At 44.3% G+C, this 144,179-nt stretch overlaps 4 protein-coding genes across 4 annotated transcripts in view; 1 reads left to right on the top strand and 3 right to left on the bottom strand.

The window, feature by feature from the left end:
- The window catches only part of LOC140908508 (cytochrome P450 2K1), a 12,974-nt gene extending 5,718 nt beyond the window's left edge, over nt 1-7,256 (top strand). The window contains exons 3-9 of the mRNA XM_073335754.2: nt 1,056-1,205; nt 1,729-1,889; nt 2,900-3,073; nt 3,169-3,310; nt 4,083-4,267; nt 5,546-5,687; nt 6,449-7,256. Of these exons, the coding sequence (XP_073191855.2) occupies nt 1,056-1,205; nt 1,729-1,889; nt 2,900-3,073; nt 3,169-3,310; nt 4,083-4,267; nt 5,546-5,687; nt 6,449-6,636 (1,142 nt within the window). The 3' untranslated portion in view covers nt 6,637-7,256. The remainder of the gene's footprint in view (nt 1-1,055; nt 1,206-1,728; nt 1,890-2,899; nt 3,074-3,168; nt 3,311-4,082; nt 4,268-5,545; nt 5,688-6,448) is intronic.
- A 5,668-nt stretch (nt 7,257-12,924) lies between these two features.
- LOC140908501 (cytochrome P450 2K4) lies at nt 12,925-43,080 on the bottom strand. The gene is made up of 9 exons (XM_073335738.2): nt 42,420-43,080; nt 38,925-39,087; nt 36,941-37,090; nt 33,279-33,439; nt 28,533-28,706; nt 24,779-24,920; nt 21,039-21,223; nt 20,477-20,618; nt 12,925-17,103 (listed from the first exon to the last, which is right to left on the bottom strand). The coding sequence occupies exons 1-9, from the start codon at nt 42,603-42,605 to the stop codon at nt 16,916-16,918; spliced, it is 1,491 nt and encodes a 496-aa protein (XP_073191839.2). The 5' UTR covers nt 42,606-43,080; the 3' UTR covers nt 12,925-16,915.
- Nucleotides 43,081-53,263: 10,183 nt separating this feature from the next.
- LOC140908503 (uncharacterized) lies at nt 53,264-75,328 on the bottom strand. The gene is made up of 2 exons (XM_073335740.2): nt 56,375-75,328; nt 53,264-55,654 (listed from the first exon to the last, which is right to left on the bottom strand). The coding sequence occupies exons 1-2, from the start codon at nt 56,423-56,425 to the stop codon at nt 54,710-54,712; spliced, it is 996 nt and encodes a 331-aa protein (XP_073191841.2). The 5' UTR covers nt 56,426-75,328; the 3' UTR covers nt 53,264-54,709.
- An 88-nt stretch (nt 75,329-75,416) lies between these two features.
- Nucleotides 75,417-102,406, bottom strand: RHAG (Rh associated glycoprotein). Its single transcript, XM_073335739.2, has 10 exons — nt 102,220-102,406; nt 91,836-92,019; nt 90,696-90,846; nt 89,317-89,464; nt 88,352-88,515; nt 85,923-86,060; nt 85,249-85,370; nt 81,268-81,350; nt 79,559-79,632; nt 75,417-77,282 (listed from the first exon to the last, which is right to left on the bottom strand). The coding sequence occupies exons 1-10, from the start codon at nt 102,362-102,364 to the stop codon at nt 77,205-77,207; spliced, it is 1,287 nt and encodes a 428-aa protein (XP_073191840.1). The 5' UTR covers nt 102,365-102,406; the 3' UTR covers nt 75,417-77,204.
- Between the last annotated feature and the right edge of the window lie 41,773 nt (nt 102,407-144,179).

Here is a 144,179-nt window from a genome sequence, read left to right as displayed (position 1 = left end):
TGGTTAGAGCACTCACCTGGATGTGTAAGACCCAGGTTCAATTCCCTCCTAAGGCAGAGGGGGAACAAAAGACTGGGAGAGGCATCTCCCACCTCTCAGGAGAGTGCTCAACCCACTGAGCGATGGGATATTCTGAAGTAGGGCTCTCAATCTCTCCTGCTGAGGCTGTTCCACTTCTGAGAAGAGTCTTTGTGTCAGCGAGTGAGAGAATGAATGTCTCTTAGCCTGGTGGTCAGGGCACTCAACCAGGGATCCAGGGGCCACTCCCCCTGCTCCAGTGACTCTAATTATTCAAAGTGGAACAGCTTCAACAGGAGAGGTTGAAGGAGACTATCCCATAGCTGGATGGTGAGCGCACTTTCTTGAGAGGTAGCAGACCCATGTTCAAATCTCTTCTCTGCCTCAGAGGGGAAGTGAAACTGGGTCTCCCACATCCCAGGTGAGTGCTAGAACTATGGGGCTAAAAGTTATAAGGTGGGTACCACGACCATCACCTCTGCTTCTTTTATTGGGATCAAAATGTGAGATAGGCAAGTGAACACCCCAGTTCATGGATTGCACGGGGGCTTAGGAAGGAGATACGTGTCCAGATGCCTAGAAAGAGACAGAAACATGGGAGCCTAGGGAATGTTTATCCTGCAAATTTTGGCACCAAATGAGTTCAGACACTTACGGGGTTTGGCAGGATCTAAGCGGAGCCTAAAATTGGGAATTAGGCCCCTAAGTACCTTTGTGAATCTCCCCATAAAAGTTTATAGAACCATAGAAATGTAGGGCTGAAAGGAACCTTGAGGTCATCTAGTCCAGCCCCTGCATTGAGGCAGGGTTGAGTACAAGCTTGTCTTACTTAGCCACGTAACTCAGTGCATGACCAAGTGAAGTTGAAAGCAAAGCAGCCCTTGCGATCGAGTTACTCTTTATGCATAATTAATAACGACTTGCTGCGGACTGCTCTGAAAATGTAACCTGTGGTGTTTGGGAGGCTGAGCATTATGGACGTTTAAGGTTAGTTGATACTGGCTGCTCATATTCAAATCTAAGGAATGATATTTCAGGTGTTATTTTTGCTCATGGTGAAAACTGGAAAGTGATGAGAAGATTCACTCTCATGACCTTACGGGATTTTGGTATGGGCAGGAGGACCATTGAGAACAAAATCCTGGAAGAATGTGATTATCTGATAAAGGATTTTGAATCTCGCAAAGGTAAGTACGTGTTGAGCTTCGTAGTGTAACACTGGTAATCATTCAAAGTCCTTAACCACATCGGGGCCTGTGAAGCCCCCTTTCTCCCACCCTCATGGAGTCACCTCACTTGGAAATTAACTCAGTCATGACTCTTGCCTTTGATTCCAACTAGTCAGAACTTAGGGGAGGAGCCTGAACCAGTTGGAGCAATTGGTTGCTGTGTAAAGGGTGGGAGGGGAAGGTGCTGGGGGATTAGCCTAAAAATAATGGTCCAGTTCCTCACTAAGGCAAATCTCAGACTGACTCTCAGGGAAGTTTGACCTGAGGATCTGAAACAAGGGAAAGGTGTAATGAGTCCTCCTTCTCTGCACACCAGTAATGCCTCTGCTTAAAGGAGCCCAGAGACTGCTCCCTTCTATTGCCCCAAGGAATGCAAGTCATCCCAAAAGGGGCAGGGGCGGCCTGTTATTTCAATGGTTTCCAGTATGAAACCTGTTGGTTACCAACAAAATGATGGATGTTGCTGTTTAATGTTTTTTAGGAAGCTCCTTTGACACCATGAAGATGATGAATGTTGCTGTTTCCAATGTCATTGTGTCGATAATGCTCGGACACCGGTTTGATTACGAGGACCCAAAGTTTATCAGGCTTATCTATTTAATTAATGAAAGTGTCCGGCTTTGTGGGAGTCCCATGGTTACGGTAATATTAGTCTGGTTTATCCCGTGTCTATTTTTGGGATTTCAAAATATTTCCAAAGGAGAGAGATCCTAATCCCAGATTATCCAATAGCACAATGATTAGAGCCCTCAACTCGGGTGTGGGAGAATCAGGCAAAGCAGCCATTTGAACCTGGGTTTCTCATATCCTGCACGAGTGCCATAAACACAGGGCTATTGGCTATTCTGCGGAATTGTTTGTGTCCCGCCCCCATCCCCTTGAGGGTTGGCCAAAAATTCATTCTGGAGCTGCAAAACCTTTCCTGTTGAAAATGTCATCGAAACAATAGGTTTCCGTGACACGTTCTAGTTTCAGTGATTTGGGATTTTCTGATTCAACCATTTCATCTAAAAATTGCTGAGCAGCTCTAACATCTCTAACAGGAAGCAGCCCCAGATGCTCCAGGGGAACAAGCAAGAAACCCTTATGTTGGGCAATGGTGGAATAACCTGCCTACAGTGAATAACCTGTCCATGGAAATCCCTGCCCATAATCCTCACCACCATCAGTTAGCTGGCTGGCTTGTGCCCCGAGCGTGAGAGTTTACACCCTTTCTAAAAGTCAATTGACACAGGCGTTAAAAGGCTGGTGACCGCCCTACACAAGCTCCCCAACCTTTGCTATCATCCGCACAACAGCATCAGTGGTAGCGACCGCATAAAGTGGTAGGGCACAAAGGTTATAGACACATCCCAGGAGCCTGGCCGGCTTAACCTCCTGAATGTAAAATTATAGTGGTTGCTCTACACTTACACCAGCCATATGAAGAAGAAGCAGAAGAAGAAGGAGGAGATGAGTTCCAAGAGTTGTTTCATTAATCTCAATGGGAGATCTGCATGTGGAAGACGTATAGAAACAGGCCCTGTTATTTACAAGACCATGTTTATCAACCCAATACGTATTACTGTAAAGCCACAGGCTGATCATGAATTATTTGTTAACCACTATAATCTGTGTTCCCTTTGGCTAATTGTGCTATTCCCTTCCTTTAGGTGTTCAATATATTTCCCGCCCTTGGGTTCCTACCAGGAAATCACAAGACTGTCTTTAATAACATGGAAGAACTGTACTCCTTTATTCAGCAGACTTTCATCGAATACCTGAAGCAATTAGATCCCAGTGACCAGAGAAGTTTCATTGATGCCTTTCTCGTCAGGCAGCAGGAGGTACCAATGGGCTGGGAAAGGTAGAGGGGGTTAATGCAGATTTTCTCTGATTACCAATATTCTTTAAACTTTAACGGAGAGTTTTGTACTTGCAGGAAATATATAATCCCAATTCCCATTTCAAAAATGAGAATTTGCAAAGCCTGGTGAGTAATCTGTTCACGGCTGGGATGGAAACAACTTCTACCACACTCCGCTGGGGCCTTTTGCTTATGATGAAATACCCAGCTATTCAGAGTAAGATTTCTGAGCCCTTCTGACTATTCATCACTTCTCTTACTCTGCTCTGTATGTACTGAGTGTGCTTTTGTACAAACTATGTCCATACACATATAGACACAACAGTCCTCACCCATGTTCAAATGCAAGACCTCTGGCATGATGTCATCCCTTGCAGTAGGGAGAAGACAGACTTGGCTGTCATGAAAGTAAAGGGAATTCTTTATTGAGGCTGCTAGACTCAGAGAGGGCCCTGGAGTTTTCCCTGGTCATTTAGCTCTCTGACTAAATCACTCTTTGCTGCCTAATGTCCCCACACAGGGTCTCCCTAAATTTTAGACTGCACTAAGGATGGGAGGGACCACAGTGTATTGTAAACCTCAAGAGCCTGATCATAGCAGATGCGGCACACACTCAACTCTCATTAATCAGTGGAACTTGAGGATGTTTAGCACTTCACAGGATCGAGCTCTCAAAGCAAAAGCCCGACCCTTTGCACAGAGACAGTATCTTCTCTGCACTCAGTAGGTTACTACTATGCATTGCTAAAAGAGGCATGCTTACCTCTGCTCCCAAATTACCCATCTGAGCCTTGTACCATTTCAGCCTTGGTAACTAAGGTTGTCAGCAGCAGCATTTTAGAAACAAGATGTTTGTGTCCTAAAGAGTGTCGATTATATTGTTTAGCAGGTGTCAGTTTTATGCTTTCTTCTCTCTGTCTAGTTTCTCATAGGGGTTCCCACCACCATAGTATCTGAGCACCTGCTTTCACTCTCTTTTAATTGTTCAGAAAAAGTCCACGAAGAGATCGAAAGAGTTATAGGATCTGCCCAGCTTCGTTATGAACATCGGACACAAATGCCATATACGGACGCAGTTATCCATGAAATTCAGAGGTTTGCTAATATCCTGCCAATGAGCTTGCCTCATGAGACTACTGAGGATGTCAGACTTAATGGCTATGTTATTCCTAAAGTAAGTTTTTAAGAGGTACTTTAATTACTGGGACTTTTAAACTCACCAATTAAAACAGAATAACAATGGATTATTTAAATTCCTCCAGACAAGAAATCACATGACCTCATGCACATAAACACCATGGTGATCAGTAGGGATTGAACCTGGGGGCTTCAGCATCAAAAATTCTAGCCCATCTAACTGGAGCTAAAGGAGTTACTCTGATAATTCTTGATAAGATAGTAGGCCCTTCTTCTCACTGGGGCTAGCACAACCCCAGAGAGACACACAATCACATAAGCAGATTTGGATGAGAAGGGAGGACATTTTTTGAATATTCCCCTTTCTCTTTAAGAGAAACTAAAGATGTTCTATCATGAAACTAACAGCAGATTGAATGCTCTGTGAGCACTTTGGCTTCACACGTGGTGATGAGTTCACTGAAGCTGAGTGCTTCCCAAACAACATACCACCACCTCCTACCCAACACAATCAGTTCTGGCTCATAGGACAGGAAGCCAGCCACACCACTTCTGGCCGCATTCTTGACTTAATCTGGACAATTCCCATCCACAGACTAATCAAACTTTAAACTTCTTAGCTGCTGGGCTCAGATAAGGCAAACCACAAAGTAATACATGCAGTGATGTCTGCAGTGCTCTGGATCAAACCTCCGATATGTTTATGGGAAAGAGGGCAGGGGGGTGCTGTCCTGAGTGTTTGTCAGCTATGAAGACATGAAATATTAAGAAGGCAAGGTGAGAAGTGGAAAGAGCCCTTCTCTGGGCACCCCCGGAATGGATATACCTGCAGGATACTGTTCCTGGATCAGATCCTCAGCTGGTGCAAATGAAGTGAGCACAGCTTTGCCAGTTTACACCATCTGATGATCTGGCTTGTTATCTTTCTGAATGAAGCTCACAGTTTATCGTCAATTTTATATTTTTATTAGAGCTAGTAGAAAAATGCAAATGTTTTTATTATTTATTTTAAGGATTTTATTTTTAATTGAGAGGGTTTTTTTTTCAATTTCACAGAAATTTCCAGGAAAAAAACAGAGAAGCTGTTTCTGGGATTAAAAATAATTTTTTTGTGAAAATTTTATATTTTCGAAAATAGTTCTTAGTAAAAATGTTGGTTATCAGTAAAAAATTTTAGTTTGGGGAAAATTTTGCCGAAAATGGAATTTTTCCACGAATTTTTTTGTTGCCAACAAAATACCTTTTTTTTGGTTGAAATCACAGTTCAATGGAAAAGTTTTGACTGTTCTAATTTTTATTTTGTGATACTTTTTAGGGTACTTATATCATCCCCTTACTGGCCTCTGTTTTGTGTGACAAGACTCAGTGGGAGAAGCCTGGAGAATTCTATCCTCAGCATTTCCTCAGCACAGATGGAAAGTTCGTGAAGAATGAGGCATTCATGCCTTTTTCAGCAGGTAACTTCCCTTCAAGGACAGCAGTTTGCCTTTGTCTTGTGTCTTCCCCCTTCTAAGGCATCATGTTGGATCTCAATCTGCCTTTGCATTCAAGGAAGGGCTGGGCGAAACTCTCTCAGTGCTGTTCCGGAGCAATGCTAGATATTCCTTGTCTCTGTGGGTTGAGTTTGTTACTTCCATTGCACTTCCAATCCCTGCTGAGTAAAATACATGAAAGGACTAAGCATGAAAATCACATTGTTTCCAGAGATGGACCAAAATCCAGAACCAGACACTCTGAAACCTTAGTGGCTGTGGATTCTGGACCCTGAGCCAAAGGAGAGCTGGAGATGGCTCTTGCCAAAATCTGTCATTGCCATTCCTTGAGCAAGCTAAAATGGTCCTTAGAGAGAATTCCAGCCTTTAGGTTGTTCAGGAGGTTCTGTCTGTCCCCTTGCATATGGGCACTAGCTTGCCTGGATGACCTTATGGTCTGGTGGACTGAGCAAGGTACTACGAATGGGGAGCTTTTGATTTCTAGTCCTTCCTTTGCCCGTTACATCCGGTGTGACCTCAAAGAGGTCACTTACCCACTTTATGTCATATTTTCCCATCTGTAAAATGGAGGTGATAACACTTGCTTTCTGAGATGGTGTTGTGAGGATGAATTAGCTCATAATTGCTAAGCGCTTATCTACAGCTCTTTCCTAGAGTTAAAACTCAAATCTGTTGTGTTGCTGTTACTTTTGAAATCCTTCCATCCTTGGTGAATTTCATTACAGGTCGGAGGATCTGTGCAGGCGAGACTCTTGCCAAAATGGAGCTCTTCCTCTTCTTTACAAGCCTCCTGCAGAGGTTCACTTTCCATCCTCCTCCTGGAGTTACCAGCTCAGACCTGGACCTCACCCCGGCAGTTGGGTTTACCACGCCCCCAATGCCCCATAAGATCTGTGCTGTGCCATGCAGATAAACTACAGCTTCTTGGGAAAGTCACACAACCTCAACCCCACTCTGTCCTACTGCTTATCCCTCCCAGATACATGTGACCTATCTTAACAGCATTTTACTCTATGCCTTAGAAACCGGTTAGAGCTTGGGGCCGGCGTTATGCTGCCAGAGCCAGGGATTGGAGCCTGAACTGAAGCTGGGGCCACATGGCCAGAGTTGGGGTCAGTGCCTGACAGGGTCAGGAGCTGCATGGCCAGAGTTGGGGTCAGTGCCTGACAGGGTCAGGAGCTGCATGGCCAGAGTTGGGGGTCAGTGCCTGACAGGGTCAGGAGCTGCATGGCCAGGGTTGGGGTCAGTACCAGTGGCCAGAGCCCGGAGCTGGGGGCAGAAGCCCAGTGTTGGCACCTGAAGCCCCATGGCTGGAGTCCTGGTCTGCACAGCCAGGCTCCCTAAATCCTGAAGCCCACCTCCCAAGCACCCCAGGGCTGAAGCCAATGCTTCTTTGTCTCTCCCCCTCTCGCCCCATCACTTCCCAGGAGGCTGTTGTGGCTGCAGGAAAACCCCCTCATGGCCTCATGAGAGACACTGCATTAGTAACCTGCTAATTTCTACCAGAAAACAATAAAAACATATATAACTCTTGCAATGTTGTGAAAGATCCATTTCTTCAAACCAGCAATCATCATTGCCCAGAACTATAGTTATTATTCAGCCATTGTAAAATATTTCACCACAGTCCCAAGTGTAACTGGGTGGCTTGCCCATAGGCTGGAGTGCCTGGGCCCAAGACAATCCTGATTACGACATGAGCCCCACCAAAGAGGAATTAGGTGATTCTAATATAAAGGCCACAAGAAGCTGTAGTGGGGCCTGTCCTACTTTTTGTTTGGAAGCCAGCTGGGGCTGGTGGAAGGAGCTGCTCTGAGGAGCAAGTTGGACTTCTGCAGAGCCCTAGCCAGATAAAGCCTGTGACTGGCTTTTAAAGAAGGAAAGATGAGCTGAAAAACTGTATTTGTCTGGATGTTTGAGTTGTGTTTTTTTGGCAGACTGAGGAGAACTAGTGAAGAGTCAATTAAAGGCTTGAGTTTAGAGGGTCCCTGGGGACTGTGTGAGGTTTTTAAAGGGGCCAGGATGAAGGGGAAATAGAGACAGGGTAGCCACATAGGCAATCCTAGCCATGAGGGGGCACTTAGGATGCAGTGAACAGCCACGTACTACAGCAAGATCTAATAATCATGTATTACATTTATAGAGTAGTTTTCATCTATTGTATCAATTTAGAGGGAGCATATGGGCCCAAAGAGTCACAGATGTTAACTTGCTCCTATCCCTGGCCAATATTATACGGTGTTGTATAATGTTTGGCATTTGTTATACAGAGGCCTCAGCCTGTTTAGTACCATGGCAAACACACTCTTTTAAACCTTTTATTAAAGGTAAGGAAACACCATGAATACATTACAATTCAAATGCTTTGAGTAAGGTTTATTTTAACAATATCCTTTGATCCTGTTCCTTTAGCTGTAAGGAGTATTTAAGAAGAACTCCCCTCCTGCACACACACATACCCCTCTTCTCTGATAGTCTCTTAAATAATATTGCAGATGGCAATAACTACTTTTGGGGGGGAAGAGTAGAAATCAGTTGAGATGGGCTGGAGCTGTTGTTGCTGTTAAAGTCCAACTCCATTTCTGAGAAGACAAACAAGACATACACATGAAAAGGGGGAAGAAAAGAACAGCAAGGAGAGAAAATGCAGCTTCTGTCTCTGGTGTTGACTCTCACTTGCAACCTCGCTGCTGGAGAAACACAAACTCAGCAAATGGTCTTATAAGCCAGGGACATACCTGGCAAACCTGTATCAGTATTGGGGTGTTTAGGGCATTGCTTTTAGCTGTCTCCTTCTGGTCATAGGCTTACAGCAGTGTTGTAAAATATACAGTCTTGGCTGACTAAAACAGATGGTTATTAGACAGAAGGAAAAGGGGGTGGGGGAGAGGAAAAAAATAAAATAGGGAAAGCGTAGGATACAGTAACCCCAGGGAAACAAAGTCTCATATCTCAGGTGACATTTGGAATTTAGCCAGAGGTATCATCTGGATCCTGCTTTCTGGCTTGGTCTGGTCAGGACATCTCTCCGGATTAGGATGAAGAAAGCACAAGGGTGTCAGGCTAGATGCTGGAGTCCCAGGAGAGGGTTGGGGTGACAGCTATGATGGTGAAGCTCATGCCTTCTCTTTCTCTTGTCTTTCAGTCAAGCTGCGTACTCCTCTGTCTGTATTTTCCCCCCACTGTCTTTACTATTTTAAAGAACGCCAAAAGGGAGTGGTGTGTGAGATAGCCCATCCCCTCATTATTTTGTCTACCAATTAGGCCTAATTGCCAACACATCACTTTTGGTTCATTGATTTCTGGTCCCATGCTTGTTTATCAGGCATGATCTTAACACCGTCCTTGAGTTATATCACTAGGCCTGTTCATTTGGACTAATTCGGTCTTTCTGTCTCCCTATTGCACCTTTTCCCATCAACATTTATTGTTGTGATGGGTGTTCACCCTACACTTTTCCTGAAGGGGTTAATGCAGGCTAAGAAGAGGGCCAATTAACCAAACAAGCCATCCCCTGACTGAATGAGGGAGCCTAACTGAGGTGGTGGTACCCACTTTATAACTTTTAGCCCAGTAATTTGAGAACTCACCTGGGATGTGGGAGACCCAGTTTCAGTCCGTCCCCCCCCCCGAGGCAGAGAAGAGATTTGAACTGGGGTCTGCTGAAGAGAGTGCGCTCATCATCCAGCTATGGGATAGTCTCCTTCAACCTCTCCTGTTGAAGCTGTTCCACTTTGAATAAATAATTAGTCACTGTAGCAGGGGGAGCAGCTCCTGGATCTCCCAGGTGAGTGGTCTGACCAACAGGATAAGAGATTTTCATTCTCTCCTCTGTGGCACAAAGACTCTTCTCCAAAGTGGAACAGCTTCAGCAGGAGAGACTGAGAGAGCCCTACTTCAGAATGGCCCATCATTCAGTGGGTCTCACATTCGCCTGAGAGGTGGGAGATGCCTTCCCAGTCTTTTGTTCCCCCTCTGCCTGAGGGGGGAGTTGAACCTGTGTCTCCAACATCCAGGTGAGTGCTCTAACCACTGGGCTAAAAGTTATAAGGCGGGCAATGGCATGAGCACCTCCTCCTCCTACTGTTTTGCATGGAGTGAGGTAGGCACCTAACAATGAGTTAAGCACCTAAGCTCCCTGACTCCAGGAGAGGGGTTTCTGCTTGTGAATTGCTAGCAGAGCTAGGTGCCTCCCTGCAGCCCATACTTAGGAACCTATCTACCATTGGCTAATTTAGGCAGCTCCCTGCCTAGCATGCTGGCTTTTGTGAATCGATTGCAAGGTGCCTAGCTCCCCCCATTCATTGTATAGGGAACCTGTGTGCCTAACTCAGACTCTGTGGATCGCAGTGCTGTTCCTGTGATTTTCTAAGTGACTAAAAGTTAGGCGTTACTGCATTCTGCTTTGCAACACCTAAGATGGTGGCAAGCGAGGATGGCAGCCTCAAGCAGGTCGTTTCTTGAGCCAGATTGGAAGAAGCTGGGAGTGAGGAGGGTACTCAGCCACCAAGGAAGATATTGGGTGAAGCTTAGCGGTGGTGTGATCAGTGCAGGGTTATCAGGGAAGCCTGTAGCAGGGAGTGGCCTGCTAAGAAGAGTAAGCAGGATCTGCACAGCCGGGGCCGGAGGCTGCAGCCAGAGCTCGGGATCGGTGCCCTGGGCCAGCATCTGCCTGAGCCCAGGGACAGCGTCTGGTGCCGCACAGCCAGGGGCCACTGCTGCATGGCCGAGGCTGGGTATTGGCACCTGGGGTCAACGGCCAGGGCGTTGGAGTGTGTGTCCAGCTATCAGTATCTGGGCCAGGGGCTGCTGCCAGGTTTGGTGGTTAGAGCTTGGGGCCGGCGTTATGCTGCCAGAGCCAGGGATTGGAGCCTGAACTGAAGCCGGGGCCACATGGCCAGGGTTGGGGGTCAGTACCTGACAGGGTCAGGAGCTGCATGGCCAGGGTTGGGGGTCAGTGCCTGACAGGGTCAGGAGCTGCATGGCCAGGGCTGGGGTCAGTGCCAGTGGCCAGAGCCCGGAGCTGGGGGCAGAAGCCCGGTGTTGGCACCTGAAGCCCCATGGCTGGAGCCCTGGTCTGCACAGCCAGGCTCCCTAAATCCTGAAGCCCACCTCCCAAGCACCCCAGGGCTGAAGCCAATGCTTCTTTGTCTCTCCCCCTCTCGCCCCATCACTTCCCAGGAGGCTGTTGTGGCTGCAGGAAAACCCCCTCATGGCCGCATGAGAGACCCTGCATTAGTCTTTCTCCCCAGGGCATGGAGCTGCTCTTCAGAAACCACTTCAGCTCAGGGGCTGAAAGTGCCCACGTGGCCATAGGGCACTTACACAGCACCTCTGTGTGAGGCAGGATGCCAGAGGGGCTTATCCCCAGCCATGCCCACCTGCTCCTGCTGCAGGCAGGGGGCTGACAGGGGGCAGGGCTCCATGGCAGGCAGGATAAATGCATATGTCATAGGTCACCTCACTTCCTGCTGGCTGCCACTTGACCATCAATCATAGCCACAGTAATTGCCCACACATCACCCTTGATGAAAGATAGTGTCTATAGGGACTGGCGAGATATATGGGATGACGTTGTGACCATACTGTCAGTTTGGATGAGAAATGATCCTTGCTCTAGAGTTGCCACCAACTAAGGAAAAGAGTTAAGGAACTTGTGCTCCATTTATGTTTTAAGCAAATTGGCTAATTTGCATATTGGAAAAGAATTTGCATACAGTCAAACTTCAGCTTTAAAAACATGTGGTTTCGGATTTAATATTGGTGGAGGCATCAGCCTGTTTCATCCTTGTGGGGGTGAATGGCGCTCTTCCCCCTGCCCCCCTGCCCACAGTCTGCCCCTTCCTCTTCATCCTGTCCACCCTTTTGTGCATCCCTGCCCTGCAAGGTGGCTGGAGAAATCCCACAGTCACTGAGCTAGTAGGCTGGGAGCAGCAGGGAAAAGAGAACAGAATGTTTTTTAAAAGGATGTTGCAAAATTGGAGAGGGTGCAGAAGGGAGCCACAAAAATTAGTCAAGGGCTGGAGAAATGTTAATCTACCCAAGAAAGGCATAACAAGTACCCCTGGCTGGAAGCCAGATCCAGACAAATTCAAATGAGAACTAGTGGTGGTTCAAATAAACTAGAAGCTAAACCAAACCATGTAACTGTAGCTCTTTGATGAGGATCCTATGCGTGACAAATTGGAAACTAACAATGATTAAATTGTGAGATCCCTGAATGAGGCTAGTGGGCTTGTTTAGTCGAGAATCTGTGGTCCTGTTTTAACTCAAATGTTTTGATTGTCAATTAACTCAAATTAACCAACTCGCTTGTAAATGCTAGTCTAGATACTGCACAGATGTTTATTCCACCATACATGTGTTTAAGATTTGGTCAAAGGCCCCATAAAAAGTGGGAAGCATAGAAAAAGGCAATAAGGTGGGAAGTGGAGAAAGAACCAAATGGGAGGGAGACGCTGGCATTCTTGGCAGATCAGAGACAGGGGATGCAACAACAAACAAGATGCAAACCAGGGTGGAGCCGTGCAAGATACTGATGAATAATATCTGGGGTCAAAACCTCTGTTGGTGTATATGGGCACAGCTCTACTGAAATACATAGTTTGCACCAAAAGTGGATGACCAAAAGAATGTGTGTGCTGGAATAAACCTATGTGGATCTGCTGAACACACAACCTTGCACTGGTTTCACTATAGGTGTGATGTTGCACCGATTTAGCTAAACCAGTGCAACTTTATGAATGGGAATTTTTCATCAATGTAAACCAGGTTTACAAATAAATAAATAAATACTGATGGAGAGGGAGAATGGGTCAGTGGCTAGGGTGATAACCGGAGACTTTGGAGACCAGGGTTCAGTTTACTGCTCTACAACAAACTTCCTGTATTACCTTGAGCATGTCATATAGCCTTTCTGTGCTTCAATTCTGCATCTATAATGTGGGGATAACAGCACTGTCCTACCTCACAGAGGGGTTGTGAAGATAAATACACTAAAATGATTGCAAGGTTCTCAGATACCACAGTAATAGCCACATAAGTACCTAAGACAAAGAGAGCGTGCACTTGTTATATTAGATCAGACCTTTTTAATTTTAGAAGATCATCTATAGGAAACCACATAGCAACCTATAAACACTCTATATTCATGATGATCAGCTCTTTCAGAATACATCACATTATTCATATTGACCCAGACTTTAAGTGCAGACAGAATCTTTATTTATAGGACAAGATACTCTACTTTTGAGATGTTATGTGATCAGAATTGATTATTTAAACAATATACATTGATCGCTATATTTGAGTTGATAGAAGACAAAGACATGGAAATGTTAGCTTCATATTGACTATTTTCATAATTAGTATAGGAAACAGAGTTTTAATACATTAAATACACTGGCATCTTTTTAAAAGCCTTTAGTGTACTGGAATGGTTTAGTTATTGCTTAGTCCTGCTTTAAGTGTACATAGTAATAAATAAACCATTCCTGCCAGGTGTTTGTCTGACCCCTTTGACACCCTGAATGGCTTAGTGTCCATACAGAAAGAAGAATGATGGTTGAGGAGTGGGAATGGTGGAAAATGGAGTGGGGGTGAGGGGTGCACACAGCCCCTGGCATGATGGGGGGAATAGAGAACTCTGGTATAGGGGTATGTCCCCAAAACCCCTCAATGCCGACTGGTAAAGGGGTTATAAACAGGTTTGGGCAAGTTTGAAAAACTCAGCCTTACCCTCTGCCTCAGTTTCTCTCTTTCAGGGCTTGTCTGCAGTAGGAAAAAAAGTGTACTTTTAACATACCAATAAATGTTGCAATCCTAGTGCAGAGATAGCTAAGTGTAGTTATAACACTTGTTAGTTGGTCGCGGTACAAACGCTAGTGGGACAGCTACACTTGCCTTTTTCCTGCTTGGCCGAGCTTGTGACGGCAGGGCTGGATTAATGCATAGGCAAGTAGGCACACGTGTAGGGCCCCAATTCATAAGGTGGGGCAATCCTAAACAGTGCGGTGAGCCCATGGGCCAGGTTACGATGCCACTCACTCAAATTTGGCCTTACTGCATCTCCATCACGACAGAAGGGTGGCCAGGTCAAACCTGAGTAGTGCTGTGACCCTGTGGTCACGTAGGGCCCAGTGATGGGGTCACCCAGAGCTGTGTGAAGGCCTTACACTCGACTTGACATTTCTCTGTGTGTATCACAATAATCAATTCTAAAATTTCAGGGACTATTCTAGGCATCAATGGTCAGAATCCTATTGGTTCTGGGGGAAAATATAAAACCAAAAGGGGAAAATGTGAGACACATGAAGCCCTGACAGCTCTTTAGCACAGCCACAGTCAAACACCTCTGCAATTATCTAGAGCTCAAACAGCTGGCGGATGGCTGAGTTAATGCTTTCTAGTATAACGATACCCATTTCTCTTAACTCTACCCATCCTCCCCATAGATTTTAACATGGTGACATCTGGAATGAATAAGCCCCCAGACAGAAAGAAGAAGAATGGTTGGGGTGAAGTGGGAATGGCTGGAAATGGGGGTGTGCTCACAGCCTTTGGCATGAGGGGGAGAATAGAGAACTCTGGTATGGGCGTGTAACCCTAAAACCCCTCAATGCCAACTGGCAACGGGGTTACAAGCAGATCCTGATCCTGGTATGTACACTCTGGTGCACCAAAGAGTGTCATGGAAGATCTTAAATGAAAGCAGGGTCAGGCTGGCTGTTAATATCGCTGTGAAATGCATGCCCAGAGACTATGTATCTGAAGTCAGATGAAGGATTGTAAGAACTTCAGAAAGGAACGAACAGCTAGAGAAACTCAGCAGAGGACGAGAACCATTGTCCTAAAATACACTCCCCCTTGCCTTTCTGTGTATTTGGGGAGCAAAGAACACACCTTGGCATCCTGCACCTAGGATGTAAACAGACAGCATGTTTACATTCTTGAAAACGGGATCACAACCAGCTTGGTTGAAATGCTGCAAAGGACATTTGGGGCAAGATAAACTTACTAAGATTGGAGGTTAGCCTGGCAAGTTGAGTTTAGTCTTTAGAAAGCAGGTTATACTTGCTGGCAGAGGTGATGTTTGTGCAAGGGGCATGTGGTGTCACGCCCTGCCCAGATTGCTCAGTCACATGGTGTGGCCAGGCCCCCTCTCGACACAGCAGCTGAGCCAGGGAGCTGTGCTGTTGAGCAGCTGCTGCTTTCCCATGGGGGAGGACTGCCTTGGGAGGGTGGGGGGGTAGTCTTGACTTGAGCTGTTCCTGAGTTGTGCACCCCCTCCCCCCGCCACTGCCAGCAGGCACAGGTCGTCTATGCTTCCGACGGTATTAAGTGCTGACCATGAGCTGAATCAAACGAGCTGGTGTCATCGCTGGCCCCTTGGGGACAGCAGACCTGGTGTTACTGTGCGTGGTCAGTGGCTAAGGGGCTGGGCACCACAGGGGAACACGGCAAAGGACTGGGGTGCACCTACTGGTAACCTGCAAGGCAAAGTGGCGGCTGCATAGCCCTGTGGAGAGTGCTTGGGTAGCTAAGAGAAAGCAGAGGTCAGGGAGCTGGCAAATCTCTCTCTCACTGGAGGTGGGAGGGGGAGGGTAATAAGGTGACTCACATTACTAGGAACCCCACAAATCATCACAGGGGGCATGGGGTGAATGGGGAACACAGAACCCCTGGCGGGAGGCAGATTAGAAAACTCTGGTATGGAGGGAGGGGGAATGGGGAATATGGGTGGGAAAGGGGGGAATCAGGGCACACACAGAGCCCTTGCCATGGGGGTGGAAAATGGGGGACCCTGGAATTGGGGAAGGGGGGCACACAAAGCCCCTGGCATGAGGGGAAGGTGGGGATGGGGGGGTTGGGAATGGGGCACACAGTATCCATGGTATAGAGAAGAATGGGGGACATAGAGGAGAGTGGGGGTGCACACAGAACTTTTGCCATGGGGAAAGAATGGAGGACCCTGGGGAGCACACAGCCTCTAATGGGGAGAGATTGGGGGAAGCTGGTAAGGGTGAAGGGGCCACACAGAGCCCTGGTCATGGAGGAGAATGAGGTGAATTAGGACATGGGGTGCACACAGAGCCACTGTGGCAGGAGGAGAAAATAAGGGCCCCTGGTATAAGAGGAGGGGGAACTGAGATTCACAGAACCTCTAACATGGGGGAGGTTGTGGGGGTTGCAGGGCGTCCCTGACAAAGAACGGGATGGGAGGCTGAACAGAAGGAGCTTTTGTGGGGAATGGAGAGATGCCAGGAGCAGCTAGTGTGTGCAATGAGCTTCTCCTACACAAGGTACAACATGTGTGATCCCCTAGCGTAGACATAGTCTCAGAGGTCGGGGCAGTCCTGGGAGTGCAGAGGTTCCTTCTTTGTTACTGAATGTCACCACCACACCTCCCTCTGGAACAGACTCCTCACTTCTCCCATGTCCCTCCCACCGAGTTGGAAATCACCAACGTAGGGAGTAATAACAACTGAAGATGCAGAGTCAGCATCTGTGGAGATAGCAACATCCAGGGGATTTCGGTGCAGACGACATTTGACCTTGTGTTTTGCATCAGTCTATGCTGTTTCAGCTTCTTCTCTGGTGGACGTTGCCTCTTGGTTGCACAGCAGTGTTGATATTGCAAATGGCCAAGTTCTAGGCTAGGCATGGAGGCTCCTCTGAGATTGTACAACGTAACAGACAATACAAGACTCTAGTCCCAGTTACACCCGTGCAACCTTGCTAATGTCATTGGAGTCAATGGGGTTGCCCATTGGTATAACTGAGGCTAGGATGTGGTCCTAACAAATCATGGGCCAAACCACAACCAAAGGCCAGTGCACGGCCGTGTACCAGGCAGAGTCTGCAGAGGGAGGGCTGAAGATACACATGAGTAAGGGTTAGTCTACACCACAACAGCTTTTCTGATATAGCTACACTAGTGTAACTATACCAGCAAAACCCTGTAGTGGAGACACAGCATGTGCTGGCAAAATGAGTTATTGTGCCAGGACACTTAAACCACTCCCTGAACAACATCAAGTAGATCATCAAAAGGACTCTTCTCTTGATATAAGCTGCATCTACATGGGTGGGGAAGCTATTGCTGGCTTAGCTATGTCAGGCATGTGATTTTCTGACCATCATACTTATATCTGCCAAACTTTGTAGTTAGACCTGGCCTAAGGGAAGGAGCTCTAAGAACGTGACTCAGCACAGACCTTATGGGGCATTGGGGGCGTGGTAAACCCAACCGCTGGGGTGAGGTCCAGGTCTGAGCTGGTAACTCCAGGAGGAGGATGGAAAGTGAACCTCTGCAGGAGGCTTGTAAAGAAGAGGAAGAGCTCCATTTTGGCAAGAGTCTCGCCTGCACAGATCCTCCGACCTGTAATGAAATTCACAACAAAAAACAGGTGCTTGTTTAACTCTGAGAAGGAATAAAAACCACAGCACAACTTCTTAGTAAACTTCTTAGTTCAGAGTAGAACTATGGATTTACTTCAAGAATAAACAAGTGTGACTTAAAACAGGACTTCTTCCTATAAATACACCAACTAGTAAACAAAATGGAAAGTGATTATAGTCTAAACCTTTCGAAAGGAACAAATTTGCTCTTTAAAAAATACTATATTAGTGGCTGCACCAGTCATATTTTTGAAAATAATTCTCCTGGCAGCTATTCCAGGAGAAATTAAAAACCTCAACCAAGCAAACAAAGACCCCCAACCTCCCATTTTTTTAAAAAAAATGTTCAGGGTTTTCTTTTGCTTTTGTTTTTCATTTACCATTTTCAAGGTTTTTTTTTTTTCCTCCTTCACTTTCAGTCTTGAGTTTGGATTATTTTTTGTTCGCCATTGCCATTTTTTTAGAATTGAATTTTTTAAATCAAATAATTTTGACTTTGTGAAAAATTTCATTTAAGAAAACTCCAACTTTTGAAAATAAAAAAGAATCAGGGCCAAATGTTGTGAAAAACAGTCTGCTTCAAGACCCCACAGCATTTAGTTACTTTCAAAATTTTTGTGACTATTTGTGTAGCCTATAGGGCTAGTCTGCTCGCTTACCTATATATCTTTTCTTATAGGTTTCTTATTTTCTTAGGGTTTTGATTGTTTTATTATAATAGGTTTATAGGTTTATGTTAAAGTAGTTTGGCTGTAAAGCAAGGGACCTACCTACAGGCCACATCCTGTATGTTGAACTAAGATGCATCCGATGAAGTGAGCTGTAGCTCACGAAAGCTCATGCTCAAATAAATTTGTTAGTCTCTAAGGTGCCACAAGTCCTCCTTTTCTTTTTGCAAATACAGACTAACACGGTTGCTACTCTGAAACCATACATATGCCTGGGACTTTCACCTAGATCAGGAGTTCCCAAACTTGGTTTGTAGCTTGTTCAGGGTAATCCCCTGGTGGGCCACGAGACGCTTTGTTTACCTGAGGGTCCACAGGTACGGCCGCTCCCAGCTCCCAGTGGCCACGGTTCACCGTTCCCGGCCAATGGGAGCTGCGGGAAGAGGTAAACAAAGCGTCTCACTGTGGCTTGTTACCCTGAACAAGCCACAAACCAAGTTTGGGAACCCCTGACCTAGATAGATAGTGATGAGTTAAGGTACAATGTCCATATATGGCTGTGGCCTTTAACGTAGCTAAATAAAAGATGCTTGAAGCAGGTTGGCACAAGGGGCTTTCCTAGTTCATACTCTCTGTAAACTTTACAAGTACACCACAAGGAAAGAACTGAAATAATCGAGAGGACAAAAATAATAAATATGAGAATGAGCTAATGTTATTAATATGTATGTATATGTCATCAATACATACAACATACCAGCCCATGTAGTAAGTGCACTTTTTTCAGCTTCTGAGTTGATTTATGGTGTAACCTCAAAGGGGTATGTCTACGCTGCAATTAGACACCCATGGCTGGCCCAACCAGTTAACTCAGGCTCGCAGGGCTTGGGCTAAAGAGCAGTTTAATTGCAGTGTAGACTTTTAGCCTCAGGCTCCAGCCCAAGCTGTGGGACCCTCCCACCTTGCAGGTTCTAGAGCTGGGGTCCAGCCCGATCTAAATGTCTACACCACAATTAAACAGCACATTAGCCAAAGCCCAAGTTAGCTGGCACAGGCCAGCCACAGGTTTTTAATTGCAGTGTAGACATACCTAGATAAGCACTGTCCTTAACTGAAGCCTAACTTTAAGCAAGTGCTTAAGTCCCATTGAAGTCAACTGAAGATCACCTTAATCGGAGCCATAGAATGTATTGGAGTAGCCTAATAGTGAAGTGACAAAGGCATGGATGATTGTAGCAAGATCCTCATTAGAAAGGAATGATCGCAACCTCCCAGCCAGATATAGGCGGATAATAACCCATCTGGGTCACAGCTGCTATGCAGAATTACAGAAATGTAGGGCTCGAGATGTCATTGTGAAACTCTATACTTCAAAGCACCACCCTGGAACCCCCATATTCACCACTGTCTTATAATTAGGATATATTTTGTACACAGTATGCCTTGTAAGGCATAATTTTAAAAGTCTTGAGCTGTTGAACATTAATATCCTGTTGGACTGTATGTGCTGTCACTGTATGTGAAGTTATGAAGTTTTGCTATGTGTGTGTCACTGAAATATGTTGTGAGGTTGGGAACACTCACAACCAGCTTTTCAGGTACAACAATGGAGTAGTCAGACAGCAGTGAATGTCAACCCCCACCAAGGAAAGAATCCACTATCCCATGTATACAGTGGAGACTTCTGAGAGAGCACATATGCAATGGACACTGTTGACCAATGGGGGCTGACTGACCTCCCAAGTCACAGCATAGATCTTTCCAGCAAGCTGGAAGAAACTATAAAAGAGGGGAAGTGACATCATCACTTGGCTGCACTCCCCCCACAATGCAACACCTGGAAACACGTCTGGAGGACAAAGACCGAACTGCGGGAGGGTGATCTCAGGCTGGAAGGCAGTTCCAGCCTGTATACTGAGGATCTGTGCCCTTCTTGTACCATCTGTCAGGGTGAGACACTGCTTGATTCAAATCCTGTTTAGTTTGTAGAACTCAGACAACAAATTTATTTTTGTTTCTTGTAACCAACTTTGATTTCTATGCCTGCTACTTATAATCACTTAAAATTTATCTTTCTGTACTTAATAAATCTGTTTTACATTTTATCTAAAGTTTTGGTTGAAGTGCTTGAGAAATCTCAGCTCAGTTTACAAAGGCTAGTGTGTGTCCTCTCCACATCAAGGGAGGGACAGACTGAATAATTAACTTACAGGGGTCAGGCTTCTGACCAGGGCAAGATGGCACAGTTCTGGGGAGCAAGACTGGGGAGAATTGGCTGGAGCCTCCCTATTATTGGTTCATGAGTGGCTGGGAGAAGCATTCATTTAACTCAGTTGGGTGTGTCCCTGCCAGTGGATGTCTGTGTAGTGCTGTGCCTGCCAGAGATTTGAGGCTTGACAATAGCATCACAAAGTGGGAGGGTTACCCCAGGTTGGTGGGACAGAGGGCTCAGTGGTTCAAGAGTCCAGGTGGCACCCAGGGACCCCATCACAGTAATCTAGTCTATCCCCTCCACACTCAGGCAGGACCAAGACAAACCATCCCTGACAGGTGTTTGTCTGGCCTGTTCTTAAAAACCTCTAAGGGGCAAATAGAGGATGAGATTTAAAGATTCACAAATGTATCTTATAGTCTGTTGAATCTTGGATATCTATCCCCACAGCAGTAAACGAAAATAGAAAGTACCTGCTGAAAAAGGCATGAAAGCCTCTTTCTTTACAAACTTTCCTTGGGAGTCAAGAAAATGCTCAGGATTGAATTTATCTGGTTTCTTCCACTGAGATTCATCCTGCAGTACAGAGGCCAGTAAGGGGATGATGTAAGTTCCCTGTAAATCAAGTCAATGGAGTTATTCTATAGGTCAATATGGTCTCTTGACTAAAGCTTGGTATAAGCATTTCATAGAATATCAGGGTTGGAAGGGACCTCAGGAGGTCATCTAGTCCAACCCCCTGCTCAAAGCAGGACCCATCCCCAATTTTTGCCCCAGATCCCTAAATGGCCCCCTCAAAGACTGAGCTCACAACCTTGGGTTTAGCAGGCCAATGCTCAAACCACTGAGCTATCCCTCCCCCCTCTTACTGTTTAAGCTATAGTAAGTGAATGATGCTATTGCAAATACTGCCATGGGACTTCCAATGAGATTCAACATTAAACAAAGAACCAGGACTTAAAAGGGTCAATCATTTGAACCAGGACTTTAACGATGTCGCAGATTACAAGAAAAGCAATACCACAAACTGTTCACCTTTGGAATAAAGTAGCCTTTAAGAGTAACATCCTCAGTAGTTTCATGAGGCAAGTCCATGGGCAGGATATTAGCGAACCTCTGAATTTCATGGACAACTGCATCCGTATACGGCATTTTAGTTCGATGTTCAATTCGTGGCTGGGCTGATCCTATAACTCTTGCAATCTCTTCTTGGACTTTGCCTGAGAAAATACAATAGAGATCAGAATTCATTTATTATAATAAATGCTGTGCATTGTGGCTTTGAGAGGTGCACAAGCTCATGTTAAAGTGATATTGTAAGCTCTCCAAAATCTGTGTCTCTTTCCAGAAATAATGGGGTGCTGACAATATTAGAGCTTATAAACATTTGCTCGTCAATATCAAAACTAAATAGAGAACTTCCAAAAACACACAGGTAACCTATCCTATTACTTGGCCTGCCAAATAATAATATACAGTCATTTCAACTACAGCTGGTCGTAGAAACTTTGATGGAACATATTTGCTTGAACATGCCCTTCTGTTAAAACTGAAATGCTTCATGAAATCGTGTCAAGTCTGCTGAAATTTTGTTCTGGAAGAAAACTGGGGAAAAGTAAGTTCTGGCAATGTCAAAAATGTCCCATTTTAAACATTTTTGCAATGAAATATTTTGATTCTTTCTCTCTGAAACAACTTTTTGTCTAGACATTTTAATTTTTATTGTATTACATTACGTATTTTATTTGATAATATAATACAAAATTAAAATGTCAACTTTTGACATGAAACATTTTGATTTTGTTGAAAAAAAATATTTCAATTGCCCCCAAACTTTTTTTTTTTTTTTTTTTTGAATTTTCCCCTGTGGGGAAATCTCAAAAGCCTTCATGAAATGGAACTTCCATCTTTGCACAGTTCTATTTTTAACCATCAGAGCACTTACAAACATTAACTAGTTAACTTCCCAACAATCCCGAGATGCATGAGTACTATTATCCTCATTTTTACAGAGACTGGCAAGGCCACAATCAGTTCAGCATTCAGGAGTTCCTGGCACCCAGGCTTGCATCAGACCACTAGATCATGCTCTTCTGTACTTAATCAAATAGGCTGTGGGCCACTGTGACCAGTGATTAATACAGGATTTTATTTCAAACAGTTTTCAATGTCTTTGCAACTGAGGCTTCCCTGTTGACTCTGTCAATTTCATGCACAAAGGATTTTTCCTGTGGTGCCCTGAAGCAGCCTTCAGGCAAGAAGCCACCAAATAGAAATGAGTTAGGGGAAGCAACTGCAAAAGCATAAAAGTAAAACCAGCAACAACAAAAAACCTTGCTTTATTATAGAACCAGACTCTGGGTCCTTCAGTACATAGGTGGCCAGAGTTTGACCTCGCCTCATTGTAATCAGGAATAACTCCACTGAGACCAGCTGAGCTGTAGTGATGTAAATGAGAGCTGGTGGTGTGTGGCCAATATATGCAAGGCATGCCCGACTTACTGTGTGCTGCCCAGCTGGCAGGATGAATCTGGCTTGTGGGACAATTCTGTCCAGCCTGCATGGAGGATTCTACTTTGTAGAACAAACCTCTGCACAGTGTGACCTCACGTGTGCCTTGTATCAGGTAACGCTGCATGGAGTACACCATTTTGACCAGAAAAGAGGCCTGTGGAAGCTCAAAAGCTTGTCACTCTCACCTACAGAAGTTGGTTCAATGAAAGATATTACCTCACCCACCTTGTCTCTCGAAGGCATACAAGCAAGCTGTTGCATGGCTTACTAAAACTAGCTCAACACATGACAGGTGAGATCAGTTCCTTTGTATCTTGTATTATTTTGTCTGTCTATTGAGACTGGAAGTTCCTTGGGGGCATGGACTCTGTCTTCTGTTTTGTACAGTGATGAACATACCGCTGGGATTTAACAAGTAATTAGAGCTGGATGGAATATGGGGAACCACCAAAGATATGTTCAAAAAAGCTGTGTCTATTTTTTGTGGGGGCAGAGAAGGCAAAATTTTATATTCCTTAAAATTTTCTCACCATCCCTAATTATAATAATTATCTATGGAAAGATCTTGGAGGGTCTTCAAGTTTGGAGGAAGACAGAAACTTAGGGTCATATTCTGCTGTTGTATTAAGTTAGATGGAATATGTGAGCCCAAAGAGCTAAGGATGTTAAGGTGACCCTGTCACGGTCCAATATTAAAGAGTGTTAAGCAAGGTTTGGAGTTTGGAATATAGAGACCTTGGCCTGCCTAGTACCATGGCAAGCACATTAGGAAATTCATGTCAATGGTTAAAAGTGTATTGATGGAAATGTACAAAAGGGAAAGAATCAAAACAAGGCAAAAACCACTGCAACTGAAATGGAGTGATTATGCAAAACAAACAATGAAAATCTGTCAACGTCTTTTTTTTTTTTTTTTAAATTTTTGAGAGGGTGAATACTGGTTAAAATTTCTTATTCTATCAAACAGTCCTTCTTGGTGGGGACAAATGGATTATTTCTGTTTAATTTTAAGTCAGGAATACATTCGCTTTCCTGCTTTTGACAAAACACATAGAAACAGAAGGGAGAGAAGAGATAAGATAGGTCAGATCGGGGAAATACAGCTTTTGTTGATGTTTTCAGAATACAGGGCAGCGGGTCAGTCACAGACAGATTGGGCCATGACAGTTGCTGCTCTGGACCCCAGCTTTCTTCCCTGGCCAAGAATATCATCCGGTTGGTCGGCTCAGGTCCCTCTGCTTCACTGGTCCTTAGGCCAACCAGAGCTGGATGGGTTGTCTCACCAGGTCATGTTGGTGCAGTACAATGCAATTGATTTCAGGATCAGGTGGAAAGCTGAGACACACACACACACATGACAGGAGGAAGATTGTGAGGGATGGAAAGAGACGCACGAGGGAAGGGAAGATCGAACAAGATCTCACATGTATCAGGTTGGGTCCTTACTGGGGCAGTGATGATGGCCAAGCATCCCTACTGGAGAAATAAAGTCTGAGTGTTATGGTAAAAATCCTTCTGCTGCAACCGCGGTGGTTGTAGAAGTTCCTTGTTTAATTTCCCAAGCATCTTTTTAAGGTCCACCCCAAAAGAGTGGTGGGTAGAACGGTCCATCCTCTCATTATTTTGTGCACCAGTTAGGCCTAATTTCCAAAGTAACAATTTTGATCCATTGATTTCTGGTTCCCTTTTCCTCTTGTTTACTAGTCATGCTCATAACAATATCCACTAGAGACCTCCTCCCCCTCCTCCTGTTTAAATTAATTCCATTTGTCTCCTTCTTAAATCTTTTCTTAAAAAATTTCATATAACTTGTCATTGTGACAATTCATGGCCCTTCACCCACTTTCCATGGGTTAGGCTCACAATTCAAGTAGGTCTGCATGGTCTCAATTATTACAACTGTGTTCACAGTTATGACCATTTAAATTCTGCTCTGAATTGTTCTGCTTATCAAGAGCAAAATTCTAGTGTAAGTCTGGAGCAATTCTAATGAGTAGAATGGAATTGCTCCAGGTTTACATAGGTGTAACTGAGATCAGAATCTGGCTCTAAGGAAATAAAAGCATAACCCACTGGTAAGTGGGTGTTCCATGTTCCACTCTGTGCCTGATCTACTGAGGATATGAGTCTGTTACAGCTCTCTGCTGTCAAGCAAGACTCTTTCACTCAAAAGCTGTAGCCATTTATGCTGTTAGCTCCCCAGGTTTCCTGTTCAACCCTCCCGTGCCAGCCAAGCTAGCAGCTGTCACAAAATCACTTACTCTGAATTTGGGGGTATTTCATCATTAGCAGAAGTCCCCAGCGCAGCGTGGTGGAAGTGGTCTCTATGCCAGCAGCAAACAAGTTGTTCACAAGGCTTATTAAGTTGTCATTATGGAAATATCCATTGGTATTACTTTTCTCCTGAAAAACCCCCCAAAAGATTAACACACAAAGAACTCCAGTGGGCAGTTATAACATGGAGAGCTAAAACATATTTATTGAATAATAAAGTATATAGTAAAAAATAAATGTAAAAAAACCAAGAGAGCTTTGATCAGATGCCCTCAAAAACATATAGGTATCTTCTCTACTAAGGATCAGTCCTGAAAAGTGCTGAGCACTCTGGATCCAATTCACCACAGCACCTAAGCATGTGCTTAACTTTAAGCACAAGGGTACAGCCACTGATGCCAGGAATCAGGAATATGCTTAAAGTTAAGCATGTTTTAAGTGTTTCACTGGATCACAGTTAGAGTGCTCAGCACCTTCCACAATCAAGCTCATAGAGAAGTGTATTTTTCCTATGCAGCCACAACCAGCCTGAGTGTCACAGGCTTAGGAAGCTAACATGCTGAATACAGTTCAATCCATGGTCTTCCAGACCTAACTGAGTCAGCTCAGGACAATTACTCCATATGTGATTGAGTCCAAACTCAGAGACACACATGTGCAGCTTGCCATCTTGCACAATCAACCATCTGTACTCATGCATCTAAACAAACAATGGAGATCAGGACAGGTGATTATTGTAACACTATGATGGTGAAATATTCTGCACTGAATTAGTCCTGGCCAGTAAAGGTTACATATGCAAAGCCTACTGGGCACTGATTCTGCTCTTCTTGATGTCAGTTGTATCTGTTCTAGAGGCTTCAGTGGCAATGCGAATGGACTCTTAATAACATTAATACCTATTTCATAAACAATCATTAGTAGATCTCAAAGTGCTTATAATGGAGGCAAATGTCATTATGCCCATTTTATAGATAGGGAGATGGAGGCACAGAGAAGCTAAATGACTTATCCAAAGCCACCCAGGAGATGAGCGGCAAAGCCAGCAATCATCCAAGTCCCACTCCATTGCTTGACCCATTAAGCCATAATCACGCCCTATTCTTTTTGCTCTTTTTATACTTGATCATTATTTGTAGTTCATTCTCTCATTCTTTTGTGATGCATGTGAATTGTATACACGTCTGGGCAGCTGGGAAATAATAAAAAAAAAAAAAAAGGAAATTCGGTTCCTTTTGATCAAGCATACCAACCTTTCTGCAAATATTTGAGATACTGACATTTCCTGGCAAGACTATTCATAGAAAATGCATTTCAATGTGGCCTGCTTGCCCCTCTACCCAAGGAAACACCCCTCTCTGCATCCCTCCACTGGCTTCCCCTTCTGATTGCTTCCAATAGACAATCATAGAAATGTAGAGTTAGAAGGGACCTCAAGAGTCATCTAGTGCATTGCCTCATGGTGAGGCAAGATTAAGTATACCTAGACCATCCATGACAGGTGTTTGTCTAACTGTGTTCTTAAAAACCACCAATGACAGGGATTCCATACATAGGCGCCAACTCTGTGGGTGCTCCGGGGCTGGAGCACCCATGCGGAAAAGAAGGTGGATGCTGAGCAGCTCTCCCCCGGGCCAGCGGGCCCTGCTGATCAGTGCCTCCCCATCCTCTTGCTCTCCTCTAGACTGTCTCCATTCTGTTCACATCTGGTGCCCAAAACTGGACACAGTGCTCCTACTGATGCCTCACCAGTGCTGAGCAGAGCTGGACAATTATCACTTGCTTCTTACATTAACTCCTGTTAATACATCCCAGAATGACATCTGCCTTTTTTTCAACTGCATCACAGTGTTGACTTACAGTCAATGTGTGATCCACTATAACCCCCAAATCCTTTTCTGCAGAACTGTTGCCTACTCAGTGATTCTTCATTTTGTGTTTTTGCTTTTGATTTTTTCTTCCTAAATGCAGATTTTGTCCTTATTGAATTTCATCTTATTGATTTTGGACCAGTTTTCAAATTTATCAGGTCTTCACTTTCAAGGCCCTTCACCACCATTTCCCACCCTGCCTATCATCTCTCATTCACTATTAAGATGTCGAGTCCTGGCTTCAACTGACTAATGACACCAGCCTCCCTTGCCCAGCTGTTATAGTTTCAAACACACGCTCTAGTGTTTTCATAGAATCATAGAACTGGAAGGGACCTCGAGAGGTCATCTAGTCCAGTCCCCTGCACTCAAGGCAGGACTAAGTATTATTTTGACTATCCCTGACAGGTGTTTGTCTAACTGGCTCTTAAAAATCTCCAATGATGGAGATTCCACAACTTCCCTAGGCAATTTATTCCAGTGCTTAACCACCCTGACAGTTAGGAAATTTTTCCTAATGTTCAACCTGTAGCAGAGTGATGACTCACCGGCGTGGCGTCTCCTGCTGGTCGTCTTGGGAATTAGCTCAATGCCAGCTCTGGAGCGGCCTCTGCTGGCCGGTATCTCACCTGCTTGAGGCCCCATGTCCCTCCCGGACCCCAGTGCCCCTTTACCTGGGGGTTCTACCCCAGCAGTACCCCCACTCTGGGTCTCTCAGAAACCCCCAACCCTCTAAACCCACCTTGCCTCAGTGGCTACTGCCAGTCATCATCTAACCCCTACACTCACTGCAGTGTAATGGCCACTCATCATTGGCAAGGGGTTAGGACCAGCTGCCTCTGCCTATCCCCTGGCTACACCTCTGCAGCCCCAGTACCTCTGTAGGTCTTCACCAAGGCCTCAGTCTGGGGTTTACCAGGCTAGATTGGCACTATATCTGCCCTTTTCCAGTCTTCTGGAATCTCTCCCATCTTCCATGACTTTTCAAAGATAATCACTAATGGCTCAGATATCCCCTCAGTCAGCTCTTTTTTCCAATGCTGCCCCAAACAATTGGAAGGAGCTCCCCACAAGCATCTCTGAAACTAACACATTGTCCTTCTTTAAATCCCTCCTTAAAACTCTCTTTTGCTGTGATGCCTACAGAAAGCTTGACAGCAGTTAAGCCACTGATCTACTGAGACCATGGCCTATCACGCTGACCAATATTGTCTCACTGTTTCCCTGTGCTTCCCCATGTCCACATTGCCTCACATTTCCGTATCCATCTGTTATCTCTTGTCTTATTCTTAGACTGTAAATTCTCTGGTACAGGGACTGTCTATTTACTCTGTCTTTCGTACTCTGCCTAGCGCAATGGAGTCCTGGCCCATAACTAGGGCTCCTAAGTGCTATTGTAATAATAAAATAGTAATAGAAGAAATACTATGTGACTAATCTGGCCAATCACAAGTAACCAAAACAATTAGAAGTTTGAATCTTTCTGGATTCTCCAAGTAAACATTTGGAAAGACATTTGTCAAGCAAATTCAAACAATGAATACATTTGAGGAAATTGCAATTAACTGAGGGATATTCAACTAGCAATGAAAGAGATTTTGATCCCTGGTTGCTGCAAGAATTGCATAGGTAGACTTCCTGAACTACTGAAACCAGTGGGACTCCATGCTGGCCAAGTGTTCCACTCATGCAATTCTTATTGCAAAGTTGGGGCCAAAATTTGTTGTATACATTAGTCATAGCAAGCTCTTTGCTCAACTCTGCTAGTTTGTTAGGTGCATACTTTACCAATGCTAAATTTCCATGCAAATTTGTTTTTAAATATAAAATATGACAAGGAAACATACAAGTCTGCAGCAATCATAATTACCTCTTGCTGTCTTACAAGGAATGCATCAATAAAACTTCTCTGATCATTTTTGTCCAGTTCTTTGAGGCGTTCTATGAAAGTAAGCCGTATAAAAGAATGCAATTCACTTGTGTTGTGCAAAAGAATCTTGTAATTCCTGAGTAGAAATCCAAGGGCTGGGCACATGTTATATAGCTGAAAGAATTTAAGACGGCAGAGTGAGCAAAAATAAGTAATGAGAATACTTAACACTTACTATAGCACTTATCTGCCAAAGATCTAAAAGCAATTCATAAAAGCAAGTGACTGTCGTTATGCCCATTTTGCAGATAAGTAAATTGAGGCACAGGAAGATTATATGCTGTGCTTGGGGGTACAAGCAGCTAACAAGCCCCATATCCTCAGGGGCCCCGCCTGTCTTGAGGCACAGGATGGGGCAAGAATTCCGAGGCTGCTGTATATCCTGGGTCTTTCACCTTTGGCATTGTGCCACCCAGCAATCATGAATTTTCTATCACTTGAACATGTATCCCAGAAGGTAGATTAAGTAGTGGCATTTTGTATATATTGTAACAATCTGGACAGTGTGTATGTGTAACTACTGCCCTCCACTGGATGGAATCAGAACTGCTCAACTGTATCTCAGAGGCTCTATATTGCTAACCAGAGCTTGTCAAAAAAAACCTTGAAATGTCAAATTTGTACAGAAAAAAACACAAGTAAATGATTTTTTTTCAAAAGTCTCATTTCATTTTTCAACCAGCTCTACTGCTAATACAGATTCTCTTTTAAATTCAGTAGTGACAGAAGGGAGAGCTGAAACGGAATAAATGTTGTGAATCCTGTAGGAGAATCCATGAATACTGACTTGTATCCTAGTTATTTAGATGGACTGTATAACACACATTAGTGTAGGGGAATGTTTGTTATAAACTATAATGCGTGAATTCAATAGGGGCTATAGGAAGGACAAACAAGGAAGCCACACAATGGCATCTGAGATAAGAACAGTCTAGTACAGACTTAACGGACAATGGCCCAAACTGCTTGCTTCAAGAATATTGCCTCCTCCCTCAGGCCTTGTTCTGCTGGGATGGGAGCTGGGAGACACTAAACACTTAAAAGGCCTCTAAGAAGCGTGGGATTTCACCTTCCTTGGCAGCCGAGAGTCACCTTTTAGGATCAATTGGGTATGTCCTACCTCATCATTTCCACGCCACAGCAGGTGCCTCAGGCATTGGTGGCACCTTGGTCTCTCCTGTTCTCTGCCTGTGGTACACAACAGTTTAGTCTCCTCGGGACTGAAATGCTTTAGTCCAGTGGTTCTCAACCTATTTACCATTGTGGGTCACAAATGCAGCTCTCTATGTGTTATGTGGGCTGCATCCACACAATAGATATCCTACCTGTATGGTCCTGAGGGTGTCACATAGGCTGCAGCTGCATGCTGATTGGGCCACAAGTGGCCCGTGGGCTGAGAACCACTGCTTTAGTCTAACCCAAGTTATTGGGCTCAACACAGTGGTAACTGGGTGAAATTTAATGTTCTGTGATATGCTGGAGGTCAGACTAGATAGTTTTATGGTCCTTCTGGCCTTAAGCTCTCTGAATCTCTGATGAGGTAGGGGGTGGTCAGTCACCAGGGGCTGTCCAGGGGGTCACTACTCTAAGGCGGCAGGCTGATACTGACAGGTTCTGTGGAAGAGTCTGAAGGAATTGGGCCCAGGGCATGGACAGCCTTAGGGAAGAATTAGACATGCATACAGGAGACTTTTCAACATTACTTTATAGTGCAGAATGTTGGGGAATGACAAAGTATGACACATGTCCCAGTTGTCTTCATTCCATCTAACCTGCCTCAGAAAAATCCTCCGTATCTTTCGGCCCCGAACAATCTCAAACCAGGATCTATTCACACAGTGCAGCCAAGAAGATATGAGCAAGAGGCGTTGGAGATGGATTGGCCATGTGCTTTGGATGGAAACTGACTCCATCACCAGAGTAGCAATAAGATGGACACCTGAAGGCAAGCAAAAACGAGGCAGCCCGAAAACAACATGACGAAGAGCTGTGGAAGCCGAGCTGAAAAAAAAGCCGAGCTGGGGCACAGCTGGGGAACCACTGAAAGACTTGCCAGAAAGAGACAGGAATGGAGGAGCTTCATCACTGTCCTAAACATTTGTTTTTAAGATTGTTTTTTCTCTGAATTGCTTTTTGTTCTAAATAAATAATACTTTCTCCTAAGGAGGCTTTTTGGTTTCTAATTACTACTGTCATTGCCCCGGAGGGAACAGAACAGCAGGGTACAGACATAGGCCAGGAGGGACACCAGATCATCTAGTCTGATCTTCTACACATGGGAGGCCCCAGCCAGTTACCCCTTATTGAGCCCAATAACCTGGATGAGACTAAATTATTGTGTGCCACAAGCAGAGATGTTTTGACAATTTTTAGAAAGGGTGAATGGGGTGACTTGGATAATTGACATTGATCTCAGGTAAGATAGTGGACCAGCTGATGTGGGACTTGATTAATAAAGAATTAAAGGAGGGTAATGTAATTAATGGAAATCAGCATGCACTTATGGAAAACAGATTCTGTGAAATGAACTTGATTTTTTTTAATGAGATTACAAATTTGGTTGATAAAGATAATAGTAATAAACTTAGACTTCTATAAGGCCTTTGATTTGGTACAGCACAACATTGTAATAAAAAATCTAGAAAGATATAGAATTATCATGGCACACATTAGACAGATTAAAACTGCCTAATGGAGTGGTCCCCAAATGTATTTGTAAATTGGGAATTGTCATCAAGCAGGTGTGCTTCCAGTGGCGTTCTGCAGGGATCGGTTCTTGGTCCTACACTATTTAACATTGTTATCAGTGGCCTGGAAGAAAACATAAAATCACCACAGATAAAATTTGCAGATGACACAAAAACTGGGGGAATGGTAAATAATGAAGAGGTCAGAGTGATTTGTATTGCTTGGTAAACTGGGCGCAAGCAAGTGCTTTGCGTTTTAGCAGAGTTGTCCCTAGGGGATTTGGGGAGCCCTGCGGGTTGGCGCAATTGGCCAGTGCCACATGGGCAGTGTGTGGACCACTGGCTGGGGGAGCCTACCCCCAGCCCCGCCCCTTTCACCTGAAGAAGAGCTTTTGCTTCTGTTCCAGGCCCCAAACCGCCCTAGGTACAGCCCTGCATTTTAGTATGGCTAAATGTAAATGTATACCTCTAGGAACAAAGAATGTAGGTCATACTTACATGATAAGGGACTCTCTCCTGGGAAGCAGTGACTCTAACAAAGATTTGGGGGTGGGGGTGGAGAATCAGCTGAACATTAGCTCCCATTGTGATGCTGTGGCCAAAAGAGCTAATATAATCCTGGGAATCCTGGGCATAAACAGGGGAATATCAAGTAGGAGTAGAGAGATTATTTACCTTTATAATTGGCATTGGTATGACCACTACTGGAATACTGGGTCCAGTTCTGGTTTCACAATTCAAGAAGGATGTTGAAAAATTGGAGAGATTTCAGGGAAGATCCACAAGAACAATTAAAGGATTAGAAAACCCTGCCTTATGGTGATAGACTCAAGGAGCTCAATTTATTTAGCTTAATAAAGAGAAAGTTAAGGGGTGACTTGATCACACAGTCTATAAGTAGCTACATGGGGAATAAATATTTGATAATTGGGACTTCAGTCTAGCAGAGAAGGTATAATATGATGCAAAGGCGGGAAACTGAAACTAGACAAATCCAGACTGGAAATAATGTGTACATTTTTAACAGTGAGAGTAATTAACCACAAACAATTTACTGAGGGTTGTGGTGGATTCTCCATCACTGACAATTTTTAAATCAAGCTTGGATGATTTTTCTAAAAGATCAGCTCTAGAAATTATTTGGGGGGAGTTCGACAGCCTGGGCGATACAGGAGGTCGGATTAGATGATTGCAATGGACCCTTTCACTTTGGAATCTGTGATCAATGAATCAAGATGCACCAATACCCAAGGCCTCTGTATAGGTCAGACCTGCTGCTGGAGTGATCGTGGTTGTTAAGCAGGGGAGTGCAACCTAGGACCTAGTCTGAGAGTGGGTGAATTCCAGGATTCCATCTTGAGAGGCAGGTGATGGTCTAGGGCATGAGACCTAGAGGGGCTGTGCTCAGAGACACTAGAGGGGATTAGAGGTGCTGGTACTCTGGGAACTGAAACACTCAGTTTTTCTGGAGCAGAAGGATATTACCTGTATTTCCACTACCACCATGCTGGGAAATATATGAACTACTAAGGAATTCATTTCAGAGCTAGTTTGGTTCATGTCCTCCAGACTTGATACACAACTGCCACAGTACTTCAGATGAATTATTCTCAGACAGGTTTAATGGGTTTGTTATTAAGGAACTACGTGTGGATCCAGGAGAGGTAGGTTCAATTCCCAGCTCTGTCACTGACTTCCTACATAACCTAGGGCAAGTCACTTAATCTCTCTGTGCCTCATTTCACCATCAGTCAAATGAGGAAAATAATATTTCACATGGATGTTGTGAGGATAAATCCATAAATATCAGGCAGACACCCACTTAATATGATGGTAAGCGTAGGGGCGTAGAGCTAGATAGACATATGTATCGTCCTCTAATTTGTTGGACTATTCTGATTGGTAGAAATGATTTGATGTCATATACTGTATACAGCACACAGTTACGGTGTGAGTACTGCATGAACTTGAATAGTGACTTTAAAATCACCAGAATTACCGTAACTGACGGACTTCCAGCCAGCCTGATGTTTTCACTCATCAAACTTAGCAGTCTTAAGAAGGTGGGGTTTTTGTAGTCAAACCGTTCTCCAAGTAATATTGACACAATGATATTGGCCACTGCAGCATTTATAATTGTAGTGATCTCAAAGGGCTTTCCTAAAAACAGTGTTCAAATGCAAGAAGAGATTGTGCAAAGAGCATGGTTAATAGTGAGTTATTACAATGTACTTCTATTACAGTAGTACCTAGAGGCCGGCAAATCAAGATCATGGCACCGTTGTGATAGACATTGTAAATACACATAGCGAGAAACAGTCCCTGCTTCAAAGTGCTCACAACCTAAATAGACAGGAAAAAGGGTGGAGACAAGAATTATTATTAATTCCCATTTTACAGATAGAGAACTGAGGCAAGCAAAGATTAAGTGGTTTTCTTGAAGACTGGCAGACTCAGGCATTGACCCCAGCTCTACCTGAGTTCCAGCCTAGGGCCTTAACCACTATCATAGGCCAAAAGTCCTTTTTCGCGACACTCACCAAGCTGCTGGGTTTGGGCCCATCTGCTGGCTCTGTGATCTTTTAAGCTCTGAGAGTCTTCTGGCACTGTCTCTTTCTTCAGCCTCTAGGCTCGCTCCCTGGGCATAGATTGTCCAGTACCCATTCTCTGGAAGTGTGATTCTGTTAAGGTTACCATTCATCCAGGTTTTCCCAGACATTTCCTCTTTTTCGATCCTCTGCCCTTCGTAGGGCTGCCAACTTTTGAATGGCACTGAAAACCGAACATCTACACCTTGCCCCCTGTCACGCCCCTTCTTCCAGACCCTGCCCCCACTTGCTGCATCCCCCCCCTCCCTCCATCGCTCGCTCTCCCCCACCCTCACTCACTTTCACCGGGATGGGGCAGGGAGTTGGGGTTGGGGTGTGGGAGGGTGGTGAGGGCTCCGGTTGAGGGTAGAGGCTCCAGGTGGAATCAGAAATGAGGGGTTCAGGGTGTGGGAGAGCGCTCCAGGCTGGGCCAGAGGGTTGGAGTGCGGAAGGGGGGAGGGTGAGGACTCCATCTGGTGCTGCAGGCTCTGGGGTGGGGCCGGGGATGAGGGGGTTGGGGTGCAGGAGGGGGTTTGGGGTCCTGGCGGCACTTACTGCAGCTCACAGAAAGCTGCAGCCCCTAGGCGCATAGGCAGCTAGAGAGGCTCCACCCACTCCCCTCATGCCTGCAGGCGCCGTCCCTGCAGCTCCCATTGGTTGCAGTTCCCAGCCAATGGGAGCTGTGGGGCAGGCACTCAGGGTGGGAGCAGCACGCGGAGCCTCCCTGGCCACCCATGCACCTACAGGTTGCAAGGACCTGGTGGCCGCTTCCGGGAGCCGCGCAGAGCTAGGGCAGGCGGTGAGCCTGCCGTAGCCCTGGGTCCCTCCCTGTGCCGCTGACTGGAGCCACCAGGGTCTCTTTTCAACCAGGCGTTCCGGTCGAAAACTGGATGCCTGGCAACCCTCTGAGTGGGTGGATTTTTCAAATCAGAGGAAATGTCTGGGATTTTTGCGGAGCAGACATTGCAGCTCAGAAACAGCAGGTCTCTGGGCCCCAACTGGTCCCTCCCCTGCAGGCACAGCTGATTGGTCCATTCCCCGCAGCTGCAGGTTCCCGCCAACCCCAGCTCTGGCTCCCAACTCTGGGGTAAGGGAGAATCCCGTAGGGAGGTGCTGACTGATGGCTGGCACTGTGTCCTGGGTCTGAGCCAGCCGCCTTGCCACCATGACAGGGAGCGACTTTCCCTCCTACCTCAGGCATGAGACTGCAGGTCTCCCTTCAGCAACCCCCAGATAGCCCCTCCAGTATTCCCCAATACCTCCTCCCAGTGCACACATACCCCTCCAGCACCCCCAAACTGTACCCTCCCTCAACCTCCCCTCCCTGTATGCCTCAGTTTCCTCACCACTCTTGAGCATTCTTTGGGATCTGTTCAATGTCTTTTAGGGTCCCAGAAAGGGTTGCCAGATGCCTGGTTTTCAACCAGAAAGTCTGGTGGAAAAGGGGACCTGGCAGTGTCTGGTCAGATGCACTGACCAGACACCAAAAGTCTGGTTACCGCCGGGGCTTGGGGGTGGGATGCAGGTGCTGGGTCATCAACCTGTGCCAGCCCCTGGTCAGCCAGTTCCACCTCCTATCTGCAGACAGGCAGGCTCTGAGCCAGGCTACAACTCCTGTCCCAGCCCCAGAGCAGAGTGAGCCCAGCTGGGGGTTGGGGGTGGGAGGTAGAGACAACCCAGTGATGAGGAAGGGGGAGGGAGGAGAGGAAAGGAGTGAGCGGGGGCTTGGCCTTGGAGAAGAGGTGGAGCAGAAGCAGGGGGAAGAGGGGAAGGGGAGTGAGGATGGGACCTTGGGGGTCTGGTTTTCAGCAGTTAGAAAGCTGGCAACCCTAACAGGTCCCCTCTCATAGACCTCACTCCTCCAGGTCAGTTTTCTCTTCCAGTTCTGGTTGGTGTGACAAAGCTGCTCAGAAGAGACCTGCTCCTTTTGTAACTTCTAATCCCTTCTGTCATGTGAATCTCCTGGTCAGCCTCAAAACCTCCCTCAGGTAACCAAGGACTTCTCTCCGGTGGTTACCATTCAACAGAGTCCACACTTGAAAAACTGGTTTTACTTAGGTTGCAACCATCCCATTGTTCTGCTAGGGCAAGGCTCATTCAACTGATGATCGTCAAAGACTTCCATTTAGAGGCAGACATCCAGACACCAGCCTCCCTCTCCTTAGCACAAGAAGTATGATTCAAGAATACAGCAGAGGACAGCCATAAGGGCATAAATATGCAGAGAGCTGATAAAATCAAACACCATTCACAAACTGTATATAGATAAGTGCCACATGTCATTACAAACACCCAACTCTAATAATCTAACAGCTGTCTTCTGCAATTCACAGTAAAAAGCCAAGTAAGAATAATACTGGGTCATAATACTGGATGATACTGAATAAAAAGAAAACTAACTGTATATTCGTGCTCAGATCCTCAAAGGTATAATGATTTCAGATGGAATTAGACACCTAAATATCTTTGAGGATCTAGGACTATGTCCCCTATTCTAGGGCATGTTACAACAAAGGGCATTTAGGGCTCTATGTTAAACTAGGGAAACAAATGTGTTTGTTTTATAGATATTCTGTTCTTGCAGGTCCCTTTCATTTCAATTCCTGGTGCCTCTGAACTAATCAAAGATTGTCACTAATGGAGGAACCGCACACGGAGAGACACATTTTGTCCATGGAACATCTGCCCCAGTAGTTTAATAGAGCTGCTCACATGGCTCACAGTGCATGAGGCCTTCCATTTCCAGGTCCCACCGACTGGGGACGAACAAGGGGGGGGGAGGAGGGGGGCTATGGTTTCACGCCTTCTAGATCGAAAGGCTGGCTTGAGCAGGCCATGCGTGCCCAGCAGAAAGAGAGCAATGGAGTGGTGTAAAAATCTCACGGCTTCACAAAATGCTTTGCAGTGCAACCAGTTGCTGAAAAAAAGATGTCAAAATCAACACAACCTGGATGGTGACATTTCCTAAAAAGGTGGATGTTGGATGAGATGATGACAAATTTTGTCTTGGTGCCTCTTCAGAGGCACATGCAACAAATGTTAGAAGTGTCTGTGAAGTGAAACACACACCCACCTTTACGAGATTCAATATCCTTTGTCAGAAATCCGTTCTCTTCAACAATCCGGTCCTCTATGGCCCTCTTGCCCATTCCAAAGTCTCGTAAGGTCGTGAGAGTAAATCTTCGCATCACTTTCCAGTTATTGCCATGAGAAAAAATAATACCTGAAGTGGAGGGAGAGCTTCAAGTCAGCAGAATAATTAAAATAAATGCTTCTTAGAGATATAACCTTACACCCAGAACATTCGTTTTGATGCGCTAGAGCTGGTCAAAAATGGGGGAGGGAATTTTTCATGAAATTGTTCTTAAGTTTTTGGGGGATTTCTGGGGTCAAAATTCAGACAAAAATTTTCATTGAAAATCTGAATGTTGAAAATGTTTGCCCAGTTGCACATCTGATAGAACAGATTTTTTTCGTGAAAATGTAATCAACATTTTTTTATGTTTTTTCCATCCCAGAATCATGGACATTTTGAAATGAGAAACACTTCCACCAGCCTTAAGACACACCATAATAAATGAACAAATTATTTATAAACTACAGTAATCAGAATGGTTTTTGCATGATATTGATTTTATATGGTTTTGCAGTGTGGTAAATTAGATCAAAGAATTTATCTGAGTTCTTTAAATTGTAATTTATAAGACATATTTGTTGAGCTTTATAATCACTCAGTCTAACAAAAACATCCAGAAAAATCATTATCTCAAGCATGGGCCAAATTCAGAGGTCATACCCAAGGTACATTCCCTTCCTCTCAATCATACTCCTTTGTATTCAGTGAAGCCCTGATTCAGGAAGACATCTCTATTTAGTAAAGTATTAAGTGCATGCTCAACTTTAAGCATAGTTTAAGTCCCATTGATGTCAATAGGAGTTAAATACATGCTTAAAGTAAAGAACTTGCTTATGTACTTTCCTGAATAGGCAAGATTATCTGCCCTAGACTTATTTACAACCATCCCACCAATGGTTAAGAGAGGCTAATTACTCCAGTTCTGGTATTAGCTCTGCATTGGCACAGAATTCCATTGCATGGAGCTCTTTGGAGGATTGGGGCCTATGATGGTGGCTGAGGACCCAGAAGGGGAGGCAGGGGAAGGTGTAAGTGAAACTAGAGAGGTGACTATTCCCATATTGTCAACCCCAAGCATTAAAAGTCACCAGTCAGGTCCCAAAAAATAATAAGATTTTAAAAAGTAACGAATTTAAAAAAAACAACAAATTGTATATTCTGTACTTGCCTTCTGGATTTTCAGCCTTTCAGATTCATATTTCAAGCTTTTACCTCAACCAGAGCTAGTGCAACAGGGGCTTTCGCAGCTGATACAAAGGGGATTAAATCAAGCACCTCCAGTGCTAAAAGCACTAGCAGCTACTGTTTGAGCTAAACAGCCAAGCTATTAGAAAAGGAGTACTTGTGGCACCTTAGAGACTAACCAATTTATTTGAGCATGAGCTTTCGTGAGCTACAGCTCACTTCATCAGATGTTTATTTGGGGTTGTAACGACTCACATCCTCTGTGGAGCAGCACAGTGTGGAACCTGAAACACACTCACCAGCATTAGAAACTAATTTGTATGTTAACTACGAGTAGATGTTTCACATGATTCCAGGAGCTGGGGCTTTATAAAAACACCCAATATCATGAGACTCACAACAATATCATGAAAGTCGGCAATGCTGCCATGTCAGTGTCCATCTCCTTATGCTTTTACAGCATGTGACCTCAACTTAGTCTCCCTTAGACATGGGTACAGGGGGTATGAGTAGTTCTAAGGAACTCATGGCTCATTAAGGCTGTTTCTGCTCTCACTCACACCACTTTTAGCCTCAAGTCCACGGACTTCTCTGAAGTTACTCCTAATTTATGCTGATTGACATACATACTGATCCAAATTGGCATGCCAGCCCCTAAGCCATTTGCTCCCTCCACAGAGAAACCATTCCACTTGCTTGAGTAAGTTAGGCTTATGAGTAACAAGAAAACTGTCACCATATCCTTTTGAAGTATCTGCAAATACTGGGATTTTAGGTCTCTCTGCAAAAGCATCTGCCTGGTTCACAAGAGCCTCCTTCACCATCTCGTATCCCGACAGCACCACCATTTTCTGGCATCCCATCTGAATGCTGAAGACTGGGCCATATTTTTTGGACAGCTTAAATGGGGAAGAAAATACAATGACTTAAAGAAAGAAGTGAAATTCACAGCTGGTTCAACACTATTTTGCCATCATGACTGTATGTTATGCCAATGTCAAATTCTTTCCTAAGTGCAGAGAAAAAGAACCAGTGGTTAGTAATATGGCTATCATTAGATGTTTTAATTATTAATTATGATAGGCCCAGATCCTCAAAGGTATTTAAGTGTCTAACTCCCACTGGGTCATAATGCCCTAAGTTGACCAGATGTCCTGATATTAGGGGCTTTGTCTTATATACACAAATAGATTCCCCCTCCAAAAACGTGTCCTGATTTTTCACACTTGCTACCTGGTCACCCTATAGTTCCCAAAGTATTCAATCAGTACTAGAACCTTATTGTGCTAGGTGCTGCATAAATACAGTCATGGTGACAAAGCTCTTACAGTCTAAATCAATCTGTTCAGCTGACGAGCATGAAAATATAGGGACAGTTTCTTGTCTGTACCCAACGTCCACAGGGTGCAGCTCAGCAGGGAATAGAGAATGAAAAGGAGCTGGTTGCACCTCCCTGATCTGAGGTCCGGTTCTACTGCAGCCCAGAGACAGAGTTTACAGCAGTCATGGGGCTGCTTTAAAGTATGCTGGCTGAATTGGTTCCCCAGGATTGTTGGAGCACAGCAGCACACCAGTCAGACCCGCTCCCACTTCTTTGCCAGATGCTATGTGGGGTGGTGACCCAGAAGCCAGAGATATTAGCTCTATGCAGGTCTGAGGACTCCTCTATGGTGAAGGAGCTGCCCAACACGTTAATCAGGTTAGCCTCATTTTGAGCTTAAAATCCTAACTCTGCTTCTCATGTTACCATTTTCCTTTTGTTTCATTTCTTTTCAGATCAAATCTCCTCCTCTGCTGGCTCAAAGAGGCAAGGAGAGTTTGGTTTCAGAGTCTTTAGTTAGCACTGAAAATATTTTCATTGTTTATATGTACACACACCCCCATAAGTCTATTTGCAAGAAGTATTTCACAGATTTGTTTTGTCCAAACTTGAAGCTGATTTATTTACATTGCAGATATATTTTCAGATGCCTGGACTTCCAAGTCCTTGGGCCAGGCCTGGTCATTTCATTGTCTGCATGCATCTCATGAAGCAATTGAATTAAAAAAAATGCAATTATTCAACAACCACAGAAGATATGAATCTAGCTAATTATAAGCAGTACCATAGAGCCAGCTACACTTGTATAAAACCAGTGTAACTCCATTGATGGTGATGCAGTAGGGTTGCCAACTTTCTAATCGCACAAAACGGAACACCCTTTCCCCGCCCTTTCCCCGAGGCCCCGTCCCCCACTTGCTCCATCCCGCCTCCCTCTGTCACTCGCTCTCCCCCACCTTCAGTCACTTTCACTGGGCTGGGGCAGGGGGTTGGGGTGTGGGAGAGGGGTGAGGGCTCTGGCTGGGGGTGAGGGCTCTGGGGAGGGGCTGGGGATGAGGGGTTTGGGGTGCAGGAGAGGGCTCCAGGCTGGGGCAGGGGGTTTCAAAGCAGGGAGGTGAGGACTCTGGCTGGGGGTGCGGGCTCTGGGGCAGGGCCAGGGATGAGGGGTTTGGGGTGCGGGAGAGGGCTCTGGGTTGGGGTGCGGGGAGGTGAGGGCTCTGACTGGGGGTGCAGGCTCTGGGATGGGGCTGGGGATGAGGAGTTTGAGGTGCAGGAAGGGGCTCTGGGCTGGGGCAGGGGATTGGGGAGCCAGCACTTGGTGTGAGGGCAGCGCATGGAGCCTCCCTCATCACCCATGCACCTAGGGGCTGTAGGAACCTGGCGGCTGCTTCCCGAAGCTGCGTGGAGCCAGGGCAGGCAGGGAGCCTGTCTTAGTCCCAGGGCCCTGCTGCGTTGCCAACCAGACTTTTAACATCGAAAACCGGATGCCTGGCAGTTACTCCAATGTTAGGCTGTTGCAGCTGAGAGTAGAATTTGGTAAAAATATTTTCTCAAGTCAGGGTTCTCTTTAATTTTAAACGTTTCAATTCAGTGTGAGTATAAGGTTTCAGACTTTTTATCTATGTATCTAGTAGAGGCTTGAATACTAAATGCTAAACATAGAGGGCCAACTTCATCCATTGAAGTCAGTGGTGTTGCACCAGGGATCTATTTGGTCCAGTTTGCTTGTAAAATTTGTTGAGGCAAAAAGGGTAATTTAGACAAATATTCAAAGAAATGGTCATACAACACAACTCTGTCTCCTCTGAGTCTGATCTTTAGGGAAGGCATTCATGTTTGTGGATACAAATTTGCACCTGCTGTTAGAGTACTGAAACATCTAACTTGTCCACATAAACTGCATAGTAAAATGTCTAACTTCTATTTGTGCTCAGAATTCATAGTGAGTAGACTTATATGTTGACGCAAACTTGTGCCCCCAAAGTGGAATCTATTCAGATCCAGCTGAAAATCAGACCTTTGTGTCAGTTTCTAGCATGCATTAGAATTACTAAGAAGCTCTGTCAAATTTATGCTAGATGTGGCAAGTATAAGCATGTGAACATTTATATACAATGCTGGGCTCATGGACATGAGGAGGGCAACAAAAATTATTAGGGGGCTGGAGCACATGACTTATGAGGAGAGGCTGAGGGAACTGGGATTGTTTAGTCTACGGAAGAGAAGAATGAGGGGGGATTTGATAGCTGCTTTCAACTACCTGAAAGGGGTTTCCAAAAAGGATGGATCTAGACTGTTCTCCGTGGTACCAGATGATAGAGCAAGGAGTAATGGTTTCAAGTTGCAGTTGTGGGGGTTTAGGTTGGATATTAGGAAAAAACTTTTTCACTAGGAAGGTAGTGAAGCACTGGAATGGGTTACCTACGGAGGTGGTGGAATCTCCTTCCTTAGAAGTTTTTAAGGTCAGGCTTGACAAAGCCCTGGCTGGGATGCTTTAGTTGGGGATTGGTCCTGCTTTGAGCAGGGGGTTGGACTAGATGACCTCCTGAGGTCCCTTCCAACCCTGATATTCTGTGATTCTATGACATGACTGATGTTAGGGATCCATAACATTCCAAAGTAAATGGACATCATAGGTAAGATCCTGGTCATATTGAAACCAATAGAAGTTTTGCTTCTGCCTTCAATTAGGCCAGGTTTTCACTGCAGGTTTCTATCTGTAAGCTCTGTCTCTCTTGCTCAACCCACACTGGATAATTTTTCCACAGGGTCAGGCAAAATGATCCTATATTTAACATTGCATCACACATCAGGATAGTGACAGGTAGAAGGGATGGAGGATACCCTCTGACCTTTGGGATAATGTGGTTTGGTGAACAATGTGACAATACAAACACCAAAAAGATTTACCTCCAGCATAGTCCGGTAGGGCCTCTTCAGGTTCATTATATGCAGATTTCCAATGATGGGTAAAGGCTTTGGTCCTGGGGGAAAATCCTCTCTGAAGCTGCTATTCCAGAATTTTTCAGTTTTCATAATAAACAGAACAGTCAAGACAAAAAGTAAAAATATGGAAATGGGATCTGTCCACTCCATTGCCTTTCAATAAGTAATTTGCTGCACAGGGTGAAATGCAAGGGTGTAATAAAAATATGATCAGTGTTTGTCAGCAGAAATTAGCAGCATGAAGCACTAATGCCTGTCAGATTAGCTACTGCATAGACCTTACCTATACTATAGTATTTAAACTATCAGGTGACTGCAAAATAATTTATTCTCCTCCCCAGTCATTTGCTAATCCCCATTCAGTGAATAAGTGACGATTGCAACACACAGTGAAAGCGGCAATGCCTGGCTTGTCAAACCAAGCTTATGTAACAGGTTGACAGAGAAGTCTATGGATCTCATGCTGTCTGAAAGCCCAGCAGTCCAGTTTAGCAAGAAAGTCAGTCCAGTTAGTGATTTAAGTAAAGAGTGAAATTCCAAACTCTGCAAAGGTTATTGAGCATTAAGCAGCTTTCTTGTATACAGACTGACCCCTGAAGCCAGGGGGCTGGTCAAATGCAAGTGCCAAAGCTGGATGAACAGAGCTCTGAAGGTGGGATTTTTCCAAAGTGTTCAGCACTGGTTTAACTCTACTTCCTTTGAAATCAATGAGATATTTACCGCTGGCTTCAACAGAAACAGAATTAGGCCAACACTGAACTTTTCTGAAAATTCCGCTCTACTTCATTCAGTCAAATTCAGCTGCTACTCTGGTTGAGACCTCATGGGCTCTTCACAGAGTGGGCCTGCTCTAATATAACCTGGGATTTTGAAAAGACCCTACAGGAGTCAGGAACCCAACTCTTACTGACTTACAATGGAAATTAAGTGCCCAATCCCCTTAGACTCCTTTGAAAATGACTGCTACAAGGGCCAAATTCTGGTTGCCATATTCATATGGGTAGCAGTAGCACCTCACAGGATCATGCCCCTTGCATTTGCAGACTCAAGATGTATGGGGAGATTTTGGTGGACCAGCAAAATGCCTGGACCACTACTGATAATTAGAATATCTGTGATCATGCTTATTGCCCAAAGCAGCTAAATCAGTAGGTCTCAGATATGCTAAACCTGTTGCAGAGGCCTGCTAAGCAAGAAGCTAGGAGGAGAAGAGGGTCGAGGGGGACACCCTGTGTCCTTCCTGATAAGATCTCTGTTGAAATTGCTGAGGTATGTATTTTAGAAAAACAGGAAGCTTATCTATATCTGCCCTTCGGAATGTGTTTGTCAGGGTCCTCAAAACATGTGGGCAGAGCCGGCCCTAGACCAAATGGTGCCCCAGGAGATGAGCATCTTTGGTGCCCTCCCATTTGTTAAACTTTTGAATACCTTTTTTTTAATTGCATTTGTAGCCCATTTCACGACTTTGATGCATGATTTGCATGTATGATTTATCCGTCATATAAGATGATAAATTTGCATGCTAGGATCTGTATGTACATCTGTATTTATTCATGCCATATATAAGCAAATAAAGAAATATTTCTTCTAAGCTTATAGAAACATTTAATTTTAAGCATAACTGAAGTGTACTAACATCAAGAAATTGAACTGTGCACTAACACTGGGTGGAGGACCAGTATTAAACAGTAGTAGGTGACAGACTTAGAATGTTAACCATAGTCCTTTAGTCCAAAAGGTCGCTTTTCTCGCCTTTCAAGCAATACAATAGCAAGCGATGTCAGTCTCTCTCATAGGTGCTGACTTTCTAATGTGCTGGGGGAGGGGAAGGGGTGTGCCCCCGTTCCACCCCCTCCTCCGAGCGTGCTCCACTCTTGCTCCTCCCCGGTGCTTCCTGCCCGCTGCGGAACAGCTGATCTGTGGTAGGCGGGAGGAGCTGACAGCGTACTTTTTTTCCCACGATACTCCAGCCCCGGAGCACCCATGGAGTCGGCACCTATGGTCTCTCTTGAAGTTCAAGTCTTAAAACACAAGTACAATTTCACAATTACACAATAAAACAAGGTTTTCAGTATCACAGCTGGGCTCTCATTTCAGTTTGTTCTTATATCTCACTGATTAGCGACTGGTGACTGGCGACGCACCAACCCTTATATACCTGTGAGGGCATGACTGACAACATTCTAGGAGGTTTGAGGAAAATGTAGTTCTCAGAAAGTCTGGAAGGTTCCATGAAATTCTACAAAGGTCCAGAACATTCTAGGAGGTTGTGGATTCATTTTTCACTATACAGAATACCTGAAATATTTGACTTCAAACGTTCTATTTTCCCTTTTGTTGCTAACAACAAAAACAGCACCCTGAGCCTGGCACTCCAGGTGGTCACCTGGGTCGCCTGCCCATACATTTGGCCCTATATGTGGGCTCTTCAAAAACGCATCTGTCTAACTGATGGTTTAAGAGAAACCTCTTGCTGAACCTTTGAAATTGTTTGCTTAACAAGTTATTTTATTGACATGTTATTATTACACTAACCCAAATAAATAAATGGGGGAATTGGGAGGGTGGTCTCTTCAGGGACTTTTCAGGGACGCAGTTTAGGGTCCCCAATGGCAGCTGAAAGATGGGCCAACTGGACAGCTGTTGTACCCCTCGAAGACTGCTCCAGACTTCGGTAATTATTGATTTTTGGGTTGTTTTACTAATCTGTTGCAGACATGTGTAAGTGCTTGAGACTGAAATAAAGTGCAGCTTTAAGTGAAAGCATTCTTGTATTGTACTGTTTGTGCCAGCTACCTGTCAGTCGGACGGACATGTCTCCAGTGATTTATTTCCTGTCAAGAGGTTTTAAGAACCGTGGTAACAAAGACAGATGAGCATATGAGGCCTGTCCAACTAGTACTTTCTCTGTTGAACCATGATGTAGGACAATGGATTGCACCACCCCGAGTCAAGAGCAATGTGAGGGCTATTGAAGATTTTCTCTTTGCTTCTTTTTAAAGTAGCATAGAGAGGAAGCACCTATCTGAATAAATTTCACATCTACCTTGAGAGAGAGAGAGAATGAAAATATCCCAAAGAAAGTGATACTGGATAATGCACTGGGAATGAATTTCAGGTGGGCATATGCTTTGAGGGCCAGCGGGAATCTTTCCACTGACTTCAATGGGCTTTTGGATCAGGTCTTTAGCATTTTTTTTTCTTTCTTAGTCTGAAGATAAGTGTTTGAGAATCCTCTGTTCCCTAGAGGATACTGCATGCACAGTATGGTAACACTTAGTCTGCAATTTCCAGAGATGATGAGCACAGCAAAGCCAATTTAACTCAATGGGCGTATCACAGAACTGAAATGTTCTGTATTCGTGATGGAAGTTAACACTATTGTAATTAACCTGTTGTCTTATTAGTATACACTGTGTTAAACCGCAGTTCAACATCCAGCCAGAAGAGAGCTCCAGAACACGGGAACAGGAAGCACAACCAGACCCAAAACAAAGTGAGTACCAAGAGATCCGATCTAAGATATATTTGCAGGAGTCATGCTAACACATAAAGGCACAAGCAGGCTCCATCTTACTTAGGCAGTGGCCCCTCAAGGAACTGTCCCTAGTCTTAAAACTGCTCCATAACACAAAGAGTGGTAGGCAGCTTGGAATTGAAAAACTCACCCAAAATGTTTAGAGCTGCTATTTCTGGCCAAGTTGGCAAAAAAGTGGTACAAGTCTTGTGTTCTTTGTGGCACTAGAAAAATGGCAAATACTACACCCAAAGCACCTATGGTTTTGCCACAGACTGGAAGATCCATTGCCATATACTGAAAGAGGCAATTGTTATAATATATTGTTCGAGCAGATTACTTTTCAAAATAGGCAGAAGTCTACTGAACCAGGAAGCTCAATTTGTTACCAGTATTTTTATTGAAAAATCTGTCTGCAGATTTGGGGCCCATGTTCCATAAACACTGATTAACGTCAACATTTGAATCAAGGTTATTTTGTGTGTTGTGCAGGTTGCCAGAAATACACAAGACTTGAACAACTCCATTCCACCTGCAATCAGCTAGGGTAGTGGAGTGCTTAAACCAGACACTCATCCATGCTGGCATCTTTTGTAGGGACAAATCAGATAAATTGCGATAGGTTGCTTCCCTGTTTTATGATGCCTTAGCAGGGCAGTGTCCAGTCATTGACTGGTTACACACTTCATAAGGTGTTGTTGGGCATGAGCTTACCAGTTGAGCTCTGAAATGGGACAGATATTCAGAAGAAATATTTGAATGCAATGGACTATGTAACAATATTAGTTGGTTATCTTAGTACAGTTGGTGAAGCTGTTAAAAGGTGCCAAGAAAAAGCCTCTCAGATGCAAAAAAGAGTATTATGAGACAAGGGCTAGTCCACATGGAGCAGGGGATGGGATTTCTAAAGTGTACTAATGTGTTGCACATTGATTAGTCCATGTACAGCCTGCTCTTGCACACTAAAGTTTCCCTCGTGCACTTAACGTAGTGCTGTTTGAAACTGTACAATTTTAAAGTGCACTACGGAACATTACAAAGAGATTATTCATTACAGTATACATTAGTCCTTACAGTATATACAAAGAGAAAGCCCTGACTCTCCCTGATTTTGAGACATAGAATCATAGAATATCAGGGTTGGAAGGGACCCCAGAAGGTCATCTAGTCCAACCCCCTGCTCAAAGCAGGACCAATTCCCAGTTAAATCATCCCAGCCAGGGCTTTGTCAAGCCTGACCTTAAAAACCTCTAAGGAAGGAGATTCTACCACCTCCCTAGGTAACGCATTCCAGTGTTTCACCACCCTCTTAGTGAAAAGTTTTTCCTAATATCCAATCTAAACCTCCCCCACTGCAACTTGAGACCATTACTCCTCGTTCTGTCATCTGCTACCATTGAGAACAGTCTAGAGCCATCCTCTTTGGAACCCCCTTTCAGGTAGTTGAAAGCAGCTATCAAATCCCCCCTCATTCTTCTCTTCTGCAGGCTAAACAATCCCAGCTCCCTCAGCCTCTCCTCATAACTCATGTGTTCCAGTCCCCTAATCATTTTTGTTGCCCTTCGCTGGACTCTCTCCAATTTATCCACATCCTTCTTGAAGTGTGGGGCCCAAAACTGGACACAGTACTCCAGATGAGGCCTCACCAATGTCGAATAGAGGGGAATGATCACGTCCCTCGATCTGCTCGCTATGCCCCTACTTATACATCCCAAAATGCCATTGGCCTTCTTGGCAACAAGGGCACACTGCTGACTCATATCCAGTTTCTCGTCCACTGTCACCCCTAGGTCCTTTTCCGCAGAACTGCTACCTAGCCATTCGGTCCCTAGTCTGTAGCTGTGCATTGGGTTCTTCCGTCCTAAGTGCAGGACCCTGCACTTATCCTTATTGAACCTCATCAGATTTCTTTTGGCCCAATCCTCCAATTTGTCTAGGTCTTTCTGTATCCTATCCCTCCCCTCCAGCATATCTACAACTCCTCCCAGTTGTACATACATAATTCTCATGTATGTAGAATTAAAAAATTGCTAAAAATAAACCCTGAAAAACAAAATGACTAAATCCTAACAAACAGAAGCCTTAAACATATAGTACCAGTGGATTGTTCAGATGAGAGACAGAGAGAGAGAAAGGAATATTTAACTCAATATTTAGGAGATGGGAACAATGAAACTGATCATTTCATCAATAAAAGTTATCAGTAATGGAGCTGCATTAAAATTTTCTTTGACATTGTTGGGAAGTGTTCACCAATTATTTTTCAGACAATTTTATACTCCTAGAAATTCAGTGAAGTTGAATCAAAATAGGCAAAGATCTGAATGTCAAACTTCAGATTTCAGTCACTTATATCCGGAAATGGGCCCATTTATATTAACCATGTTTTTTCCTTTTATTCCACCCCTGGAAAATGGGCCCATTTGTTTTGACTATTTCACAAGCCTCTCAGAAATAACTGCCCTCTGCTGAAGAAGTTTCATGTATGTGATTTAAGTCCAGAACTTTTAAGGCATTCATTCAAAAAGGAGCCTGTACCTTCCTGATTTTACCGTTTTAATGAGAGATGGACCCCCAAACAACAAAATCCTATTCAAATCTTTGAAATTTTTTTTAAACAAGAATCCATCCCAATTGTGCTGATTCCAGTTTGGTTCTAAAACAGAAAGGGGCTTATTTTCTGGTTCTGGATTGGCTGCAAATTATACCGCTCATGAACAGCTGATCTTGGGAGACTTCTGATATTTCTGGTGAAAATCTGACAAGAGCAACCTGTCTCATTAGGTTTCTACAATTCTGGGCAGAAACCTCACAAAAATGGCTTGCAATATTTGGTTTTATTGAATCTAAACCCAAACCTAAACTAGATATAGTTATGGTCATCTGGGAGTCGGATGAGTTGCTTTCCTGTAGCTCTGACCCTGAGTGAGTGCTCCACAAAGAGAGATGGAAAACAGAGAGAATAGGTCTCAGCAAGGAGGCTTAGGGTGTTTTCTGTAACCAGCCTGGGGAGTGGTTTATAAACTGGGGAAGCCAGAAGAATGTTTTCATAGGAAGAGGCTCTGGGAAACAAGCTGGCAGTGTGGGCAGTTAAGGGCAAGCAGCCCAAGTAGATAGGGCCCCAGGGCTGGTTACCTATAGCAGAGGGTGGGTGTGGGTACCACCTATGCTGCCACTTTGAGAGATGGTGTAGCCGCCCCTGTCAATCCCTGGAAAAAAGAGATTGGCTGGAGCCCAGGAGGGCTGAAAGCTGAGTCCGATGGAGTGGCTACAGGCTGTTGTTAAAAAGACCAAACTCTCCGAGGAAGGACTGTGTCCCAGGTGGAAGATTTGTGTTTTCCTTCCACTTATTTTCTCTTCTTGAAAGGGCTGACCTTTGTGACAGAAAAGCACCGAAGAGCATCCTGGTGACCTCTCAGCCTAAGGTGGAGGTGCTGAGCAATATGGAGGTAAGCTAAGGGAGAGGAGGTGTCCACAGCCCTATCCTGAAAGGAGAACTTCTATTGCTCTAGAAAAACAATCTTTGTAAGAAGGTGTTTTAATTCAGATATTTAAATAATGATAATGACTGTGGATTTCTTGTCAAGCTCATGTTAGGATTGCAAAATCATTTCCCCCTTTTTTTCAGTTTTGTTAATGAGAAAACAAATTTGTTAAAAGTTTGTTACGTTGGCCCCAAAAGGTGGATCATTGGCATTTCCTTTTACGGTTCATTGATTCTTGGAAAGTAACTTAATATTAAATTTGATAGTTAGCATTTAAAAGTAGAGTTCGATGTACTTTAACCACAGATTACCTTTCACTGACATGTTCTCTGACTCACATTCTCACTCCTCCTGTCCATTTTCACCTCTTCTCTCTTCTTTTTTGCCTACATCTATGTCCTTCTGTGTAATGTTGAAAAGAATTTTTTTCAAATAAAAGCTATTAAGATGCACTTAAGGTTCAGTATGTACCTGTAATTTAAAGTATAACACTGCAGGCATATTGTAACTATCCCTAGCACTATAAACACAGGGAATTCGAAGTTAAAATTAAAAACTTAAACCTGTTTAGGTAAGGAAATGTACAATTAAGCATGCAAACAGCTTGAATTCTGGGCTGGACTGATATAATGTAATAACCCAATTATGACCAATGCATATTTGTGTTTACGGTTTCACTTTAAACGGATTTCTAAAGACAATTAGATTTTTTCAAATCTGGATAATGTCCCTCCAGACTCACCGCTCTGCCTGTACTTGCATAGCTAGACAAAGCCTGTGCTGACTTTATGTGGGAGCAAAAGAAGTCAGATATATGGGGAGCTGGAGCATGTTGGGGAGAATGAGGGAGTTACGTATATTAGTTTTCATAAATCTCATATTCCCTTCAGGTTGTTTTTTTATATTAACCTGCCTGCCTGCCAGGATTTAAATCAAAGGAGGCTGTTCAGAGGGAAGCTCACTGGAAATGAAACAGAGCCAAGGATAAAGATTCCTTGAGGAGACAGTGGCTGGGCCATTCATGGGGAAGGAATTACCTGTCTGGTGCCATCCAGGCTAGCATGGTTTACTCTTCCCAAGGCTAACGCCTGGGATCAAAGTGGATAAAATCTCAAAGACCCTAGAAAAAATGGGGTGGGGGTTGGTGAGCTAGGAGAAGCTGTCAAACTCACCTAGAGGGGAAGAGATAGGAACTGCCTGCAGGGGCAGTCTGTTTCTTCCTGCTGGAGGTGGAGTTAGCAGGGCTGAGGGGAGTTTACCAAGGTGTAAATGATACCCACACCCATGGGGGCCTTTTATTGTTATACCCTTTGCTCTGTGCTTTGGAACAATTGAGGTATGAATCAATAATCCTTTGTTTTGAAGATGCTGTTTCTGTGTCACTGAAAATTTATGCAGTCGCAGGCTCCCAAAGATTTAGGGTGGAAGCAGCTAATTGAAGACTGGCTCAGCTGTGTTTTGGGTGGTGCCAAATTGGTGTGGCCATACTGACTGCATGGTGCGAGAACATGGCTTGACATAACTGAACTGCGAAAGAAGATTCTGGGAGCAGAATCCTTCTCTTAGCATCAGGCAGATGGCAGAGGTGAAGCTGTCTGGCTCCATGCTGCATGTATGATCAATACTGATTTTTGGGTCAGCAAATATGTCCACTTGAAAGCAAACAACACACATAGAACATCCTGAGTGAAGCATGGGCTGACCGGGGCATCTCAACCCTGTTGTAGGACATCATGCAGGGAGCTGAGGTGAATGATTGTTAAGAGAGTGAATGTGGGGTAATTTTTGGTTGGCACCACTCAGCAGTCTCCTCCTACTAACTCCTACCTAAATACTAATTAGGTAAAAATTAGTAACCACATGCCCACTGGGCATGCTTTTAAGACATGTGACTGCTTTGAGGAAAAAGAGTATAAAAATCAAGCAAATTAAATTACTGTGGGGATTTCTTAATTAACGCTTAAAGAAGCAACGCTGCTGGACAGAGTAGCCAAAATTCTGCTCCGTGGGCTCGAGTAGGACTGTGAACCAAAGGGGTCTCAAGGCAACCAGGGCCTTGCTTTGGGGGAATCTGAGACAGACCAGAGGGCTGTGAAGAACTGACAAGGAGAGAAGAAGCCGTCTATAAAATTGGTAACCACCTTCTTTGTTTGCCAAGCAAGACCTGCATGAGGCTAGCGCAGGGCCTGTTTGTGTATGTTTGTGAAAGAGAGACTGGTTAAGAGGTATGTATAGCTCTTAATGTATAGCTCTTTATGTCTAACATAGGAATCATAGAATCATAGAATATCAGGGTTGGAAGGGACCCCAGAAGGTCATCTAGTCCAACCCCCTGCTCGAAGCAGGACCAATTCCCAGTTAAATCATCCCAGCCAGGGCTTTGTCAAGCCTGACCTTAAAAATATCTAAGGAAGGAGATTCCACTGCCTCCCCAGGTAACGCATTCCAGTGTTTCACCACCCTCCTAGTGAAAAAGTTTTTCCTAATATCCAATCTAAACCTCCCCCACTGCAACTTGAGACCATTACTCCTCGTTCTGTCATCTGCTACCATTGAGAACAGTCTAGAGGCATCCTCTTTGGAACCCCCTTTCAGGTAGTTGAAAGCAGCTATCAAATCCCCCCTCATTCTTCTCTTCTGCAGGCTAAACAATCCCAGCTCCCTCAGCCTCTCCTCATAAGTCATGTGTTCCAGACCCCTAATAATTTTTGTTGCCCTTCGCTGGACTCTCTCCAATTTATCCACATCCTTCTTGTAGTGTGGGGCCCAAAACTGGACACAGTACTCCAGATGAGGCCTCACCAATGTCGAATAGAGGGGAACGATCACGTCCCTCGATCTGCTCGCTATGCCCCTACTTATACATCCCAAAATGCCATTGGCCTTCTTGGCAACAAGGGCACACTGCTGACTCATATACAGCTTCTCGTCCACTGTCACCCGTAGGTCCTTTTCTGCAGAACTGCTGCCTAGCCATTCGGTCCCTAGTCTGTAGCTGTGCATTGGGTTCTTCCGTCCTAAGTGCAGGACCCTGCACTTATCCTTATTGAACCTCATCAGATTTCTTTTGGCCCAATCCTCCAATTTGTCTAGGTCCTTCTGTATCCTATCCCTCCCCTCCAGCGTATCTACCACTCCTCCCATCTTAGTATCATCCGCAAATTTGCTGAAAGTGCAATCCACACCATCCTCCAGATCATTTATGAAGATATTGAACAAAACCGGCCCCAGGACCGACCCTTGGGGCACTCCACTTGATACCGGCTGCCAACCAGACATGGAGCCATTGATCACTACCCGTTGAGCCCGACAATCTAGCCAGCTTTCTACCCACCTTATAGTGCATTCATCCAGCCCATACTTCCTTAACTTGCTGACAAGAATACTGTGGGAGACCATGTCAAAAGCTTTGCTAAAGTCAAGAAACAATACATCCACTGCTTTCCCTTCATCCACAGAACCAGTAATCTCATCATAAAAGGCGATTAGATTAGTCAGGCATGACCTTCCCTTGGTGAATCCATGCTGGCTGTTCCTGATCACTTTCCTCTCATGCAAGTGCTTCAGGATTGATTCTTTGAGGACCTGCTCCATGATTTTTCCAGGGACTGAGGTGAGGCTGACTGGCCTGTAGTTCCCAGGATCCTCCTTCTTCCCTTTTTTAAAGATTGGCACTACATTAGCCTTTTTCCAGTCATCCGGGACTTCCCCGGTTCGCCACGAGTTTTCAAAGATAATGGCCAATGGCTCTGCAATCACAGCCGCCAATTCCTTCAGCACTCTCGGATGCAACTCGTCCGGCCCCATGAACTTGTGCACATCCAGCTTTTCTAAATGGTCTCTAACCACCTCTATCTCCACAGAGGGCTGGCCATCTCTTCCCCATTTTGTGATGCCCAGCGCAGCAGTCTGGGAGCTGACCTTGTCAGTGAAAACAGAGGCAAAAAAAGCATTGAGTACATCAGCTTTCTCCACATCCTCTGTCACTAGGTTGCCTCCCTCATTCAGCAAGGGGCCCACACTTTCCTTGGCTTTCTTCTTGTTGCCAACATACCTGAAGAAACCCTTCTTGTTACTCTTAACATCTCTGGCTAGCTGCAGCTCCAGGTGCGATTTGACCCTCCTGATATCATTCCTACATGCCTGAGCAATATTTTTATACTCTTCCCTGGTCATATGTCCAACCTTCCACTTCTTGTAAGCTTCTTTTTTATGTTTAAGATCCGCTAGGATTTCACCATTAAGCCAGGCTGGTCGCCTGCCATATTTACTATTCTTTCGACTCATTGGGATGGTTTGTCCCTGTAACCTCAACAGGGATTCCTTGAAATACAGCCAGCTCTCCTGGACTCCTTTCCCCTTCAAGTTAGTCCCCCAGGGGATCCTGGCCATCCGTCCCCTGAGGGAGTCGAAGTCTGCTTTCCTGAAGTCCAGGGTCCGTATCCTGCTGCTTACCTTTCTTCCCTGCGTCAGGATCCTGAACTCAACCAACTCATGGTCACTGCCTCCCAGATTCCCATCCACTTTTGCTTCCCTCACTAATTCTACCCGGTTTGTGAGCAGCAGGTCAAGAAAAGCACCCCCCCTAGTTGGCTCCTCTAGCACTTGCGCCAGGAAATTGTCCCCTACGCTTTCCAAAAACTTCCTGGATTGTCTGTGCACCGCTGTATTGCTCTCCCAGCAGATATCAGGAAAATTAAAGTCACCCATGAGAATCAGGGCATGCGATCTAGTAGCTTCCATGAGCTGCCGGAAGAAAGCCTCATCCACCTCATCCCCCTGGTCCGGTGGTCTATAGCAGACTCTCACCACTACATCACTCTTGTTGCACACACTTCTAAACTTAATCCAGAGACACTCAGGTTTTTCTGCAGTTTCGTACCGGAGCTCTGAGCAGTCATACTGCTCCCTTACATACAGTGCTACTCCCCCACCTTTTCTGCCCTGCCTGTCCTTCCTGAACAGTTTATAACCATCCATGACAGTACTCCAGTCATGTGAGTTATCCCACCAAGTCTCTGTTATTCCGATCACGTCATAGTTCCTTGACATCACCAGGACCTCCAGTTCTCCCTGCTTGTTTCCAAGGCTTTGTGCATTTGTATATAAGCACTTGAGATAACCTGTTGATCGCCCCTCATTCCCAGTATGAGGCAGGAGCCCTCCCCTCACAGACATTCCTGCCTGTGCTTCCTCCCGGTATCTCGCTTTCCCACTTACCTCAGGGCTTTGGTCTCCTTCCCCCGGTGAACCTAGTTTAAAGCCCTCCTCACTAGGTTAGCCAGTCTGCTGGCAAAGATGCTCTTCCCTCTCTTCGTGAGATGGAGCCCGTCTCTGCCCAGCACTCCTCCTTCATGGAACACCATCCCATGGTCAAAGAATCCAAAGCCTTCTCTCCGACACCACCTGCGTAGCCATTCGTTGACTTCCACGATTCGACGCTCCCTACCTAGGCCTTTTCCTTCCACGGGGAGGATGGACGAGAACACCACTTGCGCCTCCAACTCCTTTATCCTTCTTCCTAGAGCCACATAGTCCGCAGTGATCCGCTCAAGGTCATTCTTGGCAGTATCATTGGTGCCCACGTGGAGAAGCAGGAAGGGGTAGCGATCCGAGGGCTTGATGAGTCTCGGCAGTCTCTCTGTCACATCGCGAATCTTAGCCCCTGGCAAGCAACAGACTTCTCGGTTTTCCTGGTCAGGGCGGCAGATAGATGACTCAGTCCCCTGGAGGAGAGAGTCCCCGACCACCACCACCCGCCTTCTCCTCTTGGGAGTGGTGGTCGTGGAACCCCCAACCTCAGGACATAGCATCTCATGCCTTCCAACCAGCGGAGTCTCCTTCTGCTTTCTTGCCCCAGACATATCATCTGGTCCACTCTCCACAACGATACCTGTGGAGAGAACATGAAAGCGGTTAGTTACCTGTGTCTGTGTTACTGGAACCCGGACATTCCGCTTACCTCTTCTGGAGGTCACATGTTGCCAAGCTTCTTCACTGGCCTCTTGGCTCCTCTGTGCAACCTGCTCTATATCCTTAGAGCTTTGTGCCCCTAGAAGCCTATCCTGAGTTTTGTCCAGAAAATCCTCAGTTTCTCGTATGCAGCGCAGGGTTGTTATCTGTTGCTCCAGACCTTCAATCTTCTCTTCCAATATGGAGACCAGCTCGCACTTTGTACAGACAAAGTCGCTTCTGTCCTGTGGAAGAAAGACAAACATGGCACATCCAGTGCAGGTCACAACAGCTGAACCCCCTCCTTCCATATCACCTTCCTACTACGAGCTTCCTCAGAGCAGTTTGCAAGACGTAAGCCTCACTGGAGTTATATGCTTTTACCGCTTGTGTAATTCCTCCTCAATAAACTGCGGTGCATTGAAGAGAATTACTGTGGACCTATTTACCTTAGCCCCTGAGAAGAGGGAGTTGGAGGCTGGCAAACCCAGAGAAGGGGGAAGCCCAGGGAAAGAGCAGCCAGGGGAAGGACTGTACAGGGACTGTGGCAGCTTCTTGTAAGGTCCCTGGGCTGGAATCCCACGTAGAGGGCGGGCCTGGGTTCCCCCACCAGCCACTGGGGAGTGGCAAGGGCATTGGAGGCACCAGCCAGACAGACGGTCTGGAAAGACTGTGAATTTCCTGGAAGGGTCAAGTCACAGAGAGGAAGCTGAAGACCCAGGAGTGAACAGGGCAGCCGAACGAGACAAGACAGGAGAAGACAACGCTGGAGGGAGAGCGCAAGCTGGCAGAGCTAATCCCCAGGACAGCCAGCAGGAAACGCTGCTTGCAGTGAGTGGACTCCATGCCACTCTTCCTCATGTAGATACTTATAGATCATGATCAAGGCATTTCTTACTTTCTCTTGGATGAACTGCATAGATGGACCTTCTTAAGCCTCTTACTATAAGCTATGTTTTCCATACCTCAAATCTTTCTTGTAGCAATTTTCTGAGCCCCTTCCAACTTTTCAACATCCTTTTTAAAATTCAGACCACCAGAACTGGACACAGTATTCCAGTAACAGTCTCACTAATGCTGCACCGAGAGGAATTAATACCTCTCAGCTCCTTTACTCATTGCATCCCACATCAGCCTTTTCATGGCTGAGGTCAGGCTAATCTGCCTCGAGCTAGGTGGGTCATCCCCTTTATCCTTTTTAAATATTGGCGGAACACTATTTTTTTCCAGTCCTCCGGAACTTCCCCAGTGTACCTAATTGTTAGAAATCAACTTTAATAGTTCAAAAAGCTCTTCAGCCAATTCTTTTAATTACGTTTTTGAATGCAAGTTAGCTGACTTAAAAATGTTTAACTTATTAAAGTTAAGCTATCAAGTTGTTGTTCTAACATCCACCCTAGTTGCTGATGGAAAAGCAAGTATTTAATTATTGCTGTAAGATGGGAATACAGCATCCTGCTTCTTTCTTAATACAGAACAAATATTTATGAATACTTCTACCTTTTCTACGTCATGATTGAAATTTTTATCATCCTTATCTAGTATCAGACCTATACCATTGCTAGATTTCATGTGTTCCTGATATATTTAAAGAATTTAGGTTGGATATTAGGACAAACTTTTTCACTAGGAGGGTGGTGAAACACTGGAATGCGTTACCTAGGGAGGTGGTGGAATCTCCTTCCTTAGATATTTTTAAGGTCAGGCTTGACAAAGTCCTGGCTGGGATGATTTAGTTGGGGATTGGTCCTGCTTTGAGCAGGGGGTTGGACTAGATGACCTCCTGAGGTCCCTTCCAACCCTGATAGTCTATGATTCTATGAATTCCTTCTTATGGTCCTTAACTATACCGACCACAGATTTTTGATACCTTTAGTGTCCTCCATCAGTTGTATGCATTTCTTGGCTGCTATTTTGTACTCATTTCCATCAGCTCCCCCATTTTTCTATTTGCTATATTTATTTTTATGGTTGCTTTCATCTCCCCTCTTAGCCAGGATATATAATCCCCCCTCCTCAAAAAAAAAAAAAAGCGCCTTTTCTGTGATTGTGGAATTGTGTTTCTGGGCATCTAATAAAGCAGTGGTTCTCAACCAAGGGTCCATAGGGGTACACAGAGGTCTTTGAGGGGGAAATCAGCTCATCTAGCTATTTGCCTAGTTTTATAACAGACTACATAAAAAGCACCAGGGCAGTCAGTATAAATAAAAATTTCATACAATGACTTGTTTATACTGCTCCATATACTATACACTGAAATGTAAGTACAATATTTATATTCCAATCAATTAATTTTATTATTATATGGTAAAAATGAGAACGCAAGCAATTTGTCAGTAACAGTGGGCTGTGACACTGTTGTATTTTTATGTCTGATTTTGTAAGCAAGTAGATTTTAAGTGAGGTGAAACTTGGGGGTACTCAACACAAATCAGAAAGGGGTACAGTAGTTTGGAAATGTTGAGAGCCACTGTAATAAAGCATTCTTAAGCACTTCCCAATTATTATGCTTTCTTGTCTTTTAATTTTTTTTTCTCCCACTTAGTTTCATGATTGTCTTTAGCTTTGGGAAATTAGCTTTTTTAAAGCAGCAACTGTATATTGGGATTATCTTCTGTTTGCACATACCAAATGAAATTAGTTCATGATCCCTTGCACCTAGGCAACCTTTATACATAACAAAGTGGCTGAATGACTTGTTTAACTACAAAACTCTGTTCAGTATTAATTATGGAGCTGGGACTAATGCGGTCATAATCTCATTATCAAAAGAGGTCAGACATTGTTAGTGCCAACAAAAGAAAAAGAAATAGGGCTTACTTCACCATGTGTTTCAGTCCAATTTTATGATGGTGCAACTCCTCTAAAATAGTTGATTTATGAGAGTGTGAAACTGAGTACTGCTGTAGTGAATCAGGCCCATAATACCTGCAAAACTAAACAAAGATAAAAGCTCCCCCTAAGCATGGATCTAATCTGTTAATACCTGTTGTAAAAGTACTTCCTTGCTAATGTTTACCTATAACTTTTTCATCTCAGTGGATCTAATAAACAAGAGCAACAAATGGGGTGACACTAGCATCTCCAACTACACACCTGAACGCTGCTGATAAACCTGGACACTTACCATTCAGGTTTTAGTGAAGGATAAGGCACACGTTATTCACATTAGTCAACGATCTCCCTGACGTGTAATTTAAAACAAAGAAACCTCTATTAGGGAAGCGAAGTTGGATTATTCTGAAATTCATCAATTTTTAAGGCAAGGAGAGAATTATGATAATCTAATCTGACCCCCTGTATAACAAAGGCCACAGATTTCAGCAGGTGATGCCTTCATCTAGCCCAGGGATTCTCAAACTTTACTGCAGTGTGACCCCTTCTGACAATAAAAATGGCTACACGACCTCAGGAGCGGGAACCGAACCCTGAGCCCGTCCGAGCCCTACAGCCCCAGGGGGGAGGCCAAAGCCCAAGGGCTTCAGCCCCTGGCAGGCCTGCAACCTGAGCCCCTCCGCCCAAGATTGAAGCCCTCGGGCTTTGGCTCTGGGCGGTGGGGCTTGGGCTTCGGCCCCCAGGCTCCAGCAAGAGAAATGCCAGCCCTGGCAACCTCATCAAACGGTGTCGCAACCCACTTCAGGGTCCCGACCCACAGTCTGAGAACCGCTGAAGCCAAACAACTGTGGCTGACCTGGAGCATTTCTTTTAGAATGATATCCAGTCTTGACCGAAGGACTCCAAGCGATGGAGAACTTACCATGTGGTTACTGTGGCAAGATGGCTGATTTTAGTCCTGTGGGTCCTGCGCTTTTCTTGGCAGGTAGCTAAGATGCCACCCCTTGCCCCTGCTCTTGCGTGCCAAGGGCCCCGCTAATAGCCCAGGAAGGTGGTGGAGGAGGGAAGCAGGGGAGGGGTCTGGGTTTGCTCCTTGCTCTGAGTCCCAGCTCCTCTCAACCCCTGTGGGTTTCTTACCTTCGTCCCCCTTTGGTGGGGTTACCCTCAGTCCTTAGATGCTGGGCGGAAGGGAGTCTCCCTGTCCTGCTGGGCAGGATCTCCCTTACTTCAATTCTCAGGTCTTCCAAATCTCTCAACACACCTCCAAGCTCCCATCCTTTCTCCTTCCTCCTCCTCCTCCTCTGTCTGCCTGATGCAGGGGGTTTTATTAGGTTCCTAACAGGGCCTTAATTGACTGCAGGTGCTCCAATTAGCCTGCAGCCACCTTCCCTAGTCTACAGGGAACCACACCTTAATTAGTCTTGACCTTATATATTTCCCCTCTAGCACTCTCCCACGGCTCCCTGGCCCTCCTGTATCACATATTCATTCCCCCCTTCACCCCCACCCCCCGCTCAACACCACAGGGTTGGGCTACTTGGGACGAGAGACAGTGTTGTCGTGACAGGCTATCCGCGTTGCCATGTTGGCTTCCAGCTCTGTGTTGTATCCGGAAGTGGAAAGATTATGGGGATAGAAACCATCTAGTCACTCGTGCATTCCTCTCCTTGTTTGTGTGCATCCATTGGAGTGGGGCATGGTCTGTCACAAAGGTGAACCGCTGCCCAAGCAGGTAGAATCCCATGAATACCGTAGAATCTCCATGGCCCATTTAACCGCTAGGCATTCTTTTTCTACTATGGCGTATCGTTGCTCCCTGGGCAGGAGCTTTCGGCTAAGGTAAAGGATTGTGTGCTCCTCATCCCCCACCATCTGTGAAAGGATGGCCCCAAGTCCTACCTCCGAGGGTTCTGTTTGTAGGATGAATTCCTTTTTAAAATCTGGGGCTCTGAGCACTGGATGACTGCAAAGGGCTGTCCTTAGGCCTGTGAAAGCTTCTTCTGCCGCTTCGGTCCACTTAGCTATCTCCAGGCCCTGAGCTCTTATCAGGTCCGTCAGAGATGCTGCCCTTGTGGTGAAGTGAGGGATGAACCAGCGATAGTACCCCACTATCTCTAAAAATGCTCTGACTTGCTTCTTGCGGATCGGGGGGGCCATTCCTGTATTGCCTTCACTTTGTTCTATTGGGGCTTCACCAGGCCCCTTCCGACTACATACCCGAGGTATCTGGCCTTGGCTAACCCTATTGCACATTGGGATGGGTTAGCAGTGAGGCCAGCCTGTCTAAGAGCATCTAGTACTGTTTCCACTTTCCCCAGGTGCATCTCCCAGTCAGGGCTATGGATTACCACATCATCTAAATAGGTGGCAGCATACTTGGCATTGGGTCGAAGTAATCTGTTCATCAATTGTTGGAAAGTTGCGGGGGCCCCATGGAGCCCAAAAGGGAGGACGGTATATTGGAAAAGTCCATCGGGTGTAGAGAAAGTGGTTTTTTCCTTGGTGTCCTCGGCCAGGGGGATCTGCCAGTAGCCTTTTGTCAAGTCCAAGGTGGTTAAGTATTGGGCCTTGCCTAACTGATCCACCCGCTCATCAATACGTGGTATTGGGTAGGCATCGAACTGGGATACCTCATTGAACTTCCGGAAGTCATTACAAAACCTCAGGCTGCAATCAGGCTTGGGGACCAAGATAATAGGGCTGGACCACCGGCTGTGTGATTCCTCAATCACCCCAAGTTCCAGCATCTTCTTTACTTCTGCCCTAATTTCTTCTCTTTTTGCCTCTGGTACGCGATAGGGTTTTATTGTCACCCTTGCTCTGGGATAGGTGACGATGTGGCGCTGGATCAGAGTCGTACGGCCTGGTTGTGTGGAAAACACGTCTTGGTTCCTCTGGATCATTTCAACAACCTCTGTTCATTGTTCTGGGGCTAATTTGGAGGATATCTTTACCTGCCCTTGTGGGCCATCTGCCTGGGATGGAACCAGCAGGATGGTCAGGCACGTCTCCCGATCATGCCAGGGTTTCAGTAAGTTGATGTGGTATATCTGCTCTGGCCTTCGGTGGTCTGGCTGCTTCACCTTATAATTCACCTCCCCAATAGCTTCCACGATCTCATAGGGTCCATGCCAACTGGCCAGGAGCTTATTTTCTACTTATTGGTACCAGCACCAGCATCCATTCTCCTGGTTGAAATTTTCGTGTTTTTGCCAGACAACTGTAGTAGGTTCGTTGGGACTCTTGTGCTTTTTCCAAATGCTCTCATACTATGGAGGTCACTTGGGCTATTCTTTCTCTCATCTGGTCTACATGTGTAATGATATTCTTCCCCGGGTTGGGTTGTTCCTCCCATTCCTTCTTCACGATGTCTAATATGCCATGTGGGTGGCGTCCATACAGTAACTTGAAGGGGGAGAATCCAGTAGATGCTTGGGGAACTTCTCGTATTGTGAACATCAGGTATGGGAGGAGGGTATCCCCGTCTTTTCCGTCTTGGGCCACCACCTTTCGGATCATGCTCTTGAGAATTTGGTTAAATCACTCAACCAGACCATCTGTTTGGGGATGGTAGACTGAGGTTCGCAAGGCTTGGATGTGGAGCAGGGTACATAAGTCCCTTGGTCTGTCAGGATCTCCTTAGGGATGCCTACCCTAGCAAAAACCTGCACCAGTTCTTTTGCAATTGCCTTGGATGTGGGGTTTCTTAAAGGAATGGCTTCGGAGTACAGTGTAGCTTCGGTGGCCCTGGGCCGTTCTTTCTAGAGGGCCCACTAGATCCATTGCTATCCTTTCAAAAGGTACTTCAATTACAGGCAAGGGTACCAACGGGGCCCTTAACTGAGGTTGGGAGCTATGCAGCTGGCACTCTGGGCAGGAGGTGCAATAGCGCTGGACTTCTACCCGTACCTTTGGCCAGTAGAACCTCCTTAGGACTCTATCCAGGGTCTTGTCTACACCTAAATGTCCCCCAAACAGATGGCTGTGAGCTAACTCTAATACGGCCCTTCTGTTCTACTACTTCCCCCCATATTGGCACTACCCGGTACAACAGATCCTGCTTGATCATATAGTCGGGCCCTGGGCCTTTGGTTTCCCCTTCGACTGACACGCCATTTACCTCTACTATCTCCCCCCTCACGTTCGCATACAGGGGGTCATCGGGTTGGTCCTGCCCAAAACAGTTGTGTGCGGGACTGATCTGGCCTGATTCTATTGGAATGGGCTCCCCTCCTTCTCTTGGGGTGCTTCTGCTCGTGCTCTGGGTCTCCCCGGGACCTCCTCCTTGGTTTGCTGCCAAAATCCTGGTTCCTAGTCTTTTGTCTGCCCTCCTTTCCTGTTTGGATTTCTGAGATTTTCCAGGGGATGAAAATAATTCTGGGGAAAACCCAGCAAAAATTGTGGTAGGGTCATTCATGGGCACCTCAGACTTTGCTCGGGGTTTACTTCCCTCCCCTAACTCGATGCAGGGAAGTAAGCTCTCGAACCCAGGAAAGTCCCTGCTGTTACCCGGGGTTCTTTCAACCCAAAGCTCTTGGTAACTTTTACTCTGTGCGAGGTGGTGTCAGGAAATATATCAGGGGAGACACGACCGTCCGACCGATAGATGGCTGGCACAAACAGGACAACACAAGAGTGCTTTCACTTAAAGCTAAACTTTACTTAGTCTCAAGCCCTTATACAGACGTCTGCAACAGGTTAGTAAAACACCCCCAGCCCTTGATCATTACCAAAGCTGAGTGTGGCTCTCGAGTGACACAGCGGCAGCCCGTCTGCTAGTGGGGAACACAAGATGCATCTAGAGGGAGAGTCCAGTCCTGAAGAGTCCCACTACCTCAAACTTTTCCCCCTTATTTATACATTAGTAACAGAATGACATGTCCCTTAAAGAAAACTTGTTAAGCAAGAAGTTCCAACGGGCAAGCAAGAGGCTCCTTCTGATTATCAATTAACCAGGTGTGGGTTTTTCCAGAGTTTGCAGCCTTGAGGCCCCAATAGACATTCCTGGGGCACATCCTGCTCTTCTAAGATGCATGTATCAGCAACTTCAACACAATTCTTATCAGGAAGGACCAGGGTCAAGCTGCCCTTTCTGTGGCACCCAACCCCCCCCACCCCCTGCCTTGGTTAAGCTAAGCCTGCTGACTTGGCTAATTTACAGCCTGCTGACTTGGCTGCTTTTAGCAATAAGCCATAGTGGCTTCAGGTACTTTACTAGTTTGCCGAAGTCTCCCCATACAGTTTCCCCTCCTTAAAGGTCACCTTTCACACAAGGGGGCCTTTACATGATCGCTGTCACACCTTTTCTGGATGCACCTGAATTGAGAGCCAACGAAAGCTCAAGGCTCTCAGCCGAGACCGAGCAAATTATCTTCTTGTTGCATCCCATACTTAGCACACCAGCATAGCAAGTGACAAGCGATTGCCTTAGCCTCCTTTCCTAGTTGAGGGAGGGGCGACAAGTTCGATATGTTCCTTATCCAGGGGTACGAGTACCGGTGGCAGTAACCACTGACTCATCTGTCAGGGGACTTGCAATTGCCGGATTTTGCACTATATCCAGCATGTCATTAGGCTGGTAACAAAACCCACTACTATTTGGCACCCCAAGATTACCATGATGGGATGTAGGGCCAAATTCAGGACACCTGTACCAGTGGGGGACCATCCCAATAATACTTCCCACCAGTGGTGCCACAGGTCCTGGCCAATTCTTGCAAATACCCGTTTAATTTCATTGGCATTATGATGCACAGTAACCATGACTCTGCGCCCTTCCTGTTTTGCAGTATGTAACTGGTTCTGTAAATCAGGGTGTACAAGCAATATTTGTAAAGCAGTTAAATCCATTCCAAGGGGCACAGGTTTTACAATAGAATACAAAGTATAAGACACTTTTAACTGACTATATTTAAATTCTGGTACCTGAAATTTGAAATCACATCCCCTAATTGCTATAATATGACAGAAACATTTATAGCATAACTTCATTTGTCTGCCAATACCTCTATGTTAGTAGCATCCCGCACTCCAACTTCTAATCCAGTTCCACCCAAAGCAGTTCAGTACAATTCTTGAGAGCCTTTTCTTTAGGCTACCCACCCCTCCTGGCTGCCAGGCAAAATCCAATAGCCTTCAGTCGTTCACATTGAGATAGTATTAGGGCAGCTATAAAGAAAGGCCTTTCTTTCCTTATATCCAATGTCATACAACACCCAGGTGCATTCAGCTGGGCTTGCATGCTGGAAGTTAACTAAGAAGTAATAATTGGCAAGTCTTAGTCTTTTAGTAACCAATGTTTTTACAAACCCTTTTTTCCCGTTGGTAATTTCACTTTGTGCTTTAAAACTTTTTATGTCCATCCTTTTATTCCCACCAACAGATACACCTTGTGTCTCATGCATAGTTTGCTTTTAAATGTGCCTTTACCACCTAAGGATGTTTCCCTGTTAACAGACTGGCGTTTCTATAAATACAGTTAAAATGCTTGGTAATCCTTTTCTGCCTAATGTAGTATTTCCTTTTTTGTAACACAATACACAACAATGCTAGCAACAAGACAAACAACACAAGACAAAACATAAAACACAAAACACAGTCTTTGTTGCGACAGTAGATCCATGGTATTCTGGGTTGCTCTTTAGCTGGTACCAGCTTTTCCTGATTCTCTGAAAGACAAAAGGAACATGTTTCTACCCCTTTTGGGGTGGCAGATTATTGCTTAAAATATCCATTCCTTTCACAAATATCCTTGCTGATTGAATTATAGACTTTAAGATCAGAAGGGACCATGATGATCATCTAGTCTGACCTCCCGCACAACGCAGACCACAGAATCATACCTACGCACTCCTGTAACAAACCCCTAACCTATGTTTGAGATATTGATGTTCCCAAATCGTGGTTTAAAGACTTCAAGGTGCAGAGAATCTTCCAGCAAGTGACCCATGCCCCATGCTGCAGAGGAAGGCAAAAAACCCCCAGGGCCTCTGCCAATCTGCCCTGGAAGAAAATTCCTTTCCGACCCCACCTAACATCCCATCACAGGCCATTGGGCCTATTTACCGCTAATAGTCAAAGATGAATTAATTGCCAAAATTAGGCTATCCCATCATACCATCCCCACCATAAACTTATCAAGCTTAGTCTTGAAGCCAGATATGTCTTTTGCCTCTACTGTTCCCCTTGGAAGGCTGTTCCAGAACTTCGCTCCTCTGATGGTTAGAAACCTTTGTCTAATTTCAAGTCTAAACTTCTTGATGGCCAGTTTATATCCATTTGTTCTTGTGTCCACATTGGTACAGAGCTTAAATAATTCCTCTCCCTCCCTGGTATTTATCCCTCTGATATATTTATAGACAGCAATCATATCTTTCCTCAGCCTTCTTTTGGTTAGGCTAAACAAGCCAAGCTCTTTGAGTCTCCTTTCATAAGACAGGTACCTGTTCCAGTTTGAATTCATCCTTCTTAATCATGGGAGACCAGAACTGCACACTGTATTCCAGATGAAGTCTCACCAGTGCCTTGTATAATGGTACTAACACCTCCTTATCTCTACTGGAAATACCTTGCCTGACGCATCCCAAGACCATATAGCAGGCAAAACAGAGAAATTACCCCCATACTTTCCTGTGTTTTTGTTCTATAGGCAGGCTAGGTTTCAATGGCTCCTACCTTTTAAGGGTTTAGGGGAAATTATTCCACTGTTCAGTTATTAAGTTCATGAGGTGGTGTACCTCAGTTTTTCTTCTTATACAGCAGACCAAGTTTGTAATATTCTTTCTGCTGTGCTAAGTTTTAAGTGTATTCATAGGTAATAGTTGAGAAGCATCATTACCATATGACCTTAAAGGTTTTTTCAGATGTAAGCAGTGTCAGGATGAGCTCCACCCTGACATCTGGTGGTGAGGTGTGGCAAGTTGTGGAAAAGAACTTCAGGGGCCGATCTCATTTGCATAGGCACACCCACCCCGCCTAGAATGAGGCCATAGCTGCCCAAATGGTCACTTTGGCTGCTGTGGGATCCCCAGTGTCTCTGTTATTGGGGCAGGAAGAATACATTGTTATTACCCTGATTATGGGAACTGTGCTTGGAACTGTACTTGGCCTTTTGTTATGATGGAGGGACTCACCATCAACTAAGTAGCACTCGCTAGGCAAGGGTCATGGGTTCCAAAACTCTCTGAATTGAAAGAGGCTGGGGATAAGTATTAATACTTAGTGGCATGGGCCCCTTGGTAAGGGCCTTACATGCTAATTGCACTTCCTCCTCTCTCCACTGTGGAATATCAGAGCTAATTTTGATTTCATTAGAAGTCTAGTTACAGGCTGCTGAGCTCACTTTGGGCTAATGGTGCACCAGCACTGAGGCTCCCCTACTACAAGCTGAATTCACCTAAGAGCTGAAATCATTGAGCGTTGTGTTAAGTAATGGGGGATCCTGAAGATATATTGTGGAGCAGTTTGCGGGATGGCTAGAGTGCCTTGTGGACAGGCTGGTGGAGCAGTTCGTAGGACAGTGGGAGCCGCTGGTGGGACGTGGAGCAGTTTGTGGACCGGCTGGTGAAGCAGTTCGTGGGGCGGCTAGCGGAGCGGAGCGAAGGCCTATGGAGCTGTGGGGCAGTCAGCTTCAGATCATGTAAGGTGCCTCTTACCTCCGTCCCATCTCCACCCAGGTTGGGAGGTAAAGCTCCGCAGATAAACTTTCGAACTCTGGGGCTGCCCTGACCAGGGACAGAGACTTTTGGGTCATTGGACTTTTGGGACTTTGGGTGATTTGGGGTTGCTGGACTCAAGAACCAAAGGGAAAGGGGCATGCCCCAATTTGCTTGGGGAGCGTTTTTTGCTCATGGGTTGTGTTATGAATCCTGTTGGTGATGTTTCCCCAACATAATGCCACATTGTTTCTCTCTCTTATTAAAAGGCTTTTTGCTACACTCAGACTATGTGCTTGCGAGAGGGGAAGTATTGCCTCTTCGAGGCGCCCAGCGGGGGTGGTATATATTTGTCCCAGGTCACTGGGTGGGTGCTTGAGCCGGTTTGCATTGTGTTATTGGAATGGATCCCCTAGATATTGAACCTGGCCCTTGTTGCTGCCAACTCTGACGGGCAGAAGGGTTACACAAAAATCATACACACTATCCATTGTTACAGGGATACTTCTTAACATTAAATTTATCCCAATGTTTAATATTAACATCAAATCTATTAAAAACTTCAGATTTCAGCACTGCATACACACACAAAAAGAATATTTTTCCTACTTAGGGTTACCCTGTCCCTCTCTTATTTTTAAGTTTGACTTCTTTTTCCACCTTCCTCTATCAGTAAGGTAATTTGCATTTTCAAAGACACTTTCTGGCTTGCTTTTGGATCCAAAGCCATCAGCAGGTCAGAGACCCTCTCTTAAAAGGGGACACAATCAACTTCCACCAGAGTTTTGATTTCTTTTCACTTTCAACTTCTGCTTCCAAAACTCACAGTGTTCTGAAAAAGAAAACACAAACTACTGTGGCTCCCTTTAGAGCCCTAATAGGATTTTAGTTAAGTAGCATGTTTTGTTTGCATTTCTTTTACCCCTTTTACAATATACACTGCACATGTCCTGGGAAAAATGCACATTCCTTTCATAGTTTAACTTCTATAACATTATATTAGCCATATCAATTTTTACATAAGGTGTAACAGTTTCTTTTGTGCTCACACAGTTTTCATGTACCTTTTTCAAAGTGACAGTCTGATTACTCAGAGCCACCTTAAGGCTCAGTGTTTCTAATGTTGCTTCCTTATTTTTGTGCACCTCACCCCTGCTGTTGCTCCAGAGGGGTAGTGTCTTTTTTTTTTTTTTAAACTTCTTATACTACAGCTCTTATCTGTTATTTTGTTACCAAAAAAAAGGATCCAGAATTTCTCCCCATTCTCCTGGGTTTGACTGTCCTGTTGCAGCGAGGACTTGGGTCTTTTAAAAAAAATATTGAACTGTTTGCTATTTGTTATTTGCTATTGAAATAGGCAAGGGTCATGGGGCACATTGAGGTACCTTAAGGGTTAAATGCTAAATACCACAGCCAAACAACAGGAGTCACCTTTGTCTGGCAAAAGAGGGTTTCTCAGTTTTGCAACTTTGAATGAAAGATTCAGATGGCTTTTTAGTGGTGTTATTTAAAACCAAACCAAACCACAATTTATCTGAAACTCTTTACACTGCTTTAATTTTTACACAGCTGTACATAGATTACATTGATATATATTTGGGGTCAGGTAAGTTCCAATAGAAACCCCTTTATGTCCTTTTGGCAAATTTGACTAAATTGTTCAGTCAAATGATTCAAAGCAGACTGTCTTTTTGCCTGTCTTATTTACAAACATTCCTTTGGAAAAAGGCCCATTTTTCCTTCAGAATGGCTGCAAAGAAACCAAGAATTCTTTTTCTGTTAACATTTGTACAAGGTTCAACTGCTTAATTCCCTCCAGCCTCTGCAGAGTTAATTTCTCACTCTCTTTATCTGTTGCCTGCCTGCTTGTCTGGGCCTGATCCTGCTTTCCTCCCTGAACCGCCCCTTCCCATGGGCACAGGCTTTGTCCCACTAACAATTTAGCAAAGAGGGTGGGTTCCTCAATTAGCCTCCACCCTTCCTGGTCCCTTTTCTTTGTTCCCTTTCTCTCTTCTTGCTCTGGAGTGGTCATTCTGCCAGATAGGTAGCGACCCTTTCTGACAGAAGGCACAGGTACTTTGCTATTGTTTACTGTGTTAGACTCTATCAGTTCAGTCCGAAAGCCTTTAGGCTGCCTGCAGTGTCTCCACTGAATTCTCTGTTACTCACACATTCAAGGGCACCCACCTTTTCCCCCAGTTCCTAGGGCTCCAGGCAAAAAGCACCTAACTTTACCCCTCTGTGGGTCTGGGCTCTACTCCTCCATGGGCTCTGGGCAAGTACCCATTTCCTGTGGACTCCCTTTCCCTGGGGACTCAGGGCTTAATCTTTTGTGGATTTACGGGGTCTTTTACCAGTGAAAGAGCCTTACATAGTGATATACTACATAACCTCTATTTCTTAACAATCACCAAAACAGAATGCACACTCTACACATTCAGTGCTCACCACTCCCAATACAACAGATGGACTTTTCCTGATGGCTAGTCAGAATCAGGTCCACCTGAGGGACTCCAGTTTCTCCACGGTGTCACTGGCAGAGTGTTAAAGACTGGCAGCTCTGATCTTTGGGGCTGTGTCCTGGAGTTGGTTCCCTGTCTCTGGACATAATTTCTCCACTTGAGCAGGCAATCAGCCTGAGTTCTGAGTCCCAGTAATGGAATGTATCCGTAAATTAACTCGCGAACTGCGACATGGGAACTTGTAGGGAGCGACCCCACGGCGCCGTCTTTTACCTCCTATTGCAATGGACAAACTACAAACTGTTTGTACCGTCCGTCTCCTTCCTCTCCACCAATCCTCGCTGGGGCCTCCAAATTCTGTTACCCGGGGTTCTTTCAACCCCAAGCTCCTAGTAACTTTTACTCTGTGTGAGGTGGTGTCAGGAAATAAATCAGGGGAGACACAGCCGACCGATAGATGGCTGGAACAAATAAGACAACACAAGAGTGCTTTCACTTAAAACTAAACTTTACTTATTCTCAAGCACTTATCAGGAAGGACGCAGGGTCAAGCTGCCCTCTCTGTGGCACCCAAAACCCCCCCTCCCCTCCTGCCTTGGTTAAGCTAAGCCTGCTGACATGGCTAATTTACAGCCTGCTGACTTGGCTGCTTTTAGCAATAAGCCATAGTGGCTTGAGGCACTTTACTGGTTTGCCAAAGTCTCTCCATACACTGCCAATTAAGACCAGATAGGGGGGCTTGGGGACCACCCCTGCAGTCATCTTGGTTGTATTTCCCTGGATCTCAATCCGTATTAGAATTGTGGGGTAGAAATTTACTGTGCCATGGACACGTCACTCCAGTGCTCTTGGCCCGGCTCAGTTGGTCTTGCCCCACTAACTTCCAGAGTCCACCAAAGCTATGGTCTGGATGCCGTTCATTTTTACCGGCCTGGTGTACTTGCCGTGTTCCACCTCCTGGGGTTTTGAACAGTTCACAGGCTGCCAGTTGTCTCTTGACGAGGGTGACCAGTTCATCACAGGTGGAGGAGTCATTCTGGCCTATCCAGGCTCGGAGGCCCGAGGGTAGTCCCCTCAGATTGTGGTCCAGCACCAGTAGCTCCATCGTTTTCTCTGAGCTGAGAGCCTCCAGGCATAGCCACTTCCAGGCTAGGTGAATTAGGTCAAATAGTTGTGATCGTGGTGTCTTGTCTTTGCAGTACTGCCATTCATGGAAACTCCCGGCTCACAGGGCCATCATTACCCCTGTCCTGGCCAGGATCTCCGCCTTCAGTCGGGGGTAATCTGCCGCCTCCTCTGCAGTCATATCATAGTCGGCCTTCTGGGCCTCCCCACACAAAAATGGGGTGAGTATGCCTGACCACTGGTCTCGGGGCCAGGCCTCCCGCAGGGCTGTCCTCTCGAAGGCCAGGAGGTATGCCTCCACGTCATCCTCTCTGGTCATTTTCTGCAGACAGTAGCTGGCCCGTATGGTCTACGTCCCATCATACCCATGCCTCCTCTCTGTAAGGGCCTTCAACTGGTTCACTAGTTCCTGCAGCATGGGTGCCCGATCTTGGGTGGCCTGGATCATCAGCAGGCGATTGGTCTCTTGCTGCAGCCGCATTACCTCCTGCTGGGCAGCTGCCTGGACCCAGGTAGCCTCCTGCTGGGTGGCAGTGACTTGCACCAGTGCTTTGACCACGTCCTCCATCTTGAGGCAGGCTGGTTGTGACCCCCCTGGACTATGTTCATGGCACAGAAATCCCACTGCTGACACCATGTGTAGCAAGATGGCTGATTTTAGTCTGGTGGGTCCTGCGCTTTTCTTGGCGGGGAGCTAAGATGCCACCCTTTGCCCCTACTCTTGGGTGCCGAGGGCCCCGCTATTAGTCCGAGAAGGTGGTAGAGGAGAGAAGTGAGGGAGGGATCTGAGTTTGCTCCTTGCTCTGAGTCCCAGCCCCTCTCAACTCCTGTGGGTTTCTTACCCTTGTCCCCCTTAGGTGGAGTTACCCTTGGTCCTTAGATGCTGGGGGGGAAGGGAGTCCCCCTGTCCTGCTGGGCAGGGTCTCCCTTACTTCAATTCTCAGGTCTTCCAAATCTCTCAACTCACCTCCAAGGTCCAGTCCTCTCACCTTCCTCCTCCTCTGTCTGCCTGATGCAGGGGGTTTTATTAGGTTCCTAACAGGGCCTTAATTGACTGCAGGTGCTCCAATTAACCTGCAGCCACCTTCCCTAGTCTATAGGGAACCATGCCTTAATTAGCCTTGACCTTATATATTTCCCCTCTAGCACTCTCCCACGGCTCCCGGGCCCTCCTGTATCACATTACTTACCATCACAGTGAAATGTGAGTTCCTTATTTCTACCTTGAACATCACCTCCCAGTCAGATCTTGTTATGCCTTTGTTTGCTACACATTGAGCTCGTTAAGATCAGATAACTTCTCCCTATGCTGGCATGTTCAGACTGATCAAACTACTCCTTAACCTTCTCTTTAATAAGTTGTATGGATTGATTTTGATTTTCAGTATAAGACATGTTGTCCAGACCTTCAATCATTCCTGAAGCTTTTTTCTTTTTAAAGTGCGGACAGCGGAATTGGACCCATCGCCCAATCAGTGGTCTTACCAATGCCTTGCATACACTCAGGTACTTCCTCCCGGCTCTTAGAATACCATGGGTCTGAATCCAAGTCAACAAAACCAGAGATGGAGATTAAAATATTTTGTTTATTAATTTTAGTTCCTTTAAATTCACGGAGCTGTGCTTTCTTGCAATTACTGTAGGTTTGATTCTGCAAGACTTACTCACGAGTAGCACTTGCAAGTAGTTCAACTGAAATCAGTACTCACAATGGCTGAAATTCACCCCTGGTTTGATGGTGAATTTAAGGCTATGTCTACACTACATACCTTTTAGAGACACCGCTGTAGCCACTCTTTGTCGGCAGGAGACAGCTCTCCCACCAGCAAAAAAATTCCACCCCCAATGAGTGGCGGTAGCTTTGTTGGCAGGAGAGCTCTCCTGACGACAAAGTACTGTTCATACCAGCACTTTTCCTCGGTAAAACTTTTGTCGTTCGGGTGTGTTTTTTTCACAGTCCTGAATGACAAAAGTTTTACCGATGAAAGTCCAGTGTAGGCAAAGCCCTGAGTCCTACTTAAGTCCTCAAAATAGGGTCTAAATGAATCTTAAGTGGCAGCCTTGCGCCGTCTCTCTGCACAGAGATTACTGTAATCCGTTGCGTATATGGTTTGCAGAACTGGAACTTTATCAATAAAGCTTTGGCTTTACTGTCATGCCTTTTTTTTGGTAATGGCAACTCTTTGTTTCTAAAGTATGCGCAGAATATTGAGAAGATCTCTACATGTTCATCGGAGTATTTCATCCAATCAACAAAGGAATAAAATGTGGCACCGGGAACATCTGCAAAAGGGAACATTTCTCTGTTTCTGAAAATAGCATAAAATGTGTTACAACAAATGGGCATTTCATTCAGAGATCAAAGCTTATTTGTAAAACGGTACACACAGAATCTGCCATATTGGTCTGCCTAGCCCAGTCTCCGATTTTATGTTGTTCAATGCTGGATACTTCAGAAGAACATGTAAAACCTCCAATGGGATATTTACTTCATGCAATTCTACATTGTAGAGGGAATTTTCTCCCCAAGCCTCAGAGGCAAGCCCTAAAACAAGGTGACAAATGGCCATTTTAATTTCATGCTTTAACCTTTTCAAAATCTTTCTGGTACTGCTATTTGTCAGACCTGTAGCCTGAAGGAATGAGTCCCAGAGGTTAATCTGAGACAATTCCTCTTATTTTTAAATTAGTTTCTTTTCTGGTTCATCACGCACCCTCTTGTCACTGGTCTGTGACACATGGTGAACAGGGGCTGATCTTCTCTGTACGATTATTTTATGCACCTCTTTTCATAGGGAATTTTGTGGATGCTTTTGATTTTAATTTTTGGTGATATTCTTGGCACTTTTCCTTCTCTGTCTGTCGAGATGTGGTGTCCCCAGAGGAGGAGGCATAACACAGTGACATTCTAATATTCTGCCTCTGATTCTGCTGTGATTTGAACAGATGTCCTTACTGACATCTCCTTAATGGTACAGATCTTTTTATTGAGACTGCACTTAGCTCAGAACCAGTCAATGTACTTGAATAGGCTTCAGTTTTTCCTTCCAATGTATGGTATCTTCCTCATGTATATACTGGTTACTAATTTTGGTAGGTCCTTCTGGACTGGCTCATCAAATCCTGCCCTGACTGGATTAACCTAACTAATTTGGTGCCAATACAAATATTGTCAGCTTACTATTCAATTCTTTCTCCAGGTCATTAATGAATGATATATTGAAAAAAAACCCTACATCACGCTGTTTGGCTTTCCCAGTCAACTTAGTTAAGAAGATAGACATCTCTTTATTCATAGATTCATGGATACTAAGGTCAGAAGGGACCATTATGATCATCCAGTCTGACCTCCTGCACAATGCAGGCCACAGAATCTCACCCACCCACTCCTGCGAAAAACCTCTCACCTATGTCTGAGCTACTGAAGTCCTCAAATCGTGGTTTAAAGACTTCAAGGAGCAGAGAATCCTCCAGCAAGTGACCCATGGCCCATGCTTCAGAGGAAGGCAAAAAACCTCCAGGGCCTCTTCAATCTGCCCTGGAGGAAAATTCCTTCCCGACCCCAAATATGGCGATCAACTGAACCCTGAGCATATGGGCAAGATTCACCAGCCAGATACCCAGGAAAGAATTTTCTGTAGTAACTCAGATCCCACCCCCTCTAACATCCCATCACAGGCCATTGGGCCTATTTACCATGAATATTTAAAGATCAATTAATTATCTTGTGGATCCCACACAGTCTCTCAAAGATTGAGTTACTCCTCAATACAGTCAGTCTCTTGATAAATTGGGCAGGCTTTCTCCCACTCCTTTCTGGTGAAAGGGGATGTGCTCATGGTCTGAGGCTCCTCCTGGTGCTGCTCCAGGACATTGAGCTGCAACATGTGAGCTTACCTCTGTTTCTGTGGTGCTCTTTCCTCAGCTTCTAGTTGTTCAATGTGTCTTCCGTGAGCTTTCTCCTCAATTTCAGTGGTGGCTTCGTGTCTTTGGTAGGCTTTCTTCTCAACCTCCTCGGTTTCTTTCTTCTTGATCTGGAGTTCCACCATCAGTATCTGGTGCTCATGTTCTTTCTGGGCTTCCAGGAGCTTTAGCTGAACCAGTTCCATTGCGGCAATCTCTGCGGCAGCTGAGGTAGGGGGTGTTCAAACTTTGCTGCTTGGCCAAAGTCTATGTGCAAAGCTCTCAGTTCCTCATCTAAGGCTCTCTTTTTATGGGATATTGCCCTATTTTTACATAATTTTTTCAAGGTCTTTTGTGTCAAGGCCCTCATACAACACGATTCACTCATCGTGACTAATCTTTAACCCTTAAAACTCTCCACCAAATTAAACTTTTAAGAGGTCAACTCAGTTTATCTGTGACAAGCGAATCCTGCCAAGACTATGCCAATTGTCACGCTGTCTGGAGTTCTCCTGAGTGGCTACCTCAGGGCAGACTGTCAGGAAACAGGGAAGACACCCCAAATTGGTGGTGTGTTCTATAAATTAGATTTCACCACGCCAGGGACAAATGTGATACTCCTGGATCACTATACCAGTCTTATCATGAAGTCACAGACAGTCCTCTTAGACTCTCCAGTCTGTCTTGTGACCCAGACAAACTAGATTTTGTGATAAAAAGATTACTTACACCAAAACTCACCACATTTAGATTGCTTCCAGTCCCAAGAAAAGAAAAGAGCTGGTAGGAAGCAAGCAGCTCCCAACCAAGATACAGACATTTGCAATAACTGCCAAAGATCATGCAAATCTTGGATTGGACTATTCAGTCACATGACGCATTGCAAACCATCTACAGCATAGGACGCAATTCCCACCGTCTCTTGCAGATGAAAGGATGCCAACAAAAAGTCCCAAGAGACCAGTCACTTGCCCCAGATCAATTGGTACTCTAGATCTTACACCAAAGACAATGCCTGTAGCCAATCCTGTAATAAACGATCTAAAGTTTTATTAACTAGGAAAAAGAAATAAGAGCATTATTTACAGGTTAAAGCCAGTAAACACATACAAGCAAATGAGTTACCATCTAGATCCTAAGAGTGACAGAGTTGCAGTGATCTGTCAATTCAAAGTGTCTTTCAGGGTGGATCCAGGAGTATCCACAGTATGCATCCGATGAAGTGAGCTGTAGCTCACGAAAGCTTATGCTCAAATAAATTGGTTAGTCTCTAAGGTGCCACAAGTACTCCTTTTCTTTTTGCAAATACAGACTAACACGGCTGTTACTCTGAAACCTGAGATAAGCCCTGGGGATCTCCAGCTTCAGTTTGGTTTCTCTGGCCTGTGAGATTTCAAACGGCAAAACAGAGGAAAAATCTTCATGTCCAGTACTTTTATTTCCCTCTTCCAGCATTCAAAGGGATGGGACCAGTCCTTCTGCATGTACTTCTCCATGGGTGGATGGGGCATTTAACAAAGCTATTACCTTATAATGTCCCATTTAAATTTTGATAGCTCTCCTGGATGGGCTGGGGGAGGAGGAGAAATTCCCTTGCATGGGCTGACAAATTCAGAGCAAACATTTTCAAAGATACAAAGCAAAACTTGTATATTTTCTTATAGCATGGAATATAGACATTACAAGTGAGATTAAGGCATGCAGCAACTTAAAAGCATTTCATAGAGTCTAAACACTAAAAATATTCTTATATGACTACTACCTATTTTGAACAAAACTAACATACAGGTGAAATGATCTGGTCTCCAGCTATGAGTTTGTCCGTTCTTAGCTAATGCCTGAAGTCTTGGAAAGAGCTGGCACCTGCTCTGCCAGCATCACAACCTGATTATTGTACTGCTGCCTGGGATATCTCACTGTTACCCATTTTTCATACTTAGAATTAGCTATAAATACCCAATACTTAGATTCCTGTCACTTATCCAGTTTTTAATCCATGACAGGATTCATCTCTTGACCCAGAGTGAGGTAAGGAAGGTTTCATAGAATCATAGGACTGGTAGGGACCTCAAGAGGTCATCTAGTCCAGTCCCCTGCACCCATGGCAGGACTAAGTATTATCTAGACCATCCCCAACGGGTGTTTGTCTAACCTGCTCTTAAAAATCTCCAATGATGGAGATTCCACAACCTCCCCAGGCAATTTATTCCAGGGCTTAACCACCCTGACAGATAGGAAGCTTTTCCTAATGTCCAACCTAAACCTCCTTGCTGCAATTTAAGGACATTGTAGTGAAAAACCTTTTGGAAATCTAAATAACCTACAGGAACTGATTCCCCTTCAGCCTCTAATTGATTATACCTAGTAGGTTAAAGGGTATGTTTTAAAGTCTTTTGTGACTCAGCATGTTCAATGTGTAAAAGGAAACATTCCTAAATCTTGCAGTCAAATATGGTACCAGGGTGAAGGGCACATTAGAAACACATAGATAGGAAATCTGTATGTTAAAACAACCTCAGTGATGATGGATGGTTAAAATACAAGGAATACTGCACATCAGTTAGCATCTTTCAGTTTAGATAAACAAATGTATGTCAAGGATCCTCAAATGTGTTTGCATTGTGTGTATCACATTTGTCAGTGATGACATATTCTAAATAAAGTTTGTTTGGGTTTTAAAAGGAATACAGCTATCTACACCTGCCTTTACATATTGAAAACAATGAGTGGTATGGATGATATTTAGATGTTGTCTCTTTGAATGAGAAACTGGAAACAGCACTGCTAGGACAGGAATTAATGATGGAGAATTCATCCTACATATTGATGTTGACTGTTCTGTGATCCCCATAGTCACCGAACTGGCCAGCAGGTCGTGTCTCTTCTGCTGGAACCTAGCATGAAAACCAGACAAGAGGTTAATGCCACATCATGACATTTGGCGATTCTTTCTTCTTATATCAATTGTCAAACATGCACAGTCTACTAAGGACTGCTGTGCTACCCAGAGTGATCACAGTTTGCGACGTTGCATCAGGCATCATGTACTGAAGTTCCCAGATCTGGCTCATGCATTTCATTATTAACAAGATGACCTAGCCTGCCATGTATGCCTGTACTAAAATCAGCAATTCTGAGTTATTTAATGTCTTTTTAAACTGGAACTGACTCAAAGCCATGCCTAAGGAAGTATTTTATAACATGTGCTATAACCATCTATATAGCGTAAAGACTCCATCTGTGATTTTCAAAAAAGCCTAATGGAGATTGGTGCCTAATTCCCATTGAACTTCAACAGGATTGGGTGTCAAACTCCTTTAAGATCCTATAAAAACACCAGGCTCTATTAGCATCATAGGCTAATTAGTGTCATGGTCTTACACAAGTAGATCCATTGACTCTAATGGGACTCTGGGGTGGTGAGGTGAGCAGGCCCGTATTTATTGTTAAAATACCGCTGAGTTTCTTTGTGAATCTTTCATCAACACTTCAAAACTTTTCCACTCCCTCTAACTGTTGGTGTTGTTAAATATTTATATTATGGACACACGTTTCTGGAACTTCTGCAATCTAAGTTGCATGACTTCCCCAAGATCAGACAGAATCAGTTGCAGAGCTTTCAACAGGACTGTCTGGACACTCACTCCAGATGCTATCCTTTTTGATCACAGCTGCCCCTTAGGCAGTAAGCTTCCCTGGGCCATTGGATCAACCAAGTTGCATTTCTAACACTGGAGTGGTTTATATTTCCCAGCGCATTACTACATTCTCCTCCTCTCACCAAGTAAAGAGCCATGATTCACATACAGTACAAACAGTTTAGGCCTGGTCTTAAAAGACAGACTGACCTAGCTACATCACTCAGGGGTGTAAAAAATTCACCCCCTGCATGTTGTAGTTAAGCCAGTGTAGCCCACGATATAGACATGGGTAGACTGATGGAAAAATTCTTCTGTCAACCTAGCCACTGCCATTCGGGGAGGTGGAGATGGGAAAACCCTGCCCGCTGATCTAAGAAATATCTACTTTGAGGTGCTACAGTGGCAGAGTTGCAGCAGGGGAGCTGTGCTGCTCTAGCGCCCATCGTGTAGACGTGCCTTTACTTCCCACAGAACTTACCTCACTTCCTTCCTCTGACATTGCACTTTATGGGCTCACACTAGCACACAACGTTCAGGTATTTCTCTCTTCTTCCAGCACATTTTTCATCTGCGTTTGCTGGTGCTCCCCTATCCCCACAATATAACTTACTGGAGACTTTAGCTCTGACAAACGCTCATGACCAGAGCACGACAGGCTGAGGACAATGCCAGCTTCTAAGGGGCCAGAAGCTTCCTGATGCCTAACCCCTTCTCTCTGAAAGCCAACTGTAGTCTTTGGTGTACTCTTGACTTTGAAGAGCATGGTGGCTTTTGTTGTTTGTGAGATTACAGTGCCAAGAGGCCTTAACTGAGATCAAGGCCCCATCGTGCAAGGCGCTGTACAAACCCATAGTAAGAGTCTGTCCTTGCCCTGAAGCACCTACCATCGAAATAGACCAGACAGAAAAAGTAAGTGACTTTCACATTATCCTCATTTTACAGAGGGGGAACTGGGGTCTATAGGCAGTTAATGACTTCCCCGGCATTACAAAGGTAGAGCCAGGAAGTGAACTGAGATCCGATGAGTCCTAGCAGAGTGCCTTTACTATGAGGCCTTCCTTGCACCTACACTGCAAAGCATGAGATTTTCATTCTGGCTCCCCTCTCCCCCGCAGCCCTGTCACCAAGGTTTCTCTTTATCATGTGAAAAAAAAAAAGAGTTTGTTTTTTAAAACCATGAGCAATAACCATCTCCTGATGTGCAATGACAGTGGATTTCAAGAGCTGTTTTCTCTGCAGCCTGCTTATAGAGGGCCCATCTCTCTATTCCTCCTCCATGCACTTTCCCAGCTGCAGCACCAAAAGTCTTGCGATTTTGGAGGCAGGCCTGAGAAATCCTAAACCTGAGATTAGGCAGGATTTTTGAAGCCTGGCTCCCATGTGTAAGTGACTCCCCAGTTTAACAAAGATTCAATGAGTCCTCCCTCTCCTACTAGGAAAACAGAATTGCCTTGTATTGTAATCTTCTAATAAAAGGCAACGAAAGCTGCATTTCCTGACGGTCTGATTACTCTGCGGTTATATCCTACCTCCCAGTAAACTGAGTCGTTGTAGCAGTTCTCATCAGGTGGTTGTCCCAAGAAAGGCAAATTTAGAACTAAACCTGAAGGAGAGAAAATACGGTGAACCACAATAGGCAAACCTGCCATAACAGATGCATAAGAGCTAGCCTTGGAGGGGGAATCATGGCCTTTGTCCTATGGCCCTATGTACCTCTCTGCTTTTGTGCTTCCTGAGAGGTACTGACTTCCCTTCAGAAGCACCCAGCACCAAGGATCAGCCCATACAATATCAAGCCACTCAATAGTCTAGGCAGTGCAGGTTAACACTTTCCATTATAAAACCCTATTTTCAGTTGCTTATAGCTTTTCCAAACATCAACTGTTGGGATTGAACTTTTCCACACTGAGGGTCTTCCTCCGGCTGAATCTTTTTTGGAAAGTATCAAGCTAAAAGGGCTCAGCCATTTCCGAGAATAAGGTTAGGGAAAAATAAATTTTTTCCCTCCCCTGCACGTTAAAAAATTCTTACAGCTGTTTCATTGAGAAGTTCTCACCCTCCATGTTTCAGGGCTTGACATTTGGCTTGCGGTTGCCCTGGTGTTAGGGATGTGCCTTTGGCTGTGCTTGTGAAAAATCGGCTTTTGGTTTTTTTAAAATTTGGTCAAATTCTAAGCCTTTGGGGAAAAAAATCAGTTTGCACATGTTCAGCAGAGGCTGGCAGTTAACTTCTCTGAAGAGTTCATATTTACTGAGCACGGTCCATCCCCATACAGTTCCTACCTGAGACTCAGGAATTCTAGGTTCAATTCCAGCTTCTGGGGAGAAGTGTTCACTAGTAACTACAGATCCTTCCGCCCCAGCCCTCCACCAGCCTGTCCTTGTCCATCTCTGCTTCTATTCCCCCTTATCACCCACCCCAGCTCCTGTCCTGACCCTCCCACTACTTCTCATACTTCCCACCCCATTGCAGGTGGAATGGGAAGTGTACTTCATTGATTAAGTCTATAAGTATAATTAATTAATTCTGCCATTTCCTAACTTCTGAGTGCTTCACTTTGTAACCTTAACCTTTTTTTTTTACAGCACAGGGTTTTGTTTTTGTTTTTAAAATAATATATACATAATAATATATACTGCCTGATTCTTGGATTCCCATGCAGGATTTCTTAAAAGTGTTGATGGTTTGGAGGGGATATGTTAAGTGTCTCCTATTGAGCACCCACAAATATACTGGAAAACAAACCAGAAGCTTTTATTACCATTCTACAATCAGATCCTTATGCCAACACAGATTCTCTGTGAGTGTCCAGCTACATGGTCAGACATTCCAAGGCTAAAACTATTTACCTAACCTATCTGATTTACACCCACTGACATATGGATAGATAGCTATTAAATTATTCACTGTTCCAAACTTTTATTTTACGGAAGTTTCCTTAATTATGGATAAAAAAATAACCCAACTGCTAAGTGACATATATCAAGGTCAACAGCTTCAATAAAACAAGAAGATTCCCAATGTAATCCTTGTTTCAAAATTCTTTATTCAAGGTTTAACAGTGGGCGAGGCTGTGCAGGAAGTCAGACTAGATAATCATAGTGGTCCGTTCTGGCCTTTAAATCTATCAATCTGTTTTTTGGTTGATATTGTTTGCACCACAAAGTGCTACCCAAGGATGTCTCTATAGTTTGCATCTTACTGACCTGCATTTGGGTGCTGTTTGCATCTTACTAACCTGCAAATGCTCCTCCTACCAGAGCTATCCCAATGGTACAACCCAGGGCAGCAGCCTGCATGGGAGCAGAAGGAGAAGTCTCCCTGAAAATGAGAAAAAGGCAAATGACAAAAGATTAAACTACCACCGAGTTTCCAGAGCTGGTATTCTGCTAGCTTATATGCATGTTTAATATCATCCCCCACTGGATGGGTGGAATTTTTAGGGAAGGTCATCTGCAGGAGATCTGTGCTTTCGTCACAAAAACTGAACCCATGTAAAATTTACTTCACTTCGGGTTTTGTTTCAAACTCAGAGCACGGCACAGACTAGTTGAGAGGTTTACTGAAGTTCCTCCATGCAAAAAGAGCAACCCTGTATTTTCATGTAAAGTTTCCATGAGAGAAAAAGGGAGCACAGTGTACAGTGCTGTCAAGTATTGTGATTTTATTGCAGTAGTAGGTTTTTTCAATTCAGGCCGCAGATCCTAGATTCAGGTGAATTCGTGAGAACCTCTTCTGTCATTAGAAAACAAAACTAAGGGCTTGTCTACACTTACGGGGGATCGACATGTGGTGATCGATGCACTGACAGTCGATTTAGCGGGTCTAATGAAGACCCACTAAATCGACAGCAGATTGCACTCCCGCCGACTCCTGTACTTCACCTGAATGAGAAGCACAAGGGGAATTGACAGGAGAGCATCTCCCATTGACATAGTGTAGTGTGGACCCCGCGGTTAGTAGATCTAAGTATGTCGACTTCAGCTACGTTGTTCATGAAGTTGTGTAACTTTGATTGATCTCCCCCCATAGTGTAAACAAGGCCTAAGGTTCTAGCTCTTGTGGGTGCAAAGAAAAGAATGAAAATGTGACCTAAGTGCACCCTAAAGGTTCAGAAACCAGAAGACAAATAAAAAGAAGGCCTTTTCCACAGTTTTTTAAAAATCTCACTATTTTAAAGCCAATCTCATGATTTGTGAGCATTCAGGATAAAACACAAAATAGCTGCCAGTGACTGCAGAGAGGAAAGCTTCTAGAGGTTTAAAGGTGTAGTATACAGAAAATCATATCAGTTACATAGCTCAACACACCACGCATTCAAGCAAGCCTAGGGCCCTTTTATGGTTCTGACATGTACCAGGGGGTTGACAGATTTACTTTGAATTGTTAGGTATGTTTGGCTTTGCAGGTGTGATTCCATTGAAAATGCCTAAGATATGACTGCAGAGGAAGAAGTGGCTTGTAGGACCCATTGGATTTTGCACAGCTCTGTGGTGTGCTAGTGAGGCTGTTCTTTTAGGTCACTGGCAGTGGCCTTCAGTTCTAGTGTCAAAGACCATGAATCTTATACCAGGTGTGTCATGTATGTGATTAGCTGTGATATCTTTATGTAGAGAAGCTGCTAATTTGAGAAAGAACTCAAATGTGAAATTGTGGAACTATTAACTATGGTTTGTAACCTGTCCTTTAAATCAGCTTCTGTACCCAATGACTGGGAGATAGCTAATGTAACGCCAATATTTAAAAGGGCTCTAGAGGTGATCCCAGCAATTACAGACCAGTAAGTCTAACGTCAGTACCGGGCAAATTAGTTGAAACAATAGTAAAGAATAAAATTTTCAGACACATAGAAGAACATAAATTGTTGGGCAAAAGTCAACATGGTTTCTGTAAAGGGAAATCATGTCTCACTAATAGATTAGAGTTCTCTGAAGGGGTCAACAAACATGTGGACAAGGGGATCCAGTGGACATAGTGTACTTAGATTTCAAGAAAGCCTTTGACAAGGTCCCTCACCAAAGGCTATTACATAAATTAAGTTGTCATGGGATAAGAGGGAAGATTCTTTCATGGATTGAGAACTGGTTAAAAGACAGGGAACAAAGGGTAGGAATAAATAGTAAATTTTCAGAATGGAGAGGGGTAACTAGTGGTGTTCCCCAAGGGTCAGTCCTAGGACCAATCCTATTCAACCTATTCATAAATGATCTGGAGAAAGGGGTAAACAGTGAGGTGGCAAAGTTGGCAGATGATACTAAACTGTTCAAAATAGTTAAGACCAAAGCAGACTGTGAAGAACTTCAAAAAGATCTTACAAAACTAAGTGACTGGGCAAGAAAATGGCAAATGAAATTTAATGTGGATAAATGTAAAGTAATGCACATTGGAAAAAATAATGCCAACGATACATACAATGTGATGGGGGCTAATTTAGCTACAACTAATCAGGAAAGAGATCTTGCAGTCATCATGGATAGTTCTCTGAAGACGTCCACACAGTGTGCAGCGGCAGTCAAAAAAGCAAATGGGATGTTAGGAATCATTAAAAAAGGGATAGAGAGTAAGACGGAGAATATCTTATTGCCCTTATGTAAATCCATGGTATGCCCACATCTTCAATACTGCATACAGATGTGGTCTCCTCATCTCAAAAAAGATATACTGGCATTAGAAAAGGTTCAGAGAAGGGCAACTAAAATGATTAGGGGTTTGGAATGGGTGCCCTATGAGGAGAGATTAAAGAGGCTAGGACTTTTCAGCTTGGAAAAGAGGAGACTAAGGGGGGATATGATAGAGGTCTATAAAATCAGGAGTGGTGTGGAGAAAGTGAATAAGGAAAAGTTATTTACTTGTTCCCATAATAGAAGAACTAGGGGCCACCAAATGAAATTAATGGGCAGCAGGTTTAAAACAAATAAAAGGAAGTTCTTCTTCACACAGTGCACAGTCAACCTGTGGAACTCCTTGCCTGAGGAGGCTGTGAAGGCTAGGACTATAACGGAGTTTAAAAGAGAACTGGATAAATTCATGGAGGTTAAGTCCATTAATAGTTATTAGCCAGGATGGGTAAGGAATGGTGTCCCTAGCCTCTGTTTGTCAGAGGGTGGAGATGGATGGCAGGAGAGAGATCACTTGATCATTACCTGTTAGGTTCACTTCCTCTGGGGCACTTGGCATTGGCCACTGTCGGGAGACAGGATACTAGGCTGGATGGACCTTTGGTCTGACCCAGTATGGCCATTCTTATGTTCTTAATTTTGGACAAATTTGGGTATGGAAAAAATGTATTTACATTTGGGCACCCCCATAAGAATCACGTTTTAACCGCAAAATAGAGGCAGTATTTAAAAAAGTATGAAATCAAACCAGAGGGGCATCTTCTGAAAAGAAATAGTGTTTAGGGTGACCAGGTGTCCTGATTTTATAGGGACAGTCCTGACATTTGGGGCTTTTTCTTATATAGGCACCTATTACCCCCACCCCGTTCCGATTTATCACACTTGCTATCTGGTCACCCTATCAGTGTTCATGCTCCTTTCGTGTTCTCCTGTGCAAATTCTCTAACAAATGGGTTTTCTGGCAGGAATGTTCCTTGAAACAGAATTTTTTAAGTGATTGTTCAAAATAGTGACCAAAAATGTGCTTCATATTTTCAATCCAAAGGATTTGCACTAGAAACCTGATTCAAAGAGGCAAATAGATAACCCAGGATCACTGTCAATGAATGGACATGCACCTAAGAGGCAGAGGGAAGGCTGTGAATGCACATTTCCTGACTTTTTAGTACTTAACTTATGACCTTAAGTTTACAACAGGACAGTGCCTGATTCTCCTCTCATTTACACCAGGGTAAATCAGCAGTAACTGCATGGAAGTCTATGGAGTTAACTGGATGTAAAAAAGGTGTAAGTGAAGGGAATACCAGGCCCACAGGTTTTATATTTAATATAAATGGTATGAAATTTATTATATACAATTCTTATGAAGGGCTACATGAGAGGATTCAGTTTAGTCAGTCTGATCTCCACAGTAAAGTGGTGAAGGGGAATAAAGGCATTCTTGGGAATTGCCTTGGTTCATAGTTGAGTAATTCTAGATCCAATACTGCAACAAGGGATGCCATATAAAACATGTAAAGAAAACAAAGTAGAACGCAACTTCACTGAAGACGCCTCACTTCCACCTTTCCTTTCTTTCTTTCTTTCTTTCTTTCACTCACCCCAATTTGACGTGTGCCATAGCTGCAATGATGCTTGCAAGACCTCCCAGTAATCCAGGTAAACCATGTAAATTATGGACTCCACACGTGTCATGAATTTTCAGTTTAGAAAAAAAGAATGGCTAAAAGGAGAGAGAAATATACTTTCATGTCAGGGTATAGTCTACAGGTTTCACTGACCAGTTTTGCTAGGCAAATTAACTGGGGGAGAACACACAGTACTAAAATATGTTTCCAGGACTGTCCCTAGAGGGGTTCGAGGACCAGGACGGAAGTGATGATACTTCCGGGCCAGAAGTGAAATCACTTCTGGGACCAACCTTGCTGGGGGCAGATAGGGGAGGCGGCACCGCTGGGCTCCATGGGGTTGGGACCACACCATCTGCGCTCTCCCTCAGGTGGAAGGGGCGGGGATACGGTAGCCTCCCCCAACCAGCCGTTCGCCCACTGCCCATGCAGCACCAGCCTATTGCATTGGCCTGCATGGCCCCCCAAAGTGCAGGGCCCCAAGCGGTCTCCCCAGTTCGCCATCCCCTAGGGATGGCTCTGTATGTTTCATATGTCTAGTAAATCAGGAGTACCTCCAGTGAAATCAATGAAATTACAGTGCCGTGAAGCCAGCGTAAGAGAGATCAGAATCAGGTCCTGCATATTCTACGTTATTTTATACTTACAGTCAAGAACTTGAACCCGATGACAGAGATGAGACCAGCAATACTACCAATTAACATAGCACCAAGTGGGTAGATGCTCATGTCGGCACAGGAACCCACTGCTACTCCTCCTGCTAGGGTGGCATTTTGAATGTGAACCTGTGCAGGACATAAAACCCTGAAGAGTAAGATGACAGCTGGGAATGGAGGCCAGGTTTGTATGTGAATGACTAACAGCACAAGCCTCCTCTGTCTTCACACACGATATTTACATTGTAAAGTATTTATCAGTGAAACTTAAAAGTGCATCTCCAATACAGTGATGTCAGACTGAGGCAGTCAAGGAATGAATTAAGACCAGCAGAGGCCTGGTTTTGATTCTACAGCACAATCACTGCCCTGTAGGGTCCCCCTCTGTATACATATGTAGATTCATGGATGCACACTAAATCCATCTACTGGCATTAAGGGTAGGCTACATGGATAGTTAATTTGGCTGCTTAGTTTTCAAAGGCATTTCCTGTGCAGATTCCCAACCCAGCCAGCAGGCAGGACAGCTTTGAGGCAGGTCGTACTCTGATACCCTTTAAAGACATCCTCCCACTACAGGGAGCAGCAACAGTAGTTGGGAGACTAGCCAGGATCTGACTGTCCCGTTCCCATCTGTTAGGACATTGTAGGGGAGAAGAACATCCATTCCTCCAAGGTCAGCCCCACCAAAGCTACAAGGACAGCAGCAGGGACCACAACTCCTCATTCCAGTGTGGATCGAACCTGGCCACTCCCTCACCCCAGTGGTCAGCTTCAGGGAGGTGGGAGGAGGAGCCTTGCCCCCTTGAGCACCCTTTCCTCCCTCAGTAGCACTGGCCTAGGGCACTAGAGTGCCTAACATCAGCCAACTGAGGGGTTTTTTTGCTCTGGAAAGAGGCCAATTCAAACTATCACTTGAGGGAACACTTGAATAGGGTGGTGCAGAGCGGGCCTACGCCACAAATGGCCTCCCTGCCTCCGGGGCTGCTGTTGCTGGTGGTGGTATGTACCCCTAGAGGGCATGAGGAGGGACTGTCTTTGTTACTGACCCCAGTGTGGTCCTTGCTTTTCCCTCCCAGATGGCCCACCCCTGTAGCCAACCCCAGTTGGACCAACAGTTGGGTTTTAACCCTGGGTCTTCAGTACTACAGCTTGAGTCAATGGACTAACTCCTCTAGCAGGGAGCTGTAGCAGACACATAAATATCTATGGATCACAGCCACTAGAGTGGGAGGGGAAACATGCACAGAGCAGTGTGGGTTACACACAGTGATGAGCTCCCAAAATCTTAGCAACCGGTTCCCTCCTCACCCCACAAGGGGGTCATTGCCCACCCCCGCCCCCCGGGACTCCTGCCTCATCCAACCCACTCCCCTGGCTGCCCCAGAACCGGGCAGGAGGGTCTCGTGGGCCACCATAGTGGGTGCCCACCTCACCCCTAAGAGCCAGAGGGACCTGCAGGGGGGCAAGGTGGGGAGTCCCGGCAGTGCTTACCTGGGGCAGCTCCCAGGAAGCATCCGGCAGGTCCCTCTGGCTCCTAGGGGCAGGGGAGCTTAGCTACGGGGGAAGCAGGAGGAGCAGCCGCTCCCCCCACTGATCACATCAAAAGGCACTGACTCCGTGGGTGCTCTGGGGCTGGAGCACCCACTGGGAAAATTTGGTGGAATCAGCTGTTCGGCAGGAAGCCTGGGAGGGCTGAGAAGCAGGCGGTGGCTTCCCGCTCAGGCCGAGGGTGGCGGAGGTGAGCTGGGACGGGGAGCAGTTCCCCTGCGTGACCCCCCCCCGGATTACCTGCTGCAGCATGGGTGGCCCTCCTCACGCCCCCCCCACGTCTCCCGCCCCAGCTCACCTCCGCCTCCCTGGGCCTGAGCGGGAAGCCGCAGCCTGCTTCTCAGCCTGCCCCGGCTTCCTGCATGGGCGGGAGGCAGAGAAGCAGAGCGGGGCGGCGCGTTCAGGGGAGGAGGTGGAGCGGAGTTGAGCTGGGGCTGCGGGTGGGGTGGGGAGCTGCTAGTGGGTGCTCTGCACCCACCAAATTTTCACCTTGGGTGCTCCAGGGCTGCAGTCGGCACCTAAGGCACCACTTTTGGTCCGTTAAATTTAGAAGCCGGTTTAGAACCGGTTGTCCCTCGCAGAACAACCGGTTCTAAAAGGGCTTCTAAATTTAACAACCAGTTCTAGCAAACCGGTGTGAACTGGCTCCAGCTCACCACTGGTTACACACACACACCTACACACACTCTACAAAACAACCCTAAATTTTTTTGAACCATAAACCAGGGTTCTAATTTAGTCTGAGTTTGGAGCAAAGGCTCCAGCTAGCTCTTATATTTTCTGAACCAGCCCATTCATTGACAGTCCTCTGTCATTGTCACTCTGCGCTAGATTTAATGACAGACATGGGATTTTGACGTAACTCTTACCATATCCAACTTGCCTCTGTGTTCGACCAGGCTTGAGAGGGCAAAGGCTGTGAGTGTGCATGCAGCCATGGAAAAGTAAGTGTTAATGATCGTTCTCTGCTGGAGATCAGCGTGCGCCATGGCAGAGTTAAAACTGGGCCAAAACAGCCAGAGGAAAAGGGTACCTGCATGAATGCAAAAAAACATTAAATCTCAGGAGGGTTTTCAATGTTAGATACTACATTTAGCAGAACGAGCTCGCCAAGAGCAGGAGAATGGGGAAGAGCAATAAGAAAGGATTAGATGATTGGAAAAATGATGGACTATTACCCAGAAGCTTTTGACACTAGAGATGAAAGAGAAGACAAAAGAAACCCCCAGCCCATGTGAGCTCCATTACCTTCCTGTGAAGTGGACAGGAATTCAGGATGCTCAGGTGCTAGTTCTTCCAAAGACTCACTGTGATTCTGCAATGCTCAGTCACCCTGAACAGGATGTTACTCCCAAAGTAACTTCTAGGGAAACCCGCAGAGCAAGACTCCTCAACATGAATAAAGGTGGCAGAATCTGGCCTGTAACCTCTTTCTGTCTCAGTTTCTCTAGCTGTAAAATGAGCATAATACTAGTACTTACCTACTTAGCAGGATGTTAACTCATTAATTAGAGCTGGTTGATAGTTTTCCATTGAAACCTTTTTTTGGGGGGGAGGGGGGAGACACAGAAAATTGACTTTTTCCCCCTAAAGTAAATTTTTTGCAAAAAATGAACCATCACTGAAATTTTCTGTTTTTTTTTTTTCAATGAAAAACCAAAACATTTTAGGTTGCATTGAAAACACATTTGCAGCAGAAGAAAAGCAGCATGCTGCAAGGAGGAAACAACAAATCTCTAATATAGCAACATTAGTATTTACAATGGATCAGATGCAGGAAGGAACAGCTGACCCATGCTCTCCATTCTTTTGACAGTACTCCTCTCTGACTCACCAATCATGGCAAACATGTCCGAGTGGTAGACTGACTCTTCATTTTTATGTCCCTCTTTCAGACCAGGACGATACAAGATTCGCGCTGCAGATAATCCAAAGTAGGCTCCAAAAGCATGGATAGTCATCGATGCTCCAGTATCAGTGGCCTGCAACAGGGAAAAAATTTGAATCCTAAAACTGGCACCATCCGTACTGGGAACAGGGAGGGAGTAGGATTCTAATAAAGGAGGAATTTGGATGGGTCTGGTTGTGCACCTTCCATGGTGGAGACCAGAGTTAGAAGTTCAGGCTACTACAGAATGACACAAGTAAAGATTAAAATTGGATCAGTAACTCTTACCCACCACTTAAACAAGGCACCTTTCTAGTGACCATCTTTAACAATGCTTCACGGTTCAGTTGTTTAACAGAGACTGATCCAAACATAAACTCTGGCTCCCAGTATCCCTAAAGCTTGGGAGGGGTAACACAATCCCAGACCCAAATTTCAAGTGGCTCCTCATTTACTAGTGAGTGAATCAAAACTCCAGATCAGAACACCCTCAGATTTTTCCAGGTTAGAAATCTGGGTTTGGATTGGAGTTCTGTGGCTCAAATGCATCCCTAGTTTATTCTAAATTACCTTATATATTGTAAACAGTGAGAATTATCTGCCAACTGTTAGCCAGGCAGTACAATGTTCTAGAGGAGATGCCGGGCAGATATATACAGACATGGGAGATACAAGAGGAAAAACAGTTTAGCGTCAGGGATGGATGACTCAAAGATTTCTTGTCTTGGGAGCAAAGTAAGGTCTGAACTAAAGACAATGAAAAGAAGTCAGGACATCTCCGGAGATCCAGATGAGCAAGTTTCATACTGGGCATGAGACTCTCTCTCAAAAAGTCGATGGTGCCATTATTTTCAAAACAGTTCTCTGGGCTCTCTGATGCAGAAAACCAGAATCATGCCTTTAGACCTAGAAGACAGCTGCTCTTCATTGTTCTTTCAAAGCCATTTGTCAATCATATACAAGATACTACTATCACCTTTTACCCAAAGGAGGGACGTCAGGAGAGGACTTTGAAGCATTCAGCAGTCACAAGTTATGCTGTAGCCAGGAGTCAGCAAAGAGAAAGATAGAGGAATTGGCAAGTGAGTTGAGGAACACAAAGTTGTGTCACACACACTGAAGCAGTATCTGAGTTTGAAGCTAAGCAATGAGATATCCGGAGAGGAGATGACAGGTGGAGACGTGAAGAAGAAGAAGGAGGGAGATTTGATTCACCCTATGACAGAGGAAATGAAAGGGAAATAGAATTCTCCACACACACAGATTTGCTATAACTAATGGAGATATTAGGAGCTTTTCCTTCTCAGTAAATGTATGTTTCCTACCCCTAGTACTTTCACAACAAGATGTTCGTTGCATGAAAAGATTGTGATCTCCAGAATGGTCATGATCAGCATCTGGACTGGACTTGTTTTCCCCAGGACAGCTCCAAACGAAATCAAGACGGTTGCTGTACTGAAGTCTGCATTTATCATACTGTATTTAAGAACATAAATAGAAACAAAAAACAGTTTAATATGACGAGAAATTAAATGGATCCCAAACTCGTATCAACACAATCCATAGAACACTCGAAGAGTGAGATATCAGATCTGCTAATTGTACATAAAAAACTCTTAGGCTGTTTCAAAGTATGGGGCCCTGTGCTGTGGGACAAATAGTGGGTCCCAAGGAAGGTTACATACATGCACAGACTGCATTCTTGCCAAGCAGGATGAAATCAAAGAAAAAGTCAGATGAAACAAGGCAATTGAGAACACACAAGAAAATTGTTATTATCTGATTTTATTAGTATTGCTGATGTTTCAAAAGGCAACTGTAAGATGAGTAACTCCCTTGTTCTGGGTAAGATTCTCCTCTTGGTTACATGGTGTAGCTCAGCTCTGAAATTCTACTCCCCCATATGTGCCTTCCTCCCATTATCATCAGAGATAGCTTTGCCTGGGTAGTGTTGGAAGGAGGTTAGTGATAACTGGTTACTGGAATGGAATAAAGGTATGTTGACTAGAGCTGGGTGAACAACTGATTTTGGGTTTGGCCAGGACAAAACTCAGAAAGCATATTTGGCTCCAAAAATATTTGGAATTTGTCAGCAAATCGGAAAAGGCAAATTTCAGAAAAGTGTCTTCCTTGTAACCATTGGTCTGATGGTTGGGGCACTTGTCTGGGATGTGGAAGACAGAGGTTTGAATCCCAGCTCTGGATCAGGGACTTGAACACAAATCTCCTCCCTTCCTCAGTGAGTATCCTAACACCAGGCTTTGGGCTATTCCGGGGTGGGTAACATTCAGTGTCTCTTCTTAAGACTGCTCCACACACACACACACACACACACACACACACACACACACACACACACACACACACACACACACACACACACACACACCCCCATTGTAGTCAGGGAATGTTTGGTGATAAATTAACTGGGAACACCATTGGGCCTGAGAGAGAGTTACACTTACCTTTTGATGCCAATATTAATTTTTTGTGCCTCCATGTGCCAAAATCCTTGCATCAGGGTACCCCATTGAAGACCAAGCGCAGCAATGAGCATGTTGATTCCGACACTGCTGAATCCATATTTCTTCAGGAAGGTCATCAAGAAACCAAACCCAACAAATATCATCACGTGGACATCCTGAAAGACTGAAAGGACCATGGGCCCATAAAGAGGAGGTATTTGGGGGAAAGGATAGGCAAGTCTTTTACTACCTAGCTGTTTGGCAGACAACTACACCACAATCAGTGCTGACAGCCAAGATATAAATAGCAAGAATGTTTGGGTGGCTTCTGTCTGAAAGATGGGGAGATCTTTGTACTACAGTTAATGAAAATGTTATTTTAAAAATGTTATTAAAAATTGCAACCTAAATTCATTATATTAATGTGGACATTTACCAATTAACAAACAAATTCCCCTCCCCCCCCAAAAAAACCCCCCTTCACTTTTCTACAGTGCCTTACATACCTCTCAAGGAGAGCTCTGTGCCCAAAAGATCTGGATCCATTTATGAATATGAACAACTTATGTTTCAATCTGAGTTGGACTTCCTAGTCAGAAAATTGCTAGGGAATAACTTATTCATTCAGTCTCCCCAACACTCGTCACATACAGGTGTCCAGCAAAAACAGGGACAGTGGACATTGTAAACGGAATACTTGGCTTGAAGATCCATTCTCCACGAGTATTATTTGCATACTTTCTATTAGAACTATCATCAAGACTGTATTACCACCTTGTGCCACAAGAGAGTGCAAAGTACATTCACTGAAATCTAAAGTCAAAGCCATTATATGGTGAAAAGCCTGCTTAGTGCCTGCAGATAAATGCGTCAACTTTACATTGGCGAACAATGAAAATCAAACAATATTTATAAAAAACTTAGATGAGGTCCCTAATCAAAGTGTTCTATTTATTTTATATATACTGGCATATTATGGTCCTGATCCTGCATGGAATGCACACAGGCAGACCACCAGCACCTCCATGGAGCCCCATTGAAGTCAATGGGGCACAAGTGTTGACCTGCACTCTTCTCACCACAGGATGGGGGTCTATATGCAGATTATATGCAGAGCCTTATCTTCAGACTGGACATTCTCAGATTTTTTTATCATATAGGATCCTCTCCTGACATCAATATGGGATCTCCCGCTCCCGCACCCCAGAACTGTTCCCCAAACCTCTCTGACAATCATGGTTGTGGTTACTATTTATTTTTAAGGGTTACACAATAATCTTAGATTTTCCACTTTGGGTTGTGATGTTGATTTACAGATGAATTTTTGACTGTGATTTAAAAAAACCTCTGAAACCTGTTCAAAAAACAAACAAACAAAAAAATGCTCATCTTGATTTGCTCACAAAAACATTTTCCTTCCTTATAAGAAGGCAAGTTGAAATGACCCTAGAGGGTATGACTGTGTATAGTATAAAGCATGTATAAAATTCACTATCACTGAATCATACTGTTATCTCAATGGAATATATTTATCCATTCTGTGTTTCACAGAACATCTGGAAATAAAGAACAGGTTCTCTGGGCATTCTCTCTGCTTGATAGGGTGGCTGAAGTGATGGTCTTGGATAGTATGAAAGAAGATCAAATACAGTTTCACACATAAAATGTCTCACCAAACTGAAATGGCAGAATTAACAAATACACATGGAACACAATGGAAAACACACAAACCCTAGAGAATGCTTTTCCTCTGAGGACTAGTGAGAAGTTGTTATTCTCTAAGCTGGCTGGCAGATTTAACTACGTGACTCCTATATATTTCAGTGGAAGTTGTGAGGTTAAATCCCCTAGAACTCAGCTTTGAAAATCTTAACCACAGGATCCAAATGCTTTACTTCATATGGAATAAGCACTTTTCTGTGGCCTCGGTGTGAATGAGCTGGTCATCAAGCCTATTTCTCCGGCTCATAATCCTTTTGAAGTCCCTCTCCCTTCAGCAGCACACTCTCAACCGCCTACAGGCAAAACATTAAGCTCATAAATTCATAGATTTTAAGGCCAGAATGGACCTTTATTATGATTACTGGTCTGACCTCCGCCCAACACAGGCCATAGAATTTCACCGAGTGCTTTCGCCAAACTATTCCAGTTGATTTCCATCTCCAGAACGTCCCATTACAAAGACAGAGCAGGCATCCTCCCTACTCTTTGCATATAGTTGGCTCTGCTTCTGCAGCTACAATTTCAGGCCCATTCTCCAGTGGAAACTTAGAATAGCTGAATAACAAGCCTAGAGGAACATTCCCCACTTGTTTATAGGAAATCTAGCAGCGGCCTCCAGATAGCCAGTATTAGTGTAAGCAGAGTCAGGATGAGCTCCACCCTGACATCTGGTGGTGAGGTGTGGCAAGTTGTGGAAAAGAACTTCAGGGGCTGATCTCATTTGCATAGGCACACCCACCCCACCTAGCATGAGCCCATAGCTGCCCAAATGGTCACTTTGGCTGCTGTGGGATCCCCAGTGTCTCTGTTATTGGGGCAGGAAGAATACATTGTTATTACCCTGATTATGGGAACTGTGCTTGGAACTGTACTGGGCCTTTTGTTATGATGGAGGGACTCGCCATCAACTAAGCAGCACTCGCTAGGCAAGGAATGTGGGTTCCAAAACTCTGTGAATTGAGAGAGGCTGGGGACAGGTATTTATACTTGGTGGCATGGGCCCCCTGGTGAGAGCCTTACATGCTAATTGCACTTCCTCCTCTCTCCACTGTGGAATATCAGAGCTAATGTTGATTCTATTAGGAGTCTAGTTACAGGCCGCTGAATTCACTTTGGGCTAATGGTGCACCAGCACTGAGGCTCCCCTACTACAAGCTGAAATCACAAAAGAGCTAAAAACTGACTAAGAGCTGAAATCACTGAGCGTTGTGTTACGTAGTGGGGGAGCCTGACGATATATGGTGGAGCAGTTTGTGGGACAGCTGGAGCGGCTTGTGGACCGGCTGGTGGAGTAGTTCATGGGACGGTGGGAGCTGCTTGTGGGACGCAGAGCAGTTTGTGGACTGGCTGGTGGAGCAAAGCGGAGCCCTATGGAGCTGTGGGGCAGTCAGCTTCAGATCATATAGGGTGCCCCTTACCGCTTCCCCTTCCCCCCCATTTCCACCCAGGTGGAGAGGTAAAACTCTGCAGATAAACTTTCAAACTCTGGGGCTGCCCTGACCAGGGACAGAGACTTTTGGACCATTGGACTTTTGGCACTTTGGGTGATTTGGGGTTGCTGGACTCAAGAACCCAAGGGAAAGGACACGCCCCAATTTGCTTGGGGTGGGTTTTTGCTCATGGGTTGTGTTATGAATCCTGTTGGTGGTGTTTCCCCAACATAATGCCACATTGTTTCTCTCTGTTATTAAAAGGCGTTTTTGCTACACTCAGACTCCGTGCTTGCGAGAGGAGAAGTCGTGCCTCTTGGAGGCGCCCAGTGGGGGTGGTATATATTTGTCCCAGGTCACTGGGTGGGGGCTTGAGCCGGTTTTGCAGTGTTATTGGAATGGAACCCCTAGATACTGAACCCGGCCCTTGTTGCTGCCAACTCTGATGGGCAGAAGGGTGACATTAGTAGTAAATTAAACACCTCACACAGCACCAGAGACATGCCTGATCTGATCTTAATCCCTAAGTTAAAATGACATTACTAGGATCTTTCAGAGCAAACTACCACGAGCAATAATTCTCCCCAGATTCAGGGGGTACAACAGCCCAGAAGGCCTCAGTCACAGATGGTCACTGACCTTTTCTTTTGAATGAAAGAGACAAAAGTAAGTTTATAGGTTCTGGATTCATGTCAGAATGATATGCCCAGATAATCAAATGAAGTGACAGTTCCTGTTTCCCCCTCATTTGGAGAAAAAGGGTAAAAATCAATAGGAAAAAAAGTTTATAGCTGCTCTACAGATATTACTAATTATTATTATTATATTTTATTATTGTCGATTCTCCACCCCTGCAACCAACAGCTTGTGGGATCAGGGCCTGAAATTGTAAGCATAAAACAATGCACAAAGTTTATTAAGTGTTATGACCCTTGCAAAGCCATTCCATGAAATCTGTACAGAGGATAAATCTGTAAAAGCTCGACAAAAACATCCATCGTGGCTTTTATAGAGAAACAGCTTATTTGCTCTGCTTCCCCAGAAATGAATGTGAAGCTTCTCTATAAGTATTCGAACATTTTGCGATGCAGGTCTCCATTTCTTTTGGTCAAACTCACCGAGGGCGTAACAAGATAGAGTAGACTTAACCCTTGGTGGAACTCCCTTGACTTCAGTAGAGTTACATCCCACATGAATTTGACACACTGAAGTGGAAAGTTGCATCACAACATGACTGAATGCTTATTTTTTCTACTCGCAGTCAACCTAGCCATGTACATCCCTTGAGAAACAGCAAGGGCAGTAATCATGTCCCTCACAGAAACAGCCCTGAACAACATTTTTTCCCCTCCTGGCGGAGGTTATGGTTTGTTCTATCAGACTGTTACTTGCTACTGTTTGTAGTTAGTTGCTTAATTCAGCACAGAAACAAAACAAAGAAGTCTGTTTAATCTAAACAATCAATTATATTGCCTATAGCATCCCAGTACACCATGTCTTGAGAAAAGGATACTGGGGGGGGGGAGGAGGGGACGGACCAGATAACAGTTTTCAAATATGTTAAGGGCTGTTATAAAGAGGATGGTGAACAATTGTTTTCCATGTCTACTGAAGGTAGGAGAAGAAGTAATGGGCTTAACCTGCAGAAAAGGAGATTTAGATTAGATATTAGGAAAAACCTTCCAACAATAAATTCTGGAATAGACTTCCAAGGGAGGTTGTGAAACTCCTATCATTGGAGGTTTTTAAGAACAGGTTGGACAAACCCCTGTCAGGGATGATCTAAGTTTACTTGGTCCTGCCTCAGCACAAGGGGCTGGACTTGATGACCTTGCAAGGTCCTTTCAGCCCTACATTTCTGTCTATGCTAGAAAAAGCACTGCGTTTTCTTGAGTGTTAATGAAAATGATGCTAAGCATGATCTAGGGCAGCGTTTCCCAAACTGTGTTCCGCGGAACACTGGTGTTCCGCACGATGTGAATAGGTGCTCTGTGAAAGAATTGTAATGAAAAAAAAGGGTCTTTAAATTGTTTTTTAATTTTAAATTTGGCATATTTGAAGCGTAGTTTACAACTCTTTTGAATTACTGTAATTTAACAGGTTTCAGAGGAACAGCCGTGTTAGTCTGTATTCGCAAAAAGAAAAGGAGTACTTGTGGCACCTTAGAGACTAACCAATTTATTTGAGCATGAGCTTTCGTGAGCTACTGTAGCTCACGAAAGCTCATGCTCAAATAAATTGGTTAGTCTCTAAGGTGCCACAAGTACTCCTTTTCTTTTTGTAATTTAACATAAAATTCTTTTTCCGGCATTATTCCTAATATTAAGCGAATTTGTGATAGAAAAATGCAGAAACACCAATCCCATTTAATCCAAATTTGTATTTCTGTTTATAAAAATAGATTTTCCAAGTAAAAATCTAATTTGTTTGGTGTTTGTGTATATGTAAAAACAGGTTTTTTTAAAGTAGAACACTGTTTTTAATTTTGACTCTTGCCCTTGATTTTTGTACTACTTTATACACGCTTTCCAGTTAGAAATTGTTAGTTCAAGTTATTTTAAATGTGTATTTTTGCTTTGTTTTATAAAATAAAATATATTTGAGCATAAATAATGCAATTTTTTATTTGAAAGCCAAACGACTACAAAATAATATCATAAGTGTTCCGTGGCCAAAAAAGTTTGGGAAACGCTGATCTAGGGAAACATTTTCATAAGAGCCCAAGTACCATTTTCAAAACTGTCTTAGGCTCCCTGGTGCCTAAAGTCACATTGCCTTTTGTTGAGGCTCCTAAGTCTCTTTTGAAAATGGGATGTAGCTGTTTTTGAAAAAATTCCCCCGAGCCCTTAGTGTGGACAGGCACAATTGTGTTTAAAAACATGTTAACTGGTTGGTGCTTATCCTAGGCCCTCCTAAAGGTTGACCATGACTAGCTGACATGTTTTAAGCATGTCTGGCCTTTTTTACACTAAGTTTAAAGCCGTATTTAAAATTTTGTCAATTCATAGATTTTAAGGCCAAAAGGAGCCAATATCATTGTCTAATCTGACCTCCTGCGTAGCATAGGCCAGAGAATCTCACCCAGAATCTGTCTCCAGCCCACAGCATCTTTCTGAGATACCTTGGAGAAAGACATCCTGTCTTGATTTGAAGATTCCAAGTGACGGTGATCCTACCACATCCTCGGGTAATTATTTCAGTGGTTAATTGCCCCCACTGTTAAAATGTATTCATTAAAACGTGTTAATGTTAAATAAGCACATTGACTACTAATTACATTAATCATTCAAAATTGTTAATTAAAATGTGTTTGAAACACTACCCATTTTCCTAGTGCAGACACGGCCATTGCAATGATTCGCAAGGTCTGTGAGATTCCGGGGCAGTCCCCACCTCAACACTGCCCTCCCTTGGTTCCTCCCCTTGGAGAGGTGTAAGAAACCCAGGGTCTGCATAATTTAAAACCAGATCGGGCTGGACCACTGTTTCATCAAGCCTCTGATAGGGGCCAACACCTCCCAAAAGTCAGTGGTGCTAAGCTGACCCACACCAGTCCATACTTCTGGACCATTTCTTTCATGTAGAACTTCATCTGGGGTATGTACAGGGCTCTGTACTGTTTTGGAGGGATACTAAAGGGCTTGGGAAATACAGAGCTTGTGAGCAGTATCTTGAGAAAGGCATGAGACAGGCAGGTGCTGTTCAAAGCCACCACACGCAACTCTGCCAGTGCAACCCAATGCTGATTTAGCAGTTCCACTGTTGAGTTGCTCTGCATGATTGTTGATCTCCGTGCAGGAAATGTGTCAGTCCCATAGGGATTCTCTGGGGTGTAAAATAAATAATAGTGACTTCAACTGAGACCAATGAGAGAACAGTGTTGCATAAATACTGGCATCAACACAGCCAAACAAATTTACACCTGCTGAGGATCTTCCCTAGAGCCTTTAAAGTAGAGTTAGGACCCTATACCAGTGGTTCTCAAACTAGGGGCGCTGCTTGTTCAGGGAAAGCCCCTGGCAGGCCGGGCCGGTTTGTTTACCTGCTGCATCCGCAGGTTCGGCCAATCACGGCTCCCACTGGCCGTGGTTCACCGCTCCAGACCAATGTTCTGGCCGCCCTTCCCGCAGCCCCCATTGGTCGGGCAGTGGAGCTGCGATTAACCGAACCTGTGGACGCGGCAGGTAAACAAACCGGCCCGGCCCTGAACAAGTGGCGCCCCTAGTTTGAGAACCACTGCCCTATACTCTGCTCAACAGCATATAGAGGCCATGAAGGTGCTGCAAATAACTGGGGGAAAATTCCCCTATGCGGGGAAGCTGTATGTAGTTCTGTGCTTCCCCAATTCCAGCCCCCAGCCAAAGGGGTTCTGCTAGGAGCTGTAGGAAGAGTTTCTATAGCACTTAGCACTATGGGGACTTACACTTCTTATCCTTGCTTTCAACACCCTACGTCATGGGGCCTCTGCCAATGTCATGGGCCTGCTCTGCTTTCATGTCCTTCCTCTGCTTCTACATCCTCTCCGTGTCATCTAGGATGCCAGACTTGATAGCCCCTTTGTCCCCTCCTCCTTCTCTGCAAGCTCTGACGCTTGGAACACCATCCCAAAATCAATTAGACAAGTCTGCATCATCACCTCATTCCAATCACTTCTGAAATTCCACTTCTGCGGCATCACTTGCAGAAACGAGCATGTCTGTACTTCAATGTATAAAACCAAAAGCAACAGGAAAAAGGAATGTTTGAGCCGAGCCAACCCAACCATACATGCTCCCTCAGTTTAGGTAATAAAGATGCATAATAACTTATTCTACCTCACATCCTCAGGCAGATCCAACGGGATTCCAGACAGGTGCAGCAGTTCACACTAGCAGATCTGATTAATATCTATATTAAACTAATCTAGAAGCCCTGAAGCATATCAAGGCCCCTTTGTGTTAGGTGCTGTACATATGTAGTGAGATTCTGCCCCTGCCCTGAAGAGTTTACAGTCTAAGTTTAAGGCCAGGTTCAACAAATACATTTAGCCAAAAAATATTGGTGGGGGAGGGAGAAGGGGCTAACTAATACTAACACAGCTCGTGTGTGAGCTCTGAGGCAGAAAATTATCTGCTTTGTGTTTTCTAGGTGCTACAAAAGTTGATGACACTAATGATTAATGAGGACAATAATGATACTCCCTACGGTTCTAGCTGAAGGTAGGTTATTACATTTTTCCAACTTGACACACTCCCTCTGAGTTTGCAGAGGTGCTCTTCTACTGCATTTTTCTCCTTCATAAGTAACAAGCTTCCTACAACCCAGGGCTTACAGGCTTTTCACACAATGCTCACTTGAAGTTCTGACCAATATAGTGTGCAAATCAGAAGCTACATTCCCTGGCCATTAGGCATATTGGAGAGGAAGCATGGAGTCAGGAGATCGGGGTTTTCACCCCAGCTCTGCAATTGCCTCGCTGTGTGACTTTGCATGAGTCACTTGCCCTCTCTCTGCTTCCACTTTTCTTTGTAAGGTGCTTTAGAGAGCCACAGAAGAAAGGAGCTAGGATAATGCTGAGTAGTCTTATAACTTGTAAGGAAAATCCATACAAGAGTTTTTACATAATATATTAAATCTGTGTGTACTATTACAATCCAATTATATAGTACAGTATATGAGCACACGTGTTACATGGTAGTATGTCTGATTCACCATGGCCTTGTACCTGTCATTTATACCTGTGCAAGGTAAGAGCTGAACAATATCAAATCAGAATGGTAACATTTAACCCGTGCTTTGCACGGGTATAAATGGCTACACAAAGAGCTGGGCAGTGGAGAATCAGGCCTAGGTTTGATCCTTGGCCCAAAGATCACTCTGGCAGTACAAAGGGACCATAAAGCTGCCTAGAATGGGTAGCTGGGGATTCCTGGCTCTACACTATCTCCTTCAGGCCTCCTTCTGTATGGCGCACGCCAGGGGCCTGCCAAGGAGAGGAAGTACGGCTGGCGCACTACTGAACTCTGGCAACCCCTGGTGGACATAACAGCATTTTTTGGATGAATTACCAGCCTATATAAAGTAGAGCAGCCTCAGAGCTGCCATAATTGACGGTAGGGTCCAAGCAAGGCTCTGGCAGCCCAGAGAATTGGGAGAGGACCCAGGTGGTATAACACCACCTTTTTCCACCCCTGGGTCCGGTACGGTTCAGGATTAGGTGCTTAGCTGCAGGTACTGAGATTTCAGGGGCCCCTTGAAGTCTATGGAAAGACTCTCAGACTTCAGTGCTCTTTGGATCAGGTCCCTGGTGCTTAGATATCAGTGATGGGTTCATTAAAAAACACTTGATATACATTTAGATAGGAGATGGGAGACTGAACTAGATGGGCCATTGCTCTGCTCTAGGATGGAAACTCCCGTATTTCTGTTTCAAGGAGAATACTCAGGGCAAAATTCTTCTCTCAATGTCTCTCCTGCATTGACTTCATTAGGGTTGCCCCAATGCAGCTGACTTTGACCCTCCAGGCTGGTCAATTCACATCTGAATAATGTACTGTTTTCCCGGCTCCCGCACAGGGAGAATGTACTATGTGAGCGTCATATTAGCGGCACATGACTAAGAAAGAGGAATCCATGAAAAGAGCCCATAGTTCTGCCCTGCCTGTAACAGTCACTGAAAGAGCACTTGAAACAATGCACCAAGAATGATGCCTTCTAACATTTACCACACTAAGGCCCTTTTAGTCGAAAATAAACAAAATGTTGAGATGGCAGTTTCAGAAAATAATATCTCAATTGATCTCAGCAAATCACACTATCCCCATTTATAAAGTGTCCTTGTGATTACTTCATTCCCAGGGATGGATCAGCTCTTCGTGAGAGGAGAAACAGAAGGCAACCAGCAATATTATTGTCCAGGCAAAAGAACCTCCCAAAACAGCTTCAAACTTTTACAGCGTAACAAACAAAAATGCATAAGGATCATATGTTATAACGTTCCCAAATACCACGATTCAGCAAGTGGGACCCTTTGAACTAGGGCTAGAATTCTGGTTAGTGGTAACTGCATACCCTGCCCAATCCCTGGTGCCGTTAGTTATAGAATAAACAGAACAGAAGGGTTGATAAGCAGCAATACAATTAATTTTAACATATGAGCCTGAATTCCTGCACAATGCTAGTGATCCCTCAAAGGTCTATTGCAACCTAAGCTTCTGCAAATCTTACCCTGCTATATAAACAATAATACTTACATGGATATAGAAATATATCCTTTGTGGTGGGCTGGGTGTTTTCATATCTTACAAATATCCCAAATAAAATGATAATTAACACCTCCAGAAAAATTGCCAGGATAGAGAATTTGAACCTCATGTTGGTAGCAAAGGCTGAAGGCATAGTGAGAGTGTGCAAGGCTGCAGGGGCTTGATAAAGAGAGAAGTTTGCTGTTTGCCTTCAATGGGGCTGGATGATACTGCCAAGAAGAGAGACTGGCCCAAGTGTCACACCCAGCAGGGGAGGGGAGTAATAGGGTTCAGTTAGTCGATTCCTATTCCACAGGCTGCTTCTGGGTATGAAATGTTATTTAATGCTAAAACAAGCCGGGTAACTTACATGTTTCATATAATTTATAGTGCAAAGTTTCTCCGCTAGTCCTTTTCTAGTAATAGATAATGTTGTCACTATGGTACTTTAAAAAAAAAAAAAAAGGGAAAACAGCAGTTTGGAAATCTGGTGCACATAGCTATCAACTCCAAAATGCAGTAGTACTTAGTCATTTCACCAAGATATAAATTGCTCTCATTAAAAAAGGTGGGAAAAAAAACCCTTTATCTGGTATGAAGTATGAGAAACCACTTAACCCTTAGCACTAGGACTAGCTTGGCACAGAGAATTGGTTTTACTAAGTCTAAGAAGCACCCCTTGGTTCTGTTTTACAATCTCTAAAACATACAAGAATTAAGTAGAAAATCTTTTGAATGAATAATTGTTTAAAGGGGAAGAGGTTAAATACCATATTTTTTTAAAAATCACCAATGTCTTTATTAGTTACAAATAAGGCTTAGATTACTAACCCCAAAAGATTTACATTTTACTATTTAGGTTAATTATGCTCTAGTTCAAGCAGGAATTATTTCGGGGATGTTCTGTGGTCTATGTTATTCAGGAGGTCAGACTAGATGATCACAATGATCCCTTCTGGCTTTGCAATGTAGGAATCTATAGTTATTTGTTCTTTGGGTTTCTCTTTGCTCAGACAGAGAAAACAGATCAGTCAGTAAAGCTGTCGGAACAGCAAAAATATAGATAAAAGAACAAAGTTTGAGGTTCAGAAAGATTTGAGGGGGTAATATACCAGTTCAAGAGTATTCAGACAGCCACTGGAGTATTTGTGAAACTGTTTGCCAGTCCTGAAAGTTTTATGGATTTTAGTGCAAACTTTTATTTGGATGAAAATTCAACCCAGGAAGTTCCCTACTTGTGAGTTGCTAGTCACTCTGCTCCTGTTTTCAGTCCACCAATAAGGGTGCAGCAATAACAACACGTGACAGTTGTTGACTAACCTATAGGCTGAAAATGACAAACCACACATTTAAAGAAAGTCTGGATCAACTCACCAATGTTGCTAACATCAGCCCTGACTATACAATTAGATCTGTATGGATGCACCACTGCTCCTGCATGAAGCCCTATTGCAGGATTTGAAACAAGTGGTTTGAATATCTCTGTTACTTCAGTTTATATTTTGATACCAGTCCATTATATTTCCAGGATCTCCTGTTTTATAACAATTCTGCAATGTCTGGCTTGCAATCACATCAAAGGAATGGGGTTTTCCTGTTGCCATATGTAATGTTTTAAACACACACGCACAAAAATTTTTGTTGGTCTTTGATTTGGAAAAAAAAACCTTCTTGTTGTTTTTCTTTTATTCAAAATGTGCATTTTGGACCAAATTAACACACCTGAGCGCCCCTTTAAACTATCTGTTTGGGGGAAAGTGGAGTTAGGCTTAATACTTTATTTGAACCACAGAAATTGTAACACTTCTGATGTAACACTGATGAAAGATCAGTACTATCACATGGCACTTGAATGAGCCGTCAGCATTTGGCTGACCAAGAGCAGAATATGTTTTAACCAAATAATGCCCACTTAAAAAAACTAGATGATTCCTCTTACTCTGCACAGTGTAGCAGCTGTTCAAGTTGAGCTCCTCAGACGTAAAGGCCTTGATCCAGCAAAACACTTAACTCCATGTTGAGCTTTAACCTTTAACTCTTAACCCCGTGTTGGATATGGGCCTAAAACTGAGCATGCTTTTAAGCCCTTCACAGAATAAAGACCAAAGCAGCAGAATCAGCAAGAAAATAGAAAAGCTCTTATTGCTCTGCAGAGTGCTTTTTCACTAATATAATACACCTCTACCTCGATAGAATGCAACCTGATATAACACGAATTTGGATATAATGCGGTAAAGCAGCGCTCTGGGGGGCGGGGCTGCACACTCTGGTGGATCCACCCATCAGGCTCCGAAACGCGGCTCTGAGTGGCATGTTAAGGGTGTCGGGCCGGGGCTGAGGGGTTGGATGGTTCTGAGGTACTAGGGGCGGTGCGATCAGGGGATGGGGGCATTGGATAGGCAGTGGGAGTCCCGGGGGGCCTGTCATGGGGTGGGGGTGTGGATAGGGGTCAGGGCAGTCAGGGGACGGGGGCATTGGATAGGGCGTGGGAGTTCTGAGGGGTCAGTCAGGGGGTGGGAAGTGACTATTAATAACGGAAATGCTCAAGGCCAAAGCAAGTTTGATATAACGCGGTTTCACCTATAACGCGGTAAGATTTTTTGGCTCTCAAGGACCGCGTTATATCGGGGTAGAGGTGTATATAATATTACATAGAAAGGTATTTCCATTAATATCCATTGCTTCTCTGCAAACTCTTTAAAGCTTTGAGGAAATCAAGCTTAAAAGCTGACCACTTTTAAAGTGCTGCTGATCAAGTCTGCAGAAATGATCGTAGTAAATAGTGAATGCGGCATGTCACATCAAAGCAATAAAATCTTCAGGCTCTTCAGTTTTCAGATATCGGGAGGTCTGTCAGATTGTGCTTGTGGGAGGGGAAAAGTTGCTGTCTGGACACAACATCTCTGAGTGATGGAATTTTCTCAGAGGAATATCACCATCTGATTACAAGTCCATGGCTGTAACTATGCTGTAGGGTAGGCCTAATTTAGAGTGATCTTAGCCACCAACTGGGGACATGGAAAATTGATCTGTGGCCCTGGAACTGAAAACAAGTGGCGTAAAGAAAAGGGCATGAGGCTATAACTGAGTTAAACTTTAGTGTGGCATAGCTAGGTTGAACAAATTCATTCTTTTGTGGTCTGAATGACCGTCTGTTTCATTTTAATGGTGCAAAGAAGAGAAGTTGAACATTGTTGATTACCCACTGGTCATCATGGTGGGGAGAGGGGGAAAGTCAGGAACTACAGTGTTGCTGAAGGAAGCCGGGACCCCACTTTCCTAGTGAGAGAGAGGATTAAGAGTCATTCAGAGGCATGTTTAATTGCTCCAGTAAGGAAAGAATCAAAGAAAACCAGCATTATGAAATTGAGAGCAAAGTTCACTTTTTATTAAGCATATATTGTATGTGAATCTCTCACTTATTCTGAAATGAAGGCCATTTCCCCTTCTAATTCATACACTAAATACATCCAGTTACTATCTAAGTGTTTCCTCTAGCTAACGTCTTATTTTCAATATTTACAATCTTTGTGATTGCTAAATTCTTTCAAAGGGAAAAAAGCTATTGGTTATGATTTATTTATTAAAAGTCCCATTTATTGAATTTATTTGAAAAATATCGATCAGATTTGGTTAATTTAACCAGGGTTGAAATTTAAGGATTTTCCAATATTCTGCTGGTACATATTATTGTGAACCTACATATTAAATCACACACACACACACACACACAAATATGTGAAAAGAACATTATTTAGGTTGCAAAGTCAAGCACTTGCAAGTTAGTAAATGCCAGATTTACGATTGCTTATGCAAACCTTAATTCTGGCCCCTTCTGTGTCCAACCTGTGCATTGAATGAGAAACGTGCTTTAAAACAGGCGTTGTAACATTGAAACAAGAATTGTATCATAATGCATATGCACAAGGGCAAGCATAAATCTGGCATATCTTGACTTCCAACTGTTGGGCTTTGCAACCTTAATAAAGTTTTTGTAATGAAGGGGATTTTGCATATCATTTCTTAGATTTCTTTTAAAAAACAAACAAATATATATTTACGCTTACGCATAAAACCCCTCCCATTCATAAAGTCATCCCTAGGGTTAAAACCCTGAACTTTCAGCATGCACAGCTACTACTTGAGCTACAGCACTAACCAGGCTAGCTACCAGCAGGAGAAGGTTGTTTTCTTTGAGTGCAGCCTGTGTTGCTGGGGGCTGTCCGGGGGCAGCCCAGCCTGGTGCTCTCTCTTTTGTCCCACTCCTGGTGCTGGAAGAGCTCCTGGCCCACGTATTGCTCTCAGAGTGGGGATTAGCCACTGGCATCACTTGCTCTGCCTGTGGAGTGGTTGTGGAGAAACATGGCCTGTTTCTCTTTATCGCACCACCTGCCCCTCTGAAAGGAGGAGGGCAGATAGGCCATGGGGATTTACAGGTAGCGGGAGCTTAGCCCAGCCAGTTTCCCGCTCCTGCTCTGGCAGCAGCATCTGCTGCTGAGTTGGGGATGGCCTTGAACTGGTCAGTGATAGTGGAAATTTCCTGTGGCAGGAGCACAAGTGAGAGAAGGGAAATGGCAATTTGTAACGCTTTATGCAGCGGTCACTTGGCCAGCTCCCCCTATAGTCAGGGGAACATTTCTTTTGTGATCTCTTTCTATACACACCAGTGTGTGATGTCTGGAGGGAGAGTGACATATCACTCATGTCACCTCTGTATTTAACTGATACACGATGGTTGAATAAGTGAGGTTCTACTGCACATTAAGGGCGTGATTCTGGAAGGACAGCACTTCAGCACGTGCTTGAAATCAATGAGGTTCAAGCATGTGCTTAACTTTAAGCACATGCTGAAGTCCTCTCCTGAATTCTGGCCTAACTCAGTATTGGATCTGCTTGAAGAGCTCTCCATATACACTGTGAGGGCAGCAGAGATAGGAACACGGATACATGAGCATGAAGTGAACTGCATGTTTCTGGGGGCGGGGGGGAGGGAAGTCACTTCTAATGTGATGTGAAATAAGGGCCTGATCCAGTGCCCACTAAATGGAAAGACTCCCACTGACTCTAGTGGGCTCTGGAGGCACCCTTTGTGAACAGTACAATATGCCAAACATTTTAAAGCCATGAACACAATCACTTTATCCTCCAATTGTTCTTCTGCAGCAGAGTGGAAGCTAGCTGCTTGGGAGAAAGTCAGCCTCTGTAGAAGATTTAATAAATGAGAGGCTGGATTGTTTGGAATGGAGACAGCAGATAGGATGGATGCCAGGAGTTCATTATGGAGCTTTCATGCAACATAGATTTATAAATTTTAAGGCCAAAAGGGAACAGTATGATCATCTAGTCTGATTTCCTGAATAACCCAGTCTAGGGGATTTCACCTGGTGATTTTTGTATCAAGCCCATAATGTCTGTTTGACAGAAGACATCTTTAAATGGAGACTGGATCTGGCAGTCAAGTGATAGAGAAGCCACCACATCCTTAGGTAAATTGTTCCAGAGGTTAATTAGCCTTGGTTAAAAAAGCAGCTCCTTATTTCCAGTCTGAATATGTCTTGTTTTGATTTACAACCATTGGATCTCATTTTGCCCTTTTCAGCTAGATTTAAGAGCCCTCTGCTCCAGAAATCTCTGTCAGAAATATCTTCTCCATGCAGGCTCTTGAAGACTGTGGTGATCAAATCGCATCTTAATCATCTCTTAGATAAACTAAATAGACTGAGCGCCTTAAGCCTCTCACTATAAGGCTTGTTTTCCAGACTTTGTTTTCCAGCCTGGTGCTCCTTTCTGAACACTTGCCCATTTTTCAACGTTCTTTTTGACACCAACAGGCACAGTATTCTAGTAATGGTCTCACCAGTGCTTTACAGACATTGCTCTTCATGGGAAGAGATGAGTTATGGAACTAAGGACAGAGCGGTGGAGGTTCTCCGATAGGGAAGTTAGTTTGAGATTTAATGATCAAGTTCCGTGGAGCTTGGACAATGACCAAACCAACCACAAGGATACCAAGAAGGTGTGAGAAAAAATATCCAAACATATTAAAGAAAGTCTACAACCAGTCTGTGGCTAAACAGAAGGAGAGAATAGATGTACAGGAAGCAGCAAGGAAGGAGGAGGAAACGTTTAAGCGATGGCAGAAAGTGAGAACAGCAGAAAGTTATGAGGAATACAAGCTGGTAAAGAAAACTGTGAAAAGAGTAAGGGTGGAAGCTAAAGGTCAGGTATCTTATATGCAGGACTATTCATGAGGAAAGGAGGAAAAGGAATATATAGATTAGCCAAAATTAGGGAAAGAAGCACAGAGGACTAGGGAACTATGAAGTGTGTCAAAGATGAAAACAGAGGAGTGCTGGTGAAAGACAGTGAAATCATTAGGAGGTGACTGTTGTTTTATGTCAATGGAGAGAATGTGAAAAAAAACCATTGAGGGAAGTATGTACAACATCACACAAATTATCACCACAGCAGGTGGAGGCTCTGACAGCACTAAAGGTGATGGAACATGGGAAGGCAGTTTACCAGTCAATGCCTTTAAAGCGTTAGGTGATGAAGGAGTGGTGAAGATGTCAAACCTTTTCAGCTTATGTCTCCAGACTGTAAAAATGCCTGATGAGTAGACAAAGGCAGCACATTGGTCCTGACCTTCAAGTGTAAAGAAGATGTGAACGAATGTAGTAATTACTGACCTATCGAGCTAATGGATCACACAATGAAGTGGCTGGAGAGAATCATCAAGAAAAAAACGTAGAGAGGAGCTGGAGCATCAAGCAAGCAACAGCCAATTCAGGTTTGTGCCATTGGTGCTCCACTAGACACCCAGGGACTAGGACCAAGTTCCCAGCGGTCAAACGAATGACATCCATTGACTTCATGAACATTGCATCAGACCCAAAATGAGGACTGTCCCTGTTTCAAAGAGTGTACGATTTAAAAGATAGTCACAAGGACAGAGGATGCACTAGGATGCCTAGAAGAGGGAACAATATAAAACACGATCATTGCTGGCTCACTTCTCTGCTAATCCTAGAAAAAGTGAGGGCCTGATTCTCTTTTCACTTTCACTGGTGCTAATCAGGAGTAACTCCACTGCAGTCTTCCACACACGTCTTCCATTGAGAAAACCATCCTGTTGTTGTGAGTTGGCACAATTTAAAAAGACAGGCAGACAGTAGCCTTGGCATCTCGCATAAACGGAGGGTTGGGAGAACAAAGCAGAAACAATGTGTCTGGAGAACCTATGCAAATTGTCAAGCATGAGGTCTCCATCTGGGAATCTTGTGAAGGAATACATGCACCATTTTATCATTTTGTTGGCCAGTAATGTATGCCCCGCTCATCCACTCTTAGTCATGTTCTGTAATGCCGTGCTCCAGAAATAATCTAACACTGCTGTTCTTTTGGGAGTCTTGAAACAAAATGATGGCAATTTTACATAGGCTTTCTGACTGGGACCTGTCGTACCTGGGGAGTAGGTGGGGAAGAGGTACTGAGAGATGGGGCTATAAAGAGGAAAAGTTAAGTTCAAAGTGAATCATCCAAGTGCTTAACCCTGTGAGCCAGTTCAACTGTGGGGGCTGTCAAGCTGAGACTTTAGCTGTATCTTTCCTTTCCATAAAATGTAAAGCAGGAGAGAATGTTTTTTTTCACATGGCATGCTGTGTAACTGCCTTTGAAAATATCCGTTATGTAAACACTGGCACTAAAGCTGGAATATTTAAAAGTATGTGATGGCTGGCTCCTCCAGACCCCCAAACAGGCCAGAATAAGAGAAATAGGAAATAGTGGGAATTGTGTACAATTTTAATGCCCTCTGCAAAATAATACCTATCTGTATGAAACGCTCAGGGCTCTATAAGCCATCTATATGATATAATAAATAGTCGCATATACAGACAGGAGTCATGTTAGGGTTACCCCTTCTTAACAAGACTGTTCCTATTTAAGAAACACTAGCCATGAAGTGAGGGAAATTAAGGCAGGTCTAAAAGTTAAGATGTTGACTGAAAAGTTAATCTTTGCATGAACAACATTACTGAATACTAAAACAAGATGGAAACTACATTTACAGAAGGAAAACACAGGCCCTGGTCTAAGAGTGGAAGAATATCAGTGGTGCTGGAACCATTTGTATAGTGAGGGTGCTGAGAGACATTGAACCAAACTGTAAAGCCTGTATATGATGGAAACCACTTCAAGCCAGGAGGTGCTGCACCACCCCCCGCACCCTGAGTTCCAGCACCTCTGAAGAATCCCCGAGACGGGGAATGGCAAGAGGCCTAACACCTGAGCAGGTGCTCTGAAAGAGAGCAGAGAAGGGATTGAGGTGCAAATAGCCCTGCAATTGTGACACATATGTTCTTTGGATCACCCTGACCCTATCCTCTGAGAGCTCGTTCGTTATTTGAGGAAACCTCCACACTTATCACATTCAGTAGTAGTGTAAAGTAGTAGCTTGAGTAGTAAAAAAACAAAAAAAACCAAAGTGCCAAAAGTCACTTCTGGTAATTGAGCGATAGTACCAGAAGTACCAGAACACCATACTGGCTCCTGTAAAAAGTGCCAGAACAGCTTTTTGGAGCGTTTCGGCATGACTCAAGCCCTGATCCCTTTTCCCTCTTGTGTGACATAAGAAATTAGACATTTTATCAGAGAAATAACTATTTCCAATTTTTGTTAACCCTACCATCATCCAGTGAGTCCGCAAACACCTGCTCAGTCTAAGATACAAGGCTCAAGAGATCATAGGCAATTCTTTCACTCATTCACTTCAGCAGCTTCCCTGAACTCAATTGGCCTGGAAAGGAAAGGTGTATTGAATCTGGATTCCTGTTTCCTCAGACTGATGAGTACCAAACTATCCTCCATTATATTTCCTTTTATATTTTTAACAGGGAAGATATCACCAAAGTCAGATTCCTCCACACAAATGGAGAGAAATGCTATTGTTTGATGGATAAACACAAACCATGGCCTCCCTGAAAACACACTGCTATTTCATAGAATATCAGGATTGGAAGGGACCTCATCTAATCCAACTCCTCTGCTCAAAGCAAGATCAATCCCCAATTTTTGCCCCAGATCCCTTCATGGCCCCCTCAAGGATTGAGCTCACAACCCTGGGTTTAGCAGGCCAATGCTCAAACCGCTGAGCTATTCTTCCACCCCACCTTCCTTTAATCTAAGTAATATAGAGCCACTATCATGAAAGTATCTGAGTGCTTCCTCTTTAAAAAACAGAAATAATCTCTCTCTCCATTCTGAGCCTGTAGAAGTAATTTCTTGATTAGAGAAAAAGCACTTCCCCCAGCAATCTGAAGGAGATTAATAGATTTCAGTCTCAAAGAGACCATTAGATAATCTAGTCTGACTTCCTACGTAACACAGGCCATGTAATTTCATCCAGTTATTCTGCATTGAGCCCAGTAACATGGGTTTGGCTAAATCATCTTTCCCTGAAAGGTATCCAGTCTTGATTTGAAAACATTGTGAACTGGAGAATCCACCACTTCCCTTGGGAGCTTGTTCCAATACTGTCACCCTTACTGTGAAAAATGTGTGCCTTATTTCTAATTTGAATTTGTCTGGCTTTAACTTCCAGCCACTGGTGCTTGTTATGTCTGCGTTTGTTAGACTACAGTGCCCTTTAGCATCTTTAGATGCTATTCAAGAGAGTTCTTCCACCTGCTTCTCTCTTCGTACCAGCATCATCTCCCACTTGCCAGGGCTCATTTTTAGTCAGCTGCTCTTCACCCAGGTGCTAACCTCAGTTAGGCATTCAGGGAGGGGGTACAGAGCTGGGTGTCAGCCAGCTCTCAAGAGGCTTCCTGTAGATGCTGAATAAGAACAGGGACAGGACCGAGCTTTGTGGGACTCCACAGGTGAGTGCTCTGGAAGAACAGCTGACCTTAATTAGTCTCTGGGCTGGGTTTGAGAAGAAGGACTTCAATCACTTCAGGTTATTTCCAGCCTCTGGAAGCTGGGACCTGTAGCTGTCAGCGGTGCCTTGTCATAGGACACATCATGCATTTGAGACCTACATTTAGCATTGCAGCATATCAACATGAGACAATATGACCTAGTGGATAGAGCACTGGGGGTCTGGGGAGATCTGGATCCTATTCCTGGCTCTGGTACTGGTCTGCTGGGTGACCTTGGGCACATTGAGGCACAAGCTGGTGACAAGAAGAAAAGGAGGACTTGTGGCACCTTAGAGACTAACCAATTTATTAGAGCATAAGCTTTCGTGAGCTACAGCTCACTTCCTCAGGGCGCTGTAGCTCACGAAAGCTTATGCTCTAATAAATTGGTTAGTCTCTAAGGTGCCACAAGTCCTCCTTTTCTTTTTGCGAATACAGACTAACACGGCTGTTACTCTGAAAGCTGGTGACAGTTTCCCAATAATCAAACTGACCTCCTTTGTAAAGTTCTTTGGAATCTACTGCTGAACATTTTTATGTAACAGCTGGGTAGTATTATCTTGCTTCCACCAAAGTCATTGACAGTTGCCACTGACTTCAATGACAGCAGGAACCTTCTGTTTTATTCCTGAGAAATATTGATAGCGGATATGACATCCAGACACTGCAGCTCCAGAAAATGTTTATTCACATTAAAGAAAAGCAGCTCCTGGCGTTTCAAGCCTCCTCCTCCGTTACTGTTTGTTGGATACCTGATCCTAGAGCTTTGTCAAATGTTAAAAGAGGTTGCGGCCCTGTATTTTGCTCTTGCTGGGTTAGAACTGTGCAGACAGAACAAAAGCATAGGCAAAGGAGTATCACAAAGCCGCTGGGAAAGATATAGCAAGCTGTTCACCAGAGATAACACCTCCGATTCTCATTTACATAAGGGCCACTTTGCAACATTCTAGTCATAGAAAGGGGCCTAAAAGTGGGTGAAAATACAACTGACTCTCACATTAAGGCCCCTTCACATTGCCAGAGCAGTGTAAAGTGGGTTAAGTGTAAACGAGAATCAGGTCTAAAGTCTAGCATATACTTTGCCATAGGTGCTCATGCAAAATTACAGGCTTATGTTTCCTTTGTTACAACGTCTGTACCAGTTAGTTCCCCACCAAGCCTCCGTGCTGAGTCTTATCTGAACTCTTCAGTTGGGTGTGACAGGGAAACTCCTTATGTCATCAGTGGAAAGCGTCTGAGTCAAGTCCTGTTCTGAAACAGGCAGTGAAAATCACGGCCAAGAAGCAGCAGCCGGGTCTGTAAGAAGCTGTGGATGGAGGAGTGCTTTTAAGTATTATGAAATACGACAGACAATGAATCATACAAATTAAGGGTGGAATAAACCTATCAGGTCTTCCAGCCCACCTCCCTCCTGATGCAAGACTGTCCCTTTTACTACATAATTAAGTTTGGGGATGGAGAGCTGTTGGTCTTGGAGGATTAGAGGCAAAGGAAAATACTTGCGAGAAGCAATGCGACTTAGTGGACTCGGCCCAGGAACGTCTGACTTCTAGCTTCAGTTCTGCCACTGATTAGCAGCATGGCACTGGGCAAGTTACTTAATTTCTCTAGGCTTCAAGCTACCTTTCTGTAAAATAGGAAGCTAGTTTGCATGTGTCGCTTGGCCGTCACTTAGATCCCTCCCTTGGCCACAGAGGCAGCCTTATCCTGGTTTATTCCTCCCCTCTTTTCACAGGTGCTTTCTGGAGACCCCACAGCCAAGCCTCTCTTAATCAGTACTACTCTGCAGCACTCCTTTCCTGCACAGGTGCATGTTTGCTCCATTAGCTCTAGCAAATGGCTAGGAGGCTGGAGTCATGGTTATAGCAGTATTACTTCTTTTCGCTTCTCAGTGATAGAGCATGTTCTTATCACAGCCACTTCATTTCACCTCCCACGTGAAAGTCTTTAGCATCTCTCTAAACTCCTTTCCTGGGTGTTTCACAGTGTGCTAAGAATGCTGAAGGTCTAGTTGAGCTAAGTAATCCTAATTCTGAAGCTATCATGGCAATGCATGCATGAGGAGTCAAGCCGGGTGTTTAGGGGGATATTTCCATCACAAATACGTGCTGCTTTCAGCTTGTCTGGCTTCATATGGCTCCCTGTGGCTGATATTACCTTTGGAGAATAATCCATCCCTAGAAACTACTTCCTAAAATGCTTTCTTCATGCTGTGACCATTACGCGTGGGTCCAAGGAGTGGATCCCAGAAGACCCCCTCCTAAGAGAGTGTTATTATAACGGTTTACATTGCTATCATCCACTTGGAATCAAAATGTTTAATGGAACAACAGCTAGATAGTAAAACTGAAAGCATGGCAGCTAAATGCTGCCATGTTAAAATACTGATAAATCCTACGAGAGTTCACTGGAAGCAGAATATTAGAGAGAGACTGATGTTTGCATTCATGGATTATAGAGCCAGGAGAGACCACTGTGATAAGCTAAACTGACCTCCTGTATCACAGGTCATAGGACCTCCCTGAATTATGTTCTCGTTCAAACCAGAATTATCTTTTAGAAAGAACGTCCAATCTTGATCTAAACATTTTCAGTGATGGACAATCCACCACAATGCTTGGTAAATTGTTCCAGTGATTAATTACTCTGTTAAAAACATGTGCCTAATTTCTACTCTGAATTTGTCTAATTTCAACATCCAGCCAATGGACTTCAATATACTTTTATCTGCTAGACTGAAGAGCCCTCTATTATTAAATTTCTGTTCCCCATGTACCTACTTATAGAGTGTGCTCAAGTCACTCCTTAACCTTCTGTTTGTTAAAATGAACAGATCAAGCTCCTTGAGTCTAGCATTATAAAACATGTTTTCCAATCCTTTAATCATTCTTGTGGGTCTTCTCTGAACCCTTTCCAATGTATCAACATCCTTCATGAATTGACTTTACTACTACTCAAGATTCCCCTGTTTATTCATCCCAGGATTACATTAGCAGTTTTGGTCACAATATGGCACTTAGTGCTCATGATCAACTGATAATCCACCAGGACCCGCCCAGAACCTCAAGTTCTTTTCAAAGTCACTGCTTCCCAGGATAGCGCCCCCTATCTTGTAAGTAGAGCCTACAGTCCTTATTGCTAGCAGTATTTACATTTAACCATATTAAAATGCATATTGGTTGTGTGGTCCAGCCTATCAAAAAATTCAGATCACTCCGTATCTGTGACCTGTCCTCTTCATTATTTACCACTCTGTCATTTTTTGTGTCTTCTGCAACATTTATCAGGAAAGATTTTGTTTTTTCCATGTCACTGATAAAATGGTAAATAGTGTAGGGCTAAGAACAAACCCTGTGCACCCCACTTGAAACACAACTACTTGATGATTCCCCAATTATAATTACCTTGTGAGACCTGTCTGCCAGTTTTTAATCCACTAAATGTGTGCCATGTTGAGTTTTTTATAGTTTTATTTTTTAAATCATGTGTGGTGCCAAATCAAATGCCTTAAAGACATCTAAGTTTATTGCATCAGCGCTATCCCCTTAATCTTCCAAATTCGTAGTCTCAGGTCATTGGGTAGTATGGGTTGTAGGCCACATCCATGAGGTTCAGGTGATTGGAATAAAGTACAATTATTTATTTTATACAGACTTCACTGTTAACCCAGAATGGCTATCAAGACTGAGAAAGTTTGACTTGTGTCCAAAGTGTACATGGTTAATATAGTGGATTCAGCTACTGTATTTTACTGACTCAATGTTGGGCATGCAGAGCATTGTTTGTTTGTAGCTGGGTGCAGACAAAACGGAAGTCAGACCTAGCTGCAAAATATATTTAGAACACTTTTCTTAGTTACCAGGAAGTACATATTAAATCATGGAATATCCAGTAGTGGCCTAGTTCTTTTGAACTGACTACATGAATTTATTACTTCCTTGCACCACAGTAATCCAATATAATAGCTAAAATACAGGACCCCTTCCTGCTCAAACTGAGACTGAAGGTACTTGGACAAAGGGGTCAATTGCCCCGACATGCAACCAGTGATTAATCACAAGCTGTTAGTGTTTTTGAGGATGCTTGATACACAAGAACACATACATAGAAATTTTAAAGTTCATGTTGGTGATTTGTCTCAGGATCAGTTTTTAACATTCTGAAATTTCTTTGAATGATGCCAGAATTGGCTTATTATATTTAAATATTTATTAATAATACCTCTACTGCACAGAATATTTTTGTTAGAATCCTTGAAGGTTATAGAAAACAGAGTGTGATCCCCACGGTTTGACCCACCTCAGCAAAAGACTGGCATGGAACCTTTTAGTTTATATCAGATCTCCAGGAAACGATACAGAAATGGGGAGAGGATTGTCAACCTAACCATAACCTGAAAACTTTTCTATTCATCTTTAACCTCACTGCTTTCAAAACATGCTTAAAACCAGCAACACGGCCATTTATAATCTTCCTACACTGACATTTGTAGAACAGATAAAAGAAACATCTTGGAATGTTCAGATAAGCAAGCAGCAGAATGCATATACTGTATTTCCTTGAGTATGGGTATGTGCGTACAGTCATATGCTATTTTCAACATTACTGTATTTCAATGAACAATTTGTTTTGTGAACAGGTTGCACCAGTCTGTGAAAGATACAAAGTTTCCATCCCACATCCCTTCAGATATGGTCTATCCCACCCACATCCACTACAGACATCTTCCAGATGCCTCCAGAATAAATGTTCACTAACATTAAATAGCTTATAAAAAGCTCTACCAAAGCCTCTCATATGGGATCTTTAGCTAGATATATTTAGCCAGATCTCCAGTGAGTATAAGTATGTCCTCCAGTATGTCTCCATCAAAGTATCCAAAGTGCCATAGATTTAAGCATATGGCCCATAATGTAAAACTAATGTTATTTGCCATGTCAAAATTCAGAGCTGATAGTGTTTTGTTTTACTATTTTATTTAAAAAAAGGCATTTCCTGGGATTTACTGATTATAAAAAGGTTAAATCAGCTCTCATGTAATTAGCCAAAACTGACTGATGCAGCTAGTCTATGTGAGACTAGTGTCTTTTTCTTCCCATATAAATGTATTGAAAAGTGACGATACTCAGCAGAATGCCATAAAAAGAAAAAATGAATTATGATAATGAACTCCATCCCCCTCCACATGAGGTTATGGTGCAGTCACCTAACATGGCATATATTTGTGGATGCCAAAGCCAGAGAGAACCTTTGAGATCTGCTCTGACCTCGTGTATAACACAGACCATGGAAACTCCCCGCAAAATAATTCTTAGAGAAAAATCTTTAAATCAAGATTGGATGTTTTTCTAAAAGTTGCCAGTGATGGAAAATCCACCAGAACCATTGGTAAATTGTCCCAAAAGGTTAATTACTCACTGTGAAAAATTTACACCTTATTTCCAGTCTGAATTCATCTAGTTTCAACTGCTAGCCTTTAGATCCTGTTATACCTTCTCTGCTAGACTGAAGTCCCCATTATCAAATATTTGTTCCCCATGTAGCTACTTATAAACTGTGATCAAGTCACCCCTTAACCTTCGCTTTGTTACACTAAATAGATTGAGCTCCTTGCGGCCGTCATTATAAAGCATGTTTTTTAATTCTTTAAAAAGGATTCTTGTGACTCTTCTCTGAAATCTCTCCAATTTTTCAACATCCTTTTTGAATTGTGGATAGCAGAACTGGACCCAGTTTTCCAGCAGTGATTGCAACAGTGCCACATATAGAGGTAAAATAACCTCTCTACTCCTACCTGAGACTTCCCCTGTTTATGCATCCAAGAATTGCACCATTTTGGCCACAGCATCACACAGGGAGCTCATGTTCAGCTGATTATCCATCCCCCAAATCTTTTTCAGAGTCGCTGCTTTTCAAGGTAGAGTCCCCCATTATGTAGGTAAGGCCTACATTCTTTGTTCCTAGATGTAGACCTTTACCTTTAGCTGTATTAAAATGCAGATTACTTGGTAAACTGGGCACAAGCAAACAATCCAGATCGCTCTGTTTCAGTCACCTGTCCTCTTCATTATTTACCACTCTCCCAGTTTGTGTGTCATCTGCAAACTTTATCATTGATGATTTTATGTTTTCTTCCAGCTCATTGATGTGTTAAATGTTAAAGAGCACATAGAGCCAAGAACTGATCCCAGGAACATACCTGCTTGATGATTCTCCATTTATAAGTTACATTTTGAGGCCTACCAGTTAGCCAGCTTTTTTCAATTCATCACACAATGTGCAAAATAGAAGCTGAACAATAAACATTAACATACTAAAATGATAAGAGGTGATGGTGAGGCACGGTGGGGAGAGAGGTAAAAGGAGAGAGATTAGGAGCCATGTTACTATTCAGGATTCCTTGCATTTCCTCCAGTCAGCACATTTAAAAATGGGATAGAAGACTCTGGGCACCAGAGTATAAAATTGCTGTGAGAATAAGAAATGCCAGTTGAAAATGAATGTACCAAATACTGCACTTCTCACTCAGACAAACGTCCCATTGCCATCCGTAAAGTCAGAGGGAGTTTTGCTTGAGAAGCAGTGACTTCACTTTAACCCCCAAAGGAATAATGCAGAGGAAACTCACAATGATTCCTCCCCCGAGACCTGCGCCCCATGAGTTTTTCTGGGGAAGGAGGCAGCTCTGTCTGGCCACAACATTTTTTTCATGGAAAATAATTTGAATTTAGGCAGTTACCTATTTTTATGCTGATTTCTTGCCTGTTAATCCAGCCTAGCAAACAAAAACACAAGGGCAAATTAATGGCTCTCTGTATTCCCAGAGACATCAGCAAGAGTCAGGAGAGGAGGATGGTTATTCAGGGTGCAAACCTCATGACCCCAAATCCTAATCAAAACCTGTTTTATCTCTAGTTAGCAGCGGTATGCATTGTTTCCTTCGCCCCAGATGTATCTGTTTCTCTCCTGAGATGATGACTCTGATCACTGGCTTTGCTCTGCATTGCAAATTGCCTTGTGTGTGGTTTTATTGAAACAAACAAAATAGATGACTAAAGCTTATTTGAATGACCTCCGTCTCCAGTTCAGGCTGTGACCTCTTGCTTGTTTGGAACTGCTCCTATCTCAGAAAAGCTTCTTGATAACCAGCCAGCTGTCTCTCAGAAAATGAAGTTGCAACCCTGATATTAGTTTACAGCTCGGCATTAGGAAAGTTCACACAAAGGGGAAGCATATCATGGTACATGGTATAGGAACTAAGGCAGATTTAATGACATAGGGCTAAATCCTGCCATTCTTCCTCATGTAAAACACCCAATGATTTCACTTTGCTGGCTGGTGTAACCCCCAGCTCACTGTGGGTTACACATCCCCACTGTGCCTGATACACACAGGACAAAGAATCTGCTACAGCTACCAGATAGACATAGTCCTTAAGGCCCAGACTCTTATCTCTGGAGGTCTCAGGGTCCAATCCCAAGTGATGACCCAACGACTAATTGTATTGTCAATATGGGGAAATAGGACCCAGACTGTGCGCGTCCTCCCCATTCCATGTGATCTTGGGGGACAACTGCAAAGTGGGAGCCCGGCAGAGAGTAGCAGCAGAAGCAGTCAAAGCAAGGATTGAAGCACTTGCAGGAGAGGGTAAAACGGAGCTTAGGTGGGTCACCCTCCCCACAGAATCTCCATCCTTAAAGGTTTTTAAGGCCTGGCCTGACAACACCCTGTCTAGGATGTTTTAGTTGGGGGTTGGTCCTGCTTTGACCAGGGGGTTGGACTAGATGATCTCCTGAGGTCTCTTCCAACCCTCATCTTCTATGATTCTAAGAACCCAGAGCTGTGCAGGTGAGATCTCATACTCTGGTTGCAGTAGGGCCCAGGTGGTGTCTTGCCTTCCCCTGTCCCCACTCCCATGTGGCCTTGGGGAAAAACAGCAGGGAGGAGACAGCCAAAGGCCAGCTGGCAGGAGCAGAAGCTGGCAAAGGAGGGACCCTCTGGACATTCACAGAACTTTGTCCAGTTTTGCTCTAACTCCTTCCCTCCATCAAAATCTTTTCACCTGAGATTCACTCTTCTCCCCTGGCCTATGTCCCCTCTCTCACTTCACTTTTCTTTCCTAAGTGATCCCCCTTCCTCCAAAAAAACCTAAACCCACACCAAAACAGAACATAATGTCGAACTAACATGATGTGTGCCCCCATGACATTTTTCAGGCTGCTTGTGTGTTCCACCTCTCCCCCCTACCACCCTAGCCCCGTATCTGTTTTGTCAGTTTAAATCGTAAACTCTTTAGGGCATCGACTGTGTGTTACTCTGTCTGTGCAGTGCCTTGCACAGTGGGGTCCCATTCTTGGCTGGCCCTTAGACACTATTGTAATAAACATGAACAATCATCATCAGACGGATATGGGAGAATGATGCCAGAGACAAGGAACTGGCCTCTATCCTACAGCAATTCTCTTCATTATATAAACTACAAGTTTAAGCCTCAACTGTACTTTAGAGCAACATTTCTCAAATTGTGGGGTGGGACCCCAAAGTAGGTCAGGACCCCATTTTAATGGGGTTACCAGGGCTGGTGTTAGACTTGCTGGGGCTGAAGACAAAGTCCGAGCCCCAGTGCCCAGGGCTGAAGCCCTCAAGCTTTGGCACCCCCCAGGGAGGCAGGGCTTGGCCCCCTGGTCCCCCTTCCCAGGGTCATGTAGTAATTTTTGTTAGAAGGGGATCACGGTGCAATGAAGTTTGAGAAATTCTGATTCAGAGATACTGCCCTGCCCCAAGAGTGGTGGCGAGTAAGAGCCCTGGGAAGAGCTGTGCCTCAAGGCACGTGTTGGAGCTCTCTGTTCCTCAAGAGGAGCTTGCTTGCTGCACTCGCCTTAGGGTACCGCACATGCTTCTTTCCACGGCAGATTGCACACCCAGCCCTCTTGGAGAGGCTTGCACCCCAGAGAGTCAGGAGGGGGCAGAGATTACAATTTGGGCCAGCCGTTTGGTGTGGGAAAAGGTGAGCTCCTTGTACTCCCTCCGATCTCATGTAGTGTCCCCATCTAGCTCTTCATGCTGACGTTGGTCTGACGGTAAAGCTCTCATTAGCTGTGCTGCAAAACTCAGATGGGCGCAGGAGCAGGCCGGCAAATCTTGTAATTGTAAAACTCTACCAACTCAGCCAACACTGGTACATGTATTTTCCTGCACATCATCAGTAGACATATCCTGTGTGTTAGTGGAAGCCTACTGGGAGGTCACCTTTCCATTGAGGCAGAGAGGGTAGGTGACTTTCTCCAGACCACATGAGTTAGTGTTAGGGTTAAAAGTTAGGAGCTCCTGACTCCCAGTCATGTGCTAGACCATGCCTCTTTCGGACAACGAGGGAGAATTTACTTTGTATTAATAGTTTCAGAACAGCATAGGTTCTGATCGGAAGTTGCTCATAACTGCTTACCCGAGGGCTACGTCTGCACTACACACCACTGGCAGCGGTGCATAGGGTATGCGTAGCCACACACTGCAGTGAAAAGTGCACTGCATCCACACTGTAGTGTGTAGCAACATGGTATAGGAACTGACTTGCAGGGGAGACACCTGGGAAAGGCTGAGCCTTTCCCTACTGCCTCCCCCCTGCTAGAGCCTTTTCCCTCTGCTGGAGGGTGACAGGATGCTCCACTCACCGCTAGGATGGCGCTCCTTCCTCGCCATGCTAGAGATTAGCTTCACAAGGTTGATGCCCCTTCCCGCAGTTGCACACCATCTCTCCACTTTTCTCTCTGGGTCTGCAATTCCTGTCTCGCTCCATGAACTGCTGCTGCATCTTCATGACTCGGCCCTCTAGCTAGCTCACTAGACTCATTTTCCCCTTCCAGGGTACCAGTCTTCTTTCAGCCATCCCAGGCAGTCCTCCCATTCACTGCCACATACTGCCACTCCCTCAGTGGCTGGCAGGGGAGCCTAGGCACACCCTCTACTCCAGGTTCCAGCTCACAAGCCCTCTAGTCAGCAGTCAAGGTCCATTCCCTTACTGCTTTTCCCTGAGTCTTTTCCTTACCACCGGGCACTCCCTGGTTTGCCAACTTCACCACTCCCTCCTTTCAGGGAGAAGCTACATGTCTCTATAGCCTCCCAACACTTCTCCCAGGGAGCAACTAGGATCCATTTCCCTACAGCCCCCTCTCCCCTCAGTTTCCTGTCTTTATAAATCCCAGCCCAGCTCATTCCCCCTCAGCTGGGCTCCCTCACTCAGTCAGGGGATTACTTAGCCACCTGATTCCCCTCAGCTGTGGCTTGTTGGGTTAATTAGCCCCCTTCTCAATCCACATGAACCCTTTCTGGGCAAGCGTGGGGTAAATAGTCCACCACACAGAGCCTTTCCCAGTGACTGGAGTCTTTGCCTGTGGTGGGGAAAGGCACAAGCATCAGGAAGGCAGTGGGACACTACACTGCTAGAAATAGCTGTGTAGCTGGGGAGTCAGCTTGGGTGAGTAGAAAACCATGTGGGGTATGTACACAAGTACATACCCACACCCTTCAGGCCTGTCTTTACTCTGCTTGCTTCAGCTGTGTCTCATTGCTATTATTGCCCGTGCTAGGGGGACCACATGTGTATATACCCTACATGCCACTGAAAGAAGGGTGCAATTCAGAAACACCCTGTATAGTGACTATTGTACCATACAACACTTTGGGATGAGACAGATACCTATTTGTCTTATATACAACCTTTATTTTTTATTCTAAAGATATTATAAATAACTAACTGAAAGATTGCTGGTCCAAATAATGAGACGGAGACCAAATTGGCTGTGAATCTATGTGTACTATGGATGATCAAAGAACAGTCAGAAGAAATAATCAAAAGAGATCGAACAGCTGTGGTTTTTCTTCAGTAATTTCTGTTTTTATAAGAGCAAAATATACATACAGGAAAGGCAAAACCTTCACTAGGTAAAAGGAATTGAGTACAAAGTACAGTGGGCACCATCAACAAGTATAATAATGCCATCCTGTATATAGACTTTATTCTGGTATTTCTTCGATTAGGGGTGCATACAGGTCTTAGATTGGGCTATCATGCTGTGATAAACCTTTTCCTTAGTGTTCCTGATGGTAGTACTATACCAACAACATCACATAGTATTCAAAGAAAAGAGTTAGCCAGGAGGCTCCTAACTCCTAATTCTAGGTGGCTGCTATCATTATAGATAGATATTAAGAAAAACATTCTAACTAACTCGGAGGGTAGTTAAGCTCTGGCACAGGGTTCCAAGGGAGGCTGTAGAATCCCCAACACCAGAGGTTTTTAAAAGCAGTTTGCACAAACACCTGTCAGGGATGGTCTAGGTGTACTTGGTCCTGCCTGGACTTGATGACTCTCAAGGCCCTTTCCTGCCGTACATTCTTGTGATTCTGTAGTATCTGAATATCTCATGGGCATTAATGAATCTAGCCCCACAAGACCCCCGTGAGGGTGGGAAGCATCATTATTTCTATTTCACAGCAGGGGAACTGAAGCACAAACAGATACTAACTTCACTAGTCTGTGGATCAGGCCCTGGGTGACATGCTCAAGGTCACATGAGCCAATTGGGACCAGAACCTTAATTTCCTGTATCCCAGTTCAGGGCCTTAACCAAAAGGCCATCCTTCCCCTGCAGAGGTAAATGGGCTTGAAAGGGCAATTCTACATTTTGACAGGTCTCCAGCTGCAAGAAATACTGTCATGCCAATATCAGACTCCAGCTACTCCTAAGTTCTTGAAGTCATGGCTCCATTCAGATTTAAAACAGCATCATGGGAAAATTTCATTGTGAATAGAAGGCAGAAATGTTTCTATTCCTGGTTATACACAACAGAAAACATACAGGAGAGGTATAATGGCATAGGGTGTTATTTAGGATTTGGCAGATTACAGCTGTATTTCTTTTAAAAGAATAATTGCCTAGGGAGCCAAGAGCCCAGCCCTTCATACAGGAGTCTTTAATGACGCAAGCAGCCCTACAGCTTTAAAGCAAAGAGCCTAGGTAAGGAGCAAGGACTTGTGTAACTTAAAAAAAATTCCAAACAAATGATGTTGCTGAAGAGTGAAATTTAGAGCACAAAATTAGAAGACAAGACACACAGCTTTTTAGACTAAACATGACCCTCAATAGCTTCACATATGGGCACAGTCTTATTGGGGGAGATCCAATCATTCCACTGACTTCAGTAGTGTCCCTTGAAAGTCCAAAAAGGCTGTATCTTGGATGGTCTGACTGCTAGGTACAGAGATCAGCCGAGATTATAGGACACTACTTACTGTTGCTCATTACTGTGAGCAATCCACTTAGCTTGGGACGCTGGGGGATAGAAAAGGTCAGGAGTTCAAAGTTCCTCTGAGTATGCTAAGCAGTAAATAAAACTTGGCACAGTGCAGTAACAATAGATCTTTTATGATAATAATCACAGAGTAAAACGTTGGAAAAATCTGGCAGATTACCAACTCTGGGACACAATCCTGCACACAGTGAGGAAAACAGCTATGAAGATCTACACCATCACCACCTCCAGCTAACCCCTGCACTAATGAGTCCTCCTCCTACTGGAGACCTATATGGCCAAATCCTGATATCTGTAACACCCACGCAATTCTCTTAAATCCATGGGGTTGCACCATTGTGACAGAAGAATTTGACCGTGTTTTGAAACCTTCATCCCTTCAGATATCTCTCCTCCTCTAACTAGGATAGTCATGTTGCTTTGATCTTTGGAAACAGAAACTTAGCTCTCTGCAGCAAATGGGGACCCCCATGACCCCTTAAATGATACTATAAAGCATATCCATAATTTAAGAGTCATTAAACTGCCTTGTGTAATAAATTACTAAGAATAATGTTCAGGCCATTTAAGTAGGCACAATAAAGTCAGCCTTTCTATTTATATTTTCCCCTTTAAATCAAGCACAGATTTGAATGAGCATTACCTTTGTTATAGTGGAAAGAACCAGTATAGCCCTTACACTAACATGGGAGGCAACATTTTGAGGTGGTAAGACCTCTTTTGTAATGAAATACAGTGAAACTTGTCCAAGGGCAAACAGTTACCTTAGCAGCTGTTCACAAAAAGTCCCCAAGCTTAGGATCCAGTCTTGCAGCTACCAAAGTCAATGGCAGCGTTCCCATTAAGTAGGCTGGGAATAGGACTGACTCCGCACTGAGTACTCTTTCTTTACTAGAAGAGCATCAACCAATAATTGCTGGATCCTTGAGTGGCAGTTTGAGACAGGTTCTGCTGTATTACTTTACTTTTTACTATGTATTTGTATAGTGCCTAGTTTAAAGAGGCCTCAGTCTCTGATGGGGACTCCTCGTTATGCTGGTAGGACCTAATCCAGTTTCTACTTAAATCAATGGGAATAGGTTAGGGCAATGGTTCCCAAACTGGGGTTCATGTACCCTTGGGGGTTCACAAAATGTATTGGGGGTTCTCAGAAAAAGATACTGTAATGGTGGACAGAGCCATCCCTAGGGACCCCAACCCCCAAGGCAGCTGGCAGCTGGCAGCCTGAGCCCCATGACCATGACTTCCTGGCAGAACAAGTTTAAACTTTGTTGTAGCCGTGCATTGTTTGCCTGGACTGCTCAAGACCCGAATGCTTGTGGGAGGAACTCTTTATTTGAGTTGGCTTCTTAAATACCTTCTTGCTGTTTCATGTCTGGTACTCCTTGATGGAACATGTAGGAGGCTTAATCTAAGTGATATGAGCTACAGAAGTGAAATCTTGGAAGAGTGTTGCCGTTTTCATAATGTACTACAATTAATAATGTAATGATTGATAAATAGTGTGTAATAAGCGTGTCATAAAAAACAAATTATTTCTAAGATCACTGCTTCTATAATTTATGCTCAGGTAAGGGAGAAAATCCCTGGAAATATTCATTTTTAGGAAGGGGTTTGCGAGATTTGATATTTTCATGAAAGGGGTTTGTGGGCTGTTGAAGTTTGGGAACCACTGGGTGAGGGCATCGTTATCCTTTCCCAGTGTAATAGCCTCTGGATACCTTTAATGAATCTAGTGTACTTCATGTATATTGAACTGTGTACTTTTTTCATTAGGGATAAATATCATACTTAGAATTGAGTTATATGATGTCCCATGTTTCTGCAAAGTGATGACCTGATGTTCAAAATTAGTTCAGTCAGGGAGAGTTGAAGCCCTTGTGAGTTTTGCCTGTAGAGGCACTGCAGAAACGAAACCACGGGGGAGTAAAGGAGTATCTCTAAATGTTGTGATCTCCAAAGCTAGGAAGTTGCAACACAAAATCAATCATCTTACAGGGCGAGGCAGGAAAAACAAAACCAAGAGAATAGAAAGCTTATGTGTTGTTTTAACCAAAAGGCAGAAGGAAACCTAACAATCTTTGTTATTCAAACACTGATTAGCTGTTTTTAATTTATACAATAAAACACACAGTAATGAGCATATGATTTTTTTTTTGCAACTTCGGTATCCAGTTTGTCCTGTAGAAAAGAGCACAAAATCAAGGCAAGTACATTTATATATGCCAAAATTTCCAGACCCTGTGGTTATAACACATGATCTACTTTACGATTGAAACTTACAAGAATGATTCAAAAGGTCTAAGAACCGCATTTGATTATATAAACTTTTCACCTTTTACCAATTGCTTAATTTAAAAAAAAATAATTTTCTAATGCAGTACAGCTCACAATAAGCAAACTGTTGTTAAGTGAAACTGCAGGTTAACCAGAGTTCTTATGTCTTCCAGGGTGGTATGGAATAGGAATACTAGCCAGTTTTGCAGGTAAGTTGGGTAAAGGCAGCACACTCATAATTCCAGCTAGTGCATGTTTTTAGACCTGATCATAAAGCCAAAAGGTATTTTGTCCACTGTGCCTTTGGGTTGGAGGCCAGAGCACAGTTCACCAGCTTCCCCTATTTATGTCATAGCTTTAGAAGTCAGCACAGGCTTTAGAATAACTGTGATTGTACAGTAGACATTTTAAAGAAAGATTCAACCCATGGTTCAGTTTTTAGGACTATGGATAGGATATAAAATTTCCTTGACTGTATCAATTGATAATGTTTTTCAGGATAGTGCGACAAGAGTACCTGACATTGTAAAACCTGTACCAAGCAATAGCAAATCCTGCTCCAAACAAACAGCTTGCATTTTAAAGACAAATGCAGATACAATAAAGAATAAACAGAGTAACAATAATAATAAACCTCTTATATAGCCATTTTATCTGCAGACTTCAAGATCTTTTACAATGGAGATCAGTATAATTATTTGTACTGGGGTACTGAGGTACAGAGACTTATTCAGGGTCATGCAGTAGGCCAGTGGCAAGAACAGAATCCAAGTGCAGGTATCTGTAGCTAGCTAGATACATCACAACCTCCATCTTTAGAGTAACCATTGTGTAACTTTAAGCAGTCGTTTTCAAACCATCACTTGAGTCCAGTAACAAAGTCCTCCAAACTTTTAGGCAGTCTCCTTTTTCTCATAGCTCTAACACCATAAGAGGCAGGAATGAGAGTAAGCTGTGGAGCAATTCCCACTACTATAGATTGGCCATCATCTATTGGAGTCATGGATGTTCTCCTGTTCAACATGGAAATCAGCATTCTCTTGTTCAGCTGCTTGTTGATGAGTTGTGGACAATCTTGAAGTGTTCCATTTCTTTCCATCTATTAACACAGCAGAATCTCCTCAGATTTCCCTTATCTGTAAAGGACATGAATATCTTTAATGTCCCTTTTTGACTCTGTACGGTAGCCTCACATGAACAAAACCTCTAATTTGAAACTTGTGAGGTTTAGAACTTTTCTTGAGATCCATCTGTATTGCTCTTGTTTGTTCTTAACACATTCATTAATACTTTCATCTGAAGGTTGATGGGATGGGAAAAAGGGAAACTTGACCATTCATAAGTTGGGTATAGGCTTTGCACCATCTTAACAGTTTAAAGGGGATACTCCTGTTGAGTGTGGGGTGGTCCTGTAAGCAAACAGTGGTTCATGTAAAGCTTCTTTCCATGGTGTCACTTGAAAACATCTTTCAGCAGTCTGTTCATTCTTTCAACTAGACCATTAGCTCTTGGATGGTATAAATAAACCATTTTGTGTTTGATACCATTGCTACTGATATATTGCTACATTTCAGCAGAGGACAATTGCATTCCACTGTCAGTTACCAGTTCCTTGGGGAATCCTTCTCCAGTGAAGATTGATAACATGAATCTATTTCAGTGGTAATCTTTCCAGTGAATGTAACTTCTGGCCATTTTGCCATTACTATTGCAAATCTTTGCATAATAGAATGATCTTCACAAGGTCCCATTGTGTCAAAAGGCAGTTTCTTCCATGGACAGTTGGGATAGTCAACTGGTATGAGAGGGAGGCTGAAGGTTTTCTATGACTTATCACTATTAGCCCAAGCCATTCAATTTGTGATTACTTCCTCAACTTGCTCATTCATCCGTGGCCGCCAGAAGTCTTGTCACAATCACCTTTTCATTAAAGACATCCCTAGTTGTCCTTCATGTGCCAGGTGAATCAATCTTTCTCTTAGAAGTGTAGGCACAAAATGATCAGTTCTCAAAACCCATTCATTTACAACTCATGTGATAGGTGTCTGTACAGATGCAAGTGTTCTGGTGTCATTGTCTTGTAATGCCAGCTGTTGACTGTGTGACTCTTTAGGTCCTGAAATACCTTGACTTCTCTCACAGCTATTGCCAATTCTGTGATCGCTCCTTGAGTCATAGAAATGATTTGTGCAATGGCAATATCTTCATCTCTCTAGTGTACTCTCATCATAAGGTGTGTGAAAAACAGACAATTTGCAGTGGTGTTCTTGGCACCTGGAAGACACACTGACTAGAAATCAAAGTTTATATAGATCTGGCAACCCTTGATGTTGCTCAGCCGGAACCCTGCATGGTGGATAGAGCCAAAAGAGGTTTGTGGTCAGCTCTTTAGATAAATCTCCTACCACATAGGTAGGTTTTGAAGTGTCTACTGCCCAGAAATGCACCAGAGCGTCTTTCTCAGTTATGAAATAAGATTCTTCCAGATCATTCATGGCTCTGGAGGCAAGTGACATACTGACTGCGTGTCCATTTTTTAGCTGAGTCAAGACAGCACCAAAACCTCACAAGCATCTGTTTTAACAAAATAAATTTGTTAGTCTCTAAGGTGCCACAAGTACTCCTCGGTTTTTTTGTACTGATCACAGTAAAACAACCACTCAAAGAGGAGATTCTGAAACAATGAAAAGAAGATATCATTGAACTAGTTGATTCAACAAAATGGGTTTCTCCTGTCGTTCTCTCCAGGAAGCCTAATACTGCCATCTGCATGTGTGTGGACTTGAGAAGCAAGAGTCTTTATGACCCTTGATTTATCCTCTGTGTACCAGTTCCCCTTAAAGGAAGGATCCCACAAGCACTCAGCTTTCAGCATCTGAAGGTTTGTTCCAATTCAAATGGATTCTGTATGGGCTAACCTCTGCAGTGTCTGTATTCCACAGAATGATGTATATGATCTTTGGAGAGACAAGGCTGTTACTTACATTCAAGACAACATTCTAGCATATGGCAAAGATGATTCCAAACATATCATCATGACAAAGGTTCTAGAAAAAATTCAACAACATGGACGTACCATCAGCAAAAATAAATGTCAACTCTGTCCAACTCAGTGACATATCTAGGAAATAGTATCTTTTGCAATGGCATACAACCAAAACCAGACCCAGGAAAAGCCATTTGGGAAGCACCAGAGATGGATAACATGGACAAACTTCAATCCTTATTGGGATTATGCAAATACTATTCAATCTTTATACAGCAATTTGCTTTGCATCATCTCCTTAAAAAAGGATGTGGGGTTGGAATGGGATGAAGCATGCAAGAACAGCTTTAACGAGATAAAATATGCAATTTCCACCAGCCTGTTTATGTGGCCATCGCTTATTAGCACTGTAGTGTCCAGGAAGTGGATCTCTTGTGTGGACTGGTCCAGGCTGAGGTTGATGGTGGGATGGATATTATTGAAATAATGGTGGAATTCCTCAAGGCTTCTTTTCCATGGGTCCAGATGATGAGGATGTCATCAGTGTTCCATAAACACATAAACGCCACCCTATACCGGAAACCTACTGACCGCTATGCCTACCTATATGCCTCCAGCTTTCATCCAGACCACATCACACGATCCATTGTCTACAGCCAAGCTCTAAGATACAACTGCATTTGCTGCAATCCCTCAGACAGAGAAAAACACCTGCAAGATCTCTATCAAGCGTTCTTACAACTACAATACCCACCTGCTGAAGTGAAGAAACAGATTGACAGAGCCAGAAGAATACCCAGAAGTCACCTACTACAGGACAGGCCCAGCTAAGAAAGTAACAGAAAGCCACTAGCCATCACCTTCAGCCCCCAACTTAAACCTCTCCAGCGCATCATCAAGGATCTACAACCTATCCTGAAGGACGATCCCTCACTCACAGATCTTGGGAGACAGGCCAGTCCTTGCTTACAGACAGCCCCCCAACCTGAAGCAAATACTCACCAGTAACCACACAACAAAAATACTAACCCAGGAACCTATCCTTGCAACAAAGCCCATTGCCAACTCTGTCCACATATCTATTCAAGGGACACCATCATAAGACCTAATCACATCAGCCACACCATAAGAGGCTCATTCACCTGCACATCTACCAATGTGATACATGCCATCATGTGCACCTCTGCCCTGTACATTGGCCAAACCGGTCAATCTCCATGCAAAAGAATAAATGGACACAAATCAGACATCAAGAATTATAACGTTCAAAAACCAGTCAGATAACACTTTAATCTCCCTGGTCACTCAATTTCAGACCTAAAAGTCGCAATTCTCCAACAAAAAACCTTCAAAAACAGACTCCAATGAGAAACTGCTGAATTGGAATTAATTTGCAAACTGGACACCATTAAATTAGGCTAGAATAAAGACTGGGAGTGGATGGGTCATTACACAAAGTAAAAACTATTTCCCCATGTGAATTCACTCCCCCCCCATTACTCACACCTTCTTGTCAACTGTTTGAAATGAGCTATCCTGATTATCACTATAAAAGGTTTTGTTTTCTCCTTCTGATAATAGCCCATCTTAATTAATAGGTCTCATTACAGTTGGTATGGCAACACCCATTTTTTCATGTTCTCTGTGTGTATATATATCTTCCTACTGTATTTTCCACTGCATGCATCTGATGAAGTGGGTTTTAGCCCACGAAAGCTTATGCCCAAATAAATTTGTTAGTCTCTAAGGTGCCACAAGTACTCCTCGTTTTTTTTTTCTGATTCAGACTAACACGGCTACCACTCTGAGACCTGTGATTGGTATGTTTCACACTTTATGCTGTACAAGCCCCACTTTTTTTTTCAAGCTGGATCTTGTATATGAACTTTTTTGTAATGTCTGTGGCATTGGTGAAAACTTCCAGAAACTCAGTGATGATTCCTAGCTGTAGCCTATCCTATATTTGCAGGACAGGTTCAGTACTGTTTGGGTCTAATATCATGTAAAGATCCCTTTCATGATTCCATTCTCATCGCCAATTCATTTTGTACCTGAAACCATGTGAGGAACACTTGGGAAGCTAGATAACAGCAACGGTAAAGTTAATTCCCCTCAGTCCTTCACAAAGCTCACAATCTAAATTCTCCTCTTCTTCTCTCCCCTCCTCATGTTTGCCCTCCCACTTTCCAAGGTGCATCCTGGGAGCTGTAGTTCCTGGACCCAAAGCTACAGGAACCATGAAGGAACAAACTGACCAATGCAAACTGGTATAGATGCAGCTAGATAGATATAACACCAAGTTTTCTGAATACCAACCCCATTTAGGCTGCTCTGCCTCCCCTAATGATGGTCTTCAGAGTAGGAATGTTTGTGGGATAGGTGTTCAGAACTGTCTTTAAGGAAGAAAAGAAGAGAATGGTTTACTTTAAGGGATAATGATATACTACCTAATGGAAATGTTCACTTATGCCCTTTCCATCCTATTAGAAAAGGAGTGGAAGGGGGCGGGAATGAAAGGGAGAGAAATAAAACCCAAACCCAAAGGTGAAGCAAAAAATTTCCATTTGAACTGAAATTAAAATTTTGGTTGGCTTAATTGAAAAAAAAATTAAAATTTCTCATTAAAAACATTGATTTTTTTCCCAAATAAACTCTGTTCAGTACTATGAATATGTGAATTTGGCAATTCCACCCATGTGCATTAGAATGTTTCCGTCCCGATTTCTTAACTCTACTATCCTAAAAAACACGTCTTGACGACAAGGTTTGCTATTGATGTCTTAGTTAAGGAGGCCTTTGCTAGCTCTGAACACCAGCTAGGTCTCTTGAGCTCCACAGGACAGTGGCTCCACCTGTGCAGCTCTATAGCTAAGCCAGTCTTCAGCCCAACTGCTGTTCAGTGAACTTTCAAATACCATTGTGTAATGTGGATGGAGTGTGGCATTTCCTTACTTCTGTCTTCTCGTATGCAGAGTCTTCTCTACTTGCGGTTGCACAGAATTATAATTGTACCGGAGGCGTGGTTATAAAATATGACTGTGGCCCTGCAGCCCATATTCTTCATAGTGATATTATTATGATTATAGCATACCGGTAATTACGATTTACTTAATGCAAGATGAGTCACGTAAGGTGTCATTGGAAAAGTTATGATTTGTAGAATATAATCCTATTTGTATGCATGTATCATTTTTGTATCTGAGGTTATAAATACTGACGATGTATCTGTACTTCAAATGTAGTTCCACCTGGGTAACACCCACTAGACAAGATTCAGGGCAATAAGCCATTAGGGAAAACAATAGGCCTTAGAGGCTTATCTCCCACCTGGTGAGCCTTCCTGAGAACACTCCAGACAGCCTGAAAGTAATGGCTGCTATGACTCTACAAGGACATGTGACCAGGCCACATGGTTCTGGACTCCTTTTTGGGATGTCACTATTTGTTCACAAACCGGTCTGGGAACCAAGTTTTGAAACAAAGGGTTCCTGGCATATGCTAAATCTATATAAGGCAGGGACTGCAATCATCTGTTGTCCTTCACTGCCCACACAAGAGGATTCCTGGAAACATCTGAGGAACAAAGACTGAACTGGGGGAAGTGCTAGATACAGCATGTGAAGAATTTTGGGAGGACTAATTTTGTCAATGCTGTATCTGGGGGAAATCTGCCCCCACAAGGTGGGGTGTCCAGAGGCTCTGACTCCTGAGAGGGACAGCATTCTTGAATGCTGGGTAACCATGGCCACAGATAGATGGAATGTTGTAGGAGATGTCATCATTTAGTCTACATTCAGCCTTTGGCGCAGAAGTCCTTTCTCCTGAACACCATATAAAACTCCTGAGGTTCTTGAAGTTCAGCTGTGGACTATTATTGGTTTATTTTGATATTTTTGTTAGCTTCCTGTCAATAAATGATTGATTTTACCACATCCTGGATTTTAAATGTACTTAAGCAGATGAAAGCCTCATTGACAAACTCATAGGGATATTATAACTACTGCTCAAGGGTGTGTGGAGGATAATCAGTTCATGTTTATAAAAGACATGAAAGATGCTATAATTATTTTTTAAAAAAGATGTAGTGAACCCATCCTATAAAATTCTTTTTACGGAGCAGCTTCATTATATCCAGAAAAATAGTTTGCATGTGGCAGGGATTGGAACAATTCTAGACTTTTATGGTACTCTGAGTTATACAAGGCTAAAGTTCACTATAAAATAAAAGGATCCACTAAAGTTAGATATTATAAAATATGCAGGAGTTGTTTAAGACCACTAGCACAATAGTGGAGAATATATTCAGCTAAGGTGGTTTTGTTCTAAGGTTTTGTACATTCAACCTTATTGCATGCTTTATGTGGAATCTTTACCCTGGAGGATAAATTACTGTGTGTGTGTGTGTGTGTGTGTGTGTGTGTGTGTATATATGTGTGTGTATGTATGTATATATATATATATATATATATATATATATATATATACACACACACCTCTCCCACTCTTGAAATGCAGCCATTTGTGTTACTGATATATTCTGCTGCTATTACTTGACTGGAGTTTGTTCCCTGATTGCACAGCTCTAGTAGACAGGTACCAGAGGATGGGAGTTCTGTTTTGCAAAGGATTTCAAGATTTTAAAGTCTGGCTTACTTCGAAAGCAGAGCTAAAACTGAAAAGGTCAAAATTTTCCATGAAGGAAAATCCTTCCACCCCTCCTGCCAATTTGTCTTGAGTCATGTTTTTTTGACCAAAAAATCAAAATGTTTCGTTTTGATTTTGACTTTTTAATTTATTATTATATTGTAATTAAAAAATAAAATTCAAAACAAAAAGTAGCTTCCAAATGAACATTTAAAAGATGGCATTACAAAAAAGATGAACCGGGACATTTTGACATTGTCGACATCCCTCTGCAGGTCCCGCCCCCTCACTCCCTCTTTTTAAAACAAAATTTTGGCAAATTGACTTGATATTATAAAGCATTTTGACTTCAACAGACCTGCATATTCCAATGGAATATGGTATCACTGATGTTTCTTCAGCTCTGCTATCTACCATGATATGCTCAAATGTATCCAAAGTGGATATTTATGATCCCAAGCCTGGGATCAAGGAACTTGTACTGGAAAATATGCGGGGGAGGGGGAACCAACAGTTTTCTTTCTCAGATCATTGTTTTTTCTGTTTGTTTGATTTTTGGGTGCGGAGATGGTACAGTCCTAGGTGTATTTTAAAAATTCAAAATGCTCTTAATTGAACATAAGCCATCAGACTTGTAGGTTACTTTAAGGCATATGTTCAAAACTTGACATGTAAAATTCTTATCATTTAAGTGAGTTACTTATTTAGTTTAAGAGCCCACAAAACTTAAGAGCTCTTCCATAAGCTTCCACAGATAAGACTTAGTTTTCTCCCATACTTGCTCTTATCTCTCAGCACATGTGCCTGGTGTAAATGTATCTATAGCCAAAACAGAACTATACAGGAAAGTCTCGGTGCTATTAATTTCTTTGTTGAATCAGGGCCTCATAGGAAGCAGAATTATGTAGTTATAATTTTGACATCTACCAATACATACATCACAGATCCACATGAAAAATGACATGCATGCAGTTATTTAGAAAGCAAATACATAAAAATATAGTAGTAAACAATGAACAGAGGAAAAAAATCCCTGAAATCTAGTGTTTCAAAGAATGTTTTTTTTTTTTACCTTACCTGCCTATGGGCAACTCATATTCAAAAGTATCTAAAGCCTTTTCTGGTGTACAAACGACTCCTGTTAAATGGGCATGTTTAACTTTGCAGCAGATTCATAGTAAGTTTTTTAACAGAGCTACTGGTTTTTAAAAGATGTATTAAGGCCATTCGGTGTAAAGGTGTTTAAAATCCCATCCACAGTCCATTTTGTTTAAAAAAAATTCAAAACAAAGATGTGACTGATTGTTGGTTTAGGAGATACTATGGACTCATTTGTAGAAGGAACCTCTATGTAACTCCCAACTTTAAAGTAGCTTCCTGGGATGTCTTTGGGTGCTTGAGATTGTCATGGTGGGAGGAATGTTTTAAAATGAAACCTATGTTTGTCATGGTCCCTGGGTAGTCTTCCCCTTCTGAGACCCTTTTCCAGGCACCTAAGTGCATCCCTTTCCAGTGGCAGGCCTGTGCCTCCATTTCTCTTTGGTGTGGGTGGGGAGGAGCCTGGAGTGCAAACCAATCACTCCCCAACTGGGTCTCTGTGTTACACCTACCTGGTTGACAACTGTGTTACCTAGCAGGTCCAACTGGGCCTGAACCCTGTGGTCAGTAATAGCAAGCAGTGACACACAAGCAGTTTCTCCACAATAAAGTATGATTTATTTTGCCCAAATGGTACACAGAGCTCAGAAAAGCAGATTTAAAATAACAAGCATACCTATAGACATATTTTCTAACTGATGCTTGTCAGTCCTCTCCAGCCCCTACTTAGACATGACTTAGTCTTGAAGTTACAGCTTGTGTCCAAACCTGATTCTCAACCAGCCAGTCTACCTATCATCCCCACTGCATGCTGACTCTGTCTCTCTGTCAGTTTCCTGCTGAGCTGACCATCTCCCCCATCCCTTCCTGCCAGGGGCACCTTTTCCACCACTCATGGTCTTTTCTCTCAGCCTCAGTCTTGGAAGATAAAAACATCCTAATTTGGATGGAGCCAGGTAGATTCTTCCCCAATGGCCCAGCCATGGTGATCTTAATTCCTTTGAAACAGGGTCATCATTTACCCTTCCTGGCTTTCTTAACCCTTTACAGCTTTCTTTGATTTGACTATGCATTCATAGAGATAATACCAAACTGAACAGGGTTATACATAATATTAATAAAGAAACAATACAGATGCTTTCCCAGTTTGTCAGAATGTTCACATCCAAATTTCACAGTTGTGCCCCTATCTCCATAACAGACCAAAACATAAACCTGAATCTGAAGAACTCTGAATGCAGGGGATTTTCTGATTTTCACAGCTTCAGCCCATCCATACTACCAAAGTCACAATCCAAATGAGAGTAAAGGTAAATAAAGCAGAGCTCCACATGGACCACTTTTTGTCATTGGGTCATGGAGGAGACACAAATGAAATACTAGATTATAGAGTCCAGACAAATGATCAAAAAACCAAGGAGCTTGGAGAGAAAAAGTCACAAATTTTAGAAGCCATTAAGGGACATGAGCCTGTTAAAGTGACAGATGAGATAATAATAAAAAAAAAAATTAAAACATTCAAAACAAAAAGTGGCTTGCAAATGAAAACGCTAAATATTTTATGCCAAAAATGAATAAATGGGACATTTTGGCATTGGCGTCTCTGTTTGTTAGGCTTTTTGTTTGCTTGTAGATAACAGAGTCCAGAGAAAATATCAAAAAAACAAGGAGCTTGAAGGGAAAAAGTCAGACATTTTAGAAGCTGTTAAGTGATATGAGCCAGCTAAAATAATAGATGAGTTGGGTTTGGCCTGAATTGTTTTCTGGCTCAGTTGCTAAAGGATTCATTTTCCTGGGGAGGACATAAAATGTCCAGAGCCATTATAACAGAGAAGATAGTAGCATTTAGTACTATTAAAAGTTATCGGGCATCAGACCAACTGGAATATAGTCTGTCAGTTCTGAAGGGACTTTGCAAAGGAAAGCAAGATTCTCTTTTGGCAGAAGTTTTTCGTAGTTTGTCGAGGACACTAGCCTCCAATGTACCCCTCCCTTTATAAATGAGCACAAGGCAGAAATATCTATGAGACAGTATAGAAGAACTTACCACACAGAATACCATGATCCAGGTGCAGAAGTCCCAGTTAGGAGGCAAAAATCTCCTAGGACGTGAGAGTACCATGGTTACCTACTCCAGGCTGGCCCGCTGCACATAGTAAAATCAGAACTATAATGTGAATATCTTCACACTGCCACGGGCACTCCCAAATAGGCCCTCCTACATACAAGTAAAGATAGAAACTAGATTCTTGCACAGGAGTCCCAAGGTTCAAACTGGGTTTCAGATGGGTAGGATAATCATTGCTAAGTGTAAGCAGCATTATCTAGTGAATAGAGTCTTTTCTGGATAGAGTAAATGACCTTCAAGAAGATACATTAGCTTCAAAATAGCTGAATTTGATCAACTAGAGGGAATGAAAATAATGAACTGAAAAAAAAGTATTCCCCACTGATTGGATTATGCTGTACTTATGTAGCTTTAATTAAGCAATTCAATGCAACAAAATATTATAATCAGGTAGCAATAAACCCAGAACTTCAATTCCAAATAATAGGAAGGGTCTTCTTTAAGATACCAAAGTCAGGGAATTCCAACAAGGTTCACTCTCTGCATAACCTGCCCCCAGGTGCTTGTAGTAGGAACTGCAGCATACCAGCATAGAGAGATGCTGTGGAGATGAAACCTGGATCCCACATGCTTAGATGTTTTTGTATTTGTTTCATCATGACTGGGTTGGGGAAATGTGTTTTTTGTTGGACAGACTTTACGGCATTTTTTCACACTTTCTGGTTTGCAAAGCATGCCTCTTATGTTCCTATTCATTGTCATTCATAGTAGCAATTCATAGTCATTCAAAATGACAATGAATAGTCATTGGGCCAGAGCACACAAGTGAGAACTACTTTAGCTTGGTGGTTGTGGCACTCTCTGGCAATGTGGGAGACCTCATGTCAAGTCCCTACTCTAACGACTATCTAATGAGTTATGGAGTGCAACTGCTCCAACAGGCGAGATTAAGAGAATCTCCCCAGAAAATCCCATAACTCAGTGACGAGGACGCTCACCTATCGTGTGGGAGACCCAAGTTAAAATCCCTTTGTGTTGGGGAGACTCTGACAGTCCCCACATCCCCTGGGAGTGCCCTAACCATGGCCAAAAGTTCTGAGGATGAATCCTCCTCCCCCTCATTTTGTGAATGGCAACTAAGTCCCAAACAAATTTTGGGGACAAAGTATTTTGCAAATTCACATTTTTTTCTGTGGGTCAATGGCCTGTGACAGAAAAAAGGTTCCCCACCCCAGATTCTGCACCCCCAGCTGGAGCCCTCACTCGCCCCCTGGTGCCCCAACCTCCTGCCCCAGCCCTGATCCCCCTCCTGCCCTCCGAACCCCTCAGTCCCAGCCCGGAGCACCCTCCTGCACCCCAAACCCCTCATCCCCAACCCCACCCCAGAGTCTGCACCCACCCCCAGAGCCCTCACCCCCTCCTGCATGCCAACCACCTGCCTCAGCCCAGAGCCCCCTCCTGCACTCCGAACTCCTCAGTCCCCAACACCCTGCCCCAGCCTGGAGCCCCCTCCTGCACACTGAATGCCTCATTTCTGGCCCCACCCCTGAACCCACACTCCCAGCCCAGAGCCTGTACCTCCTCCCACACCCCAACTCCTGCCTCAGCCTGGAGCTCCCCCCCATACTCCAAACCCTTCGGCTCCACCCCTGAGCCCAGAGCCCCCCTCCTACACCCCAAACCTCTCATCCCTGACCCCACCCCAGAGCCCACACCCCCAGCTGGAGCCCTCACCCCCTCTTGGATCCCAACTCACTGCCTCAGCCTGGAGCCTGCACCCACTCCCGCACCCCAAGTCCCTGAGCCAGGATGAGCGAGTGAGTGAGGGTGGGGAGAGTGAGTGACAGAGGGACGGGGGATGGAGTGAATGAAAGCTAAGATTCCCACCTAATCACATGGCTCCAGATGCTAGGACTTCAAAGAAAACACCAAACTTTCCTAGACTCCCTATAAAATCACCACTGTAAATCTAGAATAATTCAATCCACTTCAGTGGTGCTATTCTGGATTTACAGTGGCATAAATGAAGGCAGAATTTGGGCCTATAACTTTATAGAGTAAAAAGAAAAGGAGTACTTGTGGCACCTTAGAGACTAACCAATTTATTTGAGCATAAGCTTTCGTGAGCTACAGCTCACTTCATCGGATGCATACTGTGGAAACTACAGAAGACATTATATACACAGAGACCATGAAACAATACCTCCTCCCACCCCACTCTTCTGCTGGTAATAGCTTATCTAAAGTGATCACTCTCCTTACAATGTGTATGATAATCAAGTTTCCAGCACAAATCCAGGTTTTCTCACCCTCCGCGCCCCTCCCCCCCCAAACTCACTCTCCTGTGTGGAGGGGCGGAGGGTGAGAAAACCTGGATTTGTGCTGGAAATGGCCCAACTTGATTATCATACACATTGTAAGGAGAGTGATCACTTTAGATAAGCTATTACCAGCAGGAGAGTGGGGTGGGAGGAGGTATTGTTTCATTGTCTCTGTGTGTATAATGTCTTCTGCAGTTTCCACAGTATGCATCCGATGAAGTGAGCTGTAGCTCACGAAAGCTCATGCTCAAATAAATTGGTTAGTCTCTAAGGTGCCACAAGTCCTCCTTTTCTTTTTGCGAATACAGACTAACACGGCTGTTACTCTGAAACCTGTCTTTATAGAGTAAGTTTTCTAGAATTAACGATATGTGATTTTACAGGGCTCTCTCACTTTTGCTGATGGGGACAAGCACTGCACAGGAATGATCATACTGTGGTTTATCATCTCATTTGTTTGCTTTGTATGATTTTATTTTTAAAATTTCTCCAGGCACTGATTTTATGCCATCTCCTTGTCTAACAAAAAATTGATTTTGTATTAGCATATGAAACAATGATCTCCTCTGTTTATGATACATTTCCAATCATCTCTAGTTATTCCCATTTTCTGTTGGATGGGCAGAGGTACTAACATTTCCTAGCATTGCAGATCACACACAAAAAGGGAGCAGTTTACAGTGGCTAGAAAGGCTATAGGAATTTTTCCGTCATCTCATTAAACTATATCCTTCCAGCACCTTGAATAGCACCATTAGCTTAAGATAAACACCACAGGGATAATAAAGGATTTGCAATGAGTGTAGTTCACCAGCCTTTGGCTACTAGAGAGCCAGGGTACAACCGCTGGGACACATGATTAGAACTGTGCAGAGTGGGGCTTTGGGTGGTACTATCATGTTGCAGCCAGGGCCCAGGAGCAGACAAGGTGTTCCATGTAGATTAATTCTCCCTTCAAACTCTTGGGAGGGGCATAGAGAGCGCCAACTCTCATGCTTTTATCACATTTACTGCAGGTGGCAGAGAGGCTGCCTCCAGTAAAGATGGCCACTGTCTCCCTCTTCCTCCCTACACCTATCTTGTTCTCCTTAAAACTGAAGCCAAGAATGCCCGGGAGGGGGGGCTCTAAAGTGAGGAACCTGTAAAGAGTGAGGAGACAGTGGAGTGTAAGATGCAGGAGGTAGGAGTGGAGAGCAAGAGGGAGAACTTGGTGGGACATAGGAAGATACTGAGTTGAGATGGACATGTGGGGTGCTATAAGAAACTGGGGACAAGAGAGTGTGAGGAGGACACTGAGGGGGCAGCAGAAGGAGACTGGAAAGAAGCAGCTGATGGGATAAACAAGATGGGTTGCAGGATGTGGCAAAGGGAGTGTGGAGTAGAGAAGGAGACCGATGAACACATCTCTTAAGGCTGAAGATATAGAAATCTGGAGATTTTATGCATACAATCCAATACCCTAATTTGCATAATTAATTACTAATCTGGTTTCATTAAGTAAGGATCCTATCAGTGAATTTTGCACGGAGGGGACATTATCAGGGATTGGACATATGGGGAGCAGCTGGAGACGAGGTGGGGGTTGGCTTCACGTCACTGATATACTCCAGCCCATCACACCAGTCAGAAATCTATACACTATTGCTTTGGGGGAAAAAGGACTAATCCTGTTCTCTGACAGGCCCCAACATTCTGTGTGTATGTAACCCTTCTGCCAGGCCGAGTTGATGGTGGATCACAGGTATCTCCTGAGCACTCTGCGAGCATTTGGCTTTGGACCCCAGTTTGTGGGTTTTCTCCAGTACTGTACGCCTCCGCAGAGTGTCTGGTCAGGCTCAACTGGACCCTGACTGAACCAGTCAGCTTCGGGCGAGGAGTACGGCAGGGGTGCCCCCTCTCGGGCCAGCTGTACACTCTGGTGATTGAGCCCTTCCTCTGTCTCCTCTGTAGGAGGTTGACGGGGTTGGCACTACGGGAGCCAGAGCTGCGGCTGGTCCTGTCGGCATACACCAATGATGTGCTCCTTGTGGTCCAGGACCCGGGCTACTTGGCGTGGGTGGAGGCTTGCCAGGCCGTCTACTCGGCAGCCTCCTCTGCCCTGGTCAACTGGATCAAGAGCTCTGGCTTGGTGGTAGGGGACTGGCGGCAGGCGAGCTCCCTCCCACCCGTGCTTCAGGCCATCCGGTGGAGTGCGGGTCTGCTGCTCTATCTCGGCATTTACCTTTCTGCCACGCATCCGTCTCCACCAGAGAACTGGCATGGTTTAGAGGGCAGGGTGGTAGAGCGGCTCCAGAGATGGACAGGACTACTCCAGTGTCTCTCCCTTCGAGGGAGAGCACTGATGCTTAATCAACTAGTCCTGTCCATGCTCTGGTACCGGCTCAACACCCTGGTCCCGGCCCCGGATTTCCTGGCCAACCTCCGGACGTTGATTCTGGAGTTCTTCTGGTCAGGACTGCACTGGGTCTCTGCAGGGGTTCTCCATCTACCCCTGGAGGAGGGAGGGCAGGGCCTGAAGTGTCTCCACACTCAGGTCCATGTCTTCCGCCTCCAGGCCCTGCAGAGGCTCCTTTATGGTGCAGGTAGTCCAGCGTGGAGCATACTGGCACATGCCTTCCTGTGCCACTTCCGAGGGCTCCGATATGACCGGCAGCTCCTTTACCTCCATCCGAGGGGTCTTCTGTGAGACCTCTCCGGGCTGCCGGTCTTCTACCAGGACCTCCTCCAGACCTGGAAACTGTTCACATCGACCAGGTCCGTGGTGGCCTCTGTGGGGGAAGAACTCCTCGCAGAGCCCCTGCTACACAACCCCCAGCTCCGTGTGCAGGTGGTGGAGTCCCCCTCAGTGTGCCAGAGGTTGGTCCTGGCAGAAGTTACCAGAGCTGGAGACCTCCTGGACTACGACCAGGGAGACTGGCTGGATCCCCTGATGCTCACTCAGCGCATGGGGGCTCTCCAGATCTCGTACTCCCCTGCGTGTACTTCAGGAGGTGAGGGCCGCTTTGCCGCCCGCTGCTCGGTTTTACCTCGACCGGGTCCTATGAGAGGGCACTCCCTGCCCACCCTCCACCCCAGGTCCTCCGGACCTTTTCATCGGGCTCCTGCCCCGTGGACCCGACTAACCCCCCCTGCCCCTTTACCATGAGCCGACTACGCGAGTTGCAGCCGGTCCGGTTCCAGACCGCGCCAAAGAAACATCTTTACACACTCGTGCTCCACACCCTTCACATCCTCACCCTCGCGTCCCGACCTGACACAAAGTGGCGGGACCTCCTGCCACCTCGAGAGGGTGAGGAGCCCCAGTGGGCCAGCCTATATTCCACCTTAGTCCAAAGGCCCGCCAAGGATATCAGTTGGCGGCTCCTTCACGGGGCCGTGAGCACAGGCGTGTACTTGGTGCGGTTCACCCCAATCTCGGACACCTGCCCCTTTTGCGGCGTGAGGGAAACCCTAGAGCATGTCTACCTAGAGTGCGCCAGGCTGCAGTCCCTATTCCGGCTCCTCACGAATATTTTGTTAAGATTTTGATTGCACTTTTCCCCTCACCTCCTTATCTATGCACTCCCTGTCCATGGCCCCACTAAGTCGCGAGACCTCCTGGTCAACCTCCTCCTGGCCCTGGCTAAAGTGGCCATCTATAAAACCAGGGTGAGGAGGTTGGCTGATGGAGTCTCCTGCGACTGTGGGGCCTATTTCCGATCCTCTGTCCATTCACGCTTCCGGGCAGAGTTCCTCTGGGCGGCGTCCACTGACTCTCTTGATGCCTTTGAGGAGCAGTGGGCGCTGTCCGGGGTCCTCTGCTCGGTGTTCCCATCCGGTTCCCTTCGTTTGACCCTTTGACCGCACTCCCGTCCCTGTTGTTCATTAGTTGTCCCCCGTAATTATTTGGTTTTCCAGGTCCTGTGGACCCCCCCCTTAGGCTGGGGGGGGAATCCTTTAGCAGTGGGCGGGCTTCGCCCGCCCACTTCCTGGATTCCAATAAGGCCAGGCCGAGTTGATAGCAGCACGGGCTGGGTTCAGTACATAGGGGTTCCCTCTCATCAAAGCAAATGCAAAACTGGCTTGAGCCCCCACCCAGTGACCTGGGAAAATCTTACACACACCCCTGGGTGCTTCAAAGAGGCAATACTTCCCCTCTCGCAAACACAGAGTCTCGGTGTAGCAGAGAATCTTTAATAACATGAGGTAAATGACATCAGCATTAAATTGGGAAAACACCACAACTAGGGTTCATCAACCAAACCATGCACAAAGACCCACCCCAGCAAATTGGGCCATGTGCTTTCCCTCGGGTTCTTGAGTCCCACAACCCCAACGTCTCTTGAGTCCAGCAATCCAAAAAT

The sequence above is a fragment of the Lepidochelys kempii genome, chromosome 3, assembly GCF_965140285.1.
Source record: "Lepidochelys kempii isolate rLepKem1 chromosome 3, rLepKem1.hap1, whole genome shotgun sequence".
NCBI classification, from domain to species: Eukaryota; Metazoa; Chordata; order Testudines; family Cheloniidae; genus Lepidochelys; species Lepidochelys kempii.
The sequence above is the reverse complement of the archived record's forward strand: the minus strand, read 5'-3'. Positions and strand labels throughout refer to the sequence as shown.

What these genes read in the sequence shown, in the direction of transcription:
- LOC140908501 (XM_073335738.2), bottom strand. Translation starts at nt 42,605, where the DNA reads ATGGAGTGGACAGATCCCATTTCCATATTTTTACTTTTTGTCTTGACT. An exon ending in GAAATACCCCCAAATTCAGA is followed by an intron (nt 21,224 to 24,778) that starts GTAAGTGATTTT and finishes GTATTTTCTCAG; the next exon opens with GCAAAGTCCAAGAAGAGATT. An exon ending in AAGGCTACTTTATTCCAAAG is followed by an intron (nt 20,619 to 21,038) that starts GTGAACAGTTTG and finishes CTTGATTTACAG; the next exon opens with GGAACTTACATCATCCCCTT.
- LOC140908503 (XM_073335740.2), bottom strand. Translation starts at nt 56,425, where the DNA reads ATGTTGAAAAGTTGGAAGGGGCTCAGAAAATTGCTACAAGAAAGATTT. An exon ending in TGCTACAAGAAAGATTTGAG is followed by an intron (nt 55,655 to 56,374) that starts GTATGGAAAACA and finishes TTTCTTCCACAG; the next exon opens with GACAGAAGCGACTTTGTCTG.
- RHAG (XM_073335739.2), bottom strand. Translation starts at nt 102,364, where the DNA reads ATGCCTTCAGCCTTTGCTACCAACATGAGGTTCAAATTCTCTATCCTG. An exon ending in TTGTTGTGAAAGTACTAGGG is followed by an intron (nt 89,465 to 90,695) that starts GTAGGAAACATA and finishes TCCCTGTTGCAG; the next exon opens with GCCACTGATACTGGAGCATC. An exon ending in GGTAGGAGGAGCATTTGCAG is followed by an intron (nt 79,633 to 81,267) that starts GTTAGTAAGATG and finishes TCTCTCCTTCAG; the next exon opens with GTTTAGTTCTAAATTTGCCT.